This window comes from Neofelis nebulosa, chromosome 17 (genome assembly GCF_028018385.1).
Source record: "Neofelis nebulosa isolate mNeoNeb1 chromosome 17, mNeoNeb1.pri, whole genome shotgun sequence".
In the NCBI taxonomy this organism is placed as follows: domain Eukaryota; kingdom Metazoa; phylum Chordata; class Mammalia; order Carnivora; family Felidae; genus Neofelis; species Neofelis nebulosa.
Window position 1 is genome coordinate 14,705,698 of NC_080798.1, and position 142,516 is coordinate 14,848,213.

At 46.6% G+C, this 142,516-nt stretch overlaps 3 protein-coding genes and 1 long non-coding RNA gene across 8 annotated transcripts in view; 3 read left to right on the forward strand and 1 right to left on the reverse strand.

Moving 5' to 3' along the window:
• The first annotated feature begins 7,178 nt into the window (after window positions 1-7,178).
• Window positions 7,179-52,737, forward strand: LOC131500469 (zinc finger protein 780A-like). 5 transcript variants are annotated; one of them, XM_058709749.1, is made up of 6 exons: window positions 32,882-32,966; window positions 33,664-33,736; window positions 37,086-37,140; window positions 37,390-37,522; window positions 39,146-39,244; window positions 48,160-52,737. In XM_058709749.1, exons 3-6 carry the CDS (start codon window positions 37,096-37,098, stop codon window positions 50,958-50,960), a joined length of 3,078 nt encoding a protein of 1,025 aa, XP_058565732.1. In that variant the 5' UTR covers window positions 32,882-32,966; window positions 33,664-33,736; window positions 37,086-37,095; the 3' UTR covers window positions 50,961-52,737. The 5 variants fall into 5 exon arrangements, with proteins under 5 accessions (XP_058565728.1, XP_058565729.1, XP_058565732.1 ...); XM_058709747.1 differs by having other exon boundaries at window positions 32,904-33,050; XM_058709748.1 differs by having other exon boundaries at window positions 32,904-33,046.
• A 1,459-nt stretch (window positions 52,738-54,196) lies between these two features.
• LOC131500481 (uncharacterized) lies at window positions 54,197-70,422 on the forward strand. Its single transcript, XR_009256309.1, has 4 exons — window positions 54,197-57,452; window positions 58,086-58,144; window positions 59,079-59,170; window positions 70,174-70,422. It is a non-coding gene; the product is annotated as an uncharacterized LOC131500481 (long non-coding RNA).
• PSMC4 (proteasome 26S subunit, ATPase 4) lies at window positions 65,933-75,064 on the reverse strand. Its single transcript, XM_058709769.1, has 11 exons — window positions 74,933-75,064; window positions 74,025-74,123; window positions 73,702-73,888; window positions 71,669-71,815; window positions 71,471-71,580; window positions 71,281-71,374; window positions 67,071-67,238; window positions 66,911-66,987; window positions 66,599-66,767; window positions 66,347-66,402; window positions 65,933-66,169 (listed from the first exon to the last, which is right to left on the reverse strand). The coding sequence occupies exons 1-11, from the start codon at window positions 74,966-74,968 to the stop codon at window positions 66,056-66,058; spliced, it is 1,257 nt and encodes a 418-aa protein (XP_058565752.1). The 5' UTR covers window positions 74,969-75,064; the 3' UTR covers window positions 65,933-66,055.
• Window positions 75,065-103,650: 28,586 nt separating this feature from the next.
• Window positions 103,651-142,516, forward strand: part of FCGBP (Fc gamma binding protein) — a 40,078-nt gene continuing 1,212 nt past the window's right edge. The window contains exons 1-18 of the mRNA XM_058706509.1: window positions 103,651-103,780; window positions 105,050-106,297; window positions 108,386-108,732; window positions 112,502-113,072; window positions 115,158-115,762; window positions 117,950-118,517; window positions 122,536-123,128; window positions 125,389-125,980; window positions 126,121-126,320; window positions 127,689-127,830; window positions 129,070-129,407; window positions 130,422-130,995; window positions 131,352-131,968; window positions 132,412-132,955; window positions 133,980-134,551; window positions 134,876-135,449; window positions 136,398-136,597; window positions 139,629-140,012. Coding sequence (XP_058562492.1) covers window positions 103,726-103,780; window positions 105,050-106,297; window positions 108,386-108,732; window positions 112,502-113,072; window positions 115,158-115,762; window positions 117,950-118,517; window positions 122,536-123,128; window positions 125,389-125,980; window positions 126,121-126,320; window positions 127,689-127,830; window positions 129,070-129,407; window positions 130,422-130,995; window positions 131,352-131,968; window positions 132,412-132,955; window positions 133,980-134,551; window positions 134,876-135,449; window positions 136,398-136,597; window positions 139,629-140,012 — 8,724 coding nt within the window. The 5' untranslated portion in view covers window positions 103,651-103,725. The remainder of the gene's footprint in view (window positions 103,781-105,049; window positions 106,298-108,385; window positions 108,733-112,501; window positions 113,073-115,157; window positions 115,763-117,949; window positions 118,518-122,535; window positions 123,129-125,388; window positions 125,981-126,120; window positions 126,321-127,688; window positions 127,831-129,069; window positions 129,408-130,421; window positions 130,996-131,351; window positions 131,969-132,411; window positions 132,956-133,979; window positions 134,552-134,875; window positions 135,450-136,397; window positions 136,598-139,628; window positions 140,013-142,516) is intronic.

A 142,516-nucleotide genomic window follows, 5' to 3' on the forward strand; every position in this document is an offset into this window, starting at 1 on the left:
TTATTCTGGAGATTAATCACTTTTTCTTTTGAAGCCGAAAATATCTTCTCCCAGTCTTTCCCTCATTAGTTAACTTTTTCGGTTATGTCTTTGTTCGGGAGAAATCTTTAATTTTAATACGTCACGGGCGTCTCATTTTCATCATGTAGCTTATGTTTTCTAGATTTAAGAATCTTTAAAAAAATTTTTATTTATTTATCTTGAGAGAGAACATGTGCGTGAGCAGGAGAGGGGCAGAAAGAGGGAGAGAGAAGCCAAAGCCGACTCCACGCTCACTGCAGAGCCTGACTTGGGGCTTGATCTCACGACCGTGAGATCATGACCTGAGCCGAAATCGAGAGTCGTAACCTTAACCTGCTGAGCCACCCAGGCGTCCCTAGCCTTAAGAATCTTTCTTCATTCCAAGGTCATAAAGATATTCTACATTTTTCTACTAGCTGTTATGGGTTGAATTACATCCCCCATCCCAAATACACTGAAACTCTAACCTTCGGTACTCCAGAATATGATCCAATTTGGAAATAGGGTAGTTGCAGATGTAATGACTTAAATTAAGATGAGGTAATACCAGAGTAGCTTAGGCACCTACTGCAATGTGACTGGCCTCATAAGATGACAGCCACTTGAAGATAGACACACGCGGGGGCAAGGCAGAGATGGACGCCATGGGGCTGCAAGCCGTGGAACTTCAGACATCGCCAGCAAACCAGTAAAAGCTAAAAAGAGGCAAAGAAGGATTCCCTGCAGGTTTCAGAGGGAACATGGCCCTGCCGACACCTTGATTTTGGACTTCTAGCTTCCAGAATTGGGACACGATATGTTTCTGTTAGGTTAAGCCACCCAGTTTCCGGCACTTTGTGCTGGCAGAGCTGGGAAAGTAATATACTAGCTTTATAGCTCTGGCTTTAATATTTAGGTCTTTAATCCATTTATTTGGCCTTTGTATTATGGTGAGAGGGAGGGAACCCACTTTTCTTGTAAGGAGCCAGTTTTCCCAATATCCTTTAGCAATCCGTGTCTTCCCTTCTGATTAGGCTGCTCATTCTGAAAAAAGCCACCGGTTCTTTCAGATACATGTGTCTAATTCTGGCCTCTCCGTTCTGTTCCTTTGATCAGTTTGTCTGTTCGTGTAATCTTTGCCTTCTTTTGTCAACTCTAGCTTGTTAGTGTATCTCATCTGATTCAGAAGATCCCCACCCAGCCCCCACCTTTGGCCAATTCTCATCTACTTGTGGGCACCGATTCTTAAACATGCATTTTTTTTTAATCGAGTTATCGTTTCTCAGCAAAAAATATTTCTGGAATTTGGGCTTGCTTGAATTTATAGATTGATTCAGGTGGAAGAGCCATCTGAATAATCTTAATTGTTGCATTCCTAAACATGGCCTACTTCCCCGTTTGTTTGATTTCTTTTGCGTCCTTTAATCACATTACATTTTTTTTCTTCATAAATGTCTTGTGAATGGATGGGTGAGTACCTAGATTCCTTTATAAGTTTTTTAAAGATGGTTTTATTTATTTATTTAGAAGCTTATTTATTCTGAGAGAGAGAGAGAGAGAGAGAGAGAGAGAGAGAGCATGAGCAGGGGAGTGGCAGAGAGAGAGAGAGAGAGAGAGAGAGAGAGAGAGAGAGAGAATGCCAAGCAGGATCTATGCTGTCAGTGCAGAGCCTGACTTGGGGCTTGATCCCACGGACTGTGAGATCATGACCTGAGCCAAAACCAAGAGTCGGACACTTAACCGACTGAGCCCCCAGGAGCCTGGTTTGGGTTTTCTGTATGGAATATGCCAAATCACATCCAAATAATGACACTTCTGTCATCCTCCCTCCCTTTCCTTATATACATATTTATTTATTTACTTATTTTTAAATGTTTAAAAAAGTTTATCTTGAGAGACACAGAGACAGTGCAAGTGGGGAGGGGCAGAGAGAGAGGGAGAGAGAGAGAGAGAGAGAGACAGAATCCCAAGGAGGGTTCATGCTACCAGCACAGAACCCGACACGGGGCTCAAATTCACCAAACCGTGAGACCATGACCTGAGCCGAAACCAAGAGTCAGATGCTTAAAACGACTGAGCCACCCAGACACATCTTATGTATATATTTGTATTCATAATAATATTTATAACGACAGGACCCCCAGAAGTGAACAATAGTGGTGATGGAGGCCAGCTATGTCTTCTTACTGTCCTTGGAGGGAATAAACTTAAGGTTCTATATTAAGTGTGAAGTTTGTGGTAGAGGAGTCTTTATCAAATTATAGACATTCCTTTCTCTCCCTAGTTTTCTGGGAGCTTTTGTCATAAATAGGTGTTGAACGTTGTCAATTTTTTGTTTTTTAATCTGTGGAGGCAAACACGTGACTTTCCTAGTTTACTCCATCGTATAGTGCCTTATGTTATTAACTTTCTGGTGTTTATTTAAAACTTTTTTTTAATGTTTTTATTTATTTTTGAGACAGAGAGAGACAGAGACAAAGAATCCAAAGCAGGTATCCAGGCTCTGAACTGTCAGCACAGACACTGATTCGGGGCTCGAACCCACCAACCATGAGATCATGACCTGAGCAGAAGTCGGATGCTTAACCGACTGAGGCACCCAGACACCCCGATGTTTTAATTTTTAGACTCAATTGTTATTTGTATTCTATTATTGAAGTTTTGGGGACTCTATATTTTTGCTTTTTAGAGCTGTCTGCAGTAGAGTTTGGACTGAGGTACAACAAAGAGAGTCCAGAGCAGAATGCTTCAGAAGACATTTATTTCACACACACATAACCTCCTCCCCCCACAGAGTGGTTGGGTGGCCCCATTTTAAGAGGTCAAAGATCCCAACTTTCGTCTGGCCCAGCTCTGAGCATCCTCCCAACTCGCATGGCCAAAGCCATCCCACTGTCCCCACAATTCCTGCGCTCACGTGTGCGAGAAGACACAACTCGCGAGTATGGAGCGATTCGTTTCATTTTAAGGACATGACCGGAAGTGGCCACCTTACTTCTGCTTACATCCCACGGGTCCAAATTACTCGCGTGGCTACCGGAGGCAAAGTGCAGCAGCAACTGGGGTTTGGTCAGAAAACCAGAAACTGAACCAGTGATGCGGAACAGTCTGCCAACCGAGGAGAGAGGCCTCGGAAGAGCCCAACCCTGCCAACACCTCCATCTTTGCATATATAGCTTCCAGAACTGTGAGAAAATTTTGTTTCTGTTGTTGTTTGAGCCACTCAGTCTGTGGTACTTCGTGGCTGGCTGCTCTGGTGAACTAACACTGTCTCCAGGGCGATGATTTCAGACACGTCTTAGCCCTAGAAGAAGGCACTGCGGGGACGCCTGGGTGGCTCAGTCCATTGAACGTCCGACTTCGGCTCGGGTGGTGATCTCGCTGTTCTTGAGTTTGAGCCCCACACTGGGCTCGTCGCTGTCAGAATGGAGCCCGCCTCAGATCCTCTGTCCCCCCCCACCCCTCCTCTGCCACTCTCTCTCTCAAAAATAAATAAAACATTAAAAAAAAAAAAAAAAAGAGAGAGGCACTAAGCTTCGAGGGCCTCTCCAAAGCTGTTCATGTCACACCCACAGCACAGCCTGGTTTGGCAGACAGAGAAACCCAGGCCTGGGATGTGTCTCACTGACATGTCAGGACATTTCTTCTTTCAGGGTGTCATTCAAATCCTTCTGCTCAGCAAGGAATCTGAGGACAGATGACATCTCAGGGAAGCTGCAGACTCTTCCAGCTGAGTTGGCTGGCAGGACGTGTGGGATGCGCGGGGAAGGACTGGGGGAGAGGTGAGAACAGCAGAGGTGAGGAAGAGGGGAGGAAACACTCTCGCAGTCATGAAACCAGATTTCTTTCAATGGGCGTGGGTGAGGAAGGCCCTGCAGGAGGTCTAGAAGCTTCGAGGGAAATGCAGGAAGGGAAGGGTGTATGGGGGAGTTCATGACTAAGGGATCCAGAGGTGGCACAAATGTCCCAGCCTCTTCTGCCTCTCTCGATTAGGTCAGGAGGCTACTTTACTCATGGCTAATTGCATCCATTAACCTTGATGATTTCCTTCCCTCAGTCTCTATGTATGGCAAATTCATTCTGTCACTGGAAAAATATTTTTTTCTAATATTTTTGTTTATTTATTTTTGAGGGAGAGAGACCCACAGAGCACATGCAGGGGAGGGACGAGAGAGAAAGGGAGACACAGAATCCGAAGCAGGCTCCAGGCTCTGAGCTGTCAGCGCAGAGCCCGACGCAGGGCTCGAACCCACAGACTGTGAGATAATGACCCCAGCTGCAGTCAGATGCTTAACTGACTGAGCCATCCAGGCGCCCTGAAAAAATATTTTTTTAAAATTTATTTATTGGGGTGCCTGAGTCTCGGTCGGTTAAATTTCCAACTTTGGCTTAGGCCATGATCTCACAGTTTATTTAAACCTGACCACACTCTCCTTCCCAAATATCCCTGTGAAGAACATACTGTTATCACTCTCTTGTTACAAATGAGGAAACTGAGGCACAGAGAGTTTAAAATTACTCATCCAGGGCCCACACCGATCATCAGTGGAGCCAGGATTCTAACACGGGCAGCCAGATCCGTAATCATTTCTGTTCTGATGAACAGTCTGTCTTCCATCTTCTGTCCTTATAAAAAATACTCCTTAGGGGGCGCCTAGGTGGCTCAGGTCATGATCTCCCTGTTCGTGAGTTTGAGCCCCGCATCGGGCTCCGTGCTGACAGCTCAGAACCTGAAGCCTACTTTGGATTCTGTGTCTCCCTCTCTCTCTGCCTTTCCCCTGCTTGTACTCTGTCCCTCTCTCAAAAATAAATAATAAAATTTTCTAAAAGTTTATTTATTTATTTTTGAGAGAGAGAGAGAGAGAGCAAGCAGAGGAGGGGCAGAAGAGTGAGAGAGGGAGAGAGAATCCCAAGCAGGCTACGGTTCCGTGCTAAGCCCAATGTAGGACTCAATCCCACGAGTCGTGAGATCCCACAAACTGTGATCTGAGCTAAGATCAAGAGTCAGACACTTAACCAACTGAGCCACCTGGGTGTCCCTGAAAAAATATTTACGGAGCATGATCACTATACTGTCACATAGCAATGGCACAGACAGCCACTGCTTTCACGCTGCTCCAGTCTGGGTGGGCAGGAGGGGCACTGAGCAAGTGAGGTGGGTGGGTGGGGGGGAGTGTTAAGTATTTCAGAAGGGGCAATAGGGGCACTGCAGGAGTACTTGTACAGAAAGAACCTGCTGGATGTAAAAGCCTCAGTGAGGAAGTTGAGACCTGAGAGATGAAGTGGGGGTGGGTAAAGAGAGTTCCAGGCAAAGAGAACTGTGTTGTGAAAGCCCTGAAGCAATTAAAGTATCAGTGGCTGGACTGCGGAGTGACCAAGGCAGTGGCAGGACCTGAGGCAGCAAACAGAAGCCTGCTGGGAAGAGCTTTCTAGGAAAAGGTGAGGATTAAATTAAATTTAATTAATTAATTTATCTATTAAAAAAATTTTAATGTTTATTTGTTTTTGAGAGAGAGAGAGACAGAGCATGAGCAGGGGAGGGGCAGAAAGAGGGGGGAGACACAGAATCCAAAGCAGGCTCCAGGCTCCGAGCTGTCAGCACAGAGCCTGACGCAGGGCTCAAACTCACAAACCACGAGATCATGACCTGAGCCCAAGTCGGACACTAACCGACTGAGCCACCTGGCGCCCGTATCTTATTTATTTTGCTAAAGTTTATTTATTTATTTTGAGAGCGAAAACACACAATCAGGGTAGGGGCAGAGAGAAAGAGAGAGAGAGAGAAGAGAGGGAATCCCGAGCAGGCTCTGCACTGACAGTGCGGAGCCCAATGCGGGGCTTGAGCCCACGAACCATGAGATCATGACCTGAGCTGAAACCAAGAGTCCAATGCTTAACAACTAAGCCACCCAGGCATCACAAGGTAAGGATTTTGGACGCTCTCTGGAGGCCGTGGGAAACTATGGAGGGGTTTAGGCAGTGTGGCTGGACCTACCCTGTTCGTGGGCAAAATGATGAATTAATCGCAGAGTAAGGAAGTCGTTGCACCTTCAGGCAAGAAGTGATGGTGGCTTGGAGGAGGGCCACTTCTCTAGGGACTGAAAGAAATGACAGGGAACTTCTGGAACATTCTAAAGGATCTGATAGGGGGTGAAGGAGAAGGAAGAGCTGAGTGTGACTGTCAGATTTCTCAGGGGACTGTGAAGAGCTGGAAGACAAGGGGGTCTGGTTGTCATTCTAGGAGATCCGTCAAGGGCAAGCAGGGTGAAAAAAATAGGAGTGTGGAGAGGGAATAGTATTATCTGGAAACAGCCAATATGCCAATATGATAACACATTATATTACTGTTCACAATATTTGCTGTCTCTCCTGAAGGATACCCAGTTGATACGAGGCTCGGCTGTATGACTCACAATGAAATGTGAACACGAGTGACGTTGTACCTTTTCTTTTCGTTTCTTTTTTTAACTTTCTTTTTTTTTTTTTTAATGTTTATTTATTTTTGAGAGACAGAGAGATACAGAGCACCAGCAGGGAAGGGGCAGAGAGAGAGGGAGACACAGAATCTAAAGCAGGCCCCAGGCTCTGAGCTGTCAGCACAGAGCTCGACGCGGGGCTCGAACCCATGAACTGCGAGATGGTGACCTGAGCTGAAGTCGGATGCTTAACCGACTGAGCCACCCAGGCGCCCCAACGTGTATCTTTTCTTTTTTTTTTTTTTTTATAAAATTTTTTTTTTCAACATTTTTTTTTAAATTTTTTTATTTTTTTTATTTTTGGGACAGAGAGAGACAGAGCATGAACGGGGGAGGGGCAGAGAGAGAGGGAGACACAGAATCGGAAACAGGCCCCAGGCTCCGAGCCATCAGCCCAGAGCCTGACGCGGGGCTCGAACTCACGGACCGCGAGATCGTGACCTGGCTGAAGTCGGACGCTTAACCGACTGCGCCACCCAGGCGCCCCTTTTTTCAACATTTTTAATTTATTTTTGGGACAGAGAGAGACAGAGCATGAACGAGGGAGGGGCAGAGAGAGAGGGAGACACAGAATCGGAAACAGGCTCCAGGCTCCGAGCCATCAGCCCAGAGCCTGACGCGGGGCTCGAACTCACGGACCGCGAGATCGTGACCTGGCTGAAGTCGGACGCTCAACCGACTGCGCCACCCAGGCGCCCCAAACGTGTATCTTTTCTGAGTGGAAGATTCAAAAGCCAGCTCATGGCTGTCCACACGTCTTTTCCCTCTGCCAGCGGATCGGCGATGTTTCAGAGGCTGCCCATGAATGAAGAGCCTGGGTACGTGAACAAAGACGTGGAGCAGAGCCCAGCCAACCCGTGTCGAACAAGGAGACACCGGTGAGTCTCTACCTTTGTTTGTGTGAACCATCGGATTTGGGCTCATTTGTTTCTGCGGCATATGCTGATTACCCCTCTCCTCCTCTCGACCTTGTTCGGTGAGTGGGGGTACTAAAGAGCCTTCAGTTAGGATTGTGGGAATATCTTCGGGGAAGGAGCTGGTTTTCCTTAGGGTGAAAGTTGGAAGGAACATTCAGGGAGAGGTTTGTAGGGGTCACCGTGGAAGAGTTTGGGAAGGATGGAGGGAGGCAGGAGATGGGCAGAGAAAGACAACGCAGAGAGCAATGCGGATGAGAGAGGGAGCCTGGGATGATGGGAGAGAGGGGGGCCTGTATTGGGGGCGATTCCCAAGGAAAGCAAGGACAGGAACCATGATGAATTTGGTCATGACACCCCCGGGAGGGCACTGGGCTCTCAGGCTCAGAAGCACATATTTCTGTGAAAGCAGCCCCCCAGTTCCTCCCTCGGTCCCATGATGAGATACATCTGGCCCGAGTTGTTCGTCACTCCACCCTGAATGCCAGCTGTCTGTGGGATGAACAGAGGAATGAAATTTATGCATCCACGCTCTCGGGCAGATTCCCCCCATCCCCCGCCATCAGCAAAAGGCCATCTGTGAACCAGGATCAACTCTTGGCTCACGTTAGTGACTGTGGACAAGTTACCCAACCTCTCTGACCTTGGTTGCCTTAGCTTTATTTTTTTTTTTTAATATTTTTTTAACGTTTATTTATTTTTGAGACAGAGAGAGGGAGAGCATGAACGGGGAAGGGTCAGAGAGAGAGGGAGACGCAGAATCGGAAGCAGGCTCCAGGCTCTGAGCCATCAGCCCAGAGCCCGACGCGGGGCTCGAACTCACGGACCATGAGATCGTGACCTGAGCTGAAGTCGGACGCTTAACCGACGGAGCCACCCAGGCGCCCCGGTTGCCTTGGCTTTAAAATGGGATGATAATGGGGCGCCTGGGTGGCGCCGTCGGTTAAGCGTCCGACTTCAGCCAGGTCACGATCTCGCGGTCCGTGAGTTCGAGCCCCGCGTCAGGCTCTGGGCTGATGGCTCGGAGCCTGGAGCCTGTTTCCGATTCTGTGTCTCCCTCTCTCTCTGCCCCTCCCCTGTTCATGCTATGTCTCTCTCTGTCCCAAAAATAAATAAAAAACGTTGAAAAAAAAATTAAAAAAAAAAATAATAAAATAAAATGGGATGATAATAGTAGGGGCATCTGGGTGGCTCCGTCAGCTAAGCGTCCGACTTCAGCTCAGGTCACCATCTCACGGTTCACGGATTCTGTGTCTCCCTCTCTCTCTCTGCCCCTCCCCCACTCCTACTCTGTTTCTCTCTCTCAAAAATAAATAAACGTTAAAAAAATTTAAAAATAATAAAATAAAATGGGATGACAATAGTTATCTAATTCATGGGACTGTTCTCAGAACTGAATGAGACGCTGGACAGCCCTCCAGATTTTTGGCAATTGTTCAGTCCTAATGTTAATAATGACATCTATGCTGGTGCCCAGTGCAGACAAATGCGTCCCTCCTCTCTGCTCGAATGCCACACATTTTATCCAGTCTTCCTGCCCCCAGCCTTAGCAGAGAGGAAAAGGGACTTGTCCAAAGACCCAATCTAGAGCTTTCCCTACTATACTAGAGAAGGAAGTGGTTCTCTCAACTAGTGAGGAATGCAACTCAAAGAAACGTCCAGCAGGCAAGGGAGTGTATTAGTTTCCTGTTGCTGCTGTAACAAATTACTGCAAACTTAGAAGTTTCCACCAATATAAATTTATTATCTTCTAGCTTGAGAGGTCAGAAATCTGAAATGGGTCTCACTGGGCTAAAACCAAGGTGTCCCAGGGCTGCATTCCTTCTGGAAAATTGAGGGAGGGCAGAATCCATTTCCTTGCCTTTTCTAGCTTCTGGAGGCCACCTGTATTCCTTGTGTCCACCTCCACATCTTCTGACCCTTCTGCCTCCCTCTTTCACTTATAAGGACCCTGGTGGTTACTTTGGGTCCACTTGGATAATCCAAGATAATCTCTTCAGCTCAAAATCCTGAACTTCATCTCATCTGCAAGGTTCCTTTTGCCAGGTCAGATAATACACTGGCAGGCTCCAGGGATTAGGACATGGGCATTGGGGGCGGTGGGGGGGGGGGCATGATTTTACCTACCACAGAAGGCAAGTTGAAAATTGGCTCTTAGGCCTCAGAGACTTTTTATGTCCCTCCTGGTCTCCCCAGCAGTGTGCTGATCTCTTCTGTATTTCCCTCTTTTTCCCATTTATTTCAGCCCCTACAGCTCATTTTAAAATAGGTATCATCAGCTAGAGGTATTTCCTCTAAATCCCCTAATCCTTAGGAATGGTGGTCCCAGTTAACGCCCCCTCTGTTTCTGTCCACCAGAATGAGCTTGATCAGACAGGGTTTCCAGGTGGAGCCTTGTCTAGGACAGCACAGTCCAAGAGGAACTGAATGTGAGCTATAAATGTGAGTCACATATGTAATTTCAAAATTTCTAAGAGTCTTGTTTAAAGTAAAGTAAAAGGGCTCCTGAGTGGCTCAGTCAGCTGGGCGTCTGACTTCTGCTCAGGTCGTGATCTCGCGGTTCATGGGTTCGAGCCCCCAGTCGGGCTCTGTGCTGACAGCTCAGAGCCCGGAGCCTGCTTTGGATTCTGTGTCTCCCTCTCTCTCTGCCCCTCCCCCACTCACGCTCTGTCTCTCTCTCTCTCTCTCTCTCTCTCTCTCAAAAAATGAATAAACATTAAAAAAATTTTTTTTTAAGTAAAGTAAAGGGGCACCTGGGTGGCTCAGAGGTTGAGCGTCCGACTTCTGCTCAGGTCTTGATCTCACAGTTTGTGGGTTCGAGCCCTGCGTCAGGCTGTGTGCTGACAGCTCGGAGCCTAGAACCTGCTTCAGATTCCGTGCCTCCCTCTCTCTCTCTGTCCCTCCCCCACTTGTGCTCTGTCTCTTTCTCAAAAATAAATAAACATCAAAAAAATTAAAAAAAAATAAAGTGAGAAGAAATACATGAAATTAATTTTAATACTATATTTTTGTTTAATCAAATATATAAAAAACACCATTTCAGATGCATTCAATATAGAAATTATTAATGAGATATTTTATATTAAGTCTTTGAAATCTGGCATGTATTTTATACGTTAGCACATCTCGGTTCAGGCTAGCTACATTGCAAATGGGTAATAGCCAACCATACCGGTGGCCACCATGTTGGATGGTACAGGCCTAGAACAAAAGCTCTGCAGGGGCCCCAGGGCCTAGAACAGTCCCTGGCACAATAGGCCCTCAGATTTGTTGAATGCAGGAATTAAAGGCTTAGGTTCTTTTCCATAGTGCTGAGCAGCTGACCCACTGAAGGAACCCTGAATAGGTGGGTCATTTGCATCTAATTTGCATAACACCTCCCAGGCATTTATTCTTCCTGGTTTTTTCTCTCTGCCGTTTCCCACTGGGTCTGTTCTTTTTTTTTTTTTTAATTTTTTTTTTCAACGTTTTTTATTTATTTTTGGGACAGAGAGAGACAGAGCATGAACGGGGGAGGGGCAGAGAGAGAGGGAGACACAGAATCGGAAACAGGCTCCAGGCTCTGAGCCATCAGCCCAGAGCCCGACGCGGGGCTCGAACCCACGGACCACGAGATCGTGACCTGGCTGAAGTCGGACGCTTAACCGACTGCGCCACCCAGGCGCCCCCCACTGGGTCTGTTCTTACCTGGACAACTTTGAAAAGGCTGATTAGTCCTATCTGGAAGGTAAAGGACAGAAAGGGGACTCTCCGTGAAGCCAAATCCCTGGGGACCTCTGTAGGTGGGTGGGTGAGGAAGAATGTCCCCAAACATGTCTCCCAAGGCTCTTGTGATCTGTTTCTGGTCTCTACTCATCTCCTGTCTTATCACCTTGTTATGGATTGAACTGTGTCCCCCCAACCCCCCCACCAAATTTGCTTCTTCTCTCACCCATCCTTAGTGCTGCCCTTGAACTACATTGCTGTCCTTCAGCACTGAGGATGGGTGAGAGAAGAGGCTTGTATTAGTTTTTTGTTTTAATTTTTTTAATGTTTATTTATTTTTGAGAGAGAGAGAGAGAGGGCGCGTGTGCAGGAAAGGGTCAAAGAGAGAGGGACACACAGAATCTGAAGCAGGCTCCAGGCTTCAAGCTATCAGCATTGGAGCCTGATGTGAGGCTTCAACTCATGACCATGAGATATGACCTGAGCTGAAGTCAGACGCCCAACCAACCAAGCCACCCACGTGCCCCAAAGCTTGTATTAGTTTTCTGTTGCCATTTCCATAACAGAAAGACCACAGACTGGGGAGCTAAACAACAGACGTTTATGTTCTTAGAGTTCTGGAGGCTGGAAGTCCAAGATCAAATGGTCTCCTGATTCCATTGGGAAATAATGTCCAAGAGAATTGAACAGATGTTCACACAAAAACCTGTCCATGAATGTTCACAGCGGTGTTATCTGTAGTAGTCAAAGAGTGGAAATAACCCCCATGTTCATCAGTTGATGAATGGATAAACAAAATGTGGTATAAAATGAAATATTAGGGGTGCCTGTGATGAGGTTTTGGAGTAGTGGGCGTTCGGTCAAGAAAGATTTCTTGAGATGTCTTTTGGTGCAAAAAAGGTGATTTTATTTTTATTTTTAATGTTATTTATTTATTTATATTATTTTTTAAAGAATATATCTAGTCTTTTTTTCTTTTTTAACGTTTATTCATTTTTGAGAGAGAGAGAGAGACAGAGTGTGAGCAGGGGTGGGGCAGAGAGAGGAAGATACAGAATCCGAAGCAGGCTTCAGGTTCTGCACTGTCAGCACAGAGCCTGACATGGGGCTTGAACTCAGGAACCGTGAGATCATGACCTGAGCTGAAGTTGGATGCTTAACCGACTGAGCCACCCAGACACTCCTGTTTTGTTCTCTTTTTTTAAGTTTATTTATTTATTTTGAGAGAGAGAGAGAGAGCATGAACATGGGAGGGACAGAGAGAGAGAGAGAGAGAGAGGGAGAGAGAATCCCAAGCAGGCTCCATGCTGTCAGCGCACAGCCACATGCGGGGTTTGAACTCATGAACCGTGAGATCATGACCTGAGCCGAAATCAAGAGTCAGATGCTTAACTGACTGAGCCATCCAGGTGCCCCTATGTATTTTTTTTTTAAATATTTTTTTTTAACATTTATTTATTTTTGAGACAGAGAGAGAGCATGAACAGGGGAGGGTCAGAGAGAGAGGGAGACACAGAATCTGAAACAGGCTCTAGGCTCTGAGCTGTCAGCACCGAGCCCGATGCGGGGCTTGAACTCACAGACCGCGAGATCATGACCTGAGCTGAAGTCGGACGCTTAACCGACTGAGCCACCCAGGCGCCCCGCCCCTATGTATTTTTTATTTTAGAAGAAAGAAGATTCTTTCTAAGAGAGTTACTAAAAATCTGAAATTAAAAAAAATGATACTTGGGACACAGTGACGGATATGTGGATATTCTGTTTGGATCTACACACTGCAGGTGGGTGAGTTCTCATTTGAAAGACCCTAATCACACTCCAGAGGTGGCTATGACAGGGATTTAGTGATCTGCCTCTCTAGGCAACACAGAGAGTTTGAATTCGCATAACAGATGTCAGAACTGCTTTCACTTCGGTAAAATGGGTGATAGCCAAGATGTGGGTTGGGTAGATACACCATAGGCTCCAGTCCCACGAACCAAGGAGCCTCTGCTCTTGGCAATGGCACCCTAGCCCTAGAGTTTTCAGACCCTGCACCTCCCTCCCCCCCCCACCATGCGAGTTGCTGCCACCTGATCCTGATGAGATGGGCTGACCCACGGCTAGTGAATGGTTTCATCTGTTTCCAGTGAAGCTTTCATACAAGGTGCCTAACATGGCGGAACCTGGGCCTCACTGATCTTACGGAGTGGGTTGTATGGGCTATTTTATTGTCAGCCTGCTAAGACAGTGCTGGGACAAGTCCTGTTTCCACGAGGCACACTCCATGACAGTGAGTTGTGGGATGGAGACCTAGAGCTCTCCATGACGGTGTGACTGACGTCTCTAGTGACTGTGAATGGCCAAACTGGCTGTGATGGATGAATTGTAGCCCCCCCTCCCATTATGTGTTCAAGTCCTAACCTAAACATGGGACAGATAGGTCTTTACAGAGCTATCAACTTAGAATGAGGTCATTAGGGTGGTGCCCTAACCCAGTATGGCTGGTGTCCTTAGAAGAAGAGGAGATTTGGGGGTGCCTGGGTGGCTCAGTCGGTCGAGCATCCGACTTCGGCTCAGGTCATGATCTCATAGTTCGCAGGTTCCAGCCCCGCATCGGGCTGTCTGCTGTTGGCACAGGGCCCGCTTCGGATCCTCTATTCCCCCTCTCTCTTTGCCCCTCCCCTGCATGCGCTCTCTCTCTCTCAAATATAAATAAACATTTAAAAAAAGAAGAAAAGCAGGAGATTCGGACACAGGCACACACAGAGGGAAGAGGATGCGAAGAGGCAGGTAGAAGATTCTGGAACAGATCCTTCCCTCCCAGCTCTCAGAAGGAACCAACCCTCCTGACACCTTGACTTTGGACTTGCAGCCTCCAGACCTGGGAGACAACACATTTCTGTAGTGTGAGACTCCCAGCCTGTGGCACTTTGTAACGGCACCCCCAGAAAACTAGTACACTGGCCTTGTGGCAAGGTGACATCTGTCAGCTGTGGTCACCAGGGTTGGTGACCCTCCTGTCACCCAAGAACTGCTCCTTCTTCCTTAGTCTCAGTCCTCGCCAGGATGGTGCTGGCACAGGTCTGACCGCAAGCTTCTCCTTTTATAGCAAAGGCACTGTGGTCTCTGCTACTGCTAGGTCTCTGAGGGTTCTAGATCACCCCCAAATGCAGCAGCTGAGGCACGGCTGGGCCCCACGGTCACACAGCCTTGCAGCTGCATGCTTGGGGAAAGGAATGTGGGAAGCACTGCAAATCAGCAGGGCCTGGGCCGTCGACCCGAAACCTAGAGGGGCGACTTGGCATTACTACTCCTTCGAGCGGCATTTGCTATTATGAAACCCGAGGCCAGCACTTGACCCCACTTCATCAGCGCTTTCCTATGTGGTGTGACCCCAAAGTCTGGGAAAGTTACTCTGGTTTTTCAAACAGCGCAGCAGGAGTCAAGAGAGATAGTGTGGTGTGGCTGAATGACTTTGTGTGTGTGTGTGTGTGTGTGTGTGTGTGTGTGTGTGTGTGTATTTTGAGAGAGAGCGTGAGCAAGCAGGAGAGGGACAGAGAGAGGGACAGCATCCCAAGCAGGTTCTGCACCATCAGCACAGAGCCCGATGCAGGGCTCGAACTCAGGGACCATGAGATCAGGACCTGAGCTGAAATCGAGAGTCGGATGCTTAACCGACTGAGCCACCCAGGTGCCCCTGACTAGCTCTTACCTGGGTCCTTCTTTTGGAGAACATTTGTTCCTGGGGGATGCACAAGATGTAGCAAAGCTAGCTGGTCAGAGGGGGTGCATTCCAGTGGAGACGGAGCTGCCCCAGAACAGTTTACGGAGACACAAGGAGTCTGAAGTGTGGGATTCAGTAAGCAAGCACTTGCTGTCTGCCAGATCACGGTTAATCACTGAACACATCACTGCTTTTAGTTCTTCCAACTACGAAGTAAGGGGCGCCTGGGTGGCTCAGTCAGTTAAGCGTCCGACTTCAGCTCGTGTCATGATCTCGCGGTTCATGAGTTCCAGCCCCGCGTCGCGCTCTGTGCTGACAGCTCAGAGCCTGGAGCCTGCTTCAATCCTGTGTCTGTGCCTCCCTCTCTCTCTGCCCCTCCCCTGCTCACGCTCCGTCTCTCTCTCAAAAACAAATAAACATTTTTTAAAAATAAAGAAAATAGCTCCAACAGTGACCATTTAAATTCTGTCTGAAGCCTCAAGCCCTGTGCTCCGGACCTAACGCACATCACCTCACTTAATCCTCACTGGGATGGATGACGTAGGAACCCTCTTTACCATCGTCCCTGTTCTGTGGGAAGAGCAGGCAGGCCCCTGGCAGTTCAGTCACTCACAGGAGGCCACAGATTGGGCAGCTGCCCAGCAGAACAGTCTGACTCCAGAGCGCCCACTGCCACCCACTGCCCTCTGCCTTCTGTCCGTGAGTCAGCTGAGACTCAGGTAACCACAGACTTGCTCAAGGTTAAAATAATAATCATCCGGCGCTGCCTTGGAGCTCAGTCTTCTCCAAAGTGCTACCGTGGGCGCCTGGGTGGCTCAGTCCATTAGGCGTCCGACTTCAGCTCAGGTCATGACCTCATGGTTTGTAAGTTCGAGCCCCGCTTTGGACCCTCTGTCTCTCTCTCTCACTGCCCTCCCACTCACACTCTCTATCAAAGATAAGCATTAAAAAAAAAAAAAAGTAGCACAGTAGAGAGAAAAAAAGCAAAATCACTCTTAACCACAAACCACACCAGGAGCTTAATTAATAGCCTTTGAGTTTAAAAACAAGCTTAGGAGGGGCACCTGGCTGGCTCAGTTGGCAGTGTGAGACTCGATCTCTGGGTTGTCGTGGGTTCACACCCCACACCAGGTACAGAGATTACCCCAAAACAACAACAAAAAACTGGGCTTAGCAAACTACTGTTGAATCTTTTAAATCATCAGATATGATTTTATAAACCATCTCTAATTTTCAAACCAACATTGCTTTTCCTGGATGGAATTCATCTAAAAATGTTTCAGGCCTTAGAAAGAATTCAGGTATAAATATCTTTAACAGGAAAGAAAAACTAGCAAGTTTCATTAGCACGGGCAGTCTTATCATCCTTTTTCTCCTCGGGTGTTAGAAGCTTGAGAACAGTAAATACTGTGGAATTCAAAAATACATTTGCTTTGAGATTTTCTTTGGCCTTCAAATCCAGCTAAGACTTCATCGATTGAAAACTAACCCCCATTTTTAAAAGGGGGAAGCACATGTTCTGATCCGACGTTTTCCTCTAAAACATCAGGGTTTATGTCCTTTTCACTCAGATGGGGGAATAGCATATTCAAAGCATCGCGCCTTGAGAATGTGATTCGCTTTAGGAATCTTGAAGATTCATATATCTCTGGGATATAAAGTTCAGGAAAGGGGATGAGGCTAGACTGTAACAGAAAGTAACTTTCACGAACTGTTCATGCTGCACGAAATTGGCTGGTAGGCAGCGAAAAGGATAAATTCTGTGACTTTGTCTACTCATGGCCCTACTCTCAATACTGGTCACTGGGGGCGCCTGGGTGGCTCAGTCGGTTGAGCTGAGTGTCCAATTTCAGCTCAGGTCATCATCTCACACTTCGTATTCAGAGCCTCCCTGCCCTCTCCGGGCACGCACCCTCAGCCCAGAAGCCCTTAGAAGGTCTGAGTGAGGCTCACTACCTAGGCATGATTGCTTGTCATTGGCCTTTGGGGATTAACTCAACCTCCAGTCTCTCTTCCCTTCCCGGAGGTCAGAGTTCTCCAAGGTGGTTCTCTGACAAACAGCTCTCACCCTAGGGGCTTTCTAGAAGTCACCCCATTAACCTAAACCTAGATGTGGTTGAAACAGGCTTGTTACGAAAAACAAAAGATGCTCCTTTCTCTTTATCACTCTTACCACCTAGGAAATCCAAGGGTTTTAGGGACTCTGTCTGGAAAGGGGACAAAGATCCGATATCTGTTTCTCACCACAAATCACAAAGGCAAAGCTTCTGGCAAGAGTCTGAAACGATTGGTTTTCCCTGTGTGTAACGTGCTCTTGATGGCACCCCCAGGATGGACGGAAGAGAACCAGGGAGACCATGATGAGTCAGGATCAATGATGAAGTTACTCTCTCTGGGCTCCAAACCCACCCTCCTCTGCTCCGCACTGTGATGCTGAGCCGGGAAACCACGTTGCTGCTTTGCCAGATGGTTCTCTGTGAGATCCTGGCAGTAGGGCTTGCTAGACTGCACAAGTCGGGTGATCAACTCGTTCCAGTTTGCCCAGGACTTTCCCAGCATTAGCGCCGGAAGTCCTGCCTCCCAGGAACCTCTTCCCGGGAGGGCTGGACGCCCCACGCAGAAGGAACTTGCCTGCTGCTCTGGTGTGAGTTCCCCCAGCAATGCTTCTTCCCTGTGGCGGCGGCCACGGCAGGAGCACCCGAGTCTAGCGTGTAGTGTGCTAGCATGTGGAAACTCAGTTTTATCACAAACATCAGCACCAGGCGGCTGGTGCCCTCTCTTCCGTGCCCCCCTGCTCTAGCGGGGCTAGCTATGGTATATGGTATACCGGGCCGCAGTTCTCAGAGTGAGGTCCCCCTCCCAACAGGGGTCAGCATCACCTGGGAGCTTGTTGGACACGCAGAGTTTCAGGCCCCGCCCCAGGCCCATCAGAGACCCCTACTCAGGCCCAGCAGTCTGTGTTTTAATTTAATCTGGGGGAGGGACAGAGGGAGGGAGAGAGAGAATCCCAAGCAGGCAGCGCAGAGCCTGACTCAGGGCTCGAACCCACGATTGGTGAGATCATGACTTGAGCCAGAATCAGGAGTTGGGCACTCAGCTCACTGAGCCACCTGGTAACCCTAGAGTCTCTCTGTTAAAGTAGCTGGTGTAGTTTCTGTCTCCTCACTGGACTCTTATGGGTCCAGAGCTCGCTGCCATAATACAGCTTAAATGTGAAGATTGTCCAAAGCGGAGCAGTGGGAGTGAGGTGAAGAAGTGACAGAAGGTATTTAAAATTTTTTTTAACATTTATTTATTTTTGAGACAGAGAGAGACAGACTTCATAAATACTGGAATACCATGGATTCCTCTAAAAATGTGACTTTATGCTGTAAGTGTAAAGTTGGAAGTTATCATAACACCAAAAGTAGTATGCTATTTGGAAGATATTTAGCTTCACAAATAAATTAGCTGTAGGTATTGAGACAGAGAGAGACAGAGCATGAACAGGGGAGGGTCAGAGAGAGAGAGAGAGAGAGAGGGAGACACAGCATCGGAAGCAGGCTCCAGGCTCTGAGCTGTCAGCACAGAGGCAGATGCAGGGCTCGAACTCACGGACCGCAAGATCATGATCTGAGCCAGAGTCAAATGCTTAACCAACTGAGCCATCCAGGCGCCCCGATGGAAGGTATTTAAAAGGCCTGATTAGGGGTACCTGGGTGGCTCAGTTGGTTAAGGTTCTAACTTGATTTCGGCTCAGGTCATGGGTTCAAGCCCCAACATTGGGCTCTGTGCTTTTTTTTTTTTTTTTAAATATTGGGTGTATGTGTGTGTGTGTATTTATACATATATAAATAGCGTATTTTCAGAGAGAGAGAGAGCACAAGCAGGAGAGGGGCAGAGAGAGGGAGAAAGAGAATCTCAAGCAGGCTCCATGCTGTCAGCACAGAGCCAGATGCAGGGCTCAAACTCACGGACCGTGAGATCATGACCTGAACCAAAATCAAGAGTTGGACACTTAATCGACTGAGCCACCCATCCACCCCATCAAGATTCTCTTTTATATTGCTTCTTTTGATGAATTTTTGGAAAGTCTAGGCATAGTTTGGAAAATGTATCCGGTTCCCAGGTCATTAGGAGACTCAGCAGTGTTTCCTTGTATTATGGGAGGGTTGTAGTTTTTTGCTTATAACTTTGATACATTTCGAATGTAAGGTGGTATCCAGTGTGAGGAGTGATTCCAGCTTTCCCCTGGGTTGTCTATTTGTTCCAACACTAGTAAGTTAGATATGTGCCCAAAGTCCTTTCCTAAATTAAAAAAAGGTTATATTATCATACAAATGTACATGAACAATTGGTTCTATTTCTGGATTTTATAAATTTTCCCTTGATCTGTATGCTTATTCGCACACCAATACCACATTGTTTTACATGGGTTTTAATGTCTGGTAGAGCTATTCCTTTGTTTTCTCCTCCTCCTCCTCCTCCTCCTCCTCCTCCTCCTCCTCCTCCTTCGCCTGTTGTACTCCCAAATAAACCTCATAATCAAGTTGTTTGGGTCTAGGAAAAAGCCCTGATGACATTTTTATTAGGGTTGTGGTACATTTATAAACTAACTCAGGGGAATTGACCTATTTATAATGTTGGCCGCAGCTTGGTTTCCATCCTTGGAATCCAGGCGCCATCTGGTGGCCAGTGTGCACAACAGCAACATTTTCTCTTAAAAAGACACTCAAAGCCATCAACATTTATTATTATCACACACACTTTCTATGGGTCAGGTAGTGGGGAGGCTTTGCTGGACGGTTCTGGCTCAAAGCCCTGGCAGTGAAGACATTTTCCAGGGCTGCAGTCATCAGACGGCATGATTGGGGCTGGGGGATCCCCTTCACACACGTGGAAGACAGTGCTGGCTGTTGGTGGGAGGTCTGTTCTTCAGCATGTGGCGCTCTCCGTAGTGTCCTCATGACGTGCATCTGGTGGACCCAGAGACAGTGAGGTGGGTACTGCAATGCTAGATAATTTTAGATTTGGAGGAAAGTTGCAGGTAATACAGAGAGTTCCCATTTGTCTCCTCCCCTTGCTCCCACTGATATTAACACTATAGTACAATGATCAAAACCAGGAGATTAGTTGCTCCTGGGTGGCTCAGTTGGTTGAACATCTGACTCTTGATTTCAGCTCAGGCCGTAGTCTCATGGTTTGTGAGTTCAAGCCCCATGTCGGGCTCTGTGCTAGCAGCTTGAAATCCTCTCTTTCTCCCTCTCTCTTTGCCCCTCCCCCCCCAAATAAATAAATAAACTTAAAAAACAAAACAAACAAAAAACCCCAGGAGATTAGCACTGTTGTTATTATTATTATTATATTATTATTAACAAAGTATACTCTTAACTAAACTGCCAACCTGATTTGAATTTCAACAGTCTTTCCACTGATGCCTTTTTCTGTTCCGGGATTGAACCCAGGATTCCACACTGCAGTTAGTTGTCCTGTTTCCTGGGCTCCCTATAGTCTATGACAGTTCCTCTGTATCTCCTTGCCTTTCATGACTTTGACACTTTTGAAGAGTACAGCTGCTTTGTAGAATGTCCCTAAAGTTGGGGACTGTCTGCTATCTTTTAGGTTGAACTGAATTATGCATTTTTGCCAAGAATACCATATGAATGATTTTGCGTTCTTCTCAGTGAATTATATCCGGGGCTTCCTGGTGTCCGTGTGTCTTATTATTGGTGATGCTGACTTTGATCACTTGGTTACAGTGCTGTCTGCTCTGCTTCTCCACTATAAAGTTACTGTTTTTCCCTTTGTAATTTTTTTTAACGTTTATTTATTTTTGAGACAGAGAGAGACGGAGCATGAACGGGGGAGGGTCAGAGAGAGAGAGGGAGACACAGAATCTGAAACAGGCTCCAGGCTCTGAGTTGTCAGCACAGAGCCCGACGCGGGGCTCGAACCTACGAAGCGTGAGATGATGACCTGAGCTGAAATTGGACACTCAGCTCAACCGACTGAGCCACCCAGGCGCCCCTCCCTTTGTAATTAATAAGTGTATTAAGGAAGATACTTTGAGACTATACAAATATTGTTTCCTCATACTTTTGCCCGGTAATAGTAGCATCCATCTGTGGATCTTGTCTGTAGTGCTTATTAGTGGTTTATTTGCCTAATAGAGATATTTCGATTGCTTTTTCCTTCTACGTTTATTTTATTAAAATTTTTTTTAATGTTCATTTTTGAGAGAGAGAGAGACAGAGCGCAAGCAGGGGAGGGGCAGAGAGAGGGAGATACAGAATCTGAAACAGGCTGCAGGCTCCACACTGTCAGCACAGAGCCCAACGCGGGGCTTGAGCTCATGAACCGCAAGATCATGACCTGAGCTGAAGTTGGACGCTTAGCCAACTGAGCCACCCGGGCTCCCCTGTTTAAGTCAATTTTATTGCAGTATAATCCACAGACAGGAAAAAGCACAATTATAAATGCATTGACCATTATAAGGTCAGTGCATTTTGCCCAATGTATACATTCATGTAACCAACACTACAGTCAAGATATAAAACATTTACACCATCCCGAAATGTTCTGTCATGTTCCTTTGCAGTCAATTGCACCTTCTTTCCCAGCTACAGGCAACTAGGCAAACATTGATCTGCTTTCTGTCACTATAGATTAATTTTGACTCTTCTAGAATTTCATATAAGTGGAATCATACAATACGTGCTCTCTTGTGCCTGGCTTATTTGTTCAGCAAAATGTTTTTTTGAGATTTATTGTAATTGTGTCAGTTGTCCATTCTTGAGCAGAATTCTGTTCAATCATATCATTGTTCATTGCTGAACAGTGTTCTATTCTGTGACTCTACCATAATTTATTTATCTAGTCACTGAGTTGTTTCCAACTTTTGGCTATTATGAACAAAGTTCCTATGAACATCATGTATAAGTCTTTGTATGGACGTACTTTTTCATTTCTCTTGGATAAATACATAGAAGCGAAATTGTTGAGTTGTATGGTAATTATATTTTATAAGAAATTGCTGAACTATCCCCCAAAGTGGGTGTTAGCATTTCACACTCCTGCCCGCAGTACAGGAGAGGTCCAGTGCTTCCTGATCAATTTTAACAATTTCCTTCCTTTCAATTTTAACAATTTGAGTAGTTATATAGTGATACCTTACTGTGGTTTTATGTTTCCTGATGTCTGATGGTGTTGAACATTTATTCAAATGTTCATTGACCATTTATTTTTGGGAAGTGACTGATATTTTGCTCATTTTAAAACAGAGTTGTTTGGGGCGCCTGGGTGGCTCGGTCGGTTGAGTGTCCGACTTCGGCTCAGGTCATGATCTCGTGGTCCGTGAGTTCGAGCCCCGCATCGGGCTCTGTGCTGACAGCTCAGAGCCTGGAGCCTGTTTCAGATTCTGTGTCTCCCTCTCTCTCTGCCCCTGCCCTGTTCATGCTCTGTCTCTCTCTGTCTCAAAAATAAATAAACGTTAAAAAAAGTTAAAAAAATAAATAAATAAAACGGAGTTGTTTGTATTCTTACAGATTTCAAGAGTTGTTTATATATTCTGGATACAAGTTAATGTGACTATTTCCTTCCAGCCTGTGGTTTCTTTTCCTTCCTTCCTCCTTCCTTCCTTCCTTCCTTCCTTCCCTCCTTCCTTCCCTCCTTCTTCCTCCTTCCTTCCTCCTTCCTTCCTCCTTCCTTCTTTCCTTTCTTTCTTTAAAAAAAAAAAGGTTTTTTAATGTTTATTTATTTTTGAGGGAGAGAGACAGAGAGACAGACAGACAGAGTTTGAGTGGGGGAGCGGTAGAGAGAGGGAGACACGGAAACTGAGCTGTCAGCACAGAGCCCGACGCCGGGCTGAAACTCACAAACAGTGAGATCATGACCTGAGCCGAAGTCAGACTCTTAACGAACAGAGCCACACAAGTGCCCCATAATTTTTATTTTAAAAATAATATTTTAAAGAAATTAATGATGACAAAAACCGCTTTTACGTTTACCTACATTTTTCCCATTCGCAGCTTACATTTTTTGTGTAAATCTAGGTTTCCATCTGATATCATTTTTCTTCTATTTGAAGAACTTCCTTTAACTTTCCTTCCAGTAAAGATCTGTTAGTGGTAAATTCTCTTATTTTGTCATCAGAGAAGGTCTTTATGTTATTTTTATTTTAGAGAGAGAGAGAGAGAGAGAGAGAACGAGCATGCACAAGTGGGGGAGCGGGACAGAGAGAGAAAGGGAGAATCAAGAAGACTTCATGCTTAGGGCACCTGGGTGGCTCAGTCAGTTTCAGCTCAGGTCACGATCACACAGTTCATGGGTTCAAACCCCTCGTCAGGCTCTGTGCTGACAGCTCAGAGCCTGGAGCCTGCTTTGGATTCTGTGTCTCCCTCTCTCTCTGCCCCTCCTCCATTCGTGCTGTCTCTCTTTGTCTCAAAAATAAATAAACATTAAAAAAAATTTAATTTGCATATATTTTTATGCATTTGACATTTTCCTGTTCTGAGGTCATTACAGTCCCCAGGAAAACACTTATCTTTGTTGTCTTGTTATTTCTGTGCCAGCTTCCAGCACAGATGAGATTTATAAAAGTTCCAGGCTCTTGCTTGCTCGACCTGATGTCTTTTCTTCCCCCATAAATCTTATGGCAGTATAACATTCATAAGGAAAGAAGCCCAAATCATAAGTGTACCGACTTATATTTTCACAATTTGCACTTTCTGATGAAATCAAAACCGAGATTAACAACAGACTAATGCCAATATCCCAGGATCCAATTTTATGCCATAATGAAGCCACTAATCCCAGAAGTAACCACTACCCAGATTTCTTTTTTTTTTTTTTTAATGTTTTATTTTGTATTTGTGAGAGAGAGAGAGTGAGCCGGAGAGGAGCAGATGGAGACAGAATCTGAGGAAGCTCCAGGCCCCAGGCTCCGAGCTGTCAGTACAGATCCTGATGCGGAGCTTGAACTCGTGAGCAGTGAGATCATGACCTGAGCCAAAGTCGGATGCTTAACCAACTGAGCCACCCAGGAGTCCCAAGGAGATTCTTTAAAAAATTAAAAATAGAACTACTACACAATCCAGCAATTCCACTTCTGGGTATGCATCAAAAAAAAAAAAATCACTATCTTGAAGAGGTGCATTACATTTACATGTGCATTACAACATTTACAATAGCCAAGAAGTGGAAATGATCTATGCATCCATCATTGGATGGAGGGATAAAGAAAACGTGGTATTTCATACCACGTGGAGCCCCTCCACTACCCAGATTTCTAACACTATAGGTTAGTATGACTGTATTCCAGCTCTGTGTAGATGGAGTCAAGCAGTATGTACATTGCACCTGACTTCTGTGGTTCAACATTGTGACTCTGCACTTGATCTTAGCCAAAAGGCCGAGAAGCGATCAACATTGTGACTCTGAAACTCACATGTTATTGTGTGTAGTTGAGGGTTTTGTGGGGGTTTTTAAAAGATTTTTTTTGGTTTTTATTTCTAAGTAATCTCTACACCAAAGGCGGGGCTCGAACTCATGACCCCAAGATCAAAGTCCCATGCTCTACTGACTGAGCTAATCAGGCACCCCTGTAGTTGAAGTTCTTTTATTCTCATATCTGCGTATTCTTCCATTGTGTGAATACAAGGCAACTTAATCCTTCTAGCGTACATGTTCATTCGGCTTGTTTCCAGACTTGGCTATTAGAGTAGGGCTGTGGTAAATATGTTTGTACATGTCTTTTGGGACATTTATACATGAAATTCTTCTGAGAATATAGCGAAAAGTGCCGCCTTGTTTGGAAGGCATATTTTAGCTTTCACAGACAATACCAAACAGTTTTCCAAAGTGGTTGTAACAATGAATTGATATTTCCACCAGCATTGTATGAGGATTCTGTTGCTCCAAATAGTCCCCCAGCAAGGGCAACTGGGTGGCTCAGTTGGTTGAGTGCCTGACTCTTGATTTTGGCTCAGTCATGATCCCAGGGCTGTGGGATGGAGCCTCACATGGGGCTCCATGCTGAGTGTGGAGCCTGCTTGAGATTCTTTCTCTCTCTCCCTCTGCCCTTCTCCCCTGCTTGTGTGTGCTCTTTCTTTATACAATTAAATATATATATATATATATATATATATATATATATAATATAAATATATATATATATAATGTATGTAATAAATAAATGTATATGTAATATGTATATACATTCCCCCGACATTTGATATTGTCTGTTTTCCCCCCATTTTGGCCATGCTGATAAGTGTGTAGTGATATCACACTGTGATTTTAATTTTCATTCCCCTGTGACTACTGAAGTTAAGACTCTTTATGCTTGTTGGCCTCTTGGCTGTCTTCTTTTATGACGTTCTTTTTCAAAATGTTGCCTTGTTTTTCTATTGATTACCTCTCTTTTTCTTATATATTGTTAAGAGGTCTTCACATAGTCTCAGTATGAATCCATTGTATCTTCTCCCATTCTTTCCTATCCATGTATATTATAAATAGAATTTCTTCTTTTTGGGGGGCGGGGGCACCAAATTACTTAATTGAAGGAATGGTACAAATGAAAGAAGTTAGGTAGATGTTTTGGCAGAATTTCTTAATTTTAAAGTAGTCCGTTGTATTATTTTTCCCTTTAAGTTTGTGCCTTTGGTTTCCTGTTGAGCAAATCTTTGCATACTCCAAGGTCATGATCATAGTCTTATCTGCTTCCATCTAAAACTTTCTTGTTTAGGGGCGCCTGGGTGGCTCAGTCGGTTAAGCGTCCGACTTCGGCTCAGGTCACGATCTCGCGGTCCGTGAGTTCGAGCCCCGCGTCAGGCTCTGGGTTGATGGCTCAGAGCCTGGAGCCTGTTTCCGATTCTGTGTCTCCCTCTCTCTCTGCCCCTCCCCCGTTCATGCTCTGTCTCTCTCTGTCTCAAAATTAAATAAACGTTAAAAAAATTTTTTTTTAAAAAATTAAAAAAAAAAATAAAACTTTCTTGTTTATGCATATATATATATATATATATATATATATGCGTATATATATATGACATGTGTGGTCTCATTGTTGTGGGTGAGGTAGACATCAAAGACTTTCTTTTCTTATGGATACCCAACCCATCCAAGCACCATTTTTGTACCCCCAGTGCACTTCCATGTCTCTTCTGTCATAAATCAGGTGGGATATACTTGCAGGTAAGTTCGTAGACTTCTCCACTCTTTTCCATTGCTCTATTTGTCTATCCTTGTACCGCAGTCGTGCTATCATAGTTATAATGGCTTTGTAATAGACCCTCCAGCTTTGTTCTTTTTCTTCAGTTTTGCCTTAGCCATTCTTTGCTCTTTTCGTTTCCACATACATTTTTTTTTTAAATATTTTTTTTCCAACTTTTTAATTTATTTTTGGGACAGAGAGAGACAGAGCATGAACGGGGGAGGGGCAGAGAGAGAGGGAGACACAGAATTGGAAACAGGCTCCAGGCTCCGAGCCATCAGCCCAGAGCCTGACGCGGGGCTCGAACTCACGGACCGCGAGATCGTGACCTGGCTGAAGTCGGACGCTTAACCGACTGCGCCACCCAGGCGCCCCTCCACATACATTTTTAGAATCAGCTTATAGATCTTCATGAATAATCCTGCTGGAATTTTGCCTGGGGTTGCGTTGATGTATATGTCGATTTAGGAGAATTGATGTTCTAAAATGGAGATTTCAATCCATAAACATAGTATACCCCCCATTTATTTGGTTCTTAGTTCATTTTTCTCAGGAATGGTTTGTGGTTTTCAGTGTGGAAGTCTTACACATTATTAGATATTTTCCTAGATATTTGACGTTTTTGATGCTATCTTAAATGGCATAACTTTTTAAAGAAGATATTTTTAAGGTCATCTCTAAACCCAATGTAGGGCTCAAACTTACAACCCTGAGATCAAGAGTCACATGCTCCACTGACTAAGCCAGTCAAGCACTCCTAAATGGCATCACTTTTAAAGTTTCTTTGTTGGTAGTTTTTAGAAAGTACATAGAAATAAAATCAGCTTTGACTCTGAATCCAGCAACATTGCTAAATTATGGTATGTACCTTTAGATTCCATTTTATTTTCTATGTGCATGACCATGTTATCTGTGAATAATAACAAGTTTATTTATTTTCACCCAATCTATGTCTTTTATACATGTGTCTTGCCTTAAATGCATTGGGTAGAACCTCAACAAAGTGATGAGGGTGGGCATACTTGCTTAATTCTGATCTTAGTGGGGAAAGCTTTCAATTTTTTACCCTTAATTATAATAATTCATCATTAATTGTGATTTGCTGTAGAAATTTTATTTTTTTAAAGTTTATTCATTTTTGAGAGAGTTGAAATCAAGAGTCAGATGTTTAACCAACTGAGCCATCCAGGCACCCCTGCTGCTGTAGAAATTTTAGATGTTATTGTAAGAATAAGGAACTTTTCTTCTCTTCTTAGTTTGCTAAGGATGTTACATTTTTAAATTTCTTGAACAAACCCTATTTGGTTTTGATATCTTTTTTAATTTTTTTGTGATTTATTGGGATTTCTTTTTTTCTTAAATGTTTATTTATATTTGCGAGAGAGATGGGGGGCAGAGAGACAGGGAGACAGAGGATCCAAATCAGGCGCTGCACTGACAGCAGAGAGCCCCGTGTGGGGCTCAAACTCATGAACTGTGAGATCATGACTTGAGTTGAAGTCAGACACCTAACTGACTGAGTCACCCAAGCACCACAATTTATTGGTATTTCTTTTTTATATATATTTAATTTTTTAATGTTTATTTATTTGAGAGAGAGAGAGAGCAGGAGCAGGGTAGGGACAGAGAAAGAGACACACACACAGAATCCAAAGCAGGCTCCAGGCTCTGAGCTATCAGCACAGAGCCCAACACGGGGCTTGAACCCACAAACTGTGAGATCATAACCTGAGCCGAAGTTGGACACTTAACTGACTGAGCCACGTAGGCACCCATCATTGGCATTTCTATAAGGACTTTTACATCTGTTTACGAGGTGCAATAAAAACCTTCCTGCTTAGAATTCAGTCTCCAAATCTCATGAAACTAGAAAACGGCTATCACATCAAGCCTAAACAAATTAGAAGGAAAGAAATAATAAAGGGCAGAAATCAGTGAAGTAGAAACAAATGTACAATAGAGAAAAACTACATCAAAAATCTTACTACTTATGAAATTAGTTAGTGCAAAACAAAAAGAGAGGAAACACAAATGAACAATATCAGGAATGAAAAAAGAGGCATTAATATAGATTATACAGACATTAAAAATGTAAGGTATTATGAAAAATGTTAAGGTGGTAAATTGGACAATCAGGTGAAATAGACAAATTCATTGAAAAAACTTTGCAAATTCACTAGTGGAAGAAGACACAGAAAATCTGAGTAGTCTGTTTAAAAATTTATCATATCTTGGGGCGCATGGGTGGTTCGGCTAAGCGACTGACTCTTAATTTTGGTGCAGGTCATAATCTCATGGTTGATGAGTTCAAGCACCGCATTGGGCTCTGCACTGACAGCACGGAGTCTGTTTGGGATTCTGCCTCCCTCTCTCTCTGCTCCTGCCCATCTGCTGTCTATTTCTCTCTCAAAATAAATAAAAATAAACTTAAAAAAAAAAGTATTGTATCTCATGGTTCTTGGAATCAATCCCTGCCATCAGGCTTGTGCTCACAGCATGGAACCTGCTTGGGGTGTTCTCCCTCCTCTCTCTCTCTGCCCCTCTCCCAACTCATGCCCCCCCCCTTTCAAAATAAATAAACTTAAAACAATAAAAGTTTATCATAAAGAAAACCCTATGTCTAAACACAATGGAAGAAATTGCATCAGTCTTGCAAAAATTCCCGCAGAAAACATAAAAGGGGAACACTTCCCAACTTTTTTGTGTGTGTCTGGAATAAACTTGATTCTGAAATCTCATGAGGATATTAAAGAAAACAATATAGACCAAGCTGTCATAATCACAGATGCAAAAATATTTAACAAAATATTAGCAAATCAAATCCAGTGATATATAAAAGGATATTACATCATGAGCAAATGAGGTTTGTTCCAGGAATGAAATGTATTTTTAACATTCAATGCATTTTACCACACTAATGAAGAAAAACAAAAATTATACAATCCTCTTGGTAAATAAAAAAGTAAAGAACATTTGACAATACGCAAGACCCATTTATGATGAAACCTGTAGAAAACTGAAACCAGAGGGCAACTTCCTGAGTCTGTTGAGGGATATCTCTTCACGTCCCCCCGCCCCCACCCCGCCAAACAAATCAACAAACACCATACTCAATATCAAAATGTTTAAATGATCCCCCTAACATTAGGGTTAAAACAAAGATGTCTGCTGTTACAACCTCTATTTGAAATTTTACTGGAGGTCCTAGCTATTGAAATAAGGTGAGAAAAAGAAGTAAAAGACATACGAATTAGAAAAGACTGAAACTGTTATTACTTGCAAATCATATACTTGCTTTGGGTTTTCTAGGTACACAATCCACATAAATTTAGAATTCATGGATTTAGCAATGTTGTTATGTATATGTCAATAAATAAAAGCCTACTGTACTTCTATATACCTGCGATAAGTAAGAAATAGAAGACATCATACCATTTACATTAAAATACGACAAATACCTTAGAATGAATCTAACAAAATGAACAAGTCCACTACACTGAAAAACACAAGATTCCTGTAAGAAATTAAAGAAGCCCTAAATAAGAAAGAATATAGCATTCATGGACTAGAAGGCTCAATATTGTAAATATATAAAAATTTCTCCAAATGTGTTTAATGCAGTACTGATTAAAAATTACAGAAAATTTTGTGGAAATTGACAAGCTGATTCTAAAACTGCATTCTGAAAATGCAAAGGGCCCCAAATCACCAAGGTAAATTTACAGAAGAATAATAAAGCTGGAGGACTTTTGCTGCCATTTTTAAAGATCTGTTATAGAGCTACAGTGTTTAAGACAGCGAGATACCAACGCCAGGACAAATGGAGCAGTGGAACAGAACAGAGTCCAGTAATAGGCTCATACATATGTGGTGACTTGATTTTATGACAATCTACTGCAATGCAATGATGCTGCCCCAAATCCATTCCAGATAGTTGGAGACTCTGCAATGTAAAATAAAAATTTTAGAGGGAATGGAGAATACCTTCTTGACCTTGGAAGACACAAAGATATTTTTAACAGGACACAGGAAACATTAACCATAAAATTAAAATATTGCAAGTTGTAATATATTAAAATCAAGAACAGTTTTCATCAAATAACATTAAGGGAGTGAAAAATCAACTCAAAGAATGAGAGAAGATATTTTCAATAGATATTACATATATATATATATATATATATATATATATATATATATATCTGATATGGGATTTATATCCACAATATATGAAAAAAAACTTCTAAAAATCAGTAAGAAAAATACATCTCAAAAGAAAAAAGGGGCCAAAAATGCGCTAAGCCACTTCACTAAAGAGGATAGTCTACAGGTCAGTAAACACGGGAAAAGTTGCTCAAAGAGACTGCTACTCACACGTCAGAATGGCTACACTAAGAAAGAAAGAAAATGCCAAGTACTGACGTGGATGAAAAACAATGGGAACTCCTCTGTACTTTCCACAAGAGTGTGAATTAGTACAATTACTTTAAAAATTACTTTATTGAGGTATGATCAACAGGTAAAAAGCTGCACGTATTTAATGTATACAACTCTACGAGTTTGAGGATAAGTATACATCTGTGAAACCATCACCATCATCAAAGTCATAGACATATCCGTCACCTACCAAGTTTCCTCCTGCATTATTATTATTATATTTATTTTTGAGACAGAGAGAGACAGAGCATGAAAAGGGGTGGGGCAGAGAGAGAGGGAGACACAGAACCTGAAACAGGCTCCAGGCTCTGAGCTGTCAGCAAAGAGCCCGACGCGGGGCTCGAACTCACGGACCACGAGATCGTGACCTGAGCCGAAGTCGGCCGCCTAACCGACTGAGCCACCCAGGCGTCCCGCATGACTGTAACTTTGTACCGCTTGACCATCGCCTCCCTGTTTCCCCCTCCCCAAGCCCCTGGCAACCACAATTTTACTCTCTGCATCTATGATTTTTTTTCACTATTTTCAGTTCCAGGTATAAGAGAATATTTGTCTTTCTCTGTCTTATTTCACTTAGCATAATTTCCTCCAGGTTTACCCATGTTGTCACAAATGGCAGGATTTCCTTCTTTTTAAAGGATGAATAATATTCCATTGTATATATATGCCACACTGAACATCCCTCCATCCTGTTTTCCACAGTGACTGCACACTGGAAATTTACATTTCCACCAGCAGCGCACAAAGATTCCCTCTTCTCCACATCGTCACTAACACTTATTATCTTTTCTTCTCTTAATAATAGCCATTCTAACAGATGTGAGGTAATATCTCATTGGGTTCTGATTTGCCTGATGATTAGTGGTGTTGAGCATCCTTTCATGTACCTGTTGATCATTTATATGCCTTCTTTGAGAAATGTCTATTCAGGTCCTTTGTCCATTTTTAAATCAAATATATATATTTGAGCTATTGAATTATAGGACTTTTTTTTTTGATATTGACCCTGTATTATAATATGGTTTACAAATATTTTTTCCCAATCCATAGTTTTCCTTTTCATTTTGTTGATTGTTTCTTTTGCTATGAAGAAGCTTTTGAGTTTAAATTAGTCCCACTTTTTTATTTTCCTTTTGTTACTTGTGCTTTTGGTGTTATAGCCGAGAAATCATTGTCATGACCAATACCAAGGAGCTTTTTCTCTGTTTTCTTCTAGGGTTTTGTGGTTTTAGGTATTATGTTTCTTTACTCCATTTTGAGTTGATTTTAATTCTTTTGCATATGGATATCCTGTTTTCCCAGCACCATTTATCCAAGAAACTATCCTTCTCCCCTTATGTACTCTTGGCTCCCTTGTTGAAGATTGTATATGTATGGGTTTATTTCTGGGCTCTCTATTCTGTTCCATTGATCTATGTTCTGTTTTTATCAGCACCATAGTGTTTGATTACTACGGCTTTATAATATAATTTGAAGTAAGGAAGTGTGATGTCTCCAACTTTACTCTTTTTGCTCAAGATTGCTTTGGCTATTCGAAGTCTTTTGTGCTTCCATATGAATTGTAGGATTTTTTTCCCCCTATTTTTTGTGAAAAATGCCACTGGAACATTGTTAGGGACTCCATCCAATGTGTAGATCTCTTTGGGTGGTATGGACATTTTAACAATATTAATTCTTCTTTTTTTTTATTATTTTTTTATTAAAAAATTGTTTTTCAACGTTTTTTATTTATTTTTGGGACAGAGAGAGACAGAGCATGAACGGGGGAGGGGCAGAGAGAGAGGGAGACACAGACTCAGAAACAGGCTCCAGGCTCCGAGCCATCAGCCCAGAGCCTGACGCGGGGCTCGAACTCACAGACCGCGAGATCGTGACCTGGCTGAAGTCGGACGCTTAACCGACGGCGCCACCCAGGCGCCCCCAATATTAATTCTTCTAATCCAGGAACATGGGATGTCCTTCCATTTATTTTTTGTGTCTTCTTCAATTTCTTTCATCAAGTGTAGCTTATGCACCTCCTTAGTTACATTTGTTCCTAAGTTTGTATTGTTTTTAATGCTATTGTGAATGGGATTTTTTTTTCTTAATTTGTTTTTCGGTTTGTGGTTAGCGTACAGAAACATAATCAAGTTTTGTATGTAGATTTTGTATCCTGCAACTTTACTAAATCCATTTATTCTGAGTTTTTTGGTGGAGTCTTTTGGGTTTTCCATATATAATATTCCACCTTCTTTAATAGTTGTGTTCATTTGCATTCTTCTCCACTAAGAGAAAAGTAAGTTACACCGACGGTCTAAGACGCAGCAATACTCCTTCCAGGCAAATCCTCAGTCAGCAGCAGCCTGCGGCTGCGCACTCAGGGAGACTGGAATTCCCACAAATCCCTGGGCACCCTTAGGGGCGGGCCCAGGTTGCCTGCCGGGATCAATCGATCCGCCCAACCCTAGGCTTCTGAGTCATTTCCTCTTTGGGACTGCATTTCCCAGCGGCCACAACGCCGAGTTAGCGGCCACTTCTGGCATGCGGGGGTCGTTGTCCTGGTAGGGTGAGGCCCTAAGGTGGAGGAAGAAACCAGTGGCTGCCTGTGCTCATCAGGACCCCAGCCGGAGGGACTGCCAGTGTGGGTGGGCAGAGAGAGGACCTCAGGACGGGGCGCTGACAGGCACGCGAAGGCGCCTCGGCGGCCCGTGTGCGAGCGTGCAGCGAGGAGGGGGATTGTGCGAGCGCGAGTGGCGGACGAGGAATGTGGGAGTCTGTGCTTGGGGGCGCGCCTTGTGCTGCGGTGAGGGGAGAGGAGGCGTGTGGACACTGAGTAGTGCTTTGCTGTGGACGTGTGTGTGTCAGTGGGACCATTGGCCCGCTGCTTCCTTCGTCTTCTCTCCCAGCCACGTGGCTGCAGCAGAGCAGTGGCCCCTGTAGGGAGGTCAGATACTGAGCCTAGAATGGAAGTTTCCTCAGGAGAGTCCAGACCTGGACCTGGGATGGGAATATTAGAGCTGGAAGTGCCTCTTTGGGGCCCCCACGAGGGCAGCTACTTACTGAGACCCGCCGCATTCTCCGAGTTCTGTCCCCAGGGACCAGCTTCCAGGGACCAGGGAGACTGATTCCTCCTTTTACTTCCGCCCCTTTTGGTGCGAAATAAGGGAGGTGTGGCCCTGGAGTGTGCTTTCAGATTTAGTCTGCACTCCCAAGAAAAGCCTGGGGTCTCATGCTTTCCATCTCCTTCTCCTTCCCCAGAGTCGTTACCATTATCCCAAAGAAGGACCCCCAGGAGGATGAGAGTATTATTGCTGTACATCTAAAGTCAAGGGTGAGTTCGTGATTTATTTTGCTTAAGAAAAAAAAAAAGGTTTTTGGTTTTTTTTTTTGGTTTTAGAATATATAGGTTCCAGTAAACTTTCAGGAAATGTAGGGGAGACGTGCAAATTGATACCCCGCCATTTGGTCCCCCATTGCCCTCACTTCTTCACTTACTACTCACTTAGCCATTGGGTAAATTTTTCACATCTGCTTGGGCACTCTGTTTTTCTAAGATGACACGGAAATAAGCCTCCAGCGATTGATGTTAAAGCTTTATTTTCGGGACTCTGATTTGGTAAGAAAGAGATTAGTGTTTAAGTGGAACCACACACCTTATATCTTTTGCTCTTAAGGGCCTGCTTTTCAAAGCAAGGGCAGAACAGAGATCATTAGCTTATTTCATTCAGTATGTGAGGCTTTCAGAAATGGGAGAAGTGATAGCAACAGGAGGTGGTATCAGTAAGAGCCAGGATTTTTCTAGCAAGTTCCATCAGTTGAAATTTGCATTGCTGGCCACATCTTGTGGAAGTTTGGCAGCTTGAGTTGTGTTTGGGGCTTCTTTTTGTGTGGACCTTGGGAAGCAGTGTCGTGTGGTTGAAACTAAGGGCTGTGGATCCAGAGTGCCTGGGTTGGAATATTGGTTTGCTTCCTGGCTGTCTCAGGTTTGTAATGAATGTTAAATGAGTTAATGTGTGGGGCGCCTGGGTGGCTCAGTCAGTTGAGTGTCCGACTTTGGCTCAGGTCATGATCTCCTGGTCAGTGAGTTCGAGCCCCGTGTCCGGCTCTGTGCTGACAGCTCAGAGCCTGCTTTGGATTCTGTCTCCCTCTCTTTCTGCCCCTCCCCTGTTCACGCTCTGTTCTATCTCATTAAAAATGAATAAATGTTAAAAAAAAAAAAAAAGCTGTTTTAAGTGAGTTAATGTGTATAAAGCCCCTTGGAGCAGTGCCAGGCATACAGCAAGTGTTTGATATGTTTTAGCTCTTGTTTATGCGTGGTCATTTTACCTCATTCCTCTCACCTTCTATACAACAGGGACATTAGGAATATGTGATATATGGGGGCACCTGGGTGGCTCAGTCAGTTAAGCATCCGACTTCGGCTCGGGTCATGATCTCACAGTTTGTGAGTTTGAGCCCTGCATTGGGCTCTGTGCTGACAGCTCAGAGCCTGGAGCCTGCTTCGGATTCTGTGTCTCCCTCTCTCTCTGCCCCTCCTCTGCTTGTGCTCTTGCCTCAAAAATAAATAAACATTAAAAAAGAAAAAAGAGGGGCGCCTGGGTGGCGCAGTCGGTTAAGCGTCCGACTTCAACCAGGTCACGATCTCGCGGTCCGTGAGTTCGAGCCCCGCGTCAGGCTCTGGGTTGATGGCTCGGAGCCTGGAGCCTGTTTCCGATTCTGTGTCTCCCTCTCTCTCTGCCCCTTCCCCGTTCATGCTCTGTCTCTCTCTGTCCCAAAAATAAATAAAAAACGTTGAAAAAAAAAAAAATTAAAAAAAAAATAAATAAATAAAAAAGAAAAAAGAATTACATTCTCCAGGCTAGGCTCTGAATGTTTCAGGGTAGCATTCTAAGAAAGAGCAGGCCTTACACCACATTTTATTATATGATTTACACGAGAAAAAGGGAAACAATAGAGTTCCTTTAACAAATGTAATCTTTATCCTCAATAATAATGATGGCACATATCAAGCAGTTCATGTGTGTCATTGTGCATTTTCATTGAATTTTCTTAGTATTCTTCCTGACGACCCTCTGTGCTCCTTACTCTATTCCTGTTTTACTAATGAGGAGACAGAGGCACTCAGAGGTTAATTGTCTTAGTTCAGATTCATATCCTGAATATGAAAGTAAAACTTGTGAGTTCTTTTTACTAATGACAGGATACTATGTTTGAAATTAGATATACTTTTTTTTTTCCCTAAAGTTTATTGATTTATTTTGAGAGAGACAGAGACAGGACGAGTAGGGGCGGGTTAGAGAGAGAGGGAGAGAGAGAATCCCAAGCAGGTGCCACGCTGTCAGTGCAGAGCCCGATGCAGGGCTCGAACCCACGAAACCGTGATATCATGACCTGAGCCGAAACCAAGAGTCAGATGCTTAACTGACTGAGCCACCCAGGCACCCCTAAATGTTTATTTATTTTGAGAGAGAGAGTGAGCGAGCGAGCATGAGTGGGGGGAGGGGCAGAGGGAGAGAGAGAGAATTCCAAAACAGCTCTTTGCTGTCAGCATGGAGCCTGACGCAGGGCTTGATCTCACGAACGGTGAGATCGTGCCCTGAGCCAAAATCGAGTCGGTCACTCAACCAAATGAGCCACACAGGCACCCCTATACACACATATATTTTACAGACATGGTCATATTCTGCATCCTATTTTGTAACCTGATTTTTCCTACTTAGTATTCCATTACGTGGACGCCCTGCTGTATTTAACCAGTTGGCTTTGTTGGACTTAGAAAACCGAACACTGCCGAGTGTTCCATCTACATCCTTTCCAGTTTTCTTGCCCCACTTCTCCCAGTCCTGAGTTCACAGAGAGGTTCCGATTCGGATAATGTGACCCCTTCTCAGTCCTGAAAGGTGGGACCAAGGGAGGAGAATCTGCACAGAGTGGGATGAGTAGCCCAGTTGTCCCAGGCCTAGTCACATATCCAGAGAACGGAGGATCCCGCTTGTTGAGATATTTTGGAGGACAACGTGTTCCTTGTGGCTTGAGGGGAGAGCTTGATTTTGTCCGGACTCCTCGCATTTGATGCCAATTTGTATGGCGGACGGGAGAGAGGGAAAAGGAGAGCGTGTGAAGCAGAGAGGGACAGAAGAGGGATTTTAGGAAGTACTTGGAACATAGAAATGGAAGAACAAATTGTATTGTTTTTATTTTTTTAAATGTTTATTTTTGAGAGAGTGACAGAGAGAGAGTGAGTTGGGGAGGGGCAGAGACAGGGAGACAGAGAATCCGAAGCCGGCTCCAGGCTCTGAGCTGTCGGCACAGAGCCCGACGTGGGGCTCCAACCCACAAACCGCGAGATTATGACCTGAGCCGAAGTCGGACACTCAGCCGACTGAGCCACCCAGGCACCCCTATTTTCTTTATTAAGTTTATTTATTTTGAGAGAGAGAGAGAGAGAGAGAGACAGGGAGGGGCAGAGAGAGAATCCCAAGCAGGCTCCCCATTGTCAGCACAGAGCCCAATATGGGGCTCAGAGTCACGAACCGTGAGATCATGACCTGAGCTGAACCCAAAAGTAAGACGCTTAACCGACTGAGCCACTCGGGCTCCCCAAAAAGATTTTTGTATTAATTTAAGTCACTTAGCACCAAGGCACAGCTTGGCTTAAGCCCTTCTCTTATTCTCTCTAGGAGTGGAAGCATGAGGAAAATGGACCAATTTTGTCATTCTAAAAACATGGCCTATGTAAGTTGGTATCTCCTCTCCTTGAAATATGACTACATTTTCTTTATCCATTCCAGACGTGCCGGGGTAAGTAGGTTATCCCACGGCACACAAGAAGTTTGCTCTGCAGCAGCGGGACACCGCAAGAACTTGCAGGCACCCTGCGCAGTTCCCAGTCACTCCTTTCCTGCAGTGTGGTTCTTCGCCCCGCTCTGTGTTCCCCTTGAAATAATTTCCTTCGGTTTCACCATGATGCATGTGTGTGTGTAGTTTCAGGGATCTGTGTCATTCAGGGACGTGGCCATCAGCTTCTCCCAGGAAGAGTGGGCGTGTCTGGACCCTGCTCAGAGGGCTTTGTACAGGGACGTGATGTTGGAGAACTATAGCCACCTGCTCTCACTGGGTAAGACTATTTCCCCCGATGTTAATTAATTTGAGAGATTAATTCGTTTTGCAATAAAATTAGTATTGAGCAATTGTAATTATTAATAAATTGTTAGTGTCTGTTCTCTGGAATATCAGCTTTCTTCACCACGAATTTCAGGACTGTGTTTTAAGAAATAGATGTGTTCTGGGGTGCCTGGGTGGCTCAGTCGGTTAAGTGTCCAACTCCGGCTCAAGTCATGATCTCACGGTCTGTGAGTTTGAGCCCCACATCGGGCTCTATGCTGACAGCTCAGAGCCTAGAGCCTGCTTCGGATTCTGTGTCTCCCTCTCTGTCTCTGCCCCTCCCACCTCCTGCTCTGTCTCTCTCTGTCTCTGAAAAATGAATAAACCTTAAAAAAAAATTAAAAAAAAAATAGATGCGTTCAGGGCTGCCTGGGTGGTTAAGTGTCCAACTTCAGCTCAGGTCATGATCTCATGGTTCTTGAGTTTGAGCCCCACATCAGGCTTCATGCTTCGGATTCTCTGTCTCCCTCTCTTTCTGCCCCTCTCCACCTTGCGCACTCTCTCTCAAAAATAAATAAACATTAAAAAAAAAAAAAAAAAAAAAAAGCCAAGTTCCTTCTTGTTCCCAAAGGAAATAGTTTGGGATTTGTTGGGTTGAAAATGGGCATGTGCATGAAATGCCTGCGTCTTGCCCACCCCTCTGAACTTTCTCCCTTATGCTTGCCCTCTCTGTCACTGCCCCTTTCTTAATGACCAAGGGACAGAATTAGGAATCTTGGACATGTATTGTATGATCATTCTCTAAGACAGGTTTCATATTGTGTTTGATCTCAGAATTACTGTAGATGTTCTGGGTTTTTTCTGACCCACTTGGAAGAAGAACAGTGTTTTGAGTTTTTCTATCAAAAGAGCCTCTGTGATTTATGTGGTATTGATTGGGTCAACCAAATTCATTTAAAACCAAAGCGGACACATTCCATTTCCTTTAACAGACATTCCTTTACCTGCTTTGTAGTTTCAGGCTGTAAAGTTTGTATTTTTCACGAAATGAACATATTAAGAACGAACTAGAATGTTAAGGAGGCAAAATAAAGAACAACAATAAAAATACTATTAACTTTGTAGTACTATATGCTAGTCAATGTTGGAAGTGTTTTACATATACTAAATAATTTTAATACCAACCCTATAAAGTAGGTATTATTATCATCCCCATTTTAGAGATGGGAAAACTGATGGACACAGTTTAGATGGCTTGCCTGGAGTCCTGTTGCTACTGGGTATCAGGACAGGGTTTTCACCAGGCAGTCTGGCTTGAAGGTGCATGTTCTCAGCTACTAAATTGTACTTCTTCTCAAAGGACAGACCTTATGTGAGTTTAAATGACATAAGTCCTAAAAATAAATAAATAAATAAATAAATAAATAAATAAATAACGTAAGTCCTTTGTCTAACCTAGCTGCTCTCATACAATCTTCTCAACCCTTCTCTGAAGTCTTTTCTTAGTATCATTTTGACTTTTAAATTATTACAAATTTAACCAGGTCTTAACCAAAGTTTTGTTTTGTGGGGTTTTGTATATTTAAAAAATTCTTTTTCTATACCGTGTATCTTTTTTTTTTTTTTTTTTTTTAAGCAGGAAGGTCCATTTCTAAGCCAGATGTGATTACCTTACTGGAGCAAGAGAAAGAGCCTTGGGTGGTTGTGAGGAAAGAAACAAGTGGATGGTACCCAGGTGAGTAGGGGAGAAACCGGCAGAAAGGGTCAGGAGAGGGTCAGAGATGACTCACACCCCTGAGATGTGGTTTGGAAAATTCCTTCAGAGACCCAAGACCTGTTAGATAAAGATGCCTGAGACCCGGGAAGGATCACAGCGTGGGCTCTCCAAGGAACTTCATCTGTTGCCAGTCACCTCTCATTTTTGTTCTCTTATTTCCTCCCCTTTCAGCAGAGTGCCTGATTTCTTTCCCAATATGATCTTTTAACACGTATTTTGCATCCAGCTGTTTTCCAGCTCTACTTTTGCATTTAAATTTCTACATGTGTTTCCGGTGTCTAAAAAAATGCATTCATATATTCAGCAAATATTTATTGAGTGTCCACTCCCAGCAAAGCACTGCTCAGCATTGTTTGTACAGTGAAATGAACATGACTGATAAGAGTCCCTGCTCTTGTGGACTTTACCTGCAGTTGGCAAGACGTGGGTTAAACAAGCCCATGAGCAAGTCTGTAATGTCAGGAATCATGCTGTGCAGACAAGTATATAGGAGTAATGGGGTAGGAATGACAGGGCTTGGTTGGGGGTGGGGGGGGCTGGGTGGCTCAGTTGGTTAAGTGTCTGACTCTTGATTTCAGCGTAGGTCATGATCTCATGGTTTGTGAGTTCGAGCCCAGCATCGGGCTCTAAACTGACAGTGGGAGCCTGCTTGGGCTGCTCCCTCTCCCTCTCTCTCTGCCCCTACCCTGCTTGCTCTCTCTGTCTCTCAAAAATAAATAAATCGGGGTACCTGGGTGGTTCAGTCAGTTGAGCATCCGACTTCAGCTCAGGTCATGATCTTGAGGTTCCTGAGTTTAAGCCCCACATCGGGCTCGCTTCTGTCAGCTCAGAGCCCACTTCAGAACCTCTGTTCCCTCTCTCTGCCCTTCCCCAGCTGGCACTCTCTCAAAAATAAATAAAAAACATTAAAAATAATTAAAAATAAACTTAAAAAAAAAAAAAAGAATAACAGGTCTTGGGTGCTCAGAGCGCATGTCCTGAAGTAGGCATGCTTGCATAGAACTGTGAAGGAAGGTTTCGGGCCACAAATATGGGACAGAGCATTCTGTCTGCTCAGACTAAGCGGAAGACACAGAGGCCCTGAGATGGAAGTGATTTCTGTGTGACTGGGAGCTGTAAGAAGGTTAGAACAGAATATGGGAAGGATGGTAGGAAGGGCGGTCTGGGAGTTAGGCCAGGACCAGATCCTGCGAGGTCCTGATTGTTATTGTGAGGAGTATAGAATGTTTTCCCCAGAGTTACTTACAGTCGTGTTCTGATCTGTATTGAAAGTTTTCCTCATTTCTTACTCTTTAAACAGAGGATGACAAGAATACAGAAGACCACATAAAACAAAGGATTGCATGATTAGTTGTTTTAAGATATACATATATGAAACACCAGGTTGTGAGTTAGGATTTTGCCAGCTGTCCCGGAAGCCTGTTTTGTGTCTGTACGCACAAACCTTTCCTTCCCTGAAGGAGAGTTTTTCTCTAGAGGTTTATTGTCTGAGTGAGCATCTCCAGTCTGATTTTGTGTGGCCTTTTGTTTTAAAAAGTCTTAAGTCTCTTTCAAATTAAAGGTTCTTCTTGATTTTGTTGTTAACAGTTTTTTCTTGATTAAGTCAGATCATTTGTCCTGTAGTTTCATACCATCTGGATTTTGCTGATTGCGTCTTGGTGATATGGAGGAACATGTTCCACTGTCTCCTATTTCCTGTAAAATGATAGTTGAGTCTAGAAGCTTAATCAAACTTTTGAGGGAATTTTTTTTTTTTGGCAAGACTGTTTTCCTAGATAATGGTAATATTCTTCAGTCCATCGGCATGTGGTATCCGGGTTTCTTGTTTTAATGATGTTAGCAGTCATGGATAGTCAGTTACTATGTCCCTTAATTCACTAGACGTTGTAAATTGGTGATATTATAATTCTGTCATTTATTCTTTATTAGCTAGGATGCATCTGTAAAAAGAAATACCACGTTATTTACTACTTGGTTACTCAGTTATACAGATCAAATAGAAAATTGAAGATATTGGGGTGCCTGGGTGGCTCAGTCGGTTGACCAGCCGACTTCAGCTCAGGTCATGATCTCATAGTTTGTGGGTTCGAGCCCCATGTTGGGCTCTGTGTTGACAGCTCAGAGCCTAAAGCCTGCTTCGGATTCGGTGTCTCACTCTCTGCCCCATCCCCCTCTCCCTCTGTCTCTCTCTCAAAAATAAATAAGTGTTTAACAAAATTTAAAAAATATATAATAGCAATCTCACATTTAAAAAAAATTAAAGGTATTCTTTTCCTTTGCTCACTAATTTTCTAAATAATGAGTTGGTTTCCTAGCGTCCTTTCAAAGGTGACTCCTTTTTTATGATGATTAGGAATACATGGAATTATAATATTTGATGTACTTCCCTCTGTTGTTACTATGTTTGCTGACTGTCAAATTGTCCCATCAATTGGCCAGTGCGAACCTCTTCGAGTTGGCTCTTGGAGCCCTTTTAACATGACCCTGGTGGCCTTTGAGAGACTCCTTCCTGTCTAATAAGACAGCCTGTTTCTAGGCTTGTCTTGTACATTTCCCCCACCCCCCCCTTTTTTTCCCCTCAAAAAAAGCCCTGCTTTTTTTAATGGAAAATAGTCAATATAAATAGTCAATATAAACCCTGATATTTTTATTATTATTTTTTTTTTATGGTTAGGTTTCTTCAGTCCCTTTTTATCTAAAGAGGTTTTGTGCCTTAAAATTTATTTTAATTTTTTTTACTTTGGTTTTTCTCTCTCACTCTTCTTTGGAGTCTAAGTACAGGCTAGTTTACTTAAAGCGTGGCATTCTAAATTCATGTGCTTTAAAGATTTTTCTCATGACTTGCTTCCGAAGGCTCCACAGTGGATTCCAATAGCATCATGAAGAATCACATCACATCCAGTCTCTTTAGAGATTGCTGTGGTTTTCGTCAACCAAGTATGCCTTTCCATTTCCAAAGGAATGAATAATCTCTGAGTTGAGCTTCAGCAGGATTTTAGTATGGCCAGAGACTGTAGTAAATGATTTCACTCATTTAAAATATGTCGAGACTGCTTTATTTTATAACCCAATATATGGTCAGTTTTTATAAATGTTCTGTGTGATTGAGAAAGGAATGTGTATTTGTAGTCTCAAGTTTGTTTTGTGTGTGTTTTTTTAAATGTTTATTTTTGAGAGAGAGAGAGAGCAGAGGAGGGGCAGAGAGAGAGGGAGACACAATCTGAAGCAGGCTCCCAGCTCAGAGCTGTCAACAGAGAGCCCAACATGGGGCTCAAACCCATGAACTGTGAGATCATGACCTGAGCTGAAGTCAGATGCTCAACCGACTGAGCCACCCAGGCGCCCCATGTTGGAGCTATTTTCTTTGAAATGTGGTCAGTGGCACTCACTTCATAGTTGTTTTGTTTTGTTCTGTTTTTAATGTTTATTTTTGAGAGAGAGAGAGAGTGTGAGTAATTGAGGAGCAGAGAGAGAGGCAGACACAGAATCCGAAGCAGGCTTCCGGCTCCCAGCTGTCCATATATTGGGTTATACTGACCATATATCGGGTTATAAAATAAAGCAGTCTTGAGTCAGCACAGAGCCCCACGTGGGACTGGAACTCAAGAACCATGAGATCATAACCTGAGCTGAAGTCAGATGCATAACTGACTGAGCCACCCATGTGCCCCTTACTTTGTAGTTTTAAGTTTTGTGGCCTGACATGTGATCTGTTCTGGAGAATGTTGCATGGGCACTTGAAAAGAATGTGTGTTCTGCTGTTCTGGGATGGAATGTTCTGAATATATGTGTCATTCAAAGCCACGGTTTCCTTGTTGAATTTCTGCCTGGATGATCTATCCATTGATATAAGTGAGGTGTTAAAATCCCTAATTTTTTTAAACTATTTTTTAGAGAGAGAGAGCATGAGTAGGGGAGAGGGACAGAGGGAGAGAGAGAGAATTTTAAGTAGGCTCCACACTCAGCGCAGAGCCTCCTGTGGGGCTCAATCCCACAATCCTGGGATCATGACCTGAGCCGAAATCAAGAGTTAGATGCTCAACCAACTTAGCCACCCAGGCGCCCCACCTACTATTATTGCATTATTGTCAGTTTCTTCCTTTATGTCTGTAAACAGTGGCTTTATGTATTTAGGTGTTTCCATGTTGGGTGGATAAATATTTACAATTACTATATAGTATTGTTGGATTGTCCTCTTTATCATTATGTGGTGTCATTCTTTGTCTCTTGTTACAGTCTTTACGTTAAAGTCTATTTTGTCCAATATAAGTATTGCTACCACAGCTTTCTTTTTGCTTCTATTTGCATGGTAGATGATTTTCTATACATTCACTTTCAATCTTTATGTGTCTTTATGTCTGATATGAGTTTCTTCTAGGCAGCATGTAGATGGGTCTTGCTTTTTTATCCATTCAGTTATTGTAGGTCTTTTGTTTGGAGCATTTAGTCCATTCACATTTGAAGTAATTATTGATAGGTATGTAGTTATTGCCAGTTTGTTACTTGTTTTATGGTTGTGTTTATAGTTCTCTCTTCCTTTCTTCTCTTGCTGTCTTCCTTTGTGGTTTGATGGCTTTCTTTAATGTTATATTTGGATTTTTTTCTCTTTATCTTCTATCTATTATAGGTTTTTGTTTTGTGGTTACCATCAGGGTCATATATAACATCTTGGGTTGCCTGGGTGGCTCAGTTGATTAAACAGCCAACTTTGGCTCAGGTCATGATCTCACAGTTTGTAGGTTTGAGCCCCATATTGGGCTCTGTGCTGACAGTTCAGAGCCTAGAGCCTGCTTCGGATTCTGTATTTCCCTCCCTCTCTGTCCCTCCCCTGCTCATGCTCTGTCTCTTTGTCTCTCAAAAATGAATAAATATTAAAAAAAATTTTTTTAGATAACATGTGTATAGTAGTCTATATTAAGTTGATGGTTGCTAAAGTTTGAGTCCATTCTAAAAGAACTAAAGTTTTGGGGCACCTGGGTGGCGCAGTCGGTTAAGCGTCCGACTTCAGCCAGGTCACGATCTCGCGGTCCGTGAGTTCGAGCCCCGCGTCAGGCTCTGGGCCGATGGCTCGGAGCCTGGAGCCTGTTTCCGATTCTGTGTCTCCCTCTCTCTCTGCCCCTCCCCCGTTCATGCTCTGTCTCTCTCTGTCCCAAAAATAAATAAAAAATGTTGAAAAAAAAAAAATTTAAAAGAACTAAAGTTTTACTCCCCCCATTCTGTTTTATGTATATGATGTCATACTTTACATCTTTTTATTTAGTGAATCCCTTGGCTGATTTTTATAGATATAATTGATTTTTCTGCTTTTGTGCTTTAACCTTCATACTGGTTTTATAAGTGATTAATCTACTACTTTTATTATATGTTTGCATTTACCTGTGAAATTTTTTCCTTTCTTTCTTATTCCATTAAAAAAAATTTTTTTTAATGTTTATTAATTTTTGAGAGAGAGAGAGTTTGAGCAGGGGAGGGCAGAGAGAGAGGGAGACACAGAATCTGAAGCAGGCTCCAGGCTCTGAGCTATCAGCACAGAGCCTGATGTGGGGCTTAAACTCATGAACCATGAGATCATGACCTGAAATTGAAATCGGATGCTCAACCAATTAAACCACCCAGATGCCCCAATAACTTTCTTATTCCTAATTATGGTCTTTTCTTTCCATTCAAAGAATGCCCTTTAATGTTTCTTGTAAGGCTGGTTTAAATGGTAATGAGCTCCTTTAACTTGTTTGTATGGGAGACTCTATCTCTCCTATTCTGAATGATAGCTTTGCTGGGTAGAGTATTCTTGGTTGCAGGTTTTTTTCCTTTCAGTACTTTGAATATATCATACCCTTCCCTTCTGGCCTGTAAAGTTTCTGCTAAAAATCAACAGAACAGCCTTAAAGGGTGTCTCTTCTATATAACATTTATTTTTCTCTTTTAAAATTCTCCCTCTGTTACTACTTTTTTGCTATTTTGATTACTGTGTGTCTTGATGTGGACTTCCTGGGGTTAATTTTATTGGGAGTTCTCTATGCCTTCTGGATCTGGATGTCTGTTTCCTTCCTCAGATTAGGAAAGTTTTCAGCTATTATTTCTTCAAATAAATGTTCTGCCGCCTTTTCTCTCTCTTCTTCTGGAATCCCTGTAATGTGAATGTTATTATTCTTGATGATGTTGCTGAGTTTTCTTTATCTATTCTCATTTTTTATTCTTTTTATTTTTTGCTGTTCAGCTTGATGCTTTTCACTACACTGTCTTCCAGGTCGCTGATCTGTTCTTCAGGTTCTTCTAATATGCTCTTGAGTCCCTCAGTGTTGTTTTGTTTTGTTTATCTCCGTCATTGAGTTCTTCATCTCTGAGTGGTTCTTTTTTATATTTACTGTTTGTTTTTGAAGGCCTCACTGAGATCATGCACTTTTTTCTCAAGTCAGGTGAATATTTTTATGACCATTGCTTTGAATTCTTTATCAGGCACATTGCTTATCTCTATTTCATTTAGCTTTTTTGCTGTGGTTTTGTCCTGTTCTTTCATTTGGGACATATTCCTCTGTCTTCTCATTTTATATAACTCTGTGTGTTTGCTTCTGTATATTAGGAGAGTCAGTTACAGCTCCTGATCTTAAAAGTAGTGGCCTTAGGAAGAAGAGAAGTCCCATGGTGCCCTGCAGTGCAGGGTCCCCTGTTCACTAGATCCATATGCTTTTCAGCCTCTGCCTCACTGTTGTGGCAGAGCCTCCTCTGTCAGTCCATTGGCCTCAGTGCCCCACTTTGCCTGTTTTGGACAAGATTTGATCTCGGTGTTGTTAAGGGGTAGTCTGGGGCCTCCAGCAGCTTATAGTGTGGTGGTGTCAGCAGTTAGACTAGATGCCTGCTCTCAGCCTGTTTGCTGGAGCTGTAGTTGAACCAACCTGCAAGGCACCCTCTATGCCTTGTCCCCTGAGAGGCTTTCCCTGGGGGGCAGGGCCGGCAGTCAGACCAGATGCCTGCCCTCAGTCCATCTGCCAGGGCTGCGGTCACACTATTGCTAGCTATGAGGTTCAGTTGCCAGAACCGCAGGCATACCCGTGTGTGTGTGTGTGGGGAGGGGGTGGTTATCTTCCCCCCTCCCCAGAGCAGGAGTCACTTTGGAGTGGGGCGGGTTTGATGGGGCAGATCCACAGGAGAATGTGGATGTGGGGCATGCAGTGCTAGCAAGGTCGGTGTTATGTGTTTGCACTGGTTCCCTGAAGCTCCCAACTGTCTAGGCAAGTGTTGGTGGCACAGGGAATGGTTTCTGCCAGCTCTTTTGTTGTTGGAGAAGTTTCTTAAAGATCCCTGCACCTCCAGCACACATTCTGAGATTGGTAAATAAATGTTTTTCATGTATACCACAGGCACTTTTCAAAGTGCCGCTTCTGTGTTGTATCTTAGCAGGTTGTTTGTTAATGCTGGCTCTTTAAGGATGGGGACTCAAATTTCCCGTCAACCTCTGGCTTTCCCAGAACTAAGCCTGCTGATTTTTAAAGTACCTAGAGTTAAGTACAGTTTACCCACTGATTGTAAAAACTTGTGAAGTTAAGCCCCACTGGTTTTCTTTCTTTTCTTTTCTTTTTTTTTAAATATTTATTTTTGAGAGAGATAGAGCATGCAAGTTCGAGAAGGGCAGAGAGAGGGGCAGAGAGAGGACAGAGGATTAGAAGCAGCTTCTGTGCTGACAATAGATAGCCCAATGTGGGGCTTGAACTCACAAGCCATGAGATCATGACCTAAGCTGAAGTTGGACGCTCAATCAACTGAGCCACCCAGGCGCCCCTGTACTTAAACTGTTTTGAATGGTTTGCCTTTACTCTTACAATAAAATCTAAAACCCTTGCCACAGATAATGAGACCACCTATGAAGCCACTGCCACCCTTTGGATCCTGTCTCTACCACACTGCCTTCTTTCAGCGCTTAGAACATGATAGAACCTTTTTTCAACAACTTCATGCTTCACTTAGACTGTTTTCATCATACGAGAGTCCTGTGGCCTGAGGTGCTTATAGGAGACACCATTTTCATTTTTTAAGACTCAAAAGAAGGGGCGCCTTGGTGGCTCAGTCAGTTAAGTGTCCGACTTTGGCTCAGGTCATGATTTGTGGTTCGTGGGTTTGACCCCTGTGTCAGGCTTGTGCTGACAGCTCAGAGCCTGGAGCCTGCTTGGGATTCTGTGTCTCCCTCTCTCTCTTCCCCTATCCCCCCAAAAATAAATAAACATTAAAAAAAAAACAGTTTAAGTACAGACCCTTAAACTTTGATTTGCATCAGAATTATCTGATAGGGATGTTAAAAATACAGCATTTTAGGACTTATTCCTAAAAATTCCGATTCTATGCATCTGAGTTGCTTGAACATCAGCTTTTGTAACAAACCTACCAAAGGATTTTGACTTAATACCTAAATTTCACAGTTAATCTCTTCCCTATTATGAGTATCACCATCTTATTTACATAAACTTTCTTCATTTTTGGAGCTTTTCTTATCATTTTTCAAATTCTCTGAAAGTATATTATATGTACTTTCAATATATATTTTATTTTTCTTGCTCTATATATTTTTAGAGTTATGTATTCTTTTTTAAAAAATTTTTTAACTGTTATTCATTTTTTGAGAGAGAGACAGAGCGCAGGTTGGGGAGGGGCAAAGAGAGAGGGAGACACAGAATCCGAAGCAGGCTCCAGGCTCTGAGCTGTCAGCAGAGCCTGACACAGGGCTTGAACCCACGAACCGTGAGATCATGACCTGAGCCAAAGTTGGATGCTTACCCGACTGAGCCACCCAGACGCCCCTAGGGTTATGTATTCTTTAATGGATTTTGTACATGTGTATGTACAGACAAATAAAATGTGTTTGCTCTCTCCTTTTCTTTCAGATTTGGAGTCAAATTGTGGAGCTAAGAAGTTATCTCCAGAAAATGATATTTACGAAATAAATTTGCCCAAACAGAGTATAATGCAAATAAGTAAAACTCCTGGCCTCAAGGCCTCCAATTGTAGAAATGACTCAAAATGCAGAAATAGATTTAGGGGACGACAGAGACATCAAGAGGGGTATATCAGTCAAAAGATAATAAGCTATGAAAAAAGGCATACTTATACTCATCATATTTCTCTTATTCACAATACAGATAAGCCATATGAATGTAAGGAGTGTGGGAAGTACTTTAGTCGTGGTTCAAATCTTATTCAGCATCAGAGTATTCATACGGGAGAGAAACCCTACAAATGTAAGGAATGTGGGAAGGCCTTTAGACTTCTTATCCAGCTTACTCGCCATCAGAAATTTCATAGTGGTGAAAAACCCTTTAAATGTAAGCAATGTGGGAAAGCTTTTAGTTTTCCCACCCAGCTCAATCGCCATGAGAACATTCATACAGGTGAGAAACCATTTGAGTGTAAGGAATGTGGTAAGTCCTTTAATCGTAGCTCAAACCTTGTTCAACATCAGAGTATTCATACGGGTGCAAAACCCTATGAATGTAAAGAGTGTGGGAAAGGCTTTAATCGTGGTTCAAACCTTATTCAGCACCAGAAAATTCATTCTAGTGAGAAACCCTTTGAATGTAAAGAATGTGGGAAGGGCTTTTGTCTTCCAGTAGAGCTTGCTAGACATCAGAACATTCATACTGGTGAGAAACCATTTACATGTAAGGAATGTGGCAAAGCCTTCAGTCGTGGCTCGAATCTTGTCCAACATCAGAGTATTCATACTGGTGAGAAACCCTACGGGTGTAAGGAGTGTGGAAAGGCTTTTAGACTTCACCTACAACTTTCTCGACATCAGAAAGTGCATACTGGTGAAAAACCATTTGAATGTAAAGAATGCGGGACAGCCTTCCAATATCAGTACCAACTTATTGAGCATCAGCGAATTCACACAGGTGTGAAACCTTATGAATGTAAGGAATGTGGGAAATTGTTTCGTCGTGGTTCAAACCTCATTCAACATCGGAGTGTTCATACTGGAAAGAAACCTTTTGAATGTAAGGAATGTGGGAAGGCCTTTAGACTCCATATACAACTTACTCGACATGAGAAATTTCATACCGGTGAGAAGCCCTTTGAATGTGGAAAATGTGGAAAAGCCTTTAGTCTTCTCACCCAGCTTCATCGCCATGAGAACATTCATACAGGTGAGAAACCATTTGAATGTAAAGAATGTGGAAAGTCCTTTAATCGTGTCTCAAACCTTGTTCAACATCAGAGTATTCATGCTGGCGTGAAACCCTATGAATGTAAAGAGTGTGGGAAGGGCTTTAATCGTGGTTCAAACCTTATTCAGCATCAGAAAATTCATTCTAGTGAGAAACCCTTTGAGTGTAAGGAGTGCGGGAAGGCCTTTAGGTATCATTACCGACTTATTGAACATCATAGAATGCATACTGGGGAGAAACCCTTTGAATGTAAAGAATGTGGGAAGGCCTTTACTCTTCTGACACAGCTTACTCGACATCGGAACATTCATACTGGTGAGAAACCATTTAAATGTAAGGAATGTGGCAAGGCCTTCAATCGTGGTTCAAATCTTGTTCAACATCAGAGTATTCATACTGGCGAGAAACCCTACGGATGCAAGGAGTGTGGAAAGGCTTTTAGACTTCACCTACAACTTTCTCGACATCAGAAAACGCACACTGGTGAGAAACCGTTTGAATGTAAGGAATGTGGGGCAGCCTTTAGACATCAGTACCAAGTTATTGAACATCAGCGAATTCATACAGGTGTGAAACCCTATGAATGTAAGGAATGTGCAAAGAGCTTTAGTCGTGGTACAGACCTTAGAGTACATCAGAGAATTCACACTGGTGAGAAACCCTTTGAATGTAAGGAATGTGGGAAGGCCTTTCGACATCATTATCAGTTTCTTGGACATTCCAGAATTCATACTGGTGAGAACCCCTATGAATGTAAGGAATGTGGGAAATGCTTTATTTGCAGTAGTGAACTTAGAGTACATCAGAGAATTCATACTGGTGAGAAACCATATCAGTGTAAGGAATGTGGGAAGGCCTTCAGTCGTAGCTCAAACCTTATTCAACATGTTAAAATTCATACTGGTGAGAAGCCCTATGAATGTAAGGAATGTGAAAAGGCCTTTAGCAATAATTATGAACTTACTGTACATCAGAGAACTCATACTGGTGAGAAACCTTATGAATGTAAGGAATGTGGGAAAACTTTTAGTCTTAGTTCAGTCTTTACTGCCCATCAGAGAATTCATACAGGTATGAAACCCTATGAGTGTAAAGAATGTGGAAAGAGCTTTAGTTGTAGCTCAAACCTTATTCAACATGAGAGGATTCATACTGGTGAAAAACCTTATGAATGTAAGGAATGTGGGAAGGCCTTTAGACTTAGGTCAGTGTTTATTGCCCATCAGAGAATTCATACAGGTCTGAAACCCTATGAGTGTAAAGAATGTGGGAAAGCCTTTACTGTGACTGGTCAGCTGACCCGACATCAGAAAATTCATAATCGTCAGAAGTCCTTGAATATAAAGAATGCGGGGAAAAAACCTTCCCTGGTTATGAACAGCTTACTCATCATCAGAGAGTTCACAGTGGCAAGAAACCCTATGGATATAAAAGAATGTGGGAAGACCTTCCATCATGGACTGAGATTTGCTCAACAGCACAGTATTCCTACTGGTGAGGAACTCCTTGAGTATAAGTAATGTGGAAGGATTGACAGTCACAGCAAACACTTTAGAGAAGACATTCTGATGAGGGAGTCTTTAAATGTAAGAAATACAGGGTGGCCGTCGTGTTCATTGTTTACTAATCATGAAAGATATTTTACTACGTATGTTAATTTCATGCGTTTAGAAAAGCCTTCAAACTCCAACTGGAGAAAAACTATCCTTGGAACAAATATAAGCTACATCTACCTGAGGCATGTGCTTTATTGCTATTTCACTACCTATGTGACATTAGACTAGGTGCCTCGCCTCTTTTTGCATCATTTATAAATGGCAATGGTAGTGAGTACTAGTGCAATTATAGGAATAAATGTGTTACAGTACACAGAAAATCCTTGAAAAAGTATTTGGCACATGCTTGTGCTCATAAAGGATAGCTTTTACATTGTTCCATTAGCATTACTGTTACTGAGGACAGGAAAAGTGTATTATTGTGAATCACTTAGAAAAACCTCATCCATTCACTATTAAGTTTTAAATAACTTCCGTATAAAATTTCATGGGAGGTAAAGAACACGTGAGGATTTTCATTAAGAGCTCATCCCTTAAGTTACATCAGAAAGTTAATTTTGGAAAGAAACCCTATGGATTTCGTGCGTGAGGAGATATTGAGAAAACAGCTGTGGAAGACTCAGGGAGAGTTTTTGAAGTGACTTGTCTATAAAAGGCAACAGGCAGAAAATGTATAATTTATATTCTCTGTCCAGAAGTTAAGATAAATTAAATATTAGTGAAAGAATAGCAAACTAAAAGCTATCCATTTATGTTATCCAACTCTTTATCATGAAAATTGCCACACATATGAAAAAGTTGAAAGAATAAACACCCATATACCCCTTCTAGATTCAGAGTTGTTAACAATTTGACATTTATTTTTCTGTATATTTTATGTTGTGCCATTGAGAATATGTTTTAGACATCATGTACTTTACCCCTTATTACATCAGTATGTATCTCCCAAACATAAAGACAATCTCATATATAGCCATAGTACCATAATTACCCTTAAGGAATTTATCCATAATTCCATATTACCTATCTTCATTGGCCTCTAAAATGCCTTTTTTAGGAGTTCATCTTCTGAATAGCATGCATTCCAGATTATGTATTATATTTGGTTTTAAGCTCTCTTTAGTCTTTTTTAGTCTAGGATAGTAACTCAAATTTTCTGGAGTACCAGAATCATCTGTGACTCCTAGTAAAAATACAGAGGTCCAGGCCCACTGAGCCTCTGTATCTTTACTAGTTCTGCAGGGGATTTTGGTATGTGCTACAGAGAGTCACTGGTCTAGAAACTTTCTCCTTAATTTTTTAAAAAAAATTTTAGAATGTTGACTTCATGAGAAGTCCAGGAAAATTGCCATGTGTTTAGATTTTCTGTTTCTATATGTCATTTAGCTTTGTTCTGGCTTTTGTATTTTCTGTACAAAGGAAATTGGGTCTAGAGGCTGCATTAGGTTCAGATTAAATGTTTTGAGGGGAGAACACTTGGTAGGTTATGTCTGTATGTCGTATTGCAACATGTCAGAAAACATGTAAGGACAGGTCATTACTTTGTTAGTAAAACTAAATTTGATCATTTGGGTAACATGGTACCAGATCTCCATTGTAAAGATCTTTGGAGAGACTGTCACCTCTTTGGAAATTTATACTCATGTATTTAAATCCTAAATCAAATAGAAAATAAAAAAATGAAAATAGACTGTTCAGGAATGAATTGCATTAAAATGCAAACATGATTGAACTTGTAGAATGTGCCTGAAGCTATACTCTGTACAAAATTAATACTCTTCAGTGTATACAAGGTTATTTTGACCAGAACCTTATTTTGTTGTTGTTCAGCACTTTATCCCCAGCACCTTTATTGCATCTGGTACATGAGAAATTGAAAACTTTAGGGGGGGGGGGGGGCGGGGAATTGAGCCTGCAACTCAAGAAGCTATAAAACAAGAGAATAAACCTTAAGCCAATACAAGGAAGCAACACTAAAAATGGGAATTAACAGTTGGGGAACAGATTTCATTTTTTACTTTTTTTTTAAATTTTATTTTTTATTTTTTAAAATCTACATCCAAATTAGTTAGAATAGAGTGAAACAAGGATTTCAGGAGTAGATTCCTTAATGCCTCTTAGCCATTTAGCCCATCCCCCTCCCAGAACCCCTCCAGCAACCCTCAGTTTGTTCTCCATATTTATGAGTCTCTTCTGTTTTGTCCCTGTCCCTGTTTTTATATTATTTTTGTTTCCATTCCCTTATGTTCATCTGTTTTGTGTCTTAAAGTCCTCATATGAGTGAAATCATATGATTTTTTGTCTTTCTCTGACTGACTAATTTCACTTAGCATAATACCCACCAGTTCCATCCATGTAGTTGCAAATGGCAAGATTTCATTCTTTTTGATTGTTGAGTAGTACTCCATTGTATATATATACCACATTTTCTTTATCCATTCATCCATCGATGGACATTTGGGCTCTTTCCATACTTTGGCTATTGTTGATTCATTTTTTACTTTTAAGTTTTTTCCAGCCTTGGGTCATAATTGACATATAACACTGAGTAGGTTAAGGTGTACAAAATAGTGATTCCATATATGTATATATTGCTAAATGATTACCATAATAAGCTAACACATCTGTCACCTCACAATAGTTACCTTTTTGTGTGTGATGAAAACTTTTAAGATCTACTCCCTTAGCAACTTTGAGGTATATGATATAGTATTATTAACTAGTCACAATGCTATACATTACATCCCTAGAACTTATTTATCTTTTAAGTGGAAATTTGTACCCTTTCACCACCTTTGCCCATCCCCCAGCCCCACCCCTGCCACTGGCAAGCCACCAATCTGTTCTCTGCATCTGAGTTCCAGGTGTTTTTGAATTCTGCATGTGAGTGAGATCATACAGTATTTATCTTTATTTGACCTACTTCAGTTAGCATAATGCCCTCAAAGTTTATATGTGTTAAAAATGGCAGGATTCCCTTATTTTTTATGGCTGAATAATATTCCATATGATATATAATATTCCAATATGAAATACCACGTTTTCTTTATCCCTCCATCCAATGATGGATGAATAGATCATTTCCACTTCTTGGCTATTGTAAATGTAATGCACATGAGAGTGCTGATACCTCTTCAAGATAGTGATTATTTATTTATTTATTTATTCATTTATTTATGGATACATACCCAGAAGTGGAATTGCTGGATTGTGTAGTAGTTCTAGTTTTAATTTTTTAAAGAATCTCCTTGGGACTCCTGGGTGGCTCAGTTGGTTAAGCGTCTGATTTCAGCTCAGGTCATGATCTCACAGTTCATGGGTTGGAGTCCCGCTACAGGCTCTGTGCTGACAGCTCAGAGCCTGGAGCCTGCTTTGACTTCTGCGTTTCCCTCTCTGTTCCTCCCCTGCTTGCTCTCTCTCTCTCTCTCTCTCTCTCTCTCTCTAAAAAAAAATAAACAACAAAAAAGAACCTTACTGTTTGTCAGATTGGGTGTACCAGTTTACACTTCCACCAGTTGTGAATGAAGATTCCTTTCTTCTGCATCCTTACCATCCCTTGTTATCTCTTGCCTTTTTTATTATAGTCATTATAATAGGGGTGAGGTAATATCTCATTGTGGTTTTGATTTGCATTTCCCTGATGATTAGTGATATCGAGCACCTTTTTCATGTATCTGTTGACCATTTGAACATCTTTGGGAAAATGTCTTCAGGTTCTTGGACCATTTTTAAATTTGATTATTGGGGGATTTTTTTTCGTTATTGAGTTGCATGAGTTCCATATGTGGTTTGCAAATTTATTCTTCCTCCATAAGTTGCCTTTTCATTTTTTTAATCTCGTTTATTTTTCTGTGCAAAAGCTTTTTAGTTTGATGGAGTCCCCCTTAATTTATTTTTGCTTTTGTTACTTGAACTTTATATGTCATATGTAAAAAATCATTGTCAGAGCTTTTTGCCAGTGTTTTCTTCTCGGAGCTTTATGGTTTCAGGTGTTAATATTTAATTCGTTAATCCATTTTGAGTTAATTGTGAGTGATATAAGAAAGGGGTCTACTTTCATTCTTTGGCATGTGAATATCCAATTTCCCCCGCAGCCTTTATTGAAGAGACTGCCTTTTATTTATTGAGTATTCTTGGCTTTGTTGTCAGGTATTAATGGACTATGAATGTATGGGTTTGTTTCTGGGCTCTCAATTCTGTCCCATTGATCTATGGGTCTGGTTTTATACTGATACCTTACTGTTTTGGTTACTATAGCTTTGTAATATAGTTTGAAATCAGGAAATGTTATATCTCTAGCTTTATTCTTCTGTGTCAGGATTGCTTTGGCTCTTCCAGGTCTTTTGATTTAAAGTCTATTTTGTCTGATACTAGTATAGTCACACTTACTCTCTTTTGGTACTTTTTGCATGGAATATTATTTTCCCATACTTTCAACCTGTTTGTGAGTTTTGAGCTCATGTAGTTGGATCATGTGTTCTTTATCCATTCTGCCAATCACTGTCTTTTGATTGGAAGAGTTTAACCCATTTACATTTAAAGTAATTACTGATAAGGAGAGACTTCTATCATTGTGCTATTTGTTTTATATATGCTTTATGAATTTTCCCCCTCACTTCCTACATTACTCTTTTGTGTTTAGTTGACTTTGGGGGGGGGGTAGTGAAATGTTTAAATTCTTATTTTCTTTTGTGTATAGAGTCTTTGTAGTTACCATGGGGATTATATTTAACATCCTAGTTTTAATCTATACCAGTTTAATTTCAATAACATATAAAAATTCTGCCCCTTTACAGCTCTGTATCTGCCTCTTTGGGTTGTTGATGTCACATAATTATGTCTTTATACACTGTGTGCCCCAAAGTATAAGGTGGTAATCTTTTAATGTGGAAAGTTTCTTAATGTAGAAAAGACTTGGAGTAACAAACCAAAGTTACAGTAACATTAGATGTCCTGTTATTCCCAGCCTATTGATAGTGATGCTGTGGCTGAGAATGCCTGAGACACTTGCCCAAGCCCATAGTCCTTGTAGCAAGCCTCCCAGACATTTCCCCTGCTGGGGCCAATGCTGTGGCTGGACCATCCCTTGTGGTTCTTATGATTGCAGAATATACCTCAGCAACGACCATCAGAGAACTTTGTTGAAGAACAGGTGTTATTACTCACAGATCCCAGATGGTAGTGCATGGCATACCTGAAAGCCGCACAGTGAGGTTGTACCTATAGGGAGAGAGAGTGTAGACCTGGGGCTCTGCCTTTATTAGGAACGGAGGGGAGGGGAGGGTGTCTAGAGTTTCACAGATGTACTCCTTATTGGCTAATTTATTTTTTTTAATTTGTTCAACGGTCATTTATTTTTGAGAGAGAGAGAGAGAGAATGTGTGTGTGTTGAGCGGGGGAGGGCAGAGAGACAGGGAGACACAGAATTCAAAGCAGGCTCCAGGCTCTGAACTGCCAGCACAGAGCCCGGCGCGGGGCTCGAACCCACGAACTGCCAGATCATGAGCTGAGCTGAAGTCGGACACCTAACCAACAGCCCCCAGGCGCCCCTCCTTATTGGCTAATTTAAAGCCTTGGGTGGGAATTAAGGTACTGGAAGGGAGAAGCAAGGTTACCGAAATGGTCAATTATCTAGGTTCCGCAGGGCTTTCTGGAACTAGGCGCTTCATGAATGAAGATGGCCCAGTCCCTTCTCTGGTTGTTTTGCTAGTACTTGTGTCAAAAAGCTGGCAATATTTCTATTATTTAGAATGGATGTCTTTTGAAATGGATGCCTCAGTGGTCAAAAGCTTAATGTCAGGTACTTATTCCTATGCTAGCTTTTACGCTAATAATTGTGTGGGTTTTTTTTTTTTAATGCATTAATCTTTTGGGGCGTCTGGGTGGCTCAGTCGGTTAAGCAACCGACTCTTGATTTTAGCTCGTCATGATCTCAGTTCATGGGTTCTGGCCCCGCATGGGGTTTGCTGCTGTCATTGCGGATCAAACTCTGTATCCTCTGTCCCTCTCTCTCTGCCCCTCCCCCGCTCGTGCTCTCTCGAGCGCGCTGTCACTTTCAAAAATAAATAAACATTAAAAAAAATAATAATAATAAAATACACTCAGATAATCCCGTCAGGACTATCTCACAGGAAGAGACAGCCGAAATTCCGCCTGGTGGAGTTCGTTCCCACTCACACCCGCTCGGCCGCAGGGTCGTGCCTTCGGCCGTTCTGGGGGGACCCAGCGCCAGGGCGAGCAGCGAGGCTCCCCGAGCGCCGAGACCTAGGCGCGAGCACGCGTGGGTTTACCGCGGGGTCGCGAGACCTTGGCTGCGGCCGCGGGTTCTGCGCTTGCGCCTGCGCATTCGGAGCCCGGCGCGCTGGCCGCGGGAAGGTGTGTCCCGAAGCCCCGGGGCGGTGGTCGCGGAGGCTCCCGGGACAGGGATGGTGCGCCGTCGGTGGTTCTGCCCCCGCGGTGAGTTGGTGGCAGTCCGGGAAGGAGTCGGCTCTAGGTGAGGCTGGGGGGCGGACTCGTGGCGTGGAGCTGCCGCCCAGTGAGGAGCCCATGGCGCGTGGAATCCAGAGCCTCACACCCGTGCGCGCGTGAGGACCGGAGGAGGGGGCTATGAAACCCATTGTGACCGGCAGTGTGTGTGTGTGTGTGTGTGTGTGTGTGTGTGCGCGCGCGCGCGCGCGGCAACGCCGGCTGTGTGATGTGTGTTACTGCCCCACGTCCCTGCTGCTTGCCCCGCAGCCCCGAGTGTCTGCACAGAGCACTGTGGGCACGTTTCCCCAAGAGGACAAACACTGAGCCCTGGGATGAAGGTTCCGAGCAGGAAGGCAGAGGACTGGTCTTGGGGTGGGACTTTTAGAGCTAGAAGTGTGCCTGGGACGAACTCCGTGCAAGAAACGATGGGAGAGCCCCTACTTGGAGGCGCTGTGGGTGCAGCTACATTTTCCCGAACCACAGCGTTCCCATACCTGCAGCCGCCCTCTCACATCTGGTTGTGTGGGTGACGTCAGGGCAGATGTGGCCCTGCAGGGGGATTTTCTTAGTCTGCACGACTCTAACAAAGGCCTGGCGTCTCAAGGTTTCCTTCTTCCCCAGCCCTGCCATTCTCCAAATGAAGGAGGAAAAGTGGTTGTACATCCGAAAGTCCAGCTCAGGTGAGTTTGTTTCCTCTTTGTTTATAAACAAACACGCTTTTGTTTTTAGTAACGTTTGCTTTTCTTTTCCCAAATTGCCCAACGGCTCATCCTAGGCCCGCCTTCCCAGTGAAAGACGGGCCATGCCGATGAGTCCCTCTCCTCACTGTCCCTCTGCCAGATACCCCTCTCCTCATCTTTCGTATCATTCCTCAGCATTCACTTTTTGTAATAGTAAGAAATGCCCATTCCGCGGTCTAGTTAAAGCTTTGTTTTACTGAGAGTAATGTTTAGATGGAACCATCTTCCACCTCCAAAACCTCAGTTTAAAAAGTAAGGCAAGGGGCGCCTGGGTGGTTCAGTCGGTTAAGCGTCCGACTTCAGCTCAGGTCATGATCTCGCGGTCCGTGAGTTCAAGCCCCGCATCGGGCTCTGTGCTGACAGCTCGGAGCTCAGAGCCTGTTTCGGATTCTGTGTCTCCCTCTCTTTCTGACCCTCCCCCGTTCATGCTCTGTCTCTCTCTGTCTCCAAAATAAAAAAGTGTTAAAAAAAAAAATAAGGCAATATCAGAAGCGGTTTGACTGGCGTGAGTGAGAAATGACATGGTCATCTGCTTTTTTAAGGCTTTTGGGAGCAGGAATGTAATTGGAGGGCTTAGCGTGGAAATCTGTGTCATAAGAGGCAGGGATTTTCCCAAGGAATCAATGGATTGAGATTTATATTGACAAAGATTTGTCATAAGACAACAAAAAGTACATATGAGTGAAGTAATATTCAGTGATGAACAGTAATACTCCAATTTTAAATTTCATATAAATTTCACTTACTATTATTTGGGATTGAGACATTTTACAAGGATTATATCCAAAGCGATATTTCTGTTGGTTACTCGGTGGAGAAGTAGAGGGAGAATCAAACGCTGCTTTGTCAGCTTTGACCAAATTTTATTATTTAGTCTGCAGATGCTTTTCACCTGATTTATGTCCACTTAAAGAAGAATCTTGGCAATATAAAGATCTCATATTGAAGAAGAATGTTCAAGAACTGGTAGGCTCTTTATAACGGTCCCACTGATTTCTATTCCCACATATGTCAAACCTGTTTGCTTCTAAGACTTAAAAATTCTTTTTAATTGATATAGATCTATTATATACTTAAGATTGTGGAATTAATACTCACTTTTTACAGTTAATCAGTTATATGCATGAGGGAATTACAAAGAAGAAAATTAAAATAGCCCCAGCATCATATTTTGGGGAGGTATATTTTAGCAAAACTTTTCTTTGCACCTGTACATATATGTGATGTGTATGTTTGTTTCTTCAGAATAGAAATTGTGCTAGTGGAACATAGGTCACAGAGACACTCCAACTCCTATTTAGAAAACGTTGTTCTACCTAACCAGAAGTTTCTTATACCTCTGAGGAAAGTGCCAGTGAGCCTCTCTATTTGATACCTGCTAGGTGTTTATACCTTTTAAGGTTTTATTTGATAAACCAGCTAAGGATAATTATTATGGCACAGTTTATCAAATAAAGTAGCTCTTCAAGATTATACTTTTTTTAAAGATTTTTAAAAATGTTTATGTATTTTTGAAAGGGAGGCAGAGCACGAGCCGGGGAGGGGCAAAGAGAGAGGGAGACACAGAATCTGAAGCAGACTCCAGGCTCTGGGCTGTCAGCACACAGCCTGACGTGGGTCTTGAACTCACAAACTACGAGATCGTGACCTGAGCCGAAGTCGGATGCTTAACTGACTGAGCTACCCTGGTGCCCCTACTTTTTTTAGATTTTTAAGGTTATTTTCACAACCTTATATCTATAGCCCGAGCAGGGTGAGGAGGGTGTTCACACAGGGGGTGGCCTGGTGCAGGGCGACAGAACTTAGTAGGGGGCAGTTCAGTTGGTGGAATGGACCAGCATGGGGTGTCAACCTGATCAGGGTAAGGTGGGGTCCACACAGGAGGACTATGGGTATGAGTGAGATTTCAAAGCCCAAGCAGGGTGAAGAGGGCATCTGGATATGAGTACTGCCTGGCTTTGGGTGTCAGGGCCCAAATAGAGTTGGGCACACTCGTGCAGGCCAGGTAGGAGGTGCTGAGTGTCAGAACCCAATCCAAGTTGGGTGAGGAAAGCATCTGCAGGAGGGAGGGGGCTGGAGCAGTGATGGGAGTTCGTTACACACAGGGGGCCTGTCAAGCGAGTAAACACATTAAGAGGCACGGGAGCCGAGTTTCTCTCACCGTCACAGCAGGGAGTAACAGGTCTGGAAAGGGAGAAAATGAGAAGGGACCTTGTGACGTTAGGTTAACTAGACGTAATAGTATGAACTTAACAGTTTTCTATATGGGTAGGTAGAAAACATAGAAGCAGGCTCCGGTGGCCAGGCTCACTTCTGGGGCTGTTCCACTCTGCTGTTCCTTGTAAGCGCCCTGAGTCCCAGCGTCTGCCTGGCCTGATATGTCACTGCTTGAGTAGGAGTTGGCATGCCGAGCGACTCTGCTTGGGCCTCCTGTCCTATCGCGTTAGACAGTATATACACCTTAAGATCCTAAAGATAAGGCAAAATATCCAAGTAATGTTTAGGGATGATTTGCGAGCGTGACTCAGAAAAACGATGCGGTCCATCAGGATGTTAAGTACCAACTTCTGGCTTCTTCCTCCTCCTCCTCTTGCTCTGTGGCGGCCATGGAAGACAGCGTTTGCGTAATCTGGGTTGGCCACGCTGTGATCCATGCCATCAGCACGTGGCTTCTGGTTTGTGCACACTGTGGTGACATGTGTCACGCTGCTGCATTGGTACTCTGTGACAATCGAGAGCCATCTGTAACTCCTTAGCAGTAACTGCCCGGTCATCTCATCTGAGATATGTTTACCAACCCTGGGGAGCACCCAAAGGAAACGTTACCAAGGAATCCGCGTGACCTGTAGACAGGTTGGAAATGATGGGCAGGTGTCCAAAGTGTTGCTGTATTCAGCCAGAGCGCATGCGCCTTTGCAGTAACTGCAGGGGACGCAATCCGCCATCACCACCTGTGGGTGTGGGAATTTCTTTTTCAGTGGAAACACCCCCCCCCCCCGAATCTGGACAATGTTTACACACGTGTTCTATTTAGAAGTTGTTACGTTCTGTATTTATATTGTTTATATTGTGGGTACTTTTTGTGTTTTTTTTAACTTTTAAAAAATGTTTATTCTTGAGAAACAGAGACAGAGCATGAGCAGGGGAGGGGCAGAGAGAGAGGGAGACACAGAATCCGAAGCAGGCACCAGGCTCTGAGCTGTCAGCACAGAGCCCGATGTGGGGCTCAAACCCATGAATTGTAGATCATGACCTGAGGTGAAGTTGGACACTCAACCCGCTGAGCCACCCAGGCGCTCCTGTGTTATTTTTTTACAATTAAAAACAAACAAAACTATTTACATGTAGTGACATTTTTTTCTTCTCCCGGTCTTTGCAAAGTGGAACACAGAAAAGATATATGTGCAGGAAAACACTTGCTTTAAACACTCTAGGGTGCCTAGGTGGCTCAAGCATGTGACTCTTGATTTCAGCTCAGGTCATGATGCCAGGGTCATGGGATCGAGCCCCGTGTTGGGCTCCACAGTGAGCATGATCCTGCTTGAAATTCTCTCTCTCCTTCTGCCACAACCCCCCCCCCCCCCCGCCTAAAAAATAAAAAACAAAAAACCACTTCTAAGATGGAAGAACACCCAGGCTGGTCAGCAAACCAGCCTTTTCCCCTCTTGACCCGGTAGCATGTAACTGAGCATGGAAAAAGCAGCTGCTGGTGTCCAGGAACCATCTGACAATTACAGGTAGGCCTCGGTGGCATAAAGCTGTCCCGGCGCTCACAGTTAGGCCACATTATTCTCCTGTTGCACATAAGCAATCTCCTAGAACACCAACATCAAGGTCACTCTGAGACCATAACGAGAGATGGAGCAAGGCCACTTCATCATTTTGTCTAAGCACAGACAAACCAGGTAACAAAACAGACCAAATACCCCCACTCCCAGCTAATGGGAGTGGCCGCTACTTCTCACCCAGTACAGCTTCAGCCTCACCCTGGTCTGCCTTCACTGCAGCTAATGTCCCATCCTAATAAAATCCCTCTTGTATCCTGATAGCCTCAAATCCAGAGCGAAGCCCCGCTTCCTGAAGCCCTCCCCAAGGTGTGTCTTTTCTGTCACCCTCTTTCTAAGACGCCGCACAGCTCCCCATGATGTGTGTTCTCCCTCATAACGAGTGCTAAACCCAGAATTTTCGACTACGGGTGTGTTCCTAGGGGTCTCTGGCTGGACAGCACAGACAATAAATGCAGTTAATCATGGGATTATTGTGGCGGCTTTTACTCTCAGTGGTCTTGGCTTATGCTCCCTTTCAAAATGCAGAAAGTAATTTTGAAATGTGGAACTGTGGTCAGCAGGCCTCAGACCCCTCGAGGAATGGGGGTAACCAAGGTCACTCTTCACTAGTCATTTGGGGTCATTTCACCCGAAGGAAATGGAGAAAGGCCCTGTAAAAGCATCATATGGATGAAGAAGAAACATGGTCTTCACTTTCTGGGATCTCCACATCTTCTCAAAGATACTCCAGGAACTTGAAGTTGGATGGGCGGTCAGGGAAATGTAAAAATGAGAACATTAGCAAACCTATCCTGATCATCTTCCAGATTCCTAATTTTTCAAAAGCCACAAGGAAATGCCAACTTCCTCAAAGCAGAAAAAGTAGACCCCTTTATTAAAATATAACCTGGGGGTGGGGGGCGCCTGGGTGGCTCAGTCAGTTGGGCGTCTGACTTCAGCTCAGGTCAGGATCTCGCGGTTCGTGAGTTCGAGCACCACTTCGGGCTCTGTGCTGAGCAGTCAGAGCCTGGAGGCTGCTTCGGATTCTGTGTCTCCCTCTCTCTCTGCCCCTCCCCACTCATGCTCTGCCTCTCTCTGTCTCTCGAAAACTGAGTAAAGGTTAAAATATATATGTAACTTTGGGATTTACCTAATGGGCCTCCCTTCTGCACTGCCAGGTCTTTGACCACAGGGACTGAATCTGCATCATCCCTGAAATCTCGGTCACTCCCGCCAGATGGCAGTGTTGGGGTGTTGAGCGAACAGTTCTCAACAGCAGCAAAATAAGACAAACCGCCAGACTGCAGGCCTGTTGAGGGCACAGTCTGTCACGTGGACTCAGGGAGAGACTATCTTGCAAGAGGAAAAGCTTTCATGAAGGATTTGGGTTTTCTGTCTCGCCCTGCTAGCGCTTTATGCTGTCCACATGATGTGCATGATTTCACATGCTCCTCTCACCGTCCCTCGGTCTTGGGTGTTATGCCCATTTAACTGATGAGGACCACGAGTGACAGAACTTAAGGCAGATGCTTTGAGTCGCACCACCACCCGATGGGATGGAAGCAGGAACCCGCAATTGTGACTCCCAAGAAGGGTACTCCGTTCAGATTGTGGCAGTATCCCCTCCACCGCACCCCCCCGGCCCTGCCCCGTTATTTTCTTTGCTGTCATTTCTGGGGCACTTGGCTTTGTTGTTTCCAATTTCTTTGCCTTTTATCACTGATGTTTTGGGTGTGTTCTGTCACTTCTGCGATTTCCCTCCGTTACCTTCTCGCTTCCAAGTTATCTCCTGCCTTGTACAATCCCCATTTTTTTTCCCTTGGTTTTTTTAAATTTCAGTGCTTTAATTTTTTTTGAGAGTGTGCAGGCGTGCCAGCGGGGGAGAGGCAGAGAGAGAGGAAGGCAGAGGATGCAAAAATCAGGCTCTGTGCTGACAACAGAGAGCCTGATGCAGGGCTCAAACTCATGAGCCGGGAGATCATGACCTGAGCCAAAGTTGGACGCTCAACTGACTGAGCCACCCAGGCCCCCCCTGTCGGTTTTTAAGTACCTAATTTAAAAGGTTAAATATTGTATAAGGTGTGTATAAAGTGTGCCCATGGCACCCTCACCCCGTATTTCCCTACTTTCGGGAGTCAGCCGCTTCCCATCCTCTTGTCTTTTGAAATTTACTTCCGTATTTCTAAATTCTATGCTTTTGTAAAATCATTAGTTTTAGGTATTAGCTGCTACCGAGCATGAAAGATGAGGACTTATGGTGTCTTAACCCATTCTCTCTTTTCTCCCATGCTGCCCGGTTTCCTCAGCAGAAATCCTTCAGCTGCCTGCCCGGGGCTCTCCCTGAATCCTGTCTTCCACACAGCAGCCCCCCTCTCATCCGAGCTCCAGGCCTGCCAGTCTGGGGACCCGCAGTCCAGCCTTTCCTGGAATAAACCTCCAGCCAGGCTGCAGGAGGGTCACGGGGCCTGGAAAAACAGCTCGTTCATTTACAGCTCCAGGGTCTAGGTGCACTTGGTGTATGAGTTTGGATTTCTGTAGCCTTTCAGGTAGTGCCTGTTTCCAGCCCTCACCTTCAGAACGTGGCACCTGTGACTTCTGAAGCGGGCATCTGTTTCTGGGCTCCGCTTCACGTCTGCTACGTTAACAAGCAGCTATCTGCCTCTTTCCGAAACTGTGTTGCTGCCAGATCCTCTCTCCTCCTGATCTTGTGAATGTACATCCTACTCTCTTATCACCTCTTATTTTAGTGAGGTCCCGGGGAGGAGAAGTTAACTTCCCTACTCAACCTGCAGTGGTCGTCTACAGAGGAATCACCCTCCGTCTCTTCAAGGACCTGTGACTACCATTTTTCCTTCTTCCTATCTCACTTCCAAATAGATGACATCATGTATTTGTTCAAGAAATACTAAGTGAACGTCTACCATGCATAGGCTCTGGGACTTGAACTGTGATCAAGCAGAGCACGGGCCTGGCGCCAGTGGGGTGCAGAAGGGTTCCCTCCCAGCTTGGGGCACCAGAGAGGGCTGTCCAGAGGGAGAGGTGTTGAAAGAGAGACCTCAAGAGACGGAATTGGTCCAACCAAACACATTTGTGCTCCAGTAAGACCGTATGGAGTAGGGCCAGAGAGACTCACAAAACCCAGCCATCCAACCTCCTCCCATCAACCGTCATCCCTGCTCTTGGGGACTCTGCAGGGCTGTTTCCCTGTTCTTGATACTCCGAGTGTGAGGAAGGCAGGAATCATCAAAGACTCAAATGATCTACCTACTCTAGGAAATGCAGGTGGGCAGGTGTGCAGAGGCTTTATTTTGTGGCCAAGGGCTGTGGTCTAAGGTTCAGTTTCTATCCCTTTCCTCCAATATTTTTAAATGTTTATTTTTTATTTAAAAATTTTTAATGTTTATTTATTTTTGAGAAAGAGAGCACAAGCAAAGGAGGGGCAGAGAGAGGGAGACACAGAATCCAAATCAGGCTTCAGGCTCTGAGCTGTCAGCACAGAGCCTGATGTAGGGCTTGAACCCACGAACTGTGAGATCATGACCTGAGGTGAAGTCGGATGCTCAACCAACTGAGCCACCCAGGCGCCTCAATGTTTGTTTATTTTTGAGAGAGACCCAGTGTGAGTGGGGGAGGGGGAGCGAGAGAGAGAGGGAAATGCAGAATCTGAAGCAGGCTCCAACTGTCAGCACAGAGCCAGATGTGGGGCTCGAACCTATGAATTGTGAGATCATGACCTGAGCTGAAGTTGGACGCTTAACTGACTGAGCCACCCAGGTGCCCCTCCCCTTTCCCCAAATTTCTATAGTCATTTGGTTTGAATTCTTTGCTTCTCTCCCAAACTGTAACCCAGGACATGTACCTCACCCACTCATCTGTCAGGAGAGCAGGAGGGGACAGAACATCCTATTCCAGGCCCAGTTTTCTCCGAAAGAGTTAAACTTTTAGGAAGAAATTAAACAGATTCAATCTTGTATATTTACTGAGTAAACCAATCCCAGGTAAAGAAAAAAGAACACTAGGTTTTAGGACTGAGGCTGGGGAGGTGAGAGAAGTCTCCAGCCCCTGTGGTGGGGCGGGGGAGGGGTCACTTATAAAACTCATGCTCCTGTTCATCCTTCTTGATGACTGTCTTGTATGCTTTCTCGAAGTCCTTAGCCAGAACAATGTAGCGGTTCTCACGGACAGCCAACATTCCACTCTGTTGAGGAATGAGAGTTAGAAATCTACTCCCCAACCCTAGTGATGGTGGAAGAAGAGGCAGGGCCCCAAGCCCCGGGGAGGCACTGAGGTACATGAGGACTGCAGCAGAATACTCTCAAAGAGGAAGGGTCCCCACATACCCCCTGCCCGGATCCAGGGAGAAACCCTCACTCACCTCCTGACAGATGGAGTTGATATCGGCTCCTGAAATCTTATCTGGTCGGGCCACATCTGCAACAGGTGAGTTAAGGCAACCATTCCCTGAACGAGGGGGTGAATGCCTGGAGCCAGAAGTCACCCTTGAGCTTTGTCACCACCCCCTTCCCTGGACCCTGGTCTCCCAACCTGTACAAGAAGGCAGAGGTGGAGATGAAGATCCGGTCCCCAACCCAGCTGGGACCATCCCCTCACTTCTAGAGCAGGATACAGTCTTCCAAGTCAACCTCCTCAGAGAGATTCATCTTGCTGGTGATAGTGGAGAAAATCAATCTCTTCTGGCGGCGGTCAGGGAGTGGAAATTCAATTTTACGATCAAGGCGTCCTGGCCGCAGCAGGGCAGGATCCAGAGTGTCTGCTCTGTTCGTGGCCATGATCACCTGGCATTGGGGACAGGCCAGCTGAGACCTCTGTCCCCACTACACCCTCTTTCCTGTCATGATACCTGCCCCCTTACATGCCAGCCGCCACTCTTCCCGGATTCCCACACCACACCTCCCCTTGCCCATCCTGAACCCCGAACCTTGACGTTAACGTTCTGGTCAAATCCGTCCATTTGATTCAGCAGCTCCAGCAGGATTCTCTGAACCTCCCTGTCAGCTGGAGAGTGTGCCACTTGGTCAGTCCAGGGCACCCCGTAAAAGGCTGTCCAAGATCCCAGGCCCTGATTAGGCATCACTCACCCCCCGTCTGGGCATCAAATCTCTTGGTGGCAATGGCGTCAATCTCATCTATGAAGATGATGGCAGGTGCGTTCTCCTTGGCCAGGCGGAACACGTCCCGGACCATGCGGGGGCCCTCGCCCAGGTATTTCTGTACAAACTCGGAGCCCACGACCCGGATAAACGCAGCTGATGGCAGGAAGATAAGGGTTAGATGAGGAAGGGCCTCCCACAGGGCCCATGCCGCTTACTGAAACCGAGAATTCCCTGCAGACAGCCGTTCCTGTGAACATTCACTCCAAGTGGCCAGGTTACTCTCTCGTGCCCCAGGGACTGGGTCTCAGATCTCACTGGGAGGACCAGCCACCTGCTTGCACCCCATAGCAACCTAGCAGCCCATATCATGAATCCTACCACAGATGTGTCATTTTCTGGCCCAACATTTAAAAATCAGGACATTCTAAATAATAATAATGCATCTGTGCTTCAATATGCCATATAGGGGAGAGCAAGAGACACTCACAGAATCCAAGATAGAAAAAAATCTGGATTTCCAGAGTGTTGGAAAAATCAGAGAATAAAGACAGGTTGTCCGTACACTAAGGCATCGTACTGCCTCCCCAAGAGCTCAGAGTTCCATTTGGAGTTCCGTATGGAATGGGAAAAGACCCACTTTTGAATATCATGAAAGAACCAGGGACCTTGGGCACGTATTCTGGTATAATCAAGCGGCAACGTGGCTAAAGACAGGTTTGTTCTGGGCCTCTCCTTTTTTGACTTTTTTTTTTTTTTTTTCAACGTTTTTTATTTATTTTTGGGACAGAGAGAGACATAGCATGAACGGGGGAGGGGCAGAGAGAGAGGGAGACACAGAATCGGAAACAGGCTCCAGGCTCTGAGCCATCAGCCCAGAGCCTGACGCGGGGCTCGAACTCACGGACCGCGAGATCGTGACCTGGCTGAAGTCGGACGCTTAACCGACTGCGCCACCCAGGCGCCCCTCCTTTTTTGACTTCTTAGAGTTTAACTTATTTGTTAATAAATGCACGTGGCTTTGTGTTGCCTGGAGCAACCCTCAGAACCCTCCTTCCGCCCACCACACAGGAGGGAGACCCGCAGTCTGTGACGCAGGTCTGCTGTTTTACGTCATAAACCAGGAGTCGTGCAAGTGGCGGTCCTGATCACACCACTTCTCTAATGCTGGCCATGCACGGCTGTTGGGGAACTGAAATGTGCCTGGTCCAAAATGAGACATGCCGTAACCGTGACATACTCAAAAGTCTTAGGTTTCAAAAGACTTTGTACAACAAAATGTAAAACATCTCAAGAAATGTCCCTCAATAAATGGCCAGATAAATAAAACACACTATATACATACAATGGAATATTATTTGGCCTTAAAAATGAATGATATTTTGATACCTGCTCCAACATGATGAGCCCTGAAGACAACAGGCTAAGTGAAAAAGCAAGTCTTAAGAAGACAAATGTAGGATTCATCTACTTACATGAGATAACCTACGAGAGCCAAATTCATAGTCACTAAGAACAAAGGTTACCAGGGGCTCGAGGGGCAAGGGGGTGTGGAGAAACAGGGGTATAGAGTTTCCGTTCAGGATGATGAACAAGTTCTGGAAATGGATACTGGTGGAGGCTGCACAACAGTGAATGCTCTCAATTCCACTGAATTATACACTTAAAAACTGCCTAGGGGCACCTGAGTGGCTCAGCTGGTTAAGCTTCTGACTTTGGCTCAGATCATGATCTCACGGTTTGTGAGTTCGAGCCTGTATCAGGTTCTGTGCTGACAGCTCAGAGCCTGGAGGCTGCTTTGAATTCTGTGTCTCCCTCTCTGCCCCTCCCCTGCTCATGTTCTATATCTCCTCTCTCTCAGAAATAAACATTAAAAAAATTTTTTTTTAATTATTTTTAATGTTTATTTATTTCTGAGACAGAGAGAGACAGCATGAGTGGGGGAGAGGGAGACACAGAATTCAAAGCAGGCTCCAGGCTCTGAGCTGTCAGCACAGAGCCTGACGCGGGGCTCAAACTCACAAACCGTGAGATCATGACCTGAGCCAAAGTCGGTTGCTCAACCAACTGAGCCACCCAGGCGCCCCCCAAAAAAATTTTTTTTAAATTATAGATGTAGCGTGCATATATTTCTATCAAACCCTGCCTGTCTAAAACCACCCCGCTCTCAGTACAACATGTAAACTCTCTGAGAGTAGTGCTAAGACTATATTCACACCCTTTCTGATCTCCTCAGCCTCACCTCCTAGACCTGCCAAGCACAGCCCTCCTACAAACATTCGCTGAGCAACTACCACAGTTCAGTTACTGGGCAGGCACTGGAAATGCAGAAACACACAAATATATAAGGCCCGTGCCCTCCTGGAGTTTGGTCATGGTCCACTCATGACGCTAAATTAAAAGTGCTTTCCTGTCCCAGGCCTTTGCACATACCATTCCCTGTGCTTGGATGCCCTCTCCCAACGGTGTGCCTGCCAAATCACTTACCCCTCGCTTCCTCTGGGAACCCTTACCTAAGAGGCCTGGGCAGCATGGGCCGGCGCGCCCTCCCGTTAGGGCAATCCCACTACCTTCCCTGCTTCTCCAGGGTATTTGCTACTCCGCAGACTGTTCCCATTCTACCTCACCTCCAACTGTGAGCCCCCTCCCTCACTCGCTTCAGCTGCAGGGGCCTCCCTGTTATTCCTGCCTCACAGATAGTCCCTCAGCCTGATACAGTTCCACCCCTGGACCTTCCTGTGATTCGCTCCCTCAGGTCTTCCGGGTCTTTGTGTAAAGGTCACCTCGTAGAAAGTCTTCCCTGACCAAGCCCCAGCTCTGGCATAAAAGGCTGCAGCCCCTGTTACTCTCTCTCCCCTTGTCCTGCTTAATCTCAGCACGCATTCAGCACCATGGGATATATAATCTATTCACTTGTGTATCTGTTTAAGTACTTCCCTCAACTAAGGCATCACCTCCATGAAGAAAGGAGGCTTTGTTCCGTTCGCTGCCACATCTCCTGCACCTAGAACACAGCGTGGCACGCACCAGGCGCTCAATAAACGTTAACTGAATGACCGAGTTCTAAGTGTTTCTTTTTCTTTTTCCTCAGCCATACTGGGAGATTCTCCAACACACGGGACATGTCTGATTCATCACTGTATCCATGCTCCGGGCCCGGGAGAGCAGAGGTCCAATGAACTGCTGAGCAAAGGAGCGATCGTGACAATGGCTATCATTTACTATCCACTCTCTACATGCCAGGTATGGTTCTAGAAGCTTTATATTGATTCAATCTTCTGAATAACCCAGACAAATACGAAATGGGAGTCACAGAGAGGCTAACTTATTGAGCAGTTACATAAACTGCCTTACATAAGCAGTTGTAGGGGAGCCAGATTGCAAACCCAGTCAGCCTGGCCCAGAGAACACTGCTTAACTACGGCCTTCTACCAGCCTCTGGTTCACACATGGTAAGATTTTAAGATGTGCCGAGCCCTATCTTTAGGCTTTACAAACACTAATATAGTGACCTTAGGACGTTTTTGTCTGGAACCTACAATAAAAAATACATGGGGGGTGGGGGGCGCCTGGGTGGCTCAGTACGTTAAGCATCCAAGTTCAGCTCAGACCATGATCTCAGTTTGAGTTCAAGCCCCGCATTGGACTCCATGCTATCAGCACAGAGCCTGCTTCAGATCCCGTCTTCCTCTCTCTGCTCCTCCCCTGCTTGCTCACATGCTCTCTCTTAAAAATAAACATTGAAAAAAAAACAAAAAAAAGAAATACGTATATAAACAACCACAAGCGCGCGCGCGTGTGTGTGTGTGTGTGTACTACAAGTTTCACAAATCTGAGCTCTTACTATGTGGGATGGACTCTGATGTTTTGTTTCATTTTTTGAAATGCTGGTTACACCCATGAATCTGAAGTCACGATTACTCATGGGTCACAACCCACTGTAGGAAAAACACTGCATTATTTCATTCATTTCTCACAGTAACACTGTGAAGAGTCTTCTACAGATAAGGAAACTGAGGTATGAGGATATAAAGTCACCTCCCAGGACGGCACAGCCAGTAAGAGGCACACGGGGGCTTTGACCCCACAGCCCCTGTTCTTAATCACCATGCCACTTCCTGGGGAAGATGAGAAAGCAGGGAGCAAGGTCAGAAGAGCCCAGAAGGTCAAGGCTCTGGAGAAGCGCTGAGAGGCTCACCTGTCGTGTGATGAGCTACAGCCTTCGCCAGCATGGTCTTCCCGCAGCCAGGTGGGCCATACATGAGGACGCCTCGGGGAGGGTCGATGCCGATCTGAAACACAGAGGCGAAGAAGGACGAGCCAGGGAGTCCCATCACCAGCTCAATACAGTGGGGCCTCTCCCTTCCCTGCCCCTCCCAGCTCCGCACCTGCTTATACAGCTCGAAGTGTGTAAGTGGGAGCTCCACAGCCTCCCGCACCTCCTGCTTCTGGATGTCCATGCCCCCGATGTCTGCATACATCACATCTGGCTTCTGGTCTGGTGGGAGAGCAGAGCTGGGGCTCTCAGCCTGGCTCCCAGGGTCCCTTAGGACCCGCCCCCAGCCCTGGGCTCCCCTCCCCCACACCTGAGGTGAGCATCATGATGCTGCTGTCAGCCTCAGGAGGCAGCACGTCCACCAGGGCATTGCTGTGCTTGTGCAGGGCCACCGAGGCGTTAGGCTTGAGCAGCTCCCGATCAATGGTGCTCAGGATGCGCACGTAGTAGTTGGAGCCTTTGGGAGACAGGAAGAAGAGGGGAAAATGAGAAGTGCCAGAACCTTAAAACCGTCTCCCCACCCCTCACGGTCGTACATTCCAGGCCACCGGTATCTCTCACTCAGACCCTGCCTGGGCCTCCTGGCCACTGGCCTCCTCCGGTCCATCCCCACGTTCACAATGACAACTTCCCTGTCGTTCTATAGCCCTGACTCCCTCTCAAGCTTCAGCCCGAGGTGACCAGCGGCCTCCTGGAATGCCTCCCCCTGCATGACCCTAGGGTGTCTGTCACTCACTGTGTCCCAATGTGTTCTCAGGATCTTCTCCCAAATTGTGCTGCTCTTCCTGGGTCTCTGTCTCAGGAAGGCCCACAGTCCTTGGTCCCCGGCCAGAGTCCCAAACCTCATCCTAGATCTTTCTCCCCTTCTCTCCATTGTCCATCAGTCACTATGATCTTCCATTCAGCCTCCAGAACGTCTCCAACCATCTCCTCTCCTCCCCTTGGACCCTGCCTGATTCACCCTTCTAGGTCTCTGCACCAGACCTCCCTGCTCGCCCAGCCTCGGGTTCCTGTCTCCCATCCACATTCTCCTTCTACGGTGCTGATGCACACCCCTGTCCAGTGTCAGTCTCTCTCCTGACCTTCAGACCTGGCTGTCTAGCAGCCTCCTGGACCCCTCCCTGCAACATCCTAGACTGCCTGCACGGTCTCCCTCCAAACCTACTCCTCTGCCCATGTTGACATCTCAGGAATAGCCCTACAGTCCCCCAAGTCCTACAGGTCAAACACACAAGCCTCATCCTGGGCAACTCCCTCCCTTCACCACCTCACCTCCAGCCCATCAGTTCAATTCCAGGCCCAGTCAGCCACCTCTCCCCACTGATACGAGAACATGGCTCAGTCCAAAGGAGCAGAGGCCAGAAACAGAAAAAGATGGGTAACACACAGAGACAACAACCATCATGAGGGCAGGACCTAAGCCCATGTTAATAACAGCAGCTACTGTATACCGAGTCCTACCAGAGCCCAATCTCTTCCCACTTCACCCATGGTTTCAAATGGCAGGTCCCAACCCAGTAACGGTCATGAAATCAACTGAGAGGGTCATATCCAGAACATAGTTTGAAACAAAAGCAGGCTAGAACAGAATGGAAAACATCAGAGTATATTGCACATAGTAAGGGTAAACAGCATTTGATGAAATTTCCAGTATATCTGTAATATATGTATTACATACACATAGATAATATATATATAGTATATATACATATGCATATTCAGTATATGTAGTATATATATGTAGTGTATATATGTATAACAGTTGACTCTTGAACCATGCAGGGGTTAAGGGCACTGACTCCCCGTGCATCTGAAAAATCCATGTATAACTTTTGACTCCCCACAAAGCTAACTACTAATAGCCCACTGTTGACCAGAAGCCTTACCAATACCATAAGCAGTCAATTAACACGTGTTTGGTATGTTTTACATATTATATACTGTATTCTCACAATAAAGTAAACTAGCAAAAAAAATATTAAGCAAATCATTAGGAAAAGAAAATACATTTATAGTACTACACTGTATTTACCCAAAAACTCCACGTATTAGGAGACCCATCCAGTTCAAACCTGTGTTGTTCAAAAGTCAACTGTACAGGTATGTACACACACATACACACATACACACACAAAATACACGCATACGTACGTGTAGAGAAAGAATGTAAGACATATGTCTACCTTCATATCAGAGTTTGAAAAACACCATTACACTCTCTTGCCTTGTTTGCTCTTCTAAGACCCTACTAGCATAATTCCCGTTCCGTGGCAGGAAACAGTTGACAGACGTTGAATGAACAGATGAGTGAATGGGAGGCCCCCTGCCCACCCACCCACGCACCTGTGGTGGAGCCCACAATGGCTGTATTCTGATCCACAGCCTCCAGAAACTGCCCAATGACCAGTGGGATGCTTTGGATTCGCTTCACCTCCTCCTGGGCATGGAGGAATTCCTTCTTCAGGTTCTTCTGCTCATCCTTGATGTATTCCTCCTGCACCTCCAGGAACTCCAGCTCTTGCTGCAGCTTCTGTGAGTGGAGAGGGGAAAGGTGGAGGGGTGGCTCCATGCCCTGCTAAGTGAGGCGGCAGTGGAAGGTTGTGGGGTGGAGGAAGAGTATGGGATGCTGGGACCCTGTGCAGGGTCCGGCTTGAGATTGAATGTACCTTGTAGCGGCTGTACAGGTCCTCCAGGTCCTCAGGCTCCGGCCCCAGGAAGGAAAGGCCAGTCTGGGGCCGAGACACAGACAGTGCTGGGATCTCATCCTAGAACAAAGGAGAAAACTCAAGTTGGAGGAAGAAAGAATACAGAGCATCCTCCCCACTTCACCATGAACCACTCAGCCCCTAACCGGCTCCTGACATCATTCAGCCCCTCTAAATAGACCCTGCAAACCTCTCAGCCCCCTAAAAAGGCTCCTAATGTCACCCAGCCCCTAACACGGCTCTTATGTCAACTAGCCTTCCAAAAACATATTTTATTAACACGTGCCACTTGTAACATACCCCCAATGTCACCAGACTCCCAACTAGAGCCTAAATGTCACAACCACTCCTTACCAGCTCCCAATGCTCTTCAACCCCCCTCAGCAGGTTCCTAGTGTCACATGGCTAGCTCAATATAGGTTGTTAATGTCACCATGCTTTCAAACATTCTTTTATCATCCAGTTCCCTAAGAAGGCCCCAAACCACAGATTTTACTTAGCCTCCGAATATCGGTTAGCTCCCAGCCCAACTTCAGACATCATTCGGCCCACGGCCGCGTCCCATCTATCACTCACACCCCGACACAGCCCCAGCTTCGCTAGGCCATCGGTCACTAAGCACTCCTAGCTAGTCCTCGAAATCATTCCGTGCCAAGGAACCTCTAACGTCACTCATTCCTGTAGCCGCGCTTTCTGCGCCTTACTGCCCCCCTAACATCATTCAGTCACCGAGCCAGGCCTCGGGGCAGCACAGAGCTCTCCACCGAAGGATCCCAAATCACCCTGACCCGGGCCGGAATTCCCGAAGTCACTCAGCACCCCACTCAGGTCGGCCTCACCCTCTCCCCGCGAGCCAGGCCCCACCAGACCTGAGCTTTCTCTACCAAGATGCCTATCTCCTCCATAGTGACCAAGCCGGCCTCTGTGCGGCCCAGCCAGATCTAGTCACCGCTTCCGCTGACGCTACCGGAAGACTAGGACCTCAGTGGATTCTGGGAAACGTAGTTTAAGACTTCGCTAGAGCGGGCTGGATAGGCCGCAAAGGATGGAGGGAAGGGAAGATTTCGTCCTGAGCTCCGCCCCCAAGGCTTGCACCGCGCGCTCTCGGGACAGGGGTTTAGGGCGGTGCGCGTGCGCAGTAGCGCGTGGTGGCACCATTTCGGGCGACATCTGCGCTGGGGTTTTCTCGGCAGTAGGCGGCGCTGCTTCATTGCTTTATCAATCAAGGAACTCGCAAATCCGTCTCCCCGATCTCATTTAGTGCAGGGGCTGGAGATGTTTCGGGTGGCGTTTCCCAGAGGGGTTCCTTTAGGTGTCTCAACGTGAGCTGCGCCAGAGGATTCCACCACCCCCCCTCCCGACCCCCAGAGCGACTCCTCACTGGGATCCACCCTGGGAGTTGATGTGACGTGGGCCGGGAGCAAAGGGTGGAGAAAGAATTCTTGAGACGTTTTCAGTGGGAAGGGTGCTTTATTTAAAGCACAGGGCCAGGACCCGTATGGGAAGAGCTGCACTTGTGTTTGTGAGAAATGACTGATTAAATACTTTATAGTTTGGGGCGGGATGGTGGTGCTAAGGATAGAGTAAGTCGGTAAGGAATTTGGAAGTAAAGCGTTCAGGGCGCTAGCTGCTGCTAAGAGAAGGCTATTTACTACCCTCTAGTAAAACATCAGTCTTGAGGCCCTTCAGTTGTGTGTCAGTGGGCCATATGCTCAGGATCTAATTGCACATAGATCTTGGGGAGTGCTTAAAGCTATCAGGGAAAGTGACACTAACGAGCAAAATTGTAACACAGCTTTGGTAAAGGAAGTCCTTGAGAGAGCTGGAGGAATGTTACTATCTGTGAGCCTCGGGAGTTCTGCTTGGAGACTGCGAGCCTCCGCAAAGTCTGGCCTTTGTTTCTTTTTACTCCAGTGCGAGGTGAGGAGCCCCGAGCCCGCATTACCCTTCGCGAATCAGGTAGAAACGACGCAGGCATCTGAGCTGGAGAGGATGAGGCAGCAGTGCGGGAGTTGCGTCCCGTGGGACACTTGCAGACCTGTGCGAGGCCCTGTGCCTAAGTCCTGGGTGCCTCAACTCGTTGAATCTGAACAGGCATTATGTTCCCTCTTACAGAGAAGGAAATAGGCTCAGAGCTATGAAGCTGCTTGCCGGTCACAAGAGTCCTCAGATCTGTCTGTCCCCAGACAGGGGATACACACTGGCCAGTGGGGATACACACACAGTGTTTGTTAAGTAAATAGTTTTATTGAAATATAAATACAGCGAAGTGTACAGATCATTACTGTGCCGTTCAATGACTTTCCACTAAGTGAACACACCTATAACCAGTACTCAGATCAAGAGGCCAAACAGTAGCCACCCTCAAGAGCCCCCCACATGCTCTCTTTCTGCCATCCTATCCCTTCTTAAAGTTATCCTTTACCTGAGTTCTAACAGTGCGGATTACTTCTGTCCGTCTCAACCCCCACAGTGTGTACGGTGTATTTGGCTTTTTACTTAACATCATGTTTGTGACATTCATATTGCACATAGGAATAGCTCTTTCATTTTCACTTCTGTATGCTTTCGGTCCCTGTGGATATGCCTAAAACTGGATATTTTCCAGCCTGTGGTTATCCTGGTGCTACCACTATTCTCGTACATTTCCTCGATAAACTTATGGGAATATGCTAAGGAGTGGAATCACTGGTCAAAGGGCAAGTGTGAGGTTGGCTTTAGTCAACACTGTCAAGCTATAATAACTTACACTCACATCCCTTGTGCACACACTTGATATTGTCTCTCTGAATTTTTTTTCCAATCTGGTCGGTATATTGTGGGTTGTCACACCAGGCACCATTTGTGCATTTCCTTTTAACTGGGCAAGTTCCAAACTCTGAATCCTTACAATACCCTCAGAGATAGGTTTGCTCTTCCTCATTTTACGGGTGAGGAAACTGAGGCTCAGACAAGGGAAAGTCACGCCCGCTAAGTCACAAAGAGAATTTGTGGCTCCTGATCAATGCCAGCCCTATGCTAGGGGAATTAGAAATCAATCAGATCTGGTCCCTGCCTTCCTTGTTTAAGACCCCAGTACTTTTTTTTTTCTTATTTGTTTTGAGAGAGAGAGAGAGAGAGAGAGAGAGAGCGAGAGCACATCTGGGCATATGGGGAGGGGCAGAGGGGGAGGGGGAATCCCAAGCAGGCTCCACACTGTCAGTGCAGAGCCCTATGTGGAGCTCAATGGTACAAACCATAAGATCATGACCTGAGCCAAAACCAAGATTCAGATGCTCAACTAGTAGCAGGATTCTCGCACAGAGTTGTGACACTGAGGCTTTTCTTTCCAGGAAGCAACTGTTGGCACTATTCAGTTGGGTTTGTACCCAAAGAACTCAGCCCCGAATGCCACGTGGCATAGTTTTTTTTATATGTTTTCTGTTTCCCATTTATGGTAACACACAAACATGCAGTCTGATTAAGTGGTCTCATGTTACAAGGTCATGAGGAATGTTGTCATGTGGCATAGCCAAGTTGCCTTGAGTTTTGTTTTGTTTTTTTTTTCTCTTTTAGGGAGGGGACCCTACCACAAAATGATTGAGCCACCCAGATGCCCCCCCCAGCACTTTTATTTCCACACAAAAAAGGAAAACGATGAGGACAACAAATCCTCCTTTTTTTTCTCTGCATTGACAGTTCATAGTTCTGTCTTCCTTACCTCTGCCTCCCCCAAAAGGCATCCCAATTTCTACTTGAGTCTTGGAATCCATCACCTAAAACAGGATTCATCATCTCCTTCCTTGCCTCCTGTTCCCTATCTCCTAGTTTCCAGATTTCAGACTCAAACTATGTGAGAGCCTTGCTTTTATTCCCCAAATCCTGTCAACCCATCTCTGAAATCTCTCTGCTGTCTTTGGCAATGATAAATCAATGAATCCCTTTGGCATTTTTATGGATAATAATTTTATGGATAATAATTGTAATAGTTATGGATAATAATTGTAACCATTTCCTAAACGCTGACTGTGTGCCTGGCTCTTTGCTAAGCACTTTACCGTATTATCTCATGCAACCCTCACAACAGCCTTCCAAAGCAGGTAGTAGACGTAACCAACATTTTGCCTTCTGCCAGGGAAGTTCAAGTTTAAGTTTATACACGTGATCTGATTTAAATCTCATATTTATGTGGAATTTGAAATGGAAACAGTTGTCTTACTTCCTACTCTCTCAGGTCCAACATAAGTCACCAGGCTCAGAGAGGTGAAGTCACTTGTTGGCCAAGATCATGCAGGAAGTAAATGGTAGAGATGCTATTCAAATCCAGGACCTGGGCTTTTACCCTCCCATGATAGTTACCATTTGGATTTGCAGATGACCTTCAAAAAGTGAGCTAGTCATTCTCAAGGAGGAGGACACTGAATCATTTAGGGAATTTTTTTCAAGCTAGATGCACCTTTACCTTATTTTAATGTTAAGATCCTTCCTCCTATCTTCTAGTTAAGAACCACGCATCTAGATCGTTTAACAATGGGCAAACTGGAGCCAGGATCAGCCCAGCTGACTAAAATTTCTCCCTCCTGGTTGAAGCCGAGGGCTTTCTTCCTCTAGACTACACTGCCTTCTAACAGAAGTCCTGAGCAGCTCTTGTGTTCCGTGAGGGTGTTTCCAGATCTGGGTTTTAGAGCTCTGCATGTGGCTGGGTGCATACAGGAGCCAGCAGACCAGAAGGTAAAGACAGCTGGACTGGCAGAGAACCTATTCCTCATCGACAGAGAGTGGCCGAACTCCAGCCATGATAGCCATGCCAAAATGTGGGCCCATTGTTACCAGATCTGATGTTTTGAGAGAAGTCAAGAATCCAGATTTTCTTTCCTTTTTTTAATTAAAAAAATTTTTTTAATGTTTATTTATTTTTGAGTGCGCGCGAGAGACACAGGGTGTGAGCAGGGGAGGGACAGAGAGAGAGGGAGACGCAGAATCCAAAGCAGGCTCCAGGCTCTGAACTGTCAGCACAGAGCCGGATGCAGGGCTTGAACCCACGAACTGTGAGATCATGACCTGAGCCAAACTCAGATGCTCCTGAGTCACTCAGGTGCCCCAAGAATCCAGATTTTCAAGTGAAATCTTCTAATTTTTAAATGTTGATGATAAATTCAAACACTTAGAAACACCATGCAGGGGTGCCTGGGTGTTCAGTCGGCTGAGCGATGGACTCCTGATTTCGGTTCAGGTCATGTCTCATGATTCATAAGATTGAGCCCTGCATCAAGCTTCTCTCTCTCCCTTTCTCTCTGCTCCTCCCCTGCTTGTGTTCTCTCTCTCTCTCTCTCTCTCAGAATAAATAAATAAATAAACATTTTTTAAATCTTAAAAAAAAAAAAAAAACACCATACAGGCCAAACAAAACCATCTGTGGGCTTCATACAATGGATAGATGACCCCTGGTCTAGGCTCATCTTGTCCCCAGTATGGCCATCAAAGGCCCAGGAATCAAGGGCTTTACTCAGTCCCAGGGTGGAAGTGGAGGGAGGGATCTGAAACATTCAGAAGGCAGCAAAAATGCAAGGTCAAGGATAAATAAGGATTATATTCAGGGAAAAGCAGGGGCGCCTAGGTGGTTCAGTCAGTTAAGCATCTGACTTCTGCTCAGGTCATGGTCTCACAGTTTGTGAGCTTGAGCCCTGCATCAGGGTCTGTGCTGACAGCTCGGAGCCTGGAGCCTGCTTCAGATTCTGTGTCTGCCTCTCTCTCTGCCCCTCCCCAGCTTGCACCCTGTCTCTCTCAAAAATGAGTAAACATTAAAAATTAAAAACAATTTTCAGGGAAAAGCAAATGTAGATATCTAACAATAGCTGATTTGTTAAATAAACTGAATGATCTTTTTAAATTTTGGAGCATCTGGGTGGCTCAGTCAGTCGAACATCCGACTTTGGCTCAGATCATGATCTCTTGGTTCGTGAGTTTGAGCCCCACACTGGGCTCTGTGCTGTCAGCTTCAGATTCTGTGTCTCCCTCTCTCTCTCTGCCCCTCCCCCACTCACACTCTGTCTCCTCTCTGTCTCTCAAAAATGAATAAATGTTAAAAAAAAAATTTAACATCTATCTATGATGGACTATGACACAGTTTTTTTTTTTTTAATGTTTTTTATTTATTTTTGGGACAGAGAGAGACAGAGCATGAACGGGGGAGGGGCAGAGAGAGAGGGAGACACAGAATCGGAAACAGGCTCCAGGCTCCGAGCCATCAGCCCAGAGCCCGACGCAGGGCTCGAACTCACGGACCGCGAGATCGTGACCTGGCTGAAGTCGGACGCTTAACCGACTGCGCCACCCAGGCGCCCCATGACACAGTTTTTAAAAGTGGTATAGAGGGGGCCCTGGGTGGCTCAGTTGGTTAAGCATCTGACTCTTGATCTCAGCTTAGATCACTATCTCAGGGTTTATGAGTTTGAGCCTGTGTCAGGTTCCTTGTTGATGGCACGGAGCCTGCTTGGGATTCTGTCTCTCCCTCTCTCTGCCCCTCTCCTGCTCTTTCTCTCTCTCTCTCTCTCTCTCTCTCTCTCTCTCTCAAAATAAATAAACTTAAAAAAGGTGGTATAGAATATTTAATACACCATATGTTCACAGAATATATAATACCTAAAAGAAAAACATAGATGACAAAGTGATAAAATATAAACCCTTTTTAAAAATCTTTTTATTTTGAAATTTCAGTTCCAGAAGATTTATAAGAATGGTACATAGTCTTTGCCCAGATTCCCCAAATGTTACCATTTAACACATATGCCTTATCATTGTCTTTTTCTCTATATATGCATTCTTATTTGTGTGTTTGTATACAGATACATATTACACATATATCTTGCCATATGTATGTATTTTTCCAAAACTACTACTGGGATTTTTATTTGGATTGCATTAAATTTATAGACTGATTTGGTGAGAACTGGCATATTAACCACACCGAGTCTTCCCATCCATGAATATAATATGTCTCCACATAGCATACAGATTCTGCTATGGTAGATTTATACAGGTATACTTTGGAGATATTGCAAGTTTGGTTCCAGACCATTGCGATAAAGCAAATGTTGCAATAATGTGAATCAAATTAAATTTTTGGTTTCCCAGTGCATATAAAAGTTATGTTTACAGGGGTACCTGTGTGGCTCAGTTGTTTAAGTATCCAACTTTGGCTCAGGTCATGATCTCATGGTTCATGAGTTCGATCCCTGCCTTGGGCTCTGCACTGATGGTGTGGAGCCTGCTTGGGATTCTCTCTCTCTCTCTCTCTCTCTCTCTCTCTCTCTCTCTCTCTCTCTCTAAATAAATAAATAAATAAATAAATAAATAAATAAATAAATAAACTTTAAAATGTCCAGGCTTAAAAATATTATGTGTAGACTATACTGTAGTTCATTGCGTGTGCAATAGTAGTATGTCTTAAAAATGTGCATACCATAATTCAAAAATACTTTCTTGATGAAAAACGTTAACTGAGCTTTCAGTGGATCACAATCTTTTTGCTGGTGGAGCGTCTCGTCTCAATGTCGAGGGCTGCTGACTGAGCAGGGTGGCTGTTGCTGAAGGCTGGGGTGGCTGTGGCAATTTTGAAAACTAAGACAACAGTGAAGTTAGCTACATTGATTGAGTCTTCCTTTCATGAATGATTACTGTGTAGCATGCAATAATGTTTCATAGCATTTTACCCACAGGAGAACTGCTTTTTAGAAAAGACAGTCTTCTTGTAATCACCAAGACAGTGTGGTGGTGGCACAAAAACAGACACTCAGATCAATAGGACAGCATAGAGAACCCAGAAATGGACCCACAAACTTCTTTGACAAAGCAGGAAAGAATATCCAATGGAAAAAACACAGTCTCTTCAGCAAATGGTGCTGGGAAAACTGGACAGCGACACGCAGAAGAATGAACCTGGACCACTTTCTTACACCAGACACAAAAATAAACTCAAAATGGATGAAAGACCTAAATGTAAGACAGGAAGCCATCAAAACCCTTGAGGAGAAAGCAGGCAAAAACCTCTTTGATCTTGGCTGCAGCAACTTGTTGCTCAACATGTCTCCAGAGATAAGGGAAACAAAAGCAAAAATGAAGTATTGGGACCTCATCAAAATAAAAAGTTGCTGCAAAGCGAAGGAAACAGTCAGCAAAACTAAAAGGCAACCGACAGAATGGGAGAAGATATTTGCAAAGGACGTATCAGATACAAGGTTAGTATACAAAATCTATAAAGAACTTATCAAACTCAACACCCAAAAAGCAAATAATCCAGTGAAGAAATGGGCAAAAGATATGAATAGACACTTCTCCAAAGAAGACATCCAGATGGCCAACCGACACATGAAAAAATGCTCCACATCACTCATCATCAGGGAAATACAGATCAAAACCACAATGAGATACCACCCTACGCCTGTCAGAATGACTCAAATTAACAACTCAGGAAACAACAGATGTTGGCGAGGATGCAGAGAAAGAGGATCTATTTTGCATTGTTAGTGGGAATGAAGCTGGTGCAGCCACTCCGGAAAACAGTCTGGAGGTTCCTCAAAAAAGTAAAAATAGAACTACCCTATGACCCAGCGATTGCACTGCTAGGTATTTATCCACGGGATACAGGTGTGCTGTTTCGAAGGGGCACATGCACCCCAATGTTTATAGCAGCACTATCGACAATAGCCAAAGTATGGAAAGAGCCCAAATGTCCATTGATGGATGAATGGATAAAGATATGGTAGGGGTATCTGAGTGGCTCAGTCGGTTAAGTGTCCGACTTCAGCTCAGGTCTTGATCTCACAGGTTCATGAGTTCAAGCCCCGCATCAGGCTCTGTGCTGACAGCTCAGAGCCTGGAGCCTGCTTTGGATTCTGTGTGTGTCTCTGTCTCTGCCCCTTCCCCGCTCATGCTCTGTCTCTCTCTGTCTCAAAAATAAACACTAAAAAAAATTAAATTAAAAAAAAGATGTGGTATATATATACAATGGAGTATTACACGGCAATAAAAAAGAATGAAATCTTGCCATTTGTAGCTACGTGGATGGAACTGGAGGGTATTATGCTAAGTGAAATTAGTCAGAGAAAGACAAATATCATATGATGTCACTCATATGAGGACTTTAAGACACAGAACAGATGAACACAAGGGAAGGCAAGCAAAAATAATACAAAAACAGGGAGGGGAACAAAACATAAGAGACTCTTAAATATGGAGAACCAACAGAGGGTTCCTGGAGGGGTTGTGGGAGGGGGGATGGGCTAAATGGGTAAGGGGCACTAAAGAATCTACTCCTGAAATCGTTGTTGCACTATATGCTAACTAACTTGGATGTAAATTTTAAAAATAAATAAATAAATAAATAAATAAATAAATAAATAAAAAAGAATCTTCTCAAAGCCTGTTACTGCTTTATCAACCAAGTCTATGTAACATTCTAAATCCTTTGTTTTCATTTCAAAAATCTTCACAGCATCTTCACCTGGAGTAGACTCCATCCCGAGAAACCTCTTCCTTTCTCCATCATAAGAAGTCGCTGCTCATCCATTAAGGTTTCATCATGAGATTGCAGCAATTCAGTCCCATCGCCAGGCTCCCCTTCTAATCCGAGTTCTCTTGCTGTTTCCACCACATCCGCAGTGACTTCCTCCACCGAAGTCTTGGATCTCTCAAATTCATCCATGAGGGTGGGAATCAACATCTTCAAACTCCTGTTCATTTAAATATTTTGGCTTCTTCCCAGGAATCACAAATGTTGTTGATGGCATCTAGCATGGTGAATCCTTTCCAGAAAGTTTCCAGTTTGCTTTATGCAGATCCGTCAGAGGCATCATTATGGATGGCAGATGTCACCTTATGAAATGCATTTCTTAAGTATTAAGACTTGAGAGTTGAAATGACTCCTCGATCTGTGGGCTGCAGAATGGACGTTGTGTCAGCAGGCGTGAAAACAGCATGAATCTCCTTGTCCATCTCCATCAGAGCTATTGGGTGACCAGGTGCACTGTCAGTGAGCAGTAATATTCTGAAAGGAATCTTTTTTTCTGAGCAGTAGGTCTCAACAGTGGGCTTAAGATATTCAGTAAACTGCGGTGCCTGGGTGGTTCAGTTGGTTAAGCGTCCAACTTCAGCCCAGGTCATGATCTCACGGTTCGTAAGTTCGAGCCCCACGTCAGGCTCTGTGCTGACAGCTCGGAGCTTGGAGCCTGTTTCAGATTCTATGTCTCCCTCTCTCTCTCTGTGTCCCTCTGTCTGTCTGTCTCTCTCTCTCTCTCTCAAAAATAAATAAACATTTAAAAAATTATAATATTCAGTAAACCATGTTGTAAACAGATGTGCTGTCATTCAGGCTTTTTTACAGGCAGACTAGTTTAGCATAATTCTTAAAGGCCAAAGCATTTTCAGAATGGTCAGTGAGCGCTAGCTTCAACTTAAAGTCACCAGCTGCATTACTCCTAACAAGAGAGTCAGCCCGTCCTTTGAAGTCAGGCATTGACTTTTCCTCTCTACCCCTGAAGGTCTCGGATGACATCTTCTTCCAATATAAGGCTGTTTCGTCGACATTGAAAATTTGTTTATGACGGCCACCTTCATGGTGATTATTTTAACTAGATCTGGATAACTTACACTTGCAGATTCACCTTGCGTTTTTATACTATGGAGATGGGTCCTTTCCTTAAACCTCATGAGCCAACCTCTGCTAGCTTCAAACTCTTCTCCTGCGCTTCCTGCCCTCTCTCAACCTTCATCAAACTGAAGAGAGTTAGGGCCTTGCTCTGGATTGGACTTTGGCTTAAGGGAATTCTGTAGCTGGTTTGATCTTCTCTCCAGACCACTAAAACTTTCTCCATATCAGCAACAAGGCTGTTTTGCTTTCTTACCATTCGTATGTTCACTGGAGTAGCACTTTTCATTTTTCTCAAGGACTTTTTCCTCTGCAATTACAACGTGGCTAATTCTTTGGCACAAGAAGCTGAGTTTTCTCCCTATGTTGGCTTTTGACATGCCTTCCTCACTGAGCTTGATTATTTCTAGCTTTTGATTTAAAGGGAGAGACATGAGATTCTCCCTTTCACTTGAACTCTTAGAAGCCACTGTAGGGTCATTAATTGGCTTAATTTCTATATTGTGTCAGGGAATAGGGAGGCCTGGGGAGAGGAGACAGACAGGGGATCAGCTGGTCAGTGAAGCAGTCAGAACATACACATCTATCAATTAAGGTCTCTTTCTTATGTGGGCAGGGTTCACGGTGACCCCAAACAATTATAATAGTAACATCAAAGGACCTGATCCGAGACCACCGAAACAGATATGATAATGAAAACATTTTAAATATTGCAAGCTTTACCAAAATGTGACACAGAAACACAAAGTGAGCAAATGCTTTGGAAAAATGGTGCCAATAATGGATTTGTTCAGTGCAGGGTCGTCCAAAACCTTCAATTTGTAAAAAACACAATATTTGTGAAGCACAATAAAGAGGATGCAATAAAACCAGGTATGCCCTTACCTATATCATTTTTTTCAAGCTATTTAAAATAGTATCTTCCTAGGGGCATCTCGGTGGCTCAGCCATTTGGGTGTCCAACTTTAGCTCAGGTCATGATCTCACAGTTCGTGGGTTCGAGCCCCACGTCGGGCTCTGTGCTGACAGCTCGGAGCCTGGAGCCTGCTTCGGATTCTGTGTCTCCCTCTCTCTCTGCTCCTCCCCCGCTCGCGCGCTCTCTCTCTCTCTCAAAAATAAACATTAAAAATAAAATAAAATAGTATCTTTCTAAAAACAGGGATAATTAATATATAATAAATTGCACATATTTACAGTATACAATTTGGTGAGTTTCAGTATATGCATGCACACAAGAAACCATCATTAGAATCAAGATAATGAACCCGTGTGTTGCCCTCCAACATCATTTTGGGTCCTTTTGTACTCTTCCTTCAGGCTCTCCGTGCCTCTATCCCGGGAAACTCTAATTCATTTGCAGTTTTTAGAATTTTATGTAAATGGGATCTTACAGTATATACTCTTTCATTCCGCCTAAGTATTCTCAGATTTATGCATGGTATTGTGTGTATCACAGCTCGTTCTCTTGCATTGCCGAGGGCACTCTACTGATTAATAGTCTTCGGCAATGACAAGTATAGTTGCTATGAACATTCATGTACAAGTTGGACACGTGCTTTTATTTCTCTTGGATAAATACCTAGGAGTGGAATGGCCGGGTCCTATGCTAGGTGTAAGTTTAACTTTTTAAAAAGCCTCCACACTGCCTCCCGGCGTGGTGGTACCATAGTACATTCCCATCAGCAGCATGAGAATTCTAATTGTTCCACATCCTCGCCAAATACCCCCTGACTTTCAAATCAGTCTTTCAGTTTTAGACATTTTATTAAAACTGGTTTGTTTTTGTTCTGAGAAAGAGAGGGTGAGCAGGAGAGAGGCAGAAGGAAAGGGAAAGCGAGACTCTTAAGCTGGTTCCACACCCAGTGCAGAGCCTGATTTAGGGCTCTGTCTCACAACCGTGAGATAATGACCTGAGCTGAAATCACGAGTCTCAAGCTCAACTAACTGAGCCACCCAGGTGCTCCTGAATTTTAGACATTCTAGTAGATGTGATTTTCACCTGAATTTACCTAATGACTAATAGTACTGAGCCTTTTTTCATGTGCTTATTTACTATCCATTTATTTCCTTGGGTGGGGTGTCTGTTTAAATATTTTGCCCATTTTTAATTGTGTTGCTTTTTCTCGTTAATGGTGTTTCGACAGTTCTTTATTTATTTTGGTGTCTGACTTGGGTTGGGCAAAATCATGGACTGAGTAGCTCAAACAGAAGCAATTTATTTCTCACAGTTCTGGAGGCTGGGAAGTTCAAGATCAACGTGCTAGCTGTTTTGGGTCTTGGTGAGGGCTCTATTCCTAGCTTATAGATCTTGTATATGGCTGCCTTTTTTTGAGAGGGAGAGAGAGTGCACACATGAGTTGGGGAGAGGAGCATAGGGAGAGAGAGAAATAATCTTTTTTAAAAAATATATATTTAGGGGCACCTGGGTGGCTTAGTTGGTTACGCGTCCAACTTCGGCTCAGGTCATGGTCTCGTGATCTGTGGGTTTGAGCCCCACGTCGGGTTCTGTGCTGACAGCTGGGAGCCTGGAGCCTGCTTTGGATTCTGTGTCTCCCTCTCTCTCTGCCCCTTCCTCATTCACGCTCTGTCTCTGTCTCTCAAAAATGAATAAACGTTTAAAAAAATTTATATATATATATATATATATATATATATGTATGTATGTATTTTGAGAGCGAGAATGCAACCAGGGTAGGGGCAGAGGGGGAGAAAGAGAATCCCAAGCAGGCTCTGAGTAGTCAGCACAGAGCCCAACACAGGGCTTGAACTCACAAACCACGAGATCATGACCTCCATAACAAAGTCAGGGGTCAGACGCCTAACTGACTGAGCCACCCAAGTGCCAAGAGACAGAGACAGAGAGAGAGACAGAGAGAGGGAGAGAATCTTAAGCAGGCTCCATTCTAAGCACAGAGCCCAATATGGGGCTTAATCCCATGACCCTGGGATCATGACGTGAGCCAAAATCAAGAGTTGGGCCCTCAACCACCTGAGTCACCCAGGTACCCAGATGGCTGCCTTTTTACTGTGGCCTCACATAATGCAGGAAGAGAGCTGTGGAATGTCTTCCTCTTCTAATAAGGGTATCATCTCTATAGGATTAGGACTCCATGCTTAGGGCCTCATTAAACCTTTATCACCTCCTCACAGGACCTATCTCAAGATACAGTAACATTGAGAGTTAGGGCATCAACTACAAGTTTTTTTGGGGGGGAACATATTCAGTCCATAAGACTTACACAAGTCCTTCATCAGAGATGTTATTTACAAATACCTTCCCAGTGTGTGGCTTCCCTTTTCATCCTCTTAATAATGTCTGAAGAGCAGCAATTCTTGATTTTAAGTCCAGTTTTATCAATTTTTAAAAAATGGATCATTTGTCAATGTTGTTATCTAAAAGAATCCTTGCCGAATGGAAATTCACAAAGATTTTCTTCGAAAAGTTTTGTAATATCATGTTTTACATTTAGATCTATAATTCATTTTGAGGTTGTGGGGTTGTGCGTGTGTGTGTGTTTTGTTTGGTTTTGGTTTTGGTTTTGGTTTTTTGGTATGTGGTACAAAGCAGTGCTCAAAGTTCCTCTTTTCTCCTATGGATACTCTGTTGTTCTGGCACCATTTGTTGAAAATATGATCTTTTCCCACTGAATTGTCTTGCAACTTTGTCAAAATTCAGTTGACTGTGCAGGCGTGGATCTACTTGTAGACTGTTCTCTTGATCTATTTTTCTATCTTGACACCAATACTACATCGTCTTAATTATTGTAGTTTTACAAATCTTGAAATTTGGTAGTAGAAGTCTTCCAACTTTATCCTTCTTTTTCAAAGTTATTTTGACTATTCTAGGTACTTAGCATTTCTATAAGAATTTTGGAATCAGCTTTTCGATTTTTGTAAAAATTATATGTGACGATATCTTGGATCCACAGACTCATCTGGAGGAAATTGACACCTCTGCAATAAATTTTCCAATCTATGAACCCCGTGTATTTCTCCATTTATTTAGGTATTCCTTAATGTCTTCCAGAATGTTTTTTTAAGTTTGTAGTGTACAGATATTGCACACCTTTCTTCAGATTTATCCCTATATAGTTCATATTTTTATTATCTTTTTAAAAATTTTTATTTATTTTTGAGAGAGAGAGAGAGAGAGATGGAGAGAGAGAATATGCAGGAGGGGCAGAGAGAGAGGGAAACAGAGAACCCCAAGCAGGCTTCATGCTGTCAGTGCAGAGCCCGATGTGGGGCTCAAACCCACAAACCATGAGATCATGACCTGAGCCAAAATAAAGAGTCAGATGCTTAATTAGCTAAGCCAACCTGGAGCCCCTATTTTTCCCTTTTCAATCTGTATGCCTTTTATTTTTTTTTTCTTGACAGCTTGCAATAGCCTGGACTCAGTACAATATTGAATAGGGGTGTTGAAAGCAAACATTCTTCTCTTGCTCCCAATTTTAAATAGAAACTATTCAAACTTTTAACATCATCTATCTTTCTAAATGCCCTTTGACAGGTTAAGGAAGTTTCTTTCTATTCCTTGTTTACTGACTTAAAAGTCAATTTTGTTGAATGTTTTTTCTTTACCTATTGAGATGACCACACAGAGTTTATTCTTTAGTTTGTTAATATGATGAATTTCATTGATTGCTTTTTTAATGTTGAATGAATCTTGTATTCCCAGAATAAACTCCAGTTGGCCTTTTTATATACTATAATTTTTATGTATTGATGGATTTAACTTACTAATATTTTGTTAAGGATTTTTGTGTCTGTGTTCTGGGGAATATTGATTTATAGTTTTCTTGTAATGTCTTTATCTGGTCTCTGGTATCAAGGTAATATTAGTCTCAAAATTAGTTGGAATGTGTTCCTTCCTCTTCTATTTTCTGGATGAGATTTTTCAGAATTCATGTTATTTTATTTGATGGAATAAATGTGTGAATATTTGATGGAATTCTCCAGTAAAACCATTGGCCTAGAGATTTATTTTTTTGGCAGATATTTAGCTATAAATTCAATTTCTTTAATAGTTATAGAACCTCTCAGGTTATCTTTTTCATCTTTGGTGAATTTGGGTAGTTGGTATATTTCAAGGAATTGATACATTTCATGGAAGTTGTCAAATATGGGCATTGAATCTTTTGTAGTATTACCTAATTACCTTTTAATTCATGTTGGTTCTGTAGTGATAGTCCTCTTTCATTCACAACATAGGTGATTTTGTTTACTCTCTTTTTCTCTTGGTCAGTCTGGTTATAAGTTTATCAACTCTATTGATCTATCAGAGATCGCTTTTCGTTTCATTGATTTTTTTCAATTTTATTGATTTTTCCAATTTTTTCAATTTTATTGATTTCTGCTCTTTGCTATTTTTTCCTTCAAGTGCTCTGGGTTTCATTTGCTCTTCTTTTTCTAGGGTCTTAAGATAGAGAGTTAGATTTGAGAGCTTCTTTTGTAATGTATGTGTTTACTGCAATAAATTTATCTCTCAAAACTGCTTTAATTGCTCCCACAAATTTTGATATTTTTAGATTCAATTAAAAGGTTTTTTTTAGGGGGCCTGGGTGGCTCAGTTGGTTGAGCATCTGACTTCAGCTCAGGTCATGATTTTACCATTCATGAATTCGAACTCTGCATCAGGCTCTGTGCTGACAGCTCAGAGATTGGACCCTGCTTTGGATTCTGTGTGGGTGTCTCTTTCTTTGCCCCTCCCCTGCTTGTTCTCTGTCTCTCTCTCAAAAATAAATTAACATTAAAAAATATTTTTTCTTTTCTATTTCCTCTTAACACTACTTCTTTGACTCATGGATTATTTAGAAGTGTGTGATTAATTTCCAAATATTTGGGAATATTCCAGCTATCTTTCTATTATTGATTTCTACTTTAATTCCATTGTGGCCAGAGGACATAACTTGTATATGCATATTTTGTATGATTTCAATTTTTAAAAATTTGTTACGGTGTTCATTTTCTAACACAGGATAAAGTGTATCTTTTTAAAAATGTATTTATTTATTTTGAGAGAGTGGGGAGCAGGGAAGGGGCAGACAGAGAGGGAGAGAGAGAATCCCAAGTAGACACTGTGCTGTCAGTGCAGAGCCTGATGTAAGGCTTGATCTTGGGGCTCGATCTCTTGAACCATGAGATTATGACCTGAGCCAAAATCAAAAGCCAGATGCTTAACTGACTGAGCCACCCAGGTGTCCCAGGATATGGTCTATCCTAGTAAATGTTCTATGCGCACTTGATACTTATTTTATTTTTGAGAAAGGGACAGAGACAGAGACAGAGCACGAGAGGGAGAGGAGCAGAGAGAAAGGGAGACACAGAATCCAAAGCAGGCTCAGGCAAAGCCTGACACGGAGCTCAACCTCACAGACCACAAGATCATGACCTGAGCCAAAGTCGGACACTTAATCATCTAAGCCACCCAGGCGCCCACTATGTGCACTTGAAAAGAATGTGTTTTCTGCTATTGTTGGGTGCAGTGTTTTGGAAATATCAATTAGGTCAGCTTAGTTGATAGTATTGTTTATATCTTTTCTATTTTGGCTGATTTCTTATCTATTTTTACTATTGATTACTGAGAGATGGGTGTTGAAGTTGCCAACTATAAACATAGATTTGTCTACTTCTTTCAGTTCTGTTTTTGCTTGATGTATTTTGAAGCTCTGTTGTTAGGTGCAAGCACATTTAGGGTTGTTAAACTTTCTTGGTGAATTTATTTTTGTATCATTATATAATGACCCTGGTAATTTTTCTTGTTGTGAAGTATACTTTTTTTCTGATATGAATAGGGTGACTCTTGCTTTATTTTGATTAGTATTTGAGTGGTATATCTTTTTCCATCCTTTTACTTTTAACCTGTCCACATCTTTTTATTTAAAGTGAGTTTCTTGTAGATGGCATATAGTCTAAATTTAATGAGAATCTTTGTCTTTTATTCAGTATACTTTGATTATTTACATGTAATGTAATATTGATACATTGGATTTAGGTCTATCATTTTATTGTTTTGTTTGTTCTCTCCTTCCTTCTTTCTGCCTTCTTTTGGATTTGAATTTGTTTTCTTTTAATTTTTCCTTTAGCCCTCCACTTTGCCCCCACATACTTTCTGTTTATAGGTCACCCTTCCCAGTCGTCTGACCAGAAAGAGAGCATTTCTCAGAATTTTTCTGTCTGCATCTGCTGCCCAGATCTGGGATTTGGATCATGCTCTGGTTAAAGTAGGGAGGTTCAGGAGGGAAAAAAACCTATAGAAACCTTACCACTATGTCAGTTGTTTTTCAAACTTTGACTTCCCTCTGCAATCTGCCTACTCTCAATTATTTTTCAGTGTCCTTGGGTAGTTACTTTATGTATTCTGGCCAGAGATTTTAGTTGTAATCCATGAGGGATTACATATAGTAGGCTTGATCAATCTTAATGACAACCATAAGCACAAATACACACACACACACACACACACACACACACACACACATCTTTTGAAAAGAGTGATATTGTTTTGAGTTTTTGCAAATATTTTTAATCTCCAGCTTAACAGAAAGGAATTGGATTCTGGGGCATCTCGGTGGCTCAGTCAATTAAGTGTCTGACTCTTGATTTCAACTCAGGTAATGATCTCCTGGTTTGTGAGATCAAGTCCTGCTTCAGGCTCTGTGCTGACAGTGCAGAGCCTGATTGGGATTCTCTCTCCCCCCTCTCTCTGCCCCTCCCCTGCTCACACTCTCTCTAAAAATAAATAAACATTTTTTAAATATAATAAAATCTTTAAAGTAAAGAGACATTCTTGAAAAAGGCAAAACTACAGGAACATAGAACAGAGTAGTGGTTGCCAGGGGTTAGGGGGAGAGGGAAGGTGTGACTGAAGGGGATGGCACAAGGGAGGATTTTGGATGATGGAACTATCCCGTATCCTGTGGTAGTGGTAACATAAATCCATACATGTCAATTTTATTGCGTATTAATTTAAAAAAGAAAGTACTCTTGGGAAAATTATTCTCTGACTTGTAGAACTGGTGCTAATCATTCAAAACAAGAGAATGACAGTGTAGGTGGGGGGAGACCATGAGGTTCCGGATCTACTGAGTCTGAGGTGACTTTGAGACGTTCAGTCGGTATCAAGTAGGCAGTGACACACACCATCTGGAACCCACAGGAGAGTTGTGTCTGCTCTTAAGATTTTCAGAATCCTCACTTGGTATAGAGTCACGGTTTTCTTCTGAACTTGTACATGAGTTATCAAGAGTTACCATTTCATGTTCCTTGTCACTGTTGTTTATGTGACCTAGCACCAGCAGACTCAATCCTTCTATCTCAACGACTATGTGATGATAAATGAATTTTTGTAACTTACTGTGCATGTGCATGGATGGGAAGGGATGTCTTGTTTACAATAAGAAATAAAACAAAAGCAGAAAGGCATTTAGAACGATCATGGGGCAGGAGTCAGCAGGAGTCAGTGGTTTCTGAAGCCAGGAAAGAGTTTGAGAAAGCTTAGGAAGATTGTAGAATGTAAGAAGAGGCTTGAGAATGAGAGGTGACAGAAGATAAGGAGCTTGAAAGTTGCAGTCGGAGGGGTTGGTGGGAGATCAGGTCGGGATGTGTGTGTGTGTGTGTGTGTGTGTGTGTGTGTGTGTGTGTGTGTATGTGTGTGTACATAAGTATGTGCTACCAGAAAAGCCAATGGAGATAATTTTAAAAAGAGGTGCTTATTCTCTGAAAGCAGGAAATGTCCTCAGGACTTAATTACAAGGAGGTTATTGGCAGCCTTGGCTGGCATCAACTCAGAGCAGTGGTGGGGTGGAAGCTAGCATGGGGAAGGAGGTGGAAAGAAGTTGAAATCAGCAGTGTACTGAGAGGAATAGTATTCTGATGGGGGTACCCTTCATCTTCAGTCTCTTGAACTTTATGTTGGAGCCATGAGCTCTAACACCAGTTAGAGACATAAGAATTGGAAACTAACAGGGGCACCTGGGTGGCCCAGTCGGTTGAGTGTCCGACTCTTGGTTTCAGTTCGGATCATGATCTTATGGTTCATGAGTTTGAGCCCCATGTCAGGTTCTGTGCTGACTCTTGATTTCAGTTCAGGTCATGATCCCAGGGTCGTGGGATCAAGCCCTGTGTCGGACTCTGCATGGAGCATGGAGCCTGCTTCAGATGCTCTCTCTCTCCCTTTGCCCCTCTCCACCACTCACACACACACTCTCTCTCTAAAAAAAAAAAAAAGAATTAGAAAAAAACCTCTATTTGATGATAACATGATTATAAAAGAATCAATGGAAAAGCAACTACAAATAGAACTTAGTTAAGTAGCATGACATTAAAATTAATACATAGAAATCAGCAGTCTTCAATAGTATCCAGTTAGAAGAAAGAACAGAAAGGCAAACCCTAGTCATAAGAACAACTAGTAATAATAATAAAATATCTAGGCATTAGCTTAACAAGAAATGTGTAAAATTTATGAGGAAAACTATAAATACTCCTGAAAGACACAAAAGTAAACATGAACAGATGGAAGGACAATGTTTTTGGGCAGAAGTCTCCTGTAATAAAGATATCAATTCTTTCGAAGTTAATTTATGTAGTGCAACCTTCCTCCCAAATGCCATCATTTGATCTAGAATTAGAAAAAGGTTGGTTATAAAACTTATTTGAAAGAATAAGCAAATAAGAACATCCAGGAAAACTCTAAGAAGACCATGGTAAGAGAGCACCACTGGCTGTACCAGATATTAAAACATATAAAACTCCTGTAATTATAACACTGTGGTGTTAATGAGGGACTATAAGGCAAGCTGAGGGCCAAGCACAAGCCAGCACACACCAGCACACACACATCCCCCCCAGGTGGGATATGTGTGACACTCCTCAGGCACTCCTGGCTGCCCAAGGATAAAAGAAAGGACAGAAAACAAATGGTTAAACTGATAAGAGTCTCCAGCAGTTCACAAACATCTTAGTAATATTACAAGAAAAGGACAATATTTATTATCAGTAGCCTAATCTCCAGGAACTCCCTATAGTCTTAATGGTAATGCTTTGCTAGAGGGAAAAATACCTTAGCTTGACAATAACTAGGCCTCCAGTAAGCTCTGAGTCCTTAGCATATGGAAAATCCCTTTAAGAAACTTCCTCTTGACTTTATCTCCCCCAGCCCCATAGTATATAACCAGCCACTCTTCACTACCGCAGTGCAGCTCTTCCTGCTCACAGGTCCTGTCCCTGTGCTTTAATAAAATCACCTTTTTGCACCAAAGATGTCTTCAAAAGTTATTTCTTGGCCATCAGTTCTGAACCCCACCATCACCCCAAAACCTCATCAATATTGGCACATGGATAGACCAAAGAAACAGGATAGAAAATTCAGGAAGAGAACCAAATGTATGTAGAAATTTAGCATATAGTGAAGGTTGCATCTCAAACCACTGGAGAAAAGAAGGATGTTTTATTTTTTTTTATTATTTTTTTAAAAATATTTTTAATGTTTATTTTGTGAGAGAGAGAGACAGAGAGACAGAGAGACAGAGCTTGAGCAGTGGAGGGGCAGAGAGAGAGGGAGACAGAATCCAAAGCAGGCTCCAGGCTCTGAGCTGTCAGCACAGAGCCCGACGCAGTGCTCAAACTCACAAACCTTGAGATCATGACCTGAGCCAAAGTTGGATGCTTAACCAACTGAGCCCCCAGGTGCCCCTCCTTCTGCTTTCTTTAAATTTTTATTTCAAAAGAAGGATGTTTTAAATAAGCGGTACCAGAGTAAGTGGGTAACTATATGGAAAAAGTTCAGATTAGATCTGTTCCTCACAACATGCATAGGGATAAATTTGAAAAGGGCCAAGAGATCTAAATTGTTAAAAGTGAGGGGCACCTGGGTGGCTCAGTCAGTCAAGTGTCTGACTTTGGCTCAGGTTATGATCTCCTGGTTCAGTAGTTCAAGCCCTGCATCAGGCTCTGTGCTGACAGCTCAGAACCTGGAGCCTCCTTTGGATTCTGTGTCTCCCTCTCTCTCTGACCCTCCCCCATTCAGGCTCTGTCTGTCTCTCAAAAATAAATAAAACGTTAAAAAAAAATTAAGTGACACTATCCTAGAACTAAAACAAAACCTGATGAATTCCTTTATAACCTTAAAGTGGGCAAAATTGTGCAAAGTGTAGAAACAGCGAAAGAAAAGATGGATACATTGTGATGTGGGGAACAAAAGCAAAAGAAATATACATAAAATTAATTTCCTTACAACTTGCAGCCCATTGACAAAAGACAGGTGGAGTATGACAATGCTCAAGGAGTTCACAACTAACTGCCTTAATGTTAATGTGCTGCTAGAGGCAAAAAGCAACCTTACCTTGACATCAGCAGGCCTCCAGGATCCTGTAGGTTTCTTTAATATATGAAAATACTCTTAGGGGATGCCTGGGTGGCTCAGTCAGTCAAGCATCCGACTTCAGCTCAGGTCATGATCTCACAGTTAATGAGTTCGAGCCCTGCATCCAGCTCTGTGCTGACAGCTCAGAGCCTGGAACCTGCTTTGGATTCTGTGTCTCCCTCTCTCTCTGGTCTTCTCTCACTCATGCTCGCTCTCTCTCTCTCTCTCTCTCTCTCTCTCTTTCTCTTAAAAATAAATAAAGATTTCAAAATTAGAAAAGAAAATCCTCTTGGAAACTTCCTTTATCCATTCCCACCCCCAACTTAGAAGTATATAATCCATCGTTCCTCACAACCTCAGTGCAGCTCTTTCTTCCCCACGGGTCCTGTCCCTGTGCTTTAATAAAACCACCTTTTTGCACCAAAAACATCTCAAGAATTCTTTCTTGGCCGTCGGCTCTGAACCCCAAAACAGCAAACCACATCATTTTGGTGCCTGAACATGCAGCCTGAGTCTTCTCATCTGGACTCCGAGCCTCGGTGCAAACTTGGCAAGTAATTCCTCTTCTCTTTCTTTACTTTCATTTCAGAGGCTTTTTGAGGAGTATGGTCTTATTGGAACACTTTCTTGTCGATTGCTCAGGCTGCAATCCTCTAGCCTGCAGCTGCTCTATGAGGAGGAGAAAGCCTGCCTTTTGGCTGGAAGTTAGCACCCTGAGAAGAATGTTAAACAAGACCCAGAAACTTGATGCCCTCTCTTTCTTCCTGTCCTTATACAAAGTTGTCTTTCTTGGGCACAGGACAGCCACTTAGGTCACCAGGACAGCTGCCAATCTTAAGACTCCCATGTGATGTTTCCTCCTTATTGGTCTAATGTGATCTGCTCCACATCTCTGGTCTAGCTGCTTCTGGCCCCAAGGCAGCTGAAACCAGTATCTGATTGAATTAAAATCTAACCAGGGACCATTTTTTTCCTAGGGAAGTAGGCTGTAAAAACTACATGTGCTGGAATGTCGTTTAGATCATGATGGATTTCTATCTTTACTGTTTTCCATCAATGTCCCCTATTAACTACTTAAATTACAACATTGAGTAATATCCCCTTGTAAAAGTTTCCTAGTGTTTTCCATGGGTTAAAAATGGCGTGTTCTTCACAGCCTTCATGGCACCGGCATGAAGTCCACCGGCATCACCAGCACCTATTTGTAGCCCAGGATGATGGGGAAGCAGTGGGGTTGGGGGGGTGGATGCTGGCAGGGCAGTGATTACAGTGATTTCACTCAAGGGCCATCTCTTGGTGGCTTTGACACTAGGAGAACCCCTGACATAGCCTGTGTGGGATGCCACCTGGGAGTCGTTGGCGGGGGGGAGGGGGCAGGGAGGGTGATTTTCTTGGTAATGGACCCTCTCTACTTTTCTAGGAGCATGGGATCTTCTTCAGTTCCCAAGGACTCTCCATTGGGATGGCTTTTAATCCACTGGGAACAATTCAGGCTGCAAAATGTCAGGGGAAAAAAAAAGAGTGGTCTTCTGTAACATTGCATGATGTCAGTACTCCTTAGGAGACAAGGGAAAATGGCCCATTAATGGGACATTAAGATTCAGTAGGATCTATCAGATCTCTTCTGCAGGAAATGGGGCAAATGGACTGAGGTACCCTGTTTCCAGGTCTACGTGGCACTAAATCAGGACCTTGACCTAAAGACCTCTTGCAGACTGTGTTTGGCCACTAACCAGGCTAATAAACCCCCTCCCAACATTTTGGTTGATGATTATATAAATAGGGCTCCTCCTAATTAACCCAGGTTATTGGAGTAAACACAGGCTATAGAACTTAACAGACCCAGATTAATGGCTATGATAATTGTAATCAATTGTCTCTGGTTAGTCAACCTCAGGATGGAGCAGCTGCCAAAACTCCTTTTGTTTCAGGGAAGTTCCCGGTCTTCTCTGGCTCTACATGGACTGCCCATTTCTACTTATCGGTGAGAAAAAAACAAGCGTCTGCTCATCTGTCCAAACTGATGAGCTTCAGAGCCAGGAGCCTCTCTCTCTGTCTTCTGGGCTTTTGCCCACCTCCAGCTGTCTGGCAGCAGCTCACCTCTTCTGCCTCCTCCTTTCATTCCTGTTTCTGCACCACCTTGGGTGGTGCAGGGTGCGGCCTGCATAACTGGCTCCTGGCACCACTGTCTCCTCCTTCCACCCTCTCTGTCAAGGAGCAAAGAGCACCCCTCCGGACTTACACCATCCACTTCAGATTTCCCCACTAGTGCCCCAGCTAAAAATTTGACAATGGGGAACAAATTGGTTGTGTTTTAAGTGGACCCAGATGGAGCATATTTGGTTTTTTAATTTAATTTAACTTAATTTATTTATTTTGAGAGAGAGAGAGAGAGAGAGAGCAAGGGAGGGACAGACAGAGAGTGACAGAGAGAGAATCCCAAACAGACTCTGCACTGCCAGCATGGAGCCTGACATAGGGCTCAAACCCACGAGCCATGAGTTCATCCTGAGCCAAAATCAGGAGTTGGACCCTCAACCAACTGAGCCACCCAGGTGCTCCCATATTCAGTATTTAAACTAATTTAAGTTTCTTAGTTTAATTAAGATAGACATGTCTTTAGAGTTATCAGCATTAGGGGCGCCTGGGTGGCTCAGTCAGTTAAGCGGTCGACTTCGGCTCGGGTCATGATCTTGCGGTCTGTGAGTTCGAGCCCCGCGTCGGGCTCTGTGCTGACAGCTCAGAGCCTGGAGCCTGTTTCAGATTCTGTCTCCCTCTCTCTGACCCTCTCTGTTCATGCTCTGTCTCTGTCTCAAAAATAAATAAACGTTAAAAAAAAAATTTAGAGTTATCAGCATTAATATAAAACTTTTATATACTACCAAGGATGACTAAAGGTCAAATAAGCCCGTGTTAGCAAAAAGATTTCAACTGGTGGTTACTTTTGTCTGTCTCAAAGTTTTCATGGGTAATTGTTAAGATAGCTTTCAAAGTCTTTGGTAACCCAAAACCTTAAAATTTTGCTTGGAGATGGCAAATTGGATTGAATTCATTGGGCATCTAAGTATTTTCTAAATAAGGTAAGATACTGAAGCATTGATTACTGAATGTGAGGTTTATCTGCTTTTGGTTTCCTATTGCAGATAAGGTGAGGATTACTTGGGTCTTTTGGTAAATATGCTTTGCACTTTATTAAAAGAATTGAACTATGGAAAAACGTGTTTTTAGAATTGTGAAATGTATTTGGGGCACCTGGGTGGCTCAGTTGGTTAAGCATCTGACTTTGGCTCAGGTCGTGATTTCACGGTTTGTGGGTTCAAGCCCTGCATCAGGCTCTGTGCTGACAGCTCAGAGCCCGGAGCCTGCTTCAGATTCTGTGTCTGTGTCTCTCTCTCTCTCTCTGCCCCTCCCCCACTCACACTCTGTCTGTCTCTCTCTTTCTCTCTCTCTCTCTGTCTCTCTCTCAAAAATAAACATTAATAAAATAAAATAAAATTGTGAAATGTATTTATAAATTTCAGATCTAAAGAAGTCTGATATAACAGTTCACAATTGGTTACTACTTAGTTTTCACTGGAGACTACGGTTTTTAGGAGTTAAAACTTGGCTAAATGTAATTAAGACTGGTGGGAATAAGGGTAGCAACTCTCTATGTAGGAAAGCAGGAGATATACAAGAAAGATCTAAGGAAGGGGAATACATTGTGTTGAGGAAAAGGAAAGTAATTTTGTCCTAAAACGAGACTGGTTGTTTGGAGAGAAAAGGCCTAAGTCAAAATCTGAATGAAAAAGTTGTGGAAGGTTTATGAAGGGAAAGCTTCCAAAAAGAATTTTATGTGCAGTCAGGACTAAGATTGAAATGAATGGATTTTAAAAGTACACTGGTAGGGGCACCTGGGTGGCTCAGTCAGTTGAGTGTCCATCTGACTCTCGATTTCGACTCAGGTCATGATCTCATGGTTCATGGGATTGAGTCGGGCTTCCTGCTGAGTGTGGAGCCTGCTTAAGATTCTCTCTCTCTCTCTCTCTCTCTCTCTCTCTCTCAACTCTCTCAAAATTAAATAAATAAACATTCTTTAAAAAAAGAAGCGGTGACTTCCAGTTCCAGACAAGATGGCAGAGACTTATTTCTCCATACCCCTCTCCAAGTACAAGACAACTATGGCATCGTCTGATGTGCTGTTCAATGTAGATAGCAGAAGTACTCAACACAATTATATTTTTTTAAGCGAAGGAGGTAAATGGATAGACATTGAAGTAAAGTTTCAGTACTTCAGTCCAAGTGGTAAAATATTGATGCTAGACTTATGTGATACATTATATGTTCATATTGTAATTCCTAGATCAAATGGTAAGAAAACTGTCCAAAGGAATGCGCTCATAAAGAATATAAATCAAAATGGAATTCTAAAAAAAATGCTCATGTAATCCACAGGAATGTAAAAGCAAAAAGCCAGAGCGATGAGAAACAGAGGGAACAAATGGAAAATGAATAATAAGATGTCAAACTGAAGCCCAAGCATCAATAGTTACTTTAGATGTAAGTTATCCAAATTACGCAAAATCAAAACCAGAGATTGGTAGAGTGAATTTAAAAACCATGATTCAACTGTAATCTGTCCCCAAAAAACTCACTTGAAATATAACAATATTGGCAGGTTACAGGTAAAAAGGGTGGGAAAAGATGTGCTGTGCAAACAAGAACCCTAAAAAGCCAAAAGTTACTACATTAAGATCAAATTAAGTAGACTTCAGAGCAAAAAAAAATTGCTAAGAACAAGGAGGGGAATTACGGGGAAGGATCGTTCCACCAAAGAGACATATCTCTCAATTATAATAATAATTAATGTAATAAAATAACATAATAATAAATCTGCATTTAGCTGCAGAGAGTAAATTCTCTCTAGCTGTGCCCTTTCTGTAAAGTCCAGGCAACCAGAGGGTTTCAAGGGTCTCTAGTGGTCTTATTAGCACAAACCTGCCCCCTGCAAATCCTGGAGCAGGGAGAGGCCAGAAGGCTCAGATTCAAACACCCATTTGGGCTCTGAATGAGGATTGGGGGTGCGGGGAGGGATGGATGTGTTTCTCTGACCATAAGGAAGGGTCCCCACAAGTTATCTCCAGGGGTTTTCCAAGAATAGATAAGGGGGTTCTGAGAATAGACGTGATACGGAGTAAACCACAGTTTGTGTTGTACCACACACACACACACACACACACACACACACACACACACACCCCTTGGGTCCTGAAAGAAGTGAGAAGAAGGTCCCAGTAGGTGTCAAATCCAAAATATTAAATCGTGAGGTTCCCCACTACCAACCCATTTCTAAGGGACTCTGACTATGAAGGGCAGCAATGGATTTTGAGGGGACAAAGCCTCCTCTCTGGGGTCAAACTAGGGGAGACCTCAAGGCTTAGAGGAGATTGGGAGGCATGGTCACTGATGAAATTTGAAGTGGGGTTTGCGAGCCAACGGCAAAAAAGACTTCTTGAAGACATCTTTGGCGCAGAAAGGTGATTTCATTAAAGCACGGGGACAGGACCCGTGGGCAGAAAGAGCTGCACTGGGGTTGTGAGGAGTGACTAATTATATACTTTCAAGTTTGTGGAGGGAGAGGAGGTATAGATAACATGGGTCTCCAAGGAATTTCTGGATGCTGAAAGCAGGGTCTCACAGGACCCTAAAGATTTAGCTATTGTCAAAATAAGGTTGCTTTTAGTTTTCAGGGAAGTGTAAAAATGGAGACATTAAGGCAGCCATAAACGTCTGGGGGACCGTTATACGCTGGGGGTCTCTGACACCTATCAATGGGCTGCAGGCTAAATTTTTCTTGTCTTTGTTTCCCTCATCAGTCGCCCCCAAGGCTCACCCTAATTCTCTGCTCCCTCGCCCACCCCCGAACCCCACAGGGACCCAGGCACTGCTCCCTTCAAAGCTCCTACTCCCATGAGCCCCCCGCCCCCCACCTGTTTCTTGACATCCCTGGCTCTCATCCAGTCCCCTGTTTACTCACTTCATTTTCCTGGTTGACTTTGGGTGCCGTTCAACTCCAAGCCTTTATCTCTCCCTCTGGGAACCTGCCCTTCGTGGGGAATGCCAGAGCCCTCACCCACCCTGGCCACCCAAGGCCCAGGCTTTGGTGATAAGAGAGGAGGAGTCCTGGGGGCAGCAGCTGCTGGGGTGTTGTCCGAGAGGGCTCCCAGGCCTTGCAGCTGCTGTTTCCAGGGGAGACTCCCCAGCAAACAATGAGTCTTGATGTTGGGAGGAGGGGAGCAAGACCTGGGCATGGCCAGCTCCTCTGGAGGAACAGACCCCATCTCAGAAAGCCCACACCACCTCTCAGCGGCCCCTTCTTCTGCTCCCCGTGTGCAACGTAGGCCCCCATTTCCCATCCCAGGTAGATCCTGGGGTGATGGGGAGCATAGAGTTCCCCAAAGCCTGTTCAGCCAGTCCCTTCTCAGGGCAAAACGACCTCCCAGAAAACAAATAATTCTCCAGGAAGTAGAACCCAGTGTCTGCGTGGAACCAGGAAACAGAGACCTTCATCCTTCTTCACACACAGCTCCCAGCTCCCCAGTTCCCACCCCACTCTTCCCAGGGGGAACCCCACCAGAAGAACCTGCCTCCCACCCTACAGTCCTCAAGAGTGTACAGAGTGCTGTCTGGGAGATAAGCCCAGTGAGGCTAGTTTTGATGTTCCCATTTTGCAGACAATGTACCTAGGAGGCCCTGCTAACCTGGGGGTGGAGGTACCCACCAGCCTGGGTCAGGTGCCCAAATTCCTGCCCACCCCAGACACCTGTCCCCACCCCCCGAAGCACGGCCTGGATGCAGGATGTGGATGGCTGGGGCCCAGGAATCAGCTTGCGGGACTAGGGAGCAGCCAGAACCCGGATGTAGGCCCTTTGCTCTTGTTCCTGGCAGGAGGGAAAGGAAGAAATCCAACCACAGGCCCAGCAAACAAGATCAAATACCACCTTCCGCCCCTACTCCCCATCCCCCTTCCCCGGAGACCCAGACCTTCAGCACCCTGCTCCCCAGCTGTTTCCCTCAGGGACACCACCCTTCCAGTTCTGAAGTTTCCAGCCGGTTCCCAGGCCACAGCCACCAGCTGTTCTCACACCCCTCTCAGGACCCAGGTGTCTGAGCTGGCCCTCCACCCTTTCCAGGCCTTCAGGGTCCCCATTCCACCTGGCTCTGGGATCACCAACCTCCTCCAGGAAGTTGACACCATCTTCCTGGCAGATGGCCCAGGGTGTGGCCCAAGGAGGCAAGAAACTCTGCTATATAGCCCAGCCCAGGGGCTAGCCCCACAGCTCCAGAGACCTGCAGGTGAGATAGGCTGGGGTCCCCTTTAGAAGTGGGACATCAGGTCCCCTACTCTGGCCCCTGGCTCCAGGCTTCCTCACCCCAACCCCAGACCACTGGACACCCAACTCCCCATCCTTGCCCTGTTCTGCCCTCTCCCCACCCCCAACCAGATCCACTGAACATCTGAGTCCCCTATATATACACACACTGGCCCTTGGATCCAACCTGCCTCAGCCTTCCTGGTGCCCAGGTAGCCCCTGTCCTGAAACTGGGCCCTTCTGTCCTCTCCAGAACAGTGTCCAGCCAGTGGGGCCAGACTAGCTTCCTATGACCCCCTCTCTTTCCTCACTGCAGACATGGGGTCCCTGCTGAGCTGGTGGACGCTCTGGACCGGAGCAACCCTCCTGTGGGGTAAGTCGGGCAGAGATCCCATCGATGTCCTTGTTCTGGTCTGGGGCACGCTGCCTGCCGGGGTCAGCACCCTCCATCCGTACGCCCTCCATGAGCCTATCTCCCAATGCCACCCCAGGCTAGCCGAGATGGAGAGAGGTCCCGTGGGTTCTACAGAGAAATGTGGAATTTGCCCATTGTCTCTCTGTCCCAGAAGGAAGCAAAGAAAAAACGCGGTCCCCAAATTTAAGTATGTGAGAACTACCACTTTCTCTGTCTTCTGTAACTCAAACAACATTTTGACTCTGAGCCTCATTCTGCGGAGGTGATGGTAATTTTTACTACAGTCATTCTTGGAGGGCTTAGTGCCCGATTCCCCAGGGTTATGCCCAGGACCTAGAGTCTCAGGTAAAACCACGGTACTGGGGAAAAGATGGGAATCAGTCAGCATCTGCCTAAGTTACTTTTGAAGCCTTCATTATCCCTGATTCTCTGGCCCCGTGGGACATTGGGACATCCTTCCAGCTCTCCTTATTCAACAGACAGTCCTTCTATAACCCCTATACTCTCTCCAAGACCCTGTAGATATCCTCCCCCTCTTTCTCCCTGCTCTCCCTTCTCTTCCCAGCCCTGGAGAATCTCTTCCTAGGTAGGGGTGTTGGAAAGCACCCACTCCTCTCTATTTCTAGGAGACACATTGTCCTCACTTCCATAATCTTCTTCCCTTTATCCCCTTTACTCACCCCCAAGTTTTATTAAGACAGAAATCAAACAGGCACCTGAATCCAGGCAGTTTGAGCCCCACAGTACTTAAACCAATTTGAAAATTTTTCATGGAAATTCAAAGAGCCAGCTTCTCTTGAAAAAATGGTAAGATCTGGCATAAAAAGAAAAGAAAAGAAAAGCCCATAAACCATCATAATAACAGGCTGAACCCAGTAGCAACGCCGCGCTTTCCTTGGTATATGAATGCTCTGGTTTGCACACTCACCAGCCAGATCGTTTCCCACATTCACATTGTTCGCCTGGCCCCATCAGCCTTGGAGTTTGAGATCCCCTTTGAAAGTGTTCAGGCTTTTAGGAAACCAAAGCCAGAAAGACCGGTAGGTGAATAAGGAGAAAGGAAAGAGAGAAGGTGGGGGGGGGGGGGAGAGGAGGGGGGGGTGAGGGGGGCGGTGTGGAATGCTCCAGTCACTATTTCAATATGGCATCTAAGCACAGTGCAAACAGTTACTTGTCCGCTGGGGAGGATTGGATAAGCAGACCCATAACTCATTCTCTCCCCCTCAGGGCTGACCCAGGGGGCATCAGTGGACCCCCAGGACCCCAGGGAGGTGGAATTCCTCGCAGCCTTCCTACAGAACTACGTACCCAAGTACAGGCGCGCCTATCTCCAACTCCTCCTCTCCAGTCTGTCGGACAGCCCTGCCTCAGTCTCCGTTCTCAGCCAGGCAGACGGCACCTCCCAGAACGTCACGGTGAAGCCCGGCCAGTCGGTCACGGTCAACATCAGCGCCAAAGCCGAGATGGTCGGCAGTAACACCTTCCAAAGCGCGGTGGTGATCCGCTCGGACCGCGCCATCTCCGCACAGGCCGTAAACACTAAGCCCGACACGGCAGAGCTGACGCGGCTGTGGCCCGTCCGGGCTCTGGGCACCGAGTATTTTGTGGTCACGCCTCCCGGCGTCTCCTCCAAGCATGTTAAGGAGTTCGCTGTGGTGGCTGGGCCAGCGGGAGCCTCGGTCAGTGTTCAGCTGGAGGGGGCAGTGACATTCCAGAGCAAGTTCTACGCAGTGGGCAGTGTCCTGAGCCTGACTCTGAAGCCCTACCAGGTGGCCCAGGTGCAGGGCACAGCTGAATTGTCGGGCTCAAAGATCACGGCCAGGAGCCCCGTGGCTGTGTTCTCCGGCCACAGCTGTGTCCAGAGACACACCAACTGCAACCACGTGGTGGAGCAGCTGCTGCCCACGTCCTCCTGGGGCACCCGCTACGTGGTGCCCACCCTGTCCTCCCAGAGCCGCTACGATCTGGTCTACGTCGTGGCCAGCCAGACCACGAGGCTGACCTACCAGCAGGGGGGCACCACCGGCTCCCGCGGGCTCGGGGCAGGCGACGTGGCCGAGTTTGAGGTCCGGCCATCCCTGCCCCTCTACCTGTCCGCAGATGTGGGCATCCAGGTCCTGCAGTTTGGCACAGGTGCCGTGAGGGATGGAGTCACCTATGACCCCCACCTGGCTTTGATCCCAGACATGGCGGCCTACTGCCCTGCCTACGTGGTGAAGAGCGTGCCAGGCACTAAGGGCGTGGCAGTGGTGGTGGCCCGGACGAAGGCTGTTAACGAGCTGACCATGGAGGGGCGCAGGCTGGGGACCGATCTCTCGTGGACAGCTGTGCCAGGCAGTGAGTTCTCGTTCGCGGAAGTGGACCTCGGCACGACTGACAGGACCCACGTGATTGAGGCCACTACCGACTTTGGGCTGCTCACCTTCGGGCTGGCCCACGCCATCAGCTATGGGACAGCAGGTGTCTGCGGTCGAAGTGAGTGATGGGAAATGAGCCTGGGGCCCCTTTGCGGGCTCTCTCGCCTCCTCCCTTTTCCCACCCACCTGCTCCCCTGTGGATTCCTGGCTCCCCTGGGCTGTCCCCACCTCACCTCCATCCTCTGCCGTCCTTCCCTTCCCTAAGGTTTCCCAGCTCCTCCCTCTCCTACCAGGAACTGCTAAATATTTAGCGACCAGTAAGATCCAAGGTCCCAACCAGTCAGAAGAGATGCTGGTGCCGGCCAGACCACTGCAGCAGGGTCTTAGAAGCCACCATGGTGTCCGGGGGCTTAGAGATAGGGTCCTAGGGAAGAGCCAAGGTGCCTGGAGGGAGGGACCTGTGTGTGTGGGGGGGGGGGGGGAGAGATAGAGAGCGAGAAGGGGAGGGGCAGAGAGAGAGAGAGAGACAGAGAATCCCGAGCAGGGTCCGCACTGTCAGCACAGAGCCCGATGCCGGGCTCGAATTCACGAACCCTGAGATCATGACCTGAGGCTGAAATCAGAAGCCCAGTACTTAACCGTCTGAGCCACCCAGGCACCCCAGAAATATTTTGATATTTTAGCAACTATACCAATTGCTAACTACCGCTCCCCCACTTCCTATAGGAATGTTTATACCCCAGCTCAAGAGGTCTGGAAGTATAATAATAACAATGGCTACCGTGTTGGGGGGAGTTACCTCTCAATATACCAGAGACCATTCTAGGTGCCTTGCATGTATTAACATAGTTAATCTTTAGGACCCGGCCCTACATGTAACCTTAGGCTCAGCGCATGGAGGAACGGCCCCCAGACAGTACAGTGTGGTATCTGAGGTCATACATGCTAAACTCAGACTTCCCAGGTTCAAATCCCACCTCTGCTTGTGTGACCTTGGGCGTGTGACCTCACCTCTGTGGCCTCAGTTTCCACGTCTGTAAAACAGGGGTAATAACTGTCACAGGACTGTAGTGAGGGGGTTATAAGTTAACATTTGTAAAGTTCTTAGGGGGTATCTAGTAAGTTATTATGAGCGGACAGAAAACAAGAACTTTTGAAGGCAGGGAGGCAGGGAAGAGCTGTTTCTTCCTGTGTGGACCCCCTGCCTCAAGCTAGGACCCTGGACATTAGGATTCCCTGCACTGGCAAAAATGCCCCCTCAGACCCTGGGCATGGAAGTCCCTCAACTTTAAAGAGTCACTTTGGGCTTGAATAGTAGAAATGGGGAAGGGTGGGTGATTAATCATAACAGGGAACACTCAGTTAATGCCGGGGCCAACCCCTACTTATGTTGTAGCTTATTTGAGCCTGGCAACACCCTCCTTCCCAAACATCCCCGTGAAGAATGTACTGTTATCACTCCCTTGTTACAAATGAGGAGACTGAGGCACAGAGAGTTTAAAATTACTCAACCAGTGCCCGCACATATCATTGGTGGAACCAGGATTCTGACACGGGCAGCCAGATCCCTAGTCATTTCTGTTGTGATGAACAGTCTCTGTCTTCCTTTAAAAAAAAAAAACAAAAAAAACAAAAAAAACAACTCTTTAGGGGGCACCTGGACTGCTCAATCGGTTAAGCATCCGACTTCCACTCAGGTCATGATCTCATAGTTTGTGAGTTCGAGCCCTGTGTCAGGCTCTGTGCCGACAGCCCAGAGCCTGGAGCCTGCTTTGGATTCTGTCTCCTGTTCTCTCTGCCCCTCCCCCGCTCACACTCTGTCTCCGTCTCTTTCTCTCAAAAATAAACATTAAAAACAATTTTTTAATTAAAAAAATAAAGATGCCTTAGCCTTCTGACCTGAGTGGGGATGCACGGGAGGGGGAAATGGGGACAGAAAACCCACCAATTAACCTTTCCATGATGATCCTTCTCCACTACCTTCCAGTTCCTCTGGGCTGAGCTGTGTCAAACCAGGGGATCAGAATACATGGGGTTGGGTCATCCCTGGGTGGCTCTCTCCCTGTAAGTTTCCAGACCTCAGTTTCCCCACTTCTAAAATGGGTAGTCGTGGGCCCACTGCCCAAACTCCCCGCAGCAGGAGAGCTCCACGGTTCCCACCTGCTAGGATACTCCTGACTCTTTCTCTGCCGCCCCCCGCCCCCAGCCGTGCTGCCCCAGGAGCCCTCCTGCCAAGATGTGCAGTGCACTCCTCAGCAGCAGTGCCAGGTGGTGGACGGGCAGGCCCAGTGTGTGGCGGTCCCCATGGCCACCTGCCGCGCCCAGGGTGACCCGCACTACACCACCTTCGACGGCCGTCGCTACGACATGATGGGCACGTGCCTGTACACCATGGTGGAGCTGTGCAGCGAGGACCAGAGCCTGCCCGCTTTCAGTGTGGAAGCCAAGAACGAGCACCGAGGCAGCCGCCGCGTCTCTTATGTGGGCCTGGTCACCGTGCGCGCCTACAGCCACTCAGTGTCGGTGGTCCGCGGGGAGGTTGGCTTCATCCGAGTGAGTACCCAGAAGCTTCAGATTGAATATCTGTGAGCCTCCAGTCAGAAGGAGGAGGCAAAGGCTGGGGCGGAGGGTGTGGAGACGGGGTGGGGGGGAGTTTGAAAATCTGTGGCCGAGTGTTAAATCCCCTTTGTCCAGCAATTCTACTTGTAGAAAATTAAAGGATACTCAGAAATATGGTTTAGAAAAAAAAAAGTCTATGCCAATGTCACTTGTAATAGCAACAGGAAAAAAAAAAGGCTACAAAATGTCCAACAATGGGAAATTTCTTAAGCGACCAAACACTAAATTTAGTGAGCACCTATTATATCCTGGATTTGTTTCTTAGTGATTTCCATGTATGAATGCATTGAGTGCTCACAGCGATCTGTGGGGGTAGGCTTTTTTTTTTTTTTTTGAGAGAGAGAGTGAGAGAGAGAGCACTCATGAGCATGAGCAGGGGAGGGGCAGAGAGAGAGAGGGAGAGAGAAAGAAAGAATCCCAAATAGGCTCCATGCCCGGCACCAAGCCGGACCACAGGGCTCTACCCCACCATCCTGGGATCACGGCCTGAGCCAAAATCAATAGTCAGACGCTCAACCGACTGAGCCACCGAGACGCCCCCCACATTATTATTATTATTAACACTTCTAGACAAGGAAACTGAGGTCCAGGGAGATGACAGACTTCCCAAGGGCTCAGATGCAGTCTGGCTTCTGAGTCACTATGCTTAGCCTCTTCACCATTCTTCCTTATACAATATTTTTACACTGTTGTGTTCACTTTTGATACCAAATATGCACGTAATAAAATCCATAAATCTCAAGTCACAGAGTTTTGACAAATGTGCAATGCACACCTCCATTAGCAAACAGAATATTTTCATCATTCTGGAACATTCTCTCATTCCCCTTCGCAAACAATTCCAACCCACCCCCAGAGGCAACCACAGTTCTGATTTTTTTCCCCCCACCATGGATTAGTTTTGCCTGTTCAAGAACTTGCGTGTGTGTGTTTAAGAAATTCACATGAATGGAATCACACAGGGTAAGAAGACTTTTGTGTAAAACCTCTTTTGCTCTGCACAATATTTGTGAGTTTCTTCCATGATGCTGCGATTAATTTTTTGTTAATAGGTAAAGCATTCACATAGCTCAGAACAAACAGGGCTTGTTGCAAAAGGTCTGGCTTTTTTAAAAAATTTTTTAATGTTTATTTACTTTTTGAGAGAGAGATAAAGAGACAGAGTGTGAGTGGGGGAGGGACAGAGAGAAGGAGACAGAATCTGAAGCAGAGCCTGAGGCCGGGCTCAAACTCACGGACTGAGAGATCATGACCTGTGCTGAAGTCAGATGCTTAACTGACTGAACCATCCAGGTGCCCCGGCTCCTTCTTTCTTTCTTTCTTTCTTTCTTTCTTTCTTTCTTTCTTTCTTTCTTTCTTTCTTTCTTTCTTTCTTTCTTTCTTTCTTTCTTTCAGTGTTTATTTATTTATTTTTGAGAGAGAGAGAGAGAGAGAGAGAGAGAGAGAGAATCCCAAGCAGGCTCCAAGCTGTCAGAGCAGAGCCCTACATGGGGCTCAAACCCATGAACTATGAGATCATGACCTGAGCTGAAATCAATAGTCATCAGATGCTTAACCGACTGAGGCACCCAGGTGCCCCTAGGTCTGGCTTTCATTCCCATCTTCATCTGCTTTGCCCCTGCTCCCCCCAGGTAGCTAGTTTTACTGATTTCCTGAGGGTTCACCTAGGGTTCCTTTATGACAATGCAAGCAATGTAAACAATACGTTCTTACCTTTCCCCTTTCTTAGCAAAGAGCACTGTACCCTCTGCTCTGTTCTGCACTTTGCTGTGCACTGAGTGGTGCCTTTTAGAGCTGTTTCCGTATCAGCATAAAGGGAGCCTCTGCGCTCTCTCTCTCTCTCTCTTTTACATCTGCACGGTTCTCCATTGGATGGATGCCTCCTCATTCATTCAACTCAATCCCCCGCGGATAGATGCTTTTTTTCATGATGGCAAACAGCACAGTACTGAATAGTCTGGTACCTCCCTCGTTTTGCGAGTGTGCAGGTGATTCTGTGAGATGAATAAGTAAGCAGATTCAAGTAGGTGTGCTCCAGATCTAGAGGGATTGAGCACAAGTGCAGAGGGAGTTCAAATTCCTGAATTTACGTGAGGAATTGTGCACATGCTGGGCAGTTTTTCAGAGAGAGAGGGCCTATTCCGTTGGTCAGATCCTTACAGAGGTCAGTGACTTGACAGAGGTTTAGGGCTCCTGATAGAATCATGATAGGAGCCCCGGCGTGGCTCAGTCGGTGAAGCGTCTGACTCTGGATTTCAGCTCAGGTTATGATCTCTTGATCTTGAGATCAAGCCCCGAGTCAGGCTCCGTGCTGATCATGGAGCCTGCTTGGGATTCTCTCTCTGCTTCTCTCTCTGCCCCTCCCCTGCCCACACTATCTCTCTCTCTCCCAAAATAACAAATTAAAAAATAAACATTAGGGGCACCTGGGTGGCTTAGTCAGTTAAGCGTCCAACTTGATCTCGGCTCAGGTCATGATCTTGCAGTTCATAGGATCAAACCCCACGTTGGGCTCACAATGTGTTATCACAATGACCGTGCAGAGCCTGCTTGCAATCCTCTCTTTCCCTCTCTCTGCCCCTTCCCTACTTGTGCTCTAAATAAATAAATAAACAAACTAAAAAAAAGTTTTTTTTTTTTAAAAAGAATCATGATAGGATGTCCCCAAAACATTGCTAGGAGAAATGAGGGCTTCATAAAATGGGGACTTCAACATGGCCTCATTATTTAAAAGGAAAAAAATTACATAAATTAAAAGGTAGAAAAAAACCCTGGCAGGCAGGATTTATAAACGCACCTGTGTGTGTCCACAGCAATATGAGTGATTTCCCTCTCCCGATTTTTGCTCATGAGCATTTTGTAAGTTTTCTGTAATGAACAAATATCACTTGTATCATTGAAAAATGGAGGTGACTAGGTTCCCTGGGCTGAGAGCTTGTAAGTGTCTCAGTCACGGCTGCGTCCACAGCACTGCCCACGGACGCAGACACACAGGAGGGCTCGCAGAGGCCTTGCTGACCCACTGACCAAATGAAGATCTATCTTACCTTTGGACCTTTCTCCTGCAGTCTCCCTCTGCCTCTTGTTCCTTTTTTTTTTTTTTTTCATACCCCATCCTCCTGACTAAGACAAGCATATGGGAAGAAGGAATTAAGAAGAAACACACAGAAAGAGGAAACTGGGCCCAAGGGACTGGCCAGACTCTCTCTCCGCTTAGCATATTTGCGAAGGAATCCCCTTCCCCTTGTCTCCGTGGCTCTCCCTCACTGATCCTTTACAGCTCAGCTCAGCTCAGCTGTCCCTGCCTCCAGGAAGCCTCCCCTGACCTGCAAGATTGGGTCTGGCTCTTCTTCTAGACTCCCACAGCCTCCTGTGCGCCCACCATCCCAGTCCTGATCACCCTGATCTGTCGCTCTGATCTCGTGACAGTTCTGTCTCCCTCATTGGACTGGGAGCCCCACGAGAGCAGGCTCTGGGGTGTCTCAGTGATCTCCCGGCCAGGACCAGGCATAGAGGGAGTGCCCAGTGAATGGTCATTTAATGCAGCAGTGCCTTCACGTCCTGAGCACTTGCGATCCTACCAGGCGCCGTTGTAAGCAGCAGGAGGAAGGAATCCCAGCTGGAGCAGGGGAAGCGAGAGAGAGGGTGGAAGGGGCGAGGGCCGGACCACACGGGATCTGACCACCCACCCCTCCCCCCACAGATCGACAACCAGCGCTCGCGCCTGCCCGTATCCCTGGCCGAGGGTCGCCTGCGCGTGTACCAGAGTGGGACACGGGCCGTGGTGGAGCTGGACTTCGGGCTGGTGGTCACCTACGACTGGGACTGCCAGCTGGCCCTGAGCCTGCCAGAGCGCTTCCGAGACCAGGTATGCGGACTGTGTGGCAACTACAACAGCGACCCCACCGATGACTTCCTCACGCCCGACTCGGAGCAGGCGCCAGACGCCGTGGAGTTCGCCAACAGCTGGAAGCTGGACGACGGGGACTACCTGTGTGACGACGGCTGCCAAAACAACTGTCCCTCGTGCACCCCGGGCCAGGCCCAGCACTACGAGGGCAACAGGCTCTGCGGCATGCTGACCCAGGCCGACGGCCCCTTTGCTGCCTGCCACAGCGCACTGCCGCCCCGGCCCTTCCTGGAGGAGTGTGTGTATGACCTGTGTGTGCTCAACGGGGACCGGTCCAGCCTGTGCCGTAGCCTCAGCGCCTACGCCCAGGCCTGTCTGGAGCACGGCATCTCTGTCGGCGACTGGAGGTCACCAGCCAACTGTCGTGAGTGATGCCCCGGGGCGGACTGGGAGCACGTGGTGGGAAGGCAGGGGTCTCTTTGCATCTGTTCAATGTCTGAGCACTTCGTGTGGCTCAGCCTGAAGCCGGACCATGCCAGGAACACAGGGATGGCCGAGATGGCCAGACGGTGCCCGCGGTGAGCCCGAGGTTGGGGCAGACACATCACTAGCCGGTGACAGTCCCAAGCGGTCCCTGCTGGGCTCAGGGAGGCACAGGCAGAGTGGCCAGGGCCAGCACGGGGGAATTCCAGGGTGGGCACGGGAGACCAGGAAAGCTTCTCAACTCAACCTGGCAGGGTCAAGGAGGATTTCCCAGAGGAAGGGATGCCCGATCGGAAGCCTGTGGGAGGAACTCAACTAGGCAGATGAAGGGGGAGCAGGAAGTGGGTTTGGGAATGAGAGAGGGGCATGTGCAGAAGCCGGCATGAGACGTAGTCCTCAGAGTCCCGAAGCAGAAATGTGAACATCTCTTCGTTTGCATTCCTTTCGAGGCTCCCTGATGCCCTCTGGGTAAAGTCCGGGCGTCCATCCACTTAAGGATTCATTCACTCACTCATTTACTCAACAGGCATTCCCTGAGCCCCTCTGTGGCCCCATCCCTCCACTGGCGATGGGCACAGTGGGGGCCAGCACACACCTGTCCCTGCCCTTGGGAGTCTCCCAAGGAATTTTTCTGGAGACAGAAAGTCTAGTGTGCAGAAAAGGGGAGGTGCCCAGACCCAGGCCTAGGGCTTGAGACAGAGACTCCGGAGGAGGAGCAAGTCTGGGGGAGACACTGTGGCCATGTGGGGTTTATCTTGGTCACTCCTATATGTCCTCACTGCCCAGTAAACGCCCGCCCTCCCGAGCTCCCCAATGCCTGGTGCAGAGGAGGAACCAGTGAGTTCTTTGACCCATACATTCATTTCTGAATGAGCGGGCATCTCCTGTGGACCAGACCCTGTCCTTTGTGCTCTGGGATTGAGGCAGATCAGATCCCTGCTCTCAGAGTTCATATTCCAGTGGGGGAGACAGACAGTAAGCAGTAAACTATGGAACGTCTTCAAAGAGGAAAAGAAATGGCATTCGTGTAAGAAGAGGAAACGGGAGGCTCATGACGAGGGTGCTCAGGGAAGGCCTTTCTGGACAGGTGACATCATTGCTGAGAGCAGCAAAGGGCAATAGAGTGAGCTGAGTAACAGTGATGCTGTGGGGTGTCTCTGCATAGGTTAACTTATTTACCCCTCACCACCCTGTGAGGTCGGTGCTATTATCATCTCATTTTACTGATGGGGAAACTGAGGCAGGGAGCGAATGGAGTCATTGGTCCACAATCACACAGCTTAGGAAGGGAAGACTGGGATTTGAACCCAGGCTATCCGGGCTCCAGCAGCTTTCTCTTAACCACATGCTGCACTGCCTTCGGAGGAAAGGCCAGCACAGGCATCAGAAACAGCCAGCCAGTGCAAAGGCCCTGAGGTGGGAGCGTGAAGACCTGTGAGGAAGCCTCTGTGGCTGGGACAGAGTGAGCCAAAGGGAGAGGGAGAGGAGATGAGGAGGGAGGTGATGGGTGTGGGTGATGGGGAGCTTCATGGGCCACCAGGAGGGTTCTAGCCTTCCCCCTGAGATGGCACCACAAGGGGGCTCTGAGCAGGAGAGGGGCGTCACAGGCATTCACAGGGTCCCTCTGGCTGTCTGTGAGGAGCAGCCTGTGGGGGTAGCATGGGGGCCGGGGGAGACCAGGCAGAAGGTTGCTTGGAAGGGACTGGACCAGGGTGGGGGGTGGTGAGAGAAGAGGGCAGATTCTAGATAGATTTTTGAATATGGAGCTCACAGGACTTCCTGACAGATTGGTTGTCTGTGAATGAAGAAGGAAAGGAGTCAACTATGTCTCTGAGGTTTGGGGTCCCAGCACCTGGAGGGATGGAAGTGCCATGCGGAGCTCTGGGGAAGGAGCAGAATGTGGGGAGGGAAGTCCCGTAGAGCGCTTTGGGCAGGGCGCCCCGCCAGGAAACGGAGCCGCCAATGCATCAATGCAACACCCTTGCGCTGGCCTGACGCATCCTCCCCCGTCTCCGTCTCCCCGCAGCCCTGTCCTGTCCCCCCAACAGCCGCTATGAGCGGTGCGGCCCCGCCTGCCCGGCCACCTGCAACTCCGAGGCGACGCCGTCCAACTGCTCCGGGCGCCCGTGCGTGGAGGGCTGCGTGTGCCTCCCGGGCTTCGTGGCCAGCGGTGGCGGCTGCGTAGCGGCCTCCTCATGCGGCTGCATCTTCCAGGGCCGCCCGCTCGCCCCGGGCCAGCAGATTTGGGCCGACGAGCTGTGCCGGCGGCGCTGCACTTGCGACGGCGCCACCCAGCAGGTGCGCTGCAGCGACACACAGGGCTGCCCGGCGGGCGAGCGCTGCCGCGTCCAGGACGGCCTCCTGGGTTGCTACCCCGACCGCTTCGGGAGCTGCCAGGCGTCCGGGGACCCGCACTACGTGAGCTTCGACGGCCGGCGCTTCGACTTCATGGGCACCTGCACCTACCTGCTGGCCGGTTCGTGCAGCCAGGCCGCGGGGCTGCCCGCCTTCCGGGTGCTGGTGGAAAACGAGCACCGGGGCAGCCAGACCGTGAGCTACACGCGTGCCGTGCGCGTGGAGGCCCGCGGAGTGAAGGTGGCGGTGCGCCGGGAGTACCCGGGGAAAGTGCTGGTGAGCGACGCGGGTCGGGGTGGTTGGGAGGCGGGCAGGAAATCCCCCTTCAGGAGTGGGGCTCTGAACCCCCGGTAGGGCTGGGGATCTGTTAAAAGATCCTGTGGCCAGTGGTTAAGTCCTGGGCCCCCGGGGCCAGGCGGTGCTGCCTCTCCTTGGCTGTGTGACTGTGTCTCCAAATGACTGTCTCCAGGTTTTGTCTTAGTTTTGTCTTCTGTCAGCGTGTCCACCACGCAGCAGAAGTCAAGAACCAGTGATTTTCTCTTTAAAAAAAAAAAAAAAGAAGATAAAAGTCCAGAGGTGGGGTTGTAAGATTCACAACTCTAGTAAATAGTCATTGAACAGTTTTAGACAGTGGCCTGCGCCCTGGAGAGGAGGATGAATTGGAAATGGATGGAAAACTGAAAGAAATTTCCATGTGGCAGGCACCACCCCTAAACCCTTTACAGGCCTTAAGTCATAGTCCTCAGAACGGCCTTGCATTAAAGGAAGTTTTGCCCATAAAGCCGAGTGTTTGGCATAGAGAAACTTCTGGATAAACAAATGATTGATATTTATGTTCCCACCTCTCTGAGTCTGGAATAATAATAGCCAATATATGACATTACTCCTAGGTGTTAAATGCTTGACATATAGTAACTCATTGAATCTCTACAACTCTGTGAAATAGTTAGATGAGAAAACTGAGGCATGGAAAGGCTAAGTCATCTATTCAAGGTCACACAGCTAATGAGTCACAGAGCCACAATTGGTAGCCAGGCTGTTTGGCTCCAGAGACCATACTCTTAACCACTACATCCTACTGCTGCTCTTGAGGAAAGGGATGGAACAGATAGGGACAGAAGTAGATGAAAGAGTACTCCAGGCAGAAGGAACAGTGAGTGCAAAGGCCCTGAGGCAGGAACAAACATGAGGGGTAGAGGAACAGCCTGGAGGTCCGTGGGGCTGGAATGGGGGCAGGGGGATGATGTAGGGGACAGCTGCGATAGAGGTCTTGATTTAAAACAAAACCTGAAGGACAAGGAAGAGTGAAGAGTGGTGGTTCCGAGGAGGAGGGAGCAGCAGGTGCAAAGGTTGAGGCTGGACGGATTTTGAAGACTCAGGAGAACAGCGTGGAGCCAGTGTGGCTGCACCGGAGAGCGAGGCTGGAGAGACGGGGCAGAGAGGGTGGTAGGAGATGAGGTCAGAAAAGTGGGAACAAGCAGGGCCTGGTGGGAGAGGGGTTCTGTTTTAAGCGGAGACGTAAAGGGTGATGGGGAGGCAACCAGGCGGAGAATGGGGACGGGGAAGAGGGTAGGAATGTCGCAAGGAGAAGGTACAGCAAAGGCCCTGAAGCTGGGCTGAGCTTGCTGACTTCAGGAGATCAAAATGGCTTCGTGGCTGGCGTCGCAGGCCTGGGGAACGGGGCAGTACTGGAGAAGAGATTGGAGAGTAGTGAGGCTCAGGTCACCTGGGGCCTTTTAAGCCACCATAAGGGATTTGGATCAAAGCTAACACCTAACAGATGAAGTAGCGTTGGCCAAGGAAAGAGTACTGGGGGGGTATCTAGGAGGAGGCAAGTGCAAAGGCCATGAGGTGACAGCGCACTCGATGTGTTCAGGGAGACAGCAAGGAGGCTGAGTGCGCAATGTGGCAGGTGATGCGGGTACAAAGGTGGACAGAGCCAAGGTTAAACGAGACCTTGTAGGGAAGGGGCTTGGATTTGCGCCGTCCTGAAGGCTGCAGGACACGCAGCCAGGAGCGAAGTGGTCAGTGATGTTCTCGGCCAAGCGAAAAGACCCTGAAGTTGGACCAAACTGAGACAAGTGGAGGAATAGCAAGAAAGCCAGTGTGCCTGGAACATACTGAGCAGGACGGAGGGAGGGAGTAGGAGGCAGGAAGATCAGGGAGGTAATGAGGAGACAGATCCTGTAGGCTCTGAAGGCCTGTAGGCTCTGAAGGCCTCTGAAGGCTCTGAAGGCCAAATCGGATTTGGATTTGAGCCGAGAGTTGAAGGTTGAAGAGAGGTAGATGGTGTGCCAGACAGAGGGATAGCAAGTGCAAGGGCCCTGAGGTGGAACGAAGCAGAACGTGCTCAAGAGAACAGCAAGGAGTTGAGAATATTTGGAGCCAAGTGAAGTAAAGTGAAGGGTGGGACACAGAACCATGAATACCCTGACCCCGTGGACCTCCTTCATCTCCACCCAGGTGGATGGCGTCCTTCAGTACTTGCCCTTCCAGGCCGCAGATGGCCAGGTGCAGGTGTTCCGCCAGGGCCAAGATGCCGTTGTGCGCACAGACTTTGGCCTGACTGTCACCTACAACTGGAACAACCGTGTGATTGCCAAGGTTCCCGGCAGCTATGCTGGGGCCCTTTGCGGGCTCTGCGGGAACTTCAACGGGAACCCAGGTGATGATCTGGCCCTGCGCGGCGGAGGCCAAGCTGCCAACGCGCTGGCCTTCGGGAACAGCTGGCAGGAGGAGACGAGGCCAGGCTGTGGGGCAACCGAACCGGGTGACTGTCCCAAGCTGGACTCCCTAGTGGCCCAGCAGCTGCAGAGCAAGAAGGAGTGTGGGATCCTTGCCGACCCTGAGGGGCCCTTCCGGGAGTGCCACAGCAAGCTGGATCCACAGGACACTGTGCGTGACTGCGTCTATGACCGCTGCCTGCTGCCAGGCCAGTCTGGGCCATTGTGTGATGCACTGGCCACGTATGCTGCTGCATGCCAGGCTGCCGGGGCCACCGTGCACCCCTGGAGGAGTGAGGAACTTTGCCGTGAGTACCAGGAGTGACAACTGGGGGGGCTCAGCCTTGTAAAGAGTATTGGGGGGTCTCTAGGATACCTATAGATAGGATGATCTATAAGTATCATTAATTCACGTAACTCTGACAAAAGTATTATGAGGTGGGGACTGTGGTGATACCCATTTAACAGATGGGGAAATAGGGGCTTAGAAAGAGTTAGTTACATGCCCAGGATCACGTACAGCTAGAAAGGCACAGTTGCAGTAAATATTTGTAAGATGACCAACAATATCTGGTGGCCTTGCATCTAATTCCCATATGGCAGCTGTCATTCAGAGATGAGTAGCAATGCTGCCTTTAGAAGAAGCCTGGTTCTGGTCCCCTCTCCAGTTTTTCTTGGTCACCATCTGGCCTACTTCACTCATTTACAATATCTGCCTGGATGGTACACATCACATCATCTGTTGAAATACACATGATAAATACATGAATGTTACATCATTTCTTTTTCTCCTTCAACTTATAATCATTCATTCATTCATTCATTCAACAAGTATTTGTTGAACACCTACTATATTCCGGGCACTGAAGATATAATGGGGGAGAAAACAGGAAAAAAATTCTTGCTTTCCCAAAGTGACCATCTAATGGTTTTTAGTTCCAGCAGAATATAACCTAATGTAATATACTTATATACATGGAAGTCTCTTTTTAAATTTTTTTTTCAACTTTTTTTTTTTTTAATTTATTTTTGGGACAGAGAGAGACAGAGCATGAATGGGGGAGGGGCAGAGAGAGAGGGAGACACAGAATCGGAAACAGGCTCCAGGTTCTGAGCCATCAGCCCAGAGCCTGACGCGGGGCTCGAACTCACGGACCGCGAGATCGTGACCTGGCTGAAGTCGGACGCTTAACCAACTGCGCCACCCAGGCGCCCCTGGAAGTCTCTTTTTTAAAAAAAAAATGTCTTATTAATTTTGAGAGAGAGTGTGTGCATGTGCATGAGTGGGGGGTGGGTAGAGAAAGAGAGAGACAGAGAGTCCCAAGCAGGCTTAGGGCTGTCAGCATAGAGTCCGACATGGGGCTCAATCTCATGAACCAAGAGATCCTAACCTAAGCCAAAATCAAGAGTTGGATGCTTAACCAACTGAGCCACTCAGGTGCCCCAGAAAGTCTCTTTTTATTTTTTTTTTAATGTTACTTTTGAGAGAGAGAAAGAGAAAGAGTGAGAGCAGGGGAAGGGCAGAGAGAGGGAGACCCAGAATCCAAAGCAGGCTCCAGATGTGAGACTTGAACCCACAAACCGTGAGATCATGACCTGAGCCAAAGTCAGATGCTTAACTGACTGAGCCACCCACGTGCTCCAGAAAGTCTCTTTTTAAATCATTGCATGGGTTAGTTTTTGCTGTGTAACAAACATCCCCAAAGCTAAAAGTGGATTACAACAAATATTTATTATTTCTCATGAGTCTGTGGGCTGGGCTATTCTCCTAATCTGGGCCAGCATGGTTTATCACTGCAGTCCTACTGACAGTTCTATGGGGGCTGGAGGGTCTACAATGGCCTGATTTTACACAGCTGGCAGTTGTTAGGCTGGTTGGTTTGGGGGACCTCATCCAGGACGGCTTACCCCTGCTCCACTTGGTTTTATCTTCCAGCCAGCGAGCACAGGCTTCTTCACACAGTGGTCTCAGTGTTCCAAAGAACAGCGAGAGTGGACAAGCCCCAGTAGGCAAGCACACTTCAGGCCTCTGCTTGGCGTCACATTTGCTGTTATCCCATTGGCCAAAACCAGCACCATGGCCAAGCCAAGAAGAAGGGGCGGCTGTCATCAGTCTGTCCCAATCCCCATCATACTTCTCTGCCACAAACATATACACGTGTGAACGACATTTCATTATTTTTAGAAATTCTTAAGACCGTCAGACTCTAAGTGTTAAAAAAAAAAGATAGAATGAGTTATCATTGCAAATATCATTAGTACACAACTAATAAAACATATAAAACACTAATGTATTAATGTCTATATAAATATATTAAAACATATAAAAATATTAAACATAAAAAACAGAATGTATTGGAAAGGCATCTCTTAGTGAGATGGATTCAGCTTTCCACCCAATAGTTCCCTTTATTTTTTTATTTTGCTGAAATATTTTATTTATTTTTATTTTTGTATTTTAAAAATCCTAAGATTTTATTTTTTAATAAATGGAAAGACGTCACATGTTCATGGATTGGAAGATTTAAAAAAAATTCTAAGATTTTATTTTTAAGCAATCTCTACACTCAGTGTGGAGTTCAAACTTAAAACACTGAGACCAAGAGTCCCATGCTCTACCAACTGAGCCAGCCAGGCACCACTTGCTGAAATATTTTAAAGCAAATTCTAGACATACGAATTTTCCCATAAATACTTCAGTAAACATCTGCAACAGATAGCACTTTTTAAGAAACACGCCACAATGCTGTTATTACCAGTAATGAAAATAACACTAATTCCTTAACATCATCTAAAATTCAGCCTAGGTTCAAATTTCCCCAATTGTCTAAATAAAAACAAAAAAAAGTGTGGGGTTTTTTTTCAGTTTATTTGAATCTGGATCGAGACTAAATCTACACACTGCATTGGGTTGGTTTTTCTTACGTGATTTAAAAAAAATTTTTTTTCTAATGTTTATTTTTGAGAGAGAGAGAGAGACAGAGCATGAGTGGGGTTTGGGTTTGGGGGCCAGAGCCCAATGTGGGGCTCGAACCCACGAGATCATGACCTGAACCAAAGTCAGACACTCAGCTGCCTGACCCACCCAAGTGCCCCTTTCTTAAATCATTTGTATCCTATAATAGCTCTTTTCCATTTTCTGCCTACATATTATTATGAAGTTTTTCAAATGTATAGGAAGATTGAAAGAATTTTGCAGTGAATACTCATACACTTACTAGCTAGATTCTATAGTCGACCATTTTACCGTACTTGCTTTATCATATATCTGTCCCTCTATCCATTTTGTTTGTACCATTTATCTATTGGGGGGGGAAAAAAGTCGTTTGTCCTGCAGAATTTCCTATTTTCTGAATTTGGCTAGTTGCTTCTTTGTAGTGTTATTTAACTTGTCCCTCTATTCCCTGATTCTCTTATAAGCTGGTTATGAGATCTAGAACAGTGCTGTCCGATAGAACTTTGGTGATGATGGAAGTATTCTGTCCCTGAGCTGTCCTGTATGGTTGCCACCAGTCATGTATTGAGCACTTGAACTGGGGCTAGTGTGACCAAGGAACTGAATGTTTTGTTTTGTTTTGTTTTGTTTTTAATTTTAGAGAGAGAAAGAGAGCTTGTGAACAAGCTTGGGAGAGAGGGAGAGAGAGAGAGAGGGAGAGACAGAGAGGGAGATCCCGATGCCAGGGTCAATTCCACAACCCTGGGATCATGACCTGAGCCGAAATCAAGAGTAGGACGCTCAACTTACTGAGGCACCCAGTTGCCCCAATCTTCTATTTTTTAAATTTTAATTAACTTACACTTAAATGGCCACAAGTGACTATCATATCAACACAGAGGCTTTATTTGGCTCAGTTTTAGTTTTTTTTATTTTGTTTCAAGGAAACCACCTGTCTTATAATTTGGAGTGACTGGAGTTTGGAGATAGGACTAGGAATTATTATTCTTTTCCTCTTCACAACACGGGCCAAATATTTTAATTTGCTACTACTATATCTCTACTAGAGAAGGAAGAAGTCAAAACCACTGCATTCACGAGTACATTGCATAGATTAAACACACACTGTACCTGCACGTATGTGTTTAAAATATGTCATTGAAGACATTACAGATAACCACAAACCACAGTTAATTTGGAGTTGAATCTTATTTATCAGGACCAGGTTAATTGTGATATCATCTGCCCCCCCAGGAAGATCATATCATAGATTATACAGAGGGTTCCTTGCAGCTGGCCGGCTTACGTGTGAGCGCGGGAGCATGCGTGTGCCTGCGTGTGTGTCACCAGGGAGCAGGGACCCTGGATGCTCACGGCTGCTCTCCCCACAGCTCTGAGCTGCCCGCCCCACAGCCACTACGAGGCATGTTCCCGTGGCTGCCCGCTGTCCTGCGGAGACCTCCCAGTGCCTGGGGGCTGCGGCTCCAACTGCCACGAAGGCTGTGTGTGTGATGAGGGCTTCGCACTCAGTGGTGAGTCCTGCGTGCCCCTGCCCTCGTGTGGCTGCATATACCAGGGCGCCTACCACCCGCCAGGCCAGACCTTCCACCCCGGCCCAGGGTGTGATTCCCTGTGCCGCTGCCAGGAGGGCGGCCTGGTGACCTGTGAGCCCTCCACCTGTGGCCCACATGAGGCCTGCCAGCCGTCCGGTGGCATTCTGGGCTGCGTGGCCGTGGGCTCTGCCACCTGCCAAGCATCGGGAGACCCCCATTACACCACCTTCGACGGCCGCCGCTTCGACTTCATGGGCACCTGCGTGTACGTGCTGGCTCGGACCTGCGGGACCCGGCCGGGCCTGGAGTCGTTTGCCGTCCTGCAGGAGAATGTGGCCTGGGGCAATGGGAGAGTCAGCGTGACCAGGGTGATCACTGTCCAGGTGGCTAACTTCACCCTACGGCTGGAGCAAAATCAGTGGAAGGTCACGGTAAGAGCAGGGGCGGATCATGAAGGGGAGGGGTCCTGGGGTAGAGGGCGCTGGGTGGGTGGGACATGGGCAGCACTTGGTCCAGGGGCGGCGCTCACATCTGGGAGTGGATGTGGAAGGCACAGGGTTCCCGAGGAGAGGAGTTGCCGGTCAGAGCCCTGAGTGGGGAGCCAAGGAGCGAGGAGGCTTTGGGGACCTGGGACCTGCTCCCACGTGGCTCAGTTTTACCCTCTGTCTGCTCCTTAGTCTCTCCTCTCCCTGCCTCTGACTGTCCCCTCTGAGCATCTCTCCCACCCTCTCTTCCCTTCCCCTGCACCTTCTCTGTTCCTGCCCTAGCCACCTCCCTGGTATCCTGGCCAGCGACATGATGCAATCAGAGGCTGGGCAAGTTCAGGGATGGGAAAGGTTCAAGGACACAGGACAATCTGGGGGTGACCCCCTCACCCCTCGCCAACCACCACAACAACAGTAACAGTAGCTACGGTTTTTACTCGGCTGATCCCTGACTTTGTTGGCCGCTGAACACTTCACATCCACGGTGTCATTTCGTCCTTGCTGCCAGAAGTACCATGATTTGCTTTATTCTTTAGAAGGGGAGGTCCCATCATTGGCCCAAAGTCCACCAGCAAAGACACAACTTGAATCCAGGACAGCATGCCAGGAGACTGCATGCTGGACCTTGGGCACACCATGGTGCTTCTCTGACTGAGAAGCACTTGGTCTCCTATGGAAGCTGGAGGGATTCCACGCCCCCCCCCCACCCCCGCCGCCCCAGAGATCTCACTAAAAGGCAGGCACATGACCCTTGTGCTCATGCAGTATGGGCAATGAGGATGCTGAAAAATAGCTGACTTTTTCAGGTGCCCGTATGCACTGGCCGTGCATTAGATGCTTTAATCGAGTCCCTGAGGTAGCACAGGCTCCTAGGATAGCACCTGGCATATAGTTGGCTGTGAATACACATGAGTGGTTGGTGTTATTTGCATCTCACTGAATCCCCCAGCTTCTCCTTGAGGTGGAAACTATTATTATACCCGCTTTACAGATGAGAAAACTGAGGCACAGAATAGGTCACTTGTCCTTAACTGCTCCCTGTCCCCGCTTGGGAAGTATGGCAGGTGACTATGTTTTGGGGAGCCTCAGACAGGATTGTGTCTTCTGCCTTCTCCTCTGGTTCCTTATACTTCCAAAAGAATCATGTCTGTATTAAGGAAGGATGAGCAAGCATGTTAATCAGGGGTGGATTTATGAGGTTTTGTTGGTGCCCAGCAGCCTTCAGTTAAAACCACTGGTTCTTGGCTCGGGGGTCTGATGTTCATTTCCCATTAGCCTAATGTTCCACCCACTGATGCTTAAAGCAAAAAGCCTCAGCACCCACTTACTTGTCAAAATAAAATCTTCCGACCGTAGCTCGTCACAGTAGCAGATGCTCCCAGAACACCCATTCTGTGCCAGAATTTGTAAAGTACAAATATCAATTTATCTAATCCCCACAGCAACTCTCTGGACCCCACTCTGTAGATAAGGAAGCAGAAACCCAGCGAGGGGTCCTCACCTGCACAAAGTTACAGAAAGAGTAAAGGGCAGAGCTGTGTTGGAACCCAGGCCAGTGGCTCTGGAGTCCATCGCTGCGTTCTTGATCAGTAAGTGGTGAATTTAGGGGTAGCTGGTGAGCATGTTACTCCTTTGAGACCTGTACGAGCTTCCCCTGTGGCTGCTATAACAAGTGACCACAAGCACGGTGGCTTAGAACAACGGAAATGTGTTTTCTCACTGTTGTGGAGGCCCGAAGTCCAAATTCAAGGTATTGGCAAGGCTCTAGAGGAGGATCCTTCCTTGCCTCTTCCGGCGTCTGGAGGTCCCAGGTGCTCCTTGGCTCACAGCCACCCTCCCTGTCTTTGTCTCCACGTGGCCTCTCCTCTCTATCTCCTCTTCTGGTTCTTATCATTACATAAGGAAACTCGTCACTGGACGTAGGGCCCACCCTAATCCAGGATGATCCTGAGATCATGACCCTAAGTACATCTGCAAAGACTCTTAGTCCAAATGAGGTCATATTCAGGGCTTCTGGGGGGGCATATCCTTTGGAGACCACCACTCCACCCACTACAAAGACTCGACCATGCTCCCCATTTTACAAATATGGAAACTAAGGCCCAGAGAGGTGAGGTCACACGGATCTCCAGTGTCAGGCAGGGGCTCGACGAGGGTCTGCCCTCTCAAAGTGTGCCCCTGACGCGTGGACTATCCCGCCTCCCAGGTGAACGGTGTGGACATGAGGTTTCCCGTGACGCTGGCCCAGGGCCGGGTCCGTGCCTTCCAGCATGGCTCGGACGCTGTGATCGAGACCGACTTTGGCCTGCGTGTGGCCTACGACCTCGTATACAACGTGCGGGTCACCATCCCAGGCAACTACTACCGGCAGCTGTGTGGCCTGTGTGGGGACTACAATGGTGACCCCAAGGATGACTTCCGGAAGCCAGACGGCTCACAGGCAGGCAACCCCACCGAGTTCGGCAACTCATGGGAGGAGGCGGTGCCAGGCTCTCCCTGCCTGCCGCCACCCACCTGCAAGCCCGGCGGGGACTGTAACTCGGACCTGGAGTGTAGACCTGAGCTGCAGGAGAAGTACCAGCAGGAGAAGTTCTGTGGGCTCCTCACCAGCCCCACTGGGCCGCTGGCCGCCTGCCACAAGCTGGTTGATCCCCAGGGTCCCTTGCAAGACTGCGTCTTTGACCTCTGCTTGGGCGGTGGGAACGAGAGCATTCTCTGCAGCAACATCCATGCCTACGTGAGTGCTTGCCAGGCGGCCGGAGGCCACGTTGAGTCCTGGAGGACCGAATCGTTCTGTCGTGAGTAGAGGGCAGAGAAGGGAAGAACAAGGGGCAGAGGGTGGGGAGCCTGAGGCACAGAAGGGGCAGGACACTGGGCCCTGCAGCCCCTCCCTCAGAGCCCCTGGGAGGGAGCTCTGACCAGTACCCCCTCTTTGCAGCGATGAAGTGCCCCCCCAACAGCCATTATGAGCTCTGCGCAGATACCTGCTCCCTGAGCTGCTCGGCACTCAGCGCCTCCCCACTGTGCCCGGAGAGCTGTGCCGAGGGCTGCCAATGTGACTCTGGCTTCCTCAGTAACGGCCAGGCCTGCGTGCCCATCCAGCAATGCGGCTGCTACCAAAACGGCATCTACTACGAGGTAGGAAGCCGGTCATTGTGGTCAGAGCCCAGGGCCTCACGCTGGACCCCCTCCCACAGCCCGTCGCTCCACAGCCTGTCCACTCGGCCTCCTGAATGTCTCTCCCACCTGTCCCCTCCCCCCATCATGGCCCCACCGTGGTCCAGTTTGTCATCTCCCACATGTTCCCTCCATGCCCTCACTTTTGCTCCCTCTGAGTCACCTCCCTGATGGCAGTGGGAAGACCTTTCTCAAAACAGCCATGGGTCCTGCAACTTTAAACCATCCCCTGGCTCCCCGGGTCTAGACTGTCTCTGTGACACAGTAGATAACTCCGTCTGCTTCCCTCTCCAACCCTCACCCGGTTACTCTTTCTTTGACTTGACTGTGTGTGTGTGTCTGTCTGTGTCGCTCAGAAGACCGCGAGCTCTGTGAGGGCAGGGCCCCTCTCTGCTGCTCTCCTCAAACAAATGATAGTGATGATAAAAGCAAATAGGTAGATGGTGCTTCCTACATGCCGGTTACTGCTTTCAGTGCCAAATCCACAGCATATGTGCATTACACGTACATATGAACTTTTTACTTATTAGGAAAATTTTCAAACATGCAAACGTTAAGAGAACAGTGTAACTCTCCATGTACCCCTCACTCAGCTTTAGCGATAACCACATTTTCCTGATCTTGTTTTGTCTCTTATCCCCGTTTCCTCTCTAATCTGGATTATTTAAAGGAATTCCCAGGGCACCAGCGTGGCTCAGTTGGTTGAGCATCTGACTCTTGATTTCAGCCCCGGTCAGGATCTCAGGGTTGTGGTATTGAGCCCTGCGTCAGGCTCTGTGCTGAGCATGCGGCCTGCTTGAGATTCTCTCTCTTTTTCCCTCTGCCCCACTCCCCTGCTCACACACTCTCTCTCAAAGTAAAAAATAATAATAATAAAGGAACTCCCTTTTCATTTCCCCTGTACCTTATATGTATTAACCAAGTTATACTACCATAGTTAGGTGCTATGATTATCGACTGCTTACAGATGAAGAAACTGAGGCATAAAAGGTTAAGCAATTTGCACAGTGATACAATTTGGAAATAGCAGAATGAGGCTTCAGACCCAGGCAATTTGCTCCAGGGCCTTTGCTCTTAATTCATGTTACACCGTTTCTCATATACAGCAGACATTAAGTGGATATTTTGGAAAAACGAGTGAGTGAGTGAGTGAGTGAGTGAGTGAATGAATGAATTGGACCCCAAGGCCATGTGGTGCCCTAGTTGCACAGACAAGGGGCCACTCTGCTGAAAGATGTTCCCTTGATGTCCTCTGGACCCTCTGTCCCCGGGACACTGGAGATGCCAGTTCAGCTCCCACCCTAATGGCCGTGTCCTCTGTCCTCACAGCCGAACCAGGTGGTCCTCATCGACAGGTGCCAGCAACAGTGTGTGTGCCACGCCGGAAAAGGCCTGGAATGCCAGGCCCACAGCTGCAAGCCAGGGCAGGTGTGCGAGCCCGCAGGAGGTGTCCTGAGCTGCGTCACCAAAGGTGCTGGGCTGGGGCTGGGCCCCGTGGGGCTGGGAACAGAGGATGGGGACTCTGGAGCAGCGGGAGGTGTGAACCTAGATTTTCACAGTGGGTGGCACAAAGGACTAAGGATTGAGGTCTCCAATCTGGGGCCCCCAGGGTTGGGATTCCCAAGGCTAGGGGCACAGGCCCTCCAGGCTGGGAGGTGGAGTTCTACCTTATGGTAGAATGCAGGCTTTGGGGACCCTCAGGGCTAGGTTCCCTAGGGCAGATGTCAGAGACCCTTGGCATAAGGCAAGGACACGCAAACTTTTTCCCTAAAGGGACAGATGGTAAATATTTGAACTTGCAGGCCTTATAGTCTCAGTCATAACTACCCAACTCTGCCACTGTGGCAGGAAATCAGTCGTAGGCTATGTAAGTGAGGGGGTGAGGCTCCAATAAAACCCTCTGGTATTTATAAAAACAGGCAGCTGGCTATGCCATAGTTTACTGACCACTGGTATGCAGGATTAGGCTCAGGGCTTCTAACACCATCTCCCCTTCACGGTAGGGGAAATCAGGACCCCCAGGGACAGAGACAGAAAGCATAGTCCTGAGGTCTCAGGTAGAGACCCCACGAAGGCTGGGGTCTTAGATACAGGACCCCCCTCCAGAAGAGGATCGGGATTTATAGGGAAACAATCTCAGACATGCCCCCCCCCCAGATTAAGTCTAAGTCACAGAGCTGCCCCCCCAGGACTGGTTTCTTAGGGTGAAGGACAGAGAATAACTCCTTATAAATAGATAAAAGAATGGGGCCTCTAGAACTGAGACCCTTGGTGCCACTGGACAGGATAATAGGGACCCAGGTCTTGAACATGGAAAACTCTGGGGCTGTGGATGCCCTCATGGATGCCCTCAGGGCTGGCATCACAGATACTGGGACCCCCGGGGCTGGGTTCTGATGTAGGGACCCTAGAGTTTAGGTCTTGGCAGTCAGGTACTCGGGGCGTGGGTCTCAGACAGCAAACTGCAGGGCCTTGGCCTTGGATGTGGGAGCCTTTGATGGGGTCTTAGACACAGTCCACCACAGGGCCTGGATTTCAAACATGGGGGATCCCCAGGGCTTGGTCTCAGATGGGAAGCCCCTGGTGTCTGTCCTCACCTTCAGGAGCCCTTAGCCCCGGGGCAGAATCCCTGGGGCAGACCAGGGCTGAGGCTGGGGAGCAGCCGGCCTGTGCTGGGCAGCCCCACAAGTTCCTCTCTCCCTGTCTCCAGACCCGTGTCACGGTGTGACCTGTCGGCCACAGGAGACGTGCCAGGAGAAGGATGGACAGGGTGTGTGTGTACCCAACTACGAGGCCACGTGCTGGCTGTGGGGCGACCCGCACTACCACTCCTTCGATGGCTGGGACTTCGACTTCCAGGGCACCTGCGACTATGTGCTGGCGGCCGCTGGCTGCCCAGGGGTCAGCGCCCAGGGCCTGACCCCCTTCACCGTCACTACCAAGAATGAGAACCGGGGCAACCCTGCTGTGTCCTTTGTGAGGCTCGTCACCGTGTCTGCCCTCAGCGTCAACATCTCCATCCACAAAGGCGAGATCGGCAAAGTCCGGGTAAGTCCTGCAGGATGGTCTCTTGAGCCCCCTAGTTGGGGAGAGGGGTCCTGCCAGCCACAGTTAGGAGCTGAGGGCTCTCTCTTCACCTAGGCCTGAAACAAAAGGACAGCAAAAAGCAACAATAACAACCGCAAACATCACCTCTCTGTGGGGTATTAAAGGAGTCTAGCCCTTTGCTAAGGGTTTTGATGTAGGACTTCAGCATTAGCCTTTTTAGAGACCTAGGCTTGAATCCAGTCTCTCCCTATGAGCCGTGTGATGTTGGGCAAGTGACTTTTCCTGGTGGTCCTCAGTTTCCTCACCTGTGACAGGGGGATCCAATGGCACATGATAAGTGCTCAGCTGACGGTCTGACCCGGGTGAGAGGCCATGAATGTTTGTGAGGGAATAAGGGAGCGGCCCAGAGCCTCCAACGTGGAGTGAAATTCAAGGAGATGAGGGAGAGAGGGGAGGCGGTGGGGGGAGACGGGCCACCCTTCTTGCCCATGGCAATGGAATTGGAGATTAATGGCCGTTCACAGGGAGAGAGAGAGGTATGGAACAGGGTAGGCGCTCAATAAATGATGGTGAGTGTGCCGAAGAGATGTCCAGACACTCGGAGATGCACAGGAAAGAGAAAGCGTACACACACAGAGATGCAGAGAGAGTCAGTGCACATGTGAGAGAGACACAGAGAGGGAAGGGAGACCCAGAGAGAACAAGAGATACAGAGTAAGAAAGAAACTCAGAGAAAGAGAGATCCAGAAAGAGAAATAGGTGTAGATGTAGAGAGAGGGAGAGACAACAGAGAGAGAGGAAGGGAGGGAGATGGAGATAGGGAGACCCAGAAAAAGCAGCAGAGCAGGGTTTTAGCAATGCCCACAACGTCAAGTGACCTACACCCGTGGCTCGTGAGGAAGGCCTTGGCAGCTCTCAGCCACGGCGCCGTGAGGGAGGGAGGCAGGGGGCCAGAGCTGGAGCCTCCCCGCCTCCAGTGGGCTCTGTTTGCCTCCTTCCCCCCTCAACCCCCAGGTGAACGGTGTGCTGACAGCGCTGCCTCTCTCTGTGGCCGAAGGACGGCTCTCAGTGACCCAGGGCGCGTCGAAAGCGGTGCTGGCAGCCGACTTCGGGCTTCAGGTCACCTATGACTGGGACTGGCGAGTGGAGGTGACGCTGCCTAGTAGCTATCACGGCGCCGTGTGTGGGCTCTGCGGGAATATGGACCGCAACCCCAGCAACGACCGGGTCTTCCCGAATGGCACCGTGGCCCCCTCCATACCGGTCTGGGGCGGCAGCTGGCGAGCTCCAGGCTGGGACCCGCTGTGCTGGGATGAGTGTCAGGGGTCCTGTCCAACGTGCTCTGGGGACCAGCTGGAGGAGTACAAGGGCCCTGGCTTCTGTGGGCCCCTGGCCCCTGGCGCGGGAGGCCCCTTTGCTGCCTGCCATGCCCAAGTGGCTCCTGACAGCTTCTTCAAGGGCTGCATTCTGGATGTCTGTCTAGGCGGTGGGGCCCATGACATCCTCTGCCAGGCCCTGGCCGCCTATGCTGCTGCCTGCCAGGCCGCCGGGATCGTCATTAAGGACTGGAGGGAGCAGGCCGGCTGTGGTGAGTGTCCGGGGGAGCAGAGCAGGAGCTGAGGGGGGAGGGGGTCCCAGTCTTTCTGGATCTTTGTGTCTGTTTCTCTCTGTTTTTGCCTCTCAGTCTCTTGGCGCTTATCTCTGTGTCTCCCTTTGATTGTCTCTCTGTCTCTCCGTTTCTCATGCCGTCTCTCCTGGTCTCCGTTCGAGTCTTCCTCTGTGTCCCTCTCTCTGTCTGTCGGTGCCTCTTGCTGTTTCTCTCAGTCCCTCCGTCTGTCCCTCTTTGTCTCTCTCTGCCTCTGTCTCCTCCCCTTCCTCTGACCCCACCCCCTGACAGCACTTTCTCTCTTTCTCTCCCTCCCACTCCTCCATCCACTCCTATAGAGATGTCCTGCCCCGAGAACAGCCACTACGAGCTCTGTGGCCCACCCTGCCCAGCCAGCTGCCCGTCCCCCGCACCCCCCACGACCCCAACGCCATGTGAGGGCCCCTGTGCCGAAGGCTGCCAGTGTGATCCGGACTTCGTGTTGAGTGCTGACCGTTGCGTTCCCCTGGACGGTGGCTGTGGCTGCTGGGCCAACGGCACCTACCACGAAGCTGGCAGTGAGTTCTGGGCCGATGCCACCTGCTCCCAGAGGTGCCACTGCGGGCCTGGGGGTGGCTCATTGGTCTGCAAGCCTGCCAAGTGTGGGCCGGGTGAAGAATGTGCCCTGCTGCCCTCTGGCCAGCACGGCTGCCACCCTGTCAGCACAGCTCAGTGTCAGGCCTGGGGTGACCCCCATTACATCACCCTGGATGGGCACCGATTCGACTTCCAAGGCACCTGCGAGTACCTGCTGAGTGCGCCTTGCTCTGCACCACCCAAGGGTGTCGAGAACTTCACGGTCACCGTAGTCAATGAGCACCGGGGCAGCCAGGCCGTCAGCTACACTCGCAGCGTCACCCTGCACATGTACAACCACAGACTGACCCTCAGTGCCCGCTGGCCCCGACAGCTGCAGGTGAGGGGTCTGGGGCCAGAGACGAGCCCTGGGGTTGTCTGGGACAGTGAGGGGTCTGCCATTCCCCTGATTACCTTTCACAGGTTAGTGGGACGTGATGGGGGGAGGGGGTTCAGAGTATAGGCCTTGGAGCAGCAGGTCTTCCCCATTTAAACTAATAAAGTTAGTTTATTCTTTTAGTTTAACCTTAGTTTACTCCACTATAAAATGGGTCTAATAATAGTACCTGCCTCAGAGGGTCCTGTGAGGAGGCAGTGGCATCGTGTCTATAGAGGCTCCTCCTCCTCCTACTACCATCCTTATTATCACACAGTGTAGATCACTCACTCAGGGTTCCACCCCATTCCCCACCCCACCCCCCCCACCCCCCGTAGGTAGTGGAGTCAAAATTCGAACCGGTGCCCGCGCCGTTCACGACCCCCACCCCTACCCGGTACCCACAGGTGGACGGCGAGCTCGTAGCACTGCCCTATCAGCTGGACTCGCGCCTGCGCGCTTACCTGAGTGGCGCCGACGTGGTGGTGACCGCCGCCACCGGGCTCTCTCTGGCTTTCGACGGGAACAGCTTCGTGCGCCTGCGCGTGCCGGCGGCGTACGCGGGCGCCCTTTGTGGCCTGTGCGGGAACTACAACCGGGACCCAGCCGACGACCTGCAGGCTGTGGGCGGGAACCCCGCAGGCTGGCAGGTGGGCGGCGCGGAGGGCTGCGGGGAGTGCGTGCCCGGGCCGTGCCCGCCCCAGTGCACGCCCGAGCAGCAGGAGCCCTTCGGCGGCCCAGACGCTTGCGGCGTGATTTCGGCCCCCGACGGCCCGTTGGCGCCCTGCCACCGACTCTTGCCACCGGAGCACTACTTCAAGGCCTGCTTGCTGGATGCCTGCCAAGCCCAGGGCCATCCGGGAGGCCTCTGCCCTGCCGTGGAGGCCTACGTGGCAGCCTGCCAGGCCGCAGGGGCCACGCTCGGCGAGTGGAGGCGGCCGGATTTCTGTCGTGAGTACGGATCCACGCGTGGTCCACACAGTGGGCGTCTTCCCGCCTGCCCTCTTCACACGGCTCTTAGACAAGAGTCTTCTCCTCCGTGGGTCCTGTCAAAAGTACGCCGTGGCATTTACCCACGGAAATGCACCAGGTCACATACTGCAATGGCAGACACTCAGGCACACCTGGTCAGAAACCCTAGGTGCTGGATCCTCTCCGGGATTCGTGTGCTCAGATATCCTAGTCAGATAGACTGGAGTGGTTGATCCTGTCACAGACAGCTATTCAGCGAGGTGCCCTTGGTCAGAGAGACCTAGAGAGTTACACCTGGTCAGATGCACCTACCCTGTTTCAAACACTGAAATCCACAAGGTCAGATAGAATTGGTCTGATAACCTCAGCCAGGGACCCTTCCGGTTAGAGACACTCGGGCAGATACTCCCAGGTAGAATCGTGACCCTGACAGAGCCCCAGGTAGATATCCACAGGCTCACGGTCAGAGAGTCCAGGGCAATTCCCCCCTCAGGCACATTTGGTCAGATTTATCCTGTCAGCTTCACCCAATCAGATATACGTGGTCAGAGTCCCACTGACACCAACCTTGTCCGAGACACTCCATCAGAGGCTCCAGGCCAGACATCCACAGTCAGGTGTATTCACACCAGAGATACGGGATACATTTGGTCCCGCAGCCCGGTCAGAGCCACCCCCCAAGATACCCACACGTTTGGTTCCAATCCCACATATCTTGGTCAGATGTAGGTGGTCAAATTCACTTCATCTATAGAAATTTTTGATCAGGCCGACCCACGACGTGGTCAGAGAGACTTGGTCTCCACGTCCCACACCGAATCCCCCAGTTAGATATACTGGATCAGACACTCTGCTCAGATCCCTGGATGGATTCGCTCATGAAATATTCTCAGGCAGAACATGCAGATTCCCCTGGGCCGGTTCTCCCACTCTGTCACCCTCCCCCCCCCGCCCCGGAGCCCTCCCTCTGCCCTCCTGGCTCATTCCCCTTTTGTCCCCACAGCCCTCCAGTGCCCTCCCCACAGCCACTACAAGCTCTGCGGTGACTCCTGCCCCGTGAGCTGCCCAAGCCTCTCTGTGCCCGACGGCTGCGTGCACACCTGCCGGGAGGGCTGCGTCTGTGATGCCGGCTTCGTGCTCAGTGGTGACACCTGTGTGCCTGTGGGCCAGTGCGGATGCCTCCACGAGGGCCGCTACTACCCTCTGGGCGAGTCCTTCTACCCAGGCCCTGAGTGTGAGCGGCGCTGCGAGTGCGGGCCGGGTGGCCAAGTCACTTGCCAGCAGGGCGCGGCCTGCGGACCCTACGAGGAGTGCCGAGTGGAGGACGGTGTCCAGGCCTGTCACCCTACAGGCTGTGGCCGCTGCCTGGCCAACGGTGGCATCCACTATGTCACCCTTGATGGGCGTGTTTATGACCTGCACGGCTCCTGCTCCTACATCTTGGCCCAAGTCTGCCGCCCACAGCCTGGGGACGAGGACTTTGTCATTGTGCTTGAGAAGAACGCGGCTGGAGATCCCCAACAGCTGGTGGTTACTGTGGCTGGCCAGGTGGTGGTACTGGCACGGGGGCTGAGGGTAAGTAAGCGGACGTGGCCTTACCCTGGGGGTCTGAAGGGGACGTGGCCCCACTCTGGGGGGGGGGGGGGCGGGGAGGCAGGTTCTGAGTGGGACAGGGCCCACCCTGAGGGCTTGAGGGAGATATGACCCCAGTCCAAGGGGACTAAGGGTGACACAGATCTGGAGGTCTGGAGGTGACACAGTCCCACCCTTGGGCAGTCCAAGGACATGGTACAACCCCAAAGGGCCTGAGAGGGACATAGCTCCACGCCAAGAGTCTGAGGGGTCTGTCTCACCTGTGGTACTGTGAGTCCCTGACCCCCCCGTGGCCTTTCTACCTAGGTCACCGTGGATGGCGAGGCTGTGGCCCTGCCTGTGGCTGTAGGTCGTGTGCGGGTGACCGCTGAGGGCCGGAACATGGTTCTGCAGACAACCAAGGGACTGCGGCTTCTCTTTGACGGCGATGCCCATGTCCTCATATCTATCCCCAGCCCCTTCCATGGCCGGCTCTGTGGCCTCTGTGGGAACTTCAACGGCAACTGGAGCGACGACTTTGTCCTGCCCAGTGGTGCCGTGGCCCCCAGCGTGGACGCCTTTGGAGCCGGGTGGCGGGCGCCCAGCTCCTCCCAGGGCTGTGGCGAGGGCTGTGGGCCGGGCGGCTGCCCCGTGTGCTCAGCGGAGGAGACGGCGCCCTATGAGAACATCCAGGCCTGCGGTCGGGTCCGGGACCCCCAGGGCCCTTTCGCGGGCTGCCACGCAGTGCTGAACCCCTCTGAGTACTTCCGCCAGTGCGTGTACGACCTGTGTGTCCACAAAGGCAACACCACCTTCCTCTGCCGCAGCCTGGCCGCTTACATGGCGGACTGCCAGGCGTCCGGTGGGGCCGTGAAACCCTGGAGGACAGACAGCTTCTGCCGTAAGTGTCCAGGGGAGCCCCTCGGAAGACTCCAGACCAGGCTCAGGGACTCCTCCTGACCTGCTCCTGTCCTGTCTGCCTCTCAGGAGCAGGGCCTCCCTCTTGAAGCATGCCCCTCCCACACCCCCCGCCCCCAGCTTCTCCCACAGCACTCCCTGTCTGCTCCCCCCCTGCCCCGCTGACTCTTTCTCAGGCTCCCTGCAGGGGCCCACGCTCCTGAAACCACAGACAGAGCTCTTTCTCAGGACTCATCCTGAACCCTTTCTGTGGGGCCCTGGGAGGGGTGGTCAGACAGACCAGTAGCTCACATAATACAGCCTGAGTCTGTGACTCACCTGGGCCCCCCAGGATGGGGGTACATTTGCTTCAAACTCCCAGGGCAGGGCTGTGTCTCCTTCATTCTCCGCAGGACAGCACCCATATCGGGGGCCGTCATCCACCCCTGTGGCCTTAGATTTGTCCTCAGTACTGACAGGGGACACTGTCTTCGGCCCTGACCTCTCTCCTGACTGCCAGGCTCGGGGGTCCAGTGGTTTCCTGGACACTTTCCCCTGGGTGTCCTTCGGGTCCCTCACACCTGCTGTGTTCCCATATGACATCAGCATCTCACCCCAAACCTGACCCTCCGATTCTCTGACCCCAAGTCTGCATCTCCGGACAGCCGCACCATCCATCGATTGCTCAGGCAGAGCCCAGGGGGGTCCCCACAACTCCCTGTTTTGGCCTCATCCGGGCCCTGACCTTTCTGTCCACGCCTCCGCCTGCAGCCCTGATCACACACTGCACTGGGACTATCTTTTCCACTGATATGAGCTCCATGGGGCAGGGCATGAGACTGTCTTCATAGCTGGTGTCCCCAGCATGCCAGCCCAGATCCTGTATGTGGGATGCCAAGGGCAGGGCCCGACACCCACAGGCCTGACCCCGCCCTCTCTCCTCCCTCCGCAGCGCTCCAGTGCCCTGCCCACAGCCACTACTCCACCTGCACGCGCTCCTGCCAGGGCTCCTGTGCCGCTCTCTCCGGCCTCACGGGCTGCACCAGCCGCTGCTTTGAGGGCTGCGAGTGTGACGACCGCTTCCTGCTCTCGCAGGGCACCTGCGTCCCCGTGCAGGACTGCGGCTGCACCCATGACGGCCACTACTTGCCGGTGAGCCCGGGCTGGAGGTGGGCAGGGAGGGTAGAGGAGCCCGAGGGAGACTCAGAGCTTCTCTGCCGACCCCCTCAAGGATGGGGACAGAGAAGCCACCTCCATTTTCCAGTGGGGTGACTCAATGCTGGTAAAGTGTCTTAGTTTCCTGAGGCTGCTGAGACAAAGGTCCGCAAGCAACCTTGGTGGCTTCAAACCAGGGAAATTTTCTCTCTCACAGTTCTGGAGGCCAGCGTCAGAAATCAGGGTCACTGGGGCAAAATCGAGGTGCGGGCAGGACAGCACTCCCTCCAGAGGCCCCAGGAGGGAATCCACTCCTTTCCTCCCCCCATTTTTGGTGGCTGCAGGCCTTTCTTGTCTTGTGGCCACCTGACCCCAATTTCTGCCTCTGTGTCCCATTTCCCCTCCTCCTTGCCTCCTTGTGTGTGTCACAAAACCTCCCTCTTATAAGGATACATGTGATTGCATTTAAGGCCCACCCAGATAACCCAGGGCAGTCTGTCCATCTCAAGATCCTTAATTTCTCACATCTGCAAACACCCCTTTTTTCACGTAAGGTAACATTGACTGGTCCCAGGAATTGAAACCTGTTATATTTGGGGGGCTGTTACCCCGCCTCCTACAGTCCCCTCATCTGAGCCTTTCTTCATCTAGAACACGGGGTTAATCATCATCCATGCACCATGGGTATCTGAGGATCCGGTGTCATTGTGCCTGAAAGGTCCCTGCCGGGCACCGGGCCTCAGCCTCCACCTTCATCATACGGTACAAATGCCAGCAACATACACATGGTGCAGTAGGTAGTGAGGCTGGCAATCGTTTCATGATAGAAGTTGAAAATTTGATTGATTTTTGTGCTTGATGTTTTCTGAGCTCTTGCTGTGCGCCAAGTTTGTAACAGATATTAATTCATTGAATGATCCTTTTTTTTTAATATTTATTTTTGAGAACAGAGAGAGCAAGCACAAGCAGGGGAAGGGCAGAGGCAGTGGGGGGTGGGGTGGGGTGGGCAGAGGATCCGAAGCAGGCTCTGCGCTCACAGTACAGAGCCCAATGCGGGGCTCAAACCCACAAACCGTGAGATCATGACCTGAGCCGAAATCAGACGCTTAACCAACTGAGCCTCCCAGGCGCCCCGAATTCATTTAATGATCTCATGCACCAGGCACTATCGCAACAAAGAGAAGTCAGCCCAAGGCTGTCCGTTAGCAAGCGGGGGTGCTGGGATTGACACCCCAGCAGCCTGGACCCACCTTCTGAACTACCAGGCACCCTGCCCCCTCACAAGCCTATTTACCAAATAAAGGAAAGATGAATGACCACATTCCATACTCGCTCATCCCCATTTTATTAATGGCGGTAAGATAGGCTAGAAGGCCTGGAAGTTCAAGCCTTCTGGGGAAGGACATGCCAAACTTCTCCTTCCTCCAGGTCTCACTGCCTCCAGGAAGCCCTCCCTGATCCCCTAGGCTGGGTTACCCCTGTGCTTCCCCCATCCCAGCCCTGACAGCTCTGCCTGTGCCAGGTTTCCTAGATTCGTGAGTCTGGCATTCACCAGAGAAGTCTGGGCTGGGGAGCCATCCGTAGAGAGATGGTATTTATCTCTTTTGTTACATCTGTTCTTTTAATGTTTTCAGACATTTATTTATTTATTTATTTATTTATTTATTTATTTATTTAATTTATTTGAGAGAGTGTGCAAGTGAGCAAGGGATGGAGAGAGAGAGAAGGGAGAATCCCAGGAGGGGCAGAGAGTCGGAGGGAGAGAGAGAGAGAGAGAGAGAGAGACAGATACAGAGAGAGAGAGAGAGAGAAAGAGAAGCCTGGCTCACCCAGGGCTCATGTTTTACCCAAAGCAGGGCTCAAGCTCACCTGAAGTGGGGCACGAGCTCACCTGATGTGAGACTCAAACTCATGAACTGTGAGATCATGACCTGAGCCAAAGTCAGATGCTTACCGACTGAGCCACCCAGACTTTTATTTTTAAAGAATCCAAACTTAAGAAAACTTGCAAGAATCGTACAAAGCACTCCTAGATACCTGTTGTTTAAGTTTCTTGCTGACCTTTTGACACGTTTGCTTTCGCAACCTCTCTGTGTAAGTTTATATGCACATTTCTTCTGAAGCATTTGAGAGTATGATGCTGACCCAGTGTCCCTTCGCCCCTAAGTACTTTAGCATGCACTCCCCAAGATGGAAGTTCATTTACAGGGTTATGATGGGATTAACTTCCAAATCAGGAAATGAACACTGATGCAATACTCTAAAAGATTGTATTTGAATTTTACTGGTTGTCCTCATAATGTCCTCTACAACGACTACCTGCTCCCCTGCGCCAGAGTCCAAATGAGGATCAGACGTTGCTTTCGGTTTTTATGAAATCTGATGAGGTCATCAGGTAGTGAACATAGAGAAGGTGGGTCAGCTGAGAGCCAGCTGGAGTACAGTGGCATCAGCTGGGATCATTGTCTCTCTCCCATGGGGTCTCATCCTCCAGCAGACTAGCCCATGCTTATTCCTATGGTGGCTGGGCAGGGTTCCAAGAAAGAGAGAGAGAAAGCTGTAAGGTCCCTGAGGTGCAAGCTTGAATTTGGTACAAGCATTGCTTCTGCTGCATTATAATAACCAAAGTATAGTTGTAAGGTGAGCCCAGATTCGTGGGGGAAGGGGAAGTAAATTTCATCTCTTGTCTTTTTTTTTTTTAATTTTTTTTTTGAGTGAGAGAGAGAGAGAGAGCACGAGCCGGAGAGGGGCAGAGAGAGAGAGGGAGACCCAGAATCTGAAGCAGGGTCCAGGCTCTGAGCTGTCAGCACAGAGCCCAATGTGGGGCTTGAATTCACGAACTGTGAGATCATGACCTGGGCTGAAGTCAGACATTTAACCAACTGAGCCACCCAGGCGCCCCGTAAATTTCATCTCTTAAAGGAAGTTGCTGCAAAATCATTCTGCATGGGTCCAGAGGGCTGGAGGATTGTGTCGGAGGTTCCGATCCATCACACCGCAGTAACCTGGCCCCTCTCTCTGTGCACAGGTGAACTCCTCACTGCTGAGCTCAGACTGCAGCAAGCGCTGTTCCTGCTCCTCGAGCACCGGCCTGACGTGCCAGGCATCCAGCTGCCCGCCAGGCCGCATATGTGAAGTCCAGGCTGAGGCCCGGGACTGCTGGGTCCCCCAAGGTCTCTGTTCCCTCTTGGTGGGTTCCAACCTCACCACCTTTGATGGGCTCCGCAGAGCAGTCACCTCCCCTGGCATCTATGACATGTCTTACCGCTGCCCGGGACTGCAGAAAACCATCCCCTGGTACCGTGTGGTCGCTGATGTCCAGATTTGCCGTGGCGGAGTTGAAACTGTGGGCCAGGCTCACATCTTCTTCCAGGATGGGCTCGTGACTGTGAGCCCAAAGAAGGGCGTGTGGGTAAGCCGGGGCATGAGGGGGCGGGGGACTGTCTCCCCTGGGTTTTTGTTCTTCCTGTTGCAGTGTCCCCACAGTCCTGGCTGCCCATCTGTCTTGCATTTTCTTTGTCCAGATCTCCGCAGTTTAGTCTCTGGATTTGTGTTGGTCTCAGTATTTCAAACCTAGTCCCTCTGTTCTGGCTGAGTTCTCGAGGAGCAAAAACACGCTCAAGCGAATTAGTAGTTTTGATAATAGTGTTCATTGAAACTCTATTGGTTGCAAGTAACAGAAAAGGAATTCAGATTGCCTTGCGCAAAAAGGAATTTACTAGCCCACATAACTGGAAAATCCAGGGGGAGAGCCTCAGGAGTGGCTGGATCCAGGTGCCCTGGCAGTATTATCTGGATTTATGCCTCTGTCTTTTAGACTTGCTGTTCACCAAATCCATTTCATTCTCTGTGGTTCCCCACAACATACCCGCAAGACAGGGACTGCTATTATCGACATTTAACACAGAGGATAAACAAGGGCCTAAGAAGGTGAAATCATTTATTTAAGTAATTCAGACAGTGCCTGGGATCCCACCAGTTTTGAACCCATCAGCACCGGGCTCTGTTCCCAACGACTTTGATGGGAACAAGATGCTGGTGGTAACCGTGGCTACAAGGGACCAAGATGGTTTCCAGGTGCTCAGTGGGAACTTGCTCTGGACTCTGACAAAACTGGGCCACTGATCCTTCCCTCACCTGCCCTTCATCTTGCTCTTCGGGACCCCCTCAGGCCTGTCATTGTTTGCCTCCAGGAGTCTGCTCCAGCCCCGTTGCCCCCTCCCTTCTGCCCCTTGACTTCCTCTCACTTAGAGCTGCCTTGCATTTACCAAACTCCATAGCTCTCATGACACCAATTTCAAATTTCTGAGAGAGGATCTGTTTGGCCAAACAGAGCTGATGCCGGCTTACGGTCTAATCATTCATGGCCCACGTGACAGAGACCCTGACCCAAGCATGGATGTCAGGCCACACTAAAGTCCCTAGAGGAGCACGTCCCTATTTCCATGACCTGTTTGTTGATTGCAGAGACATCCACCGGGGTTCTCTGGATTCAGGGGAGAGATACAGCCATGATCCATGCACGCCTCCCTCAGTGCATGGTCTGTGTCCTCCCACCAACACACGGAGATGGTCCAAGACTCAGCCCTGCTGGAAGCAGGGAGGCTTGAGTTCTCTCTTTAGGGTAATCAGGACCAATTATTCCTTTTCTCTGGCCATCTGCCTGATCCATAATTCAGGTTAACAGACACCTACCCCTGACCTTCCCTTGCCCCTCTATCAAGAAACAGTTCTCTATATGGCAGACAGATGCTCTAGAAATGTGAATCAGATCAGGGGTAGAACTCTACGGTGGCTTCCCAGAGCAGCATTCCAAACTCAAGCCACCTGCCTTCCTTGGCCTACAAGGCTTTGTGTGATCTGACTCCTGCTGGCCTCCAGCCCCACTTCCTGTAATTCCTTCCCTCATTAGCCATGCTAATGATTGGCCACACTGGCCTTTCTGCTATTTGTACAGCAGACCAAGCTTGTTCCCGCCTTGGGACTTCACATTGGCTATTCCCGCCGCTACAGGGCTCTTTGCCCAGATTGTATGCATTGACTCCTCTCACCCTCCAGGTCTCAGTTCCAGTACTCCTTCTACAGTAAGGCCTTTTCTGACCAGCTACAGAAGCTCTCCCTCTCCATCCCAGTCTCAATGCTATTACCCTCTCTTACTTCCTTCAACATACTTCTCGATATCTGAAGTTATCCATTATTTGTGTTTATTGCCTTTCTCCATCACTAGAATATAATCCACAGGTGGACAATGGTCCCATCTGTCTTGATCACCACTTTGTCCCCAGCAGATGATTCCCAGGAAAAATTTGGTTTTGTGAATACATTCGGCCCTGTTCCCTCTACAACAGGCTAGGTGCCGAGTGACACAGATGTTCTTTCCTATCTTCTAGCCATCCATCCATCCATCCATCCACACATCCATCCATCCATCCACACATCCATCCATCCATCCACACATCCATCCATCCATCCATCCATCCACACATCCATCCATCCATCCATCCATCCATCCATCCATCCATCCATCCACACATCCATCCATCCATCCATCCATCCATCCATCCATCCATCCATCCACACATCCATCCATCCATCCATCCACACATCCATCCATACATCCATACATCCAGTCATCCATCCATCCATCCATCCATCCATCCATCCATACATCCACACATCCATCCATCCATCCATCCATGCACACATCCATCCATCCATCCATCCACACATCCATCCATCCATCCACACATCCGTCCATCCATCCATCCATCCATCCATCCATCCATCCATCCATCCACGCATCCATCCATCCACACATTCATCCATCCATCCATCCATCCATCCATCCATCCATCCATCCATCCATCTACCTATCCATCCATCCAGGTATATCTACCTATCTTTCCAATCATCTGC

Excerpts from the sequence above, each read along its gene's own strand:
- LOC131500469 (XM_058709745.1), top strand. The coding sequence starts at position 7,218 with ATGGCTGTCCACACGTCTTTTCCCTCTGCCAGCGGATCGGCGATGTTT. Across the intron at positions 7,355-33,663 it reads TGTCGAACAAGGAGACACCG|AGTCGTTACCATTATCCCAA; the intron begins GTGAGTCTCTAC and ends CTCCTTCCCCAG. Across the intron at positions 33,737-37,389 it reads CTGTACATCTAAAGTCAAGG|TTTCAGGGATCTGTGTCATT; the intron begins GTGAGTTCGTGA and ends GTGTGTGTGTAG.
- PSMC4 (XM_058709769.1), bottom strand. The coding sequence starts at position 74,968 with ATGGAGGAGATAGGCATCTTGGTAGAGAAAGCTCAG. Across the intron at positions 73,889-74,024 it reads ACCTGTACAGCCGCTACAAG|AAGCTGCAGCAAGAGCTGGA; the intron begins GTACATTCAATC and ends CTCCACTCACAG. Across the intron at positions 71,581-71,668 it reads CATCATGATGCTCACCTCAG|ACCAGAAGCCAGATGTGATG; the intron begins GTGTGGGGGAGG and ends CTCTCCCACCAG.